Below are 144179 nucleotides of genomic sequence, written 5' to 3'. Positions count from 1 at the left end.
CATCGCACATCAGTCATTTTCCAATAAAATCATCTAAAAAAGAGAGATTTGAAACTTTTTGTGCGTCTATCTTTATTTGAGTTTAATATCTCAGCCGGAAAAGACCAAGAAGTTTGTAATTTTTCACCACTTGTTCAGTGAGATTAACTTTGAGCCACAAGAAACTAAAGAAAAGAGATGAAAGTGTTGCTTTTAACGCCAAATATGGCCTTTTATTTCAGCTCGATTTGATCTGGAAAGCGAAACAGAAAATGCTAACGCGGAGATCAAGAGGTGACAAAACAAAGCGCACGCATGCTTTTAGCTTTGGAATGAAAAGAAATGTGAAAACAAAGTACTTAAGAGGAAGAATAGCATGGGATGGGAGAGTGACTGAGCATCTGAAAGCTATAAAAGTCCCATTAAGCTCTCAGGCTTGATTGCTCTACAATTAAATGTCCATTTTCTTTGCCTACATTGACGAGGCTGGCAACTCCACTTTGGCAGTCGGTTCGCTCTGTATGTGGGTGTGTCGGGTGTAAAAAGCCAGCCACACTTCCACGTCGGGATGCCAGGTTTCAGACGGCTGCCAAATTGATTTCAGGTCAAAATCAGTTAATTCAATAACAGAATAACAGCCCCACAGGTCCAAAGCAGCGTCTCTGTAGAAGTTCACCGCGGAGACGGCTGTAAAACCGTGTTTCTGTGAGACGGGATGTGAAAAACATCACCGCCAGTTCTGAATCTGGATGGAGCAACAAACCCTGATCAGAGGACATATGAAGGAGGCTCTAAATGCAAGAAGAAGAACTTTAAACTGGATTCTGAGCCAATGTAAAGGAGTGAGAACTGGTGGAAGCTTATCAGGACGATGAAGAGATAAAAGCCTGGACAATAATGAGCTGATAAAAGGATAATATATATAGCGCAGCAGGAGGAATATTGTGTTCCTACCCTGCTTTACTTTAGTTGGTTGGTCCCCTTTAATTGCATACTAACCATCCTGTCACTCAAACCTGACAGCCTACATAAGCAGATTGCTGCAAATGGCGCTCTAGTCTCCGCCCTCTTCCTGGTTGCCTGTCCTGTGACACTGCTGCAGGTAGGATTGGATATTCGAAACTGCATACTTCTCCTACTACTCCTACAAACTTTTTGAGTTAGTATGCGAGTTTGAGTAAGCGAGAAGTTCCCGGATGCATACTAGATTCTCCGAAATGTTGGGTATGCATCATGAGGTTACTGCTCATGACTTGTGGAGTCCCCCAGGGGTCAATTCTTGGACCTCTTCTGTTTAACTTGTATATGCTCCCTTTGGGTCAGATATTGCAGAATTTTAACATCAATTATCACAGTTATGCAGACGATACACAACTTTATGTGTCTCTGTCACGGGACGACTGCAGCCCAGCAGACGTACTGTCAGTGTCTGGAGGAAGTAAACACCTGGATGAGAGATAATTTTCTACAATTAAATGAAGACAAAACTGAGATCATTCTGTTTGGTAGAAAAGAGAAGAGGTTCAGCGTCGGTACATATCTTGAGACTCGGGACCTTACAATCACTGACCAAGTTGGTAACCTCGGAGTGTTGATAGACTCAGATCTGACTTTCAGCAGCCACATCAAAGCTGTCACCAAGGCAGCTTTTTACCACCTCAGAAACATCAACAGAATTAAAGGTTTCCTCTCCCAAACAGACCAGGAGAAACTCATCCATGCATTCATCTCCAGTAGACTCGATTACTGTAACACTCTTTTAACTGGACTTCCCAAAAAGAGCATCAAACATCTGCAGCTCATCCAGAACGCTGCTGCTGGAGTTTTAACCCGGACTAAGAGATCTGAACACATCACAGCAGCTTTAAAGTCTTTACTCTGGCTTCCAGTCAGTCACAGAATAGATTTTAAAAGCCTGCTGATGGTTTACATCTGTGATGTGTTCAGAGAATATAAACCCAGCAGAGCTCTTAGATCCAAGGACTCAGGTCAGCTGGTCCAGTCCAGAGTCCAGACTAAACATGGAGAAGCAGCATTTAGCTGTTATGCTGCAAACAAGTGGAACAAACTGCCAGTGGAGATTAAACTTTCACCAAATGGAGACATTTTTAAATCCAGGTTAAAAACATTTCTGTTCTCATGTGTCTATGCATGAAATCTGCACGATATCTTTGAACTTATCTAGACTGTTGCCTGATTTTAAATTCATTTAAATGATTTTATTTGTTTCTCTTTATATTATTTTATGTATTTTTAATGCTTCTTGCACTCCCTGCTGCAATGCTTTTATTTTATGTAAAGCACTTTGAACTGTTTGTACATGAAATGTGTTACAAATAAATTTGATTTGATTTGATTTGATACTCATACTCAAACTACCCAAGATGCAACGTAACGTGACGTCGCCGATCGTCATTTCCTGTCAAAATGGCAGTTTCAAGCTAGCTACAACGAGGGTAGGTTCACTTTCTGTTTTCAAAACAAAAGCACCAATTGTATGGTAATGGCTTTCCCTATGATAAAAGGCAACGGGTATTTTATTTTGTGAAAATAACAGGAAGTGCGTTGCTCACTGCGGCTAGCTTTAGTAGCACCGAATTCGTGGGAACAAAATTGTAAACAGCCGGTATTTTGTCAGGTTTTCAACACGTTGGGGATCTAAACGACTACTTTCTGTCTGAAAATGTTTCAAATGTTGCTAAAGTTTACAGAGTTTAGAGCTTGAGCGAAATCAGCTTCAGGCCAGCTGATTTTGGCTCGGGCAGGAGCGAAATGCATTGTGGGTAAACGCTCTGCATACAGTCTGATCGATCAGTATGCAGTATGGAAGTATGCAGTATGTAGTATGTAGTACGCGGTTTAAATGCCATTTAAACTGGCATTAACGGTAAAATGAACAGTGGTTACTTTACTGTTTTAGGCCTCAGGATGTTCTCCTCTGGCATCTTAGAGATGCAGTGTTGTCAAGGACAAGGATTGGCCATCTCAAAATGTCATAACATTATGGAAGCATCATGTCACCATTATAGAAAAATGCTCTTTTTTTAAAGCCTATAAGCATACATACTCACACTCGTATGCGATAGAATCATTAGAAATAAATAAATCTCTCTGCTGAGAGCTTTTGCCTGAACAAGTCTTGATGTAGTGAATTCCTCGGTCTGAATACATTCCTCTCAGCAGGAGAAAGAAATATCAAAAGGGGCAATTATGTTAGCTGTATTCAACCATCAGAAGCTGAGGCTGTTTCTGATTAGAACCAAACAAATCTCAGCTGTGGAACACGTCTAATCTAATAATTAAGAATGGAAAAAAATCCATCTGCCAGAGTGAAGAAATGATTTTTGACAACAAAAGTCTTTAATGGTAGATGACACTGATGGGGCCTGCCCTTCACAATGCACCCTAATATTAAGCTTATTATTCAGTCTCTGGCTGCTTTCACTTTGCTTCCAGATGGATGGATGGATGGATGATGGATGGATGGATGGATGGATGATGGATGGATGGATGGATGGATGGATGGATGGAGGGATGGATGGATGGATGGATGGATGGATGGATGGATGGATGGACGGATGGATGGATGGATGGATGGATGGATGGATGGATGGATGGATGGATGGACGGATGGATGGATGGATGGATGGACGGACGGACGGACAATTGATGGATGGATGGATGATGGATGGATGGATGGATGGACGGATGGACGGATGGATGGATGGATGGATGGATGGATGGATGGATGGACGGATGGATGGATGGACGGACGGACGGACAATTGATGGATGGATGGATGGATGGATGGACGGACGATTGATGGATGGATGGATGGATGGATGGATGGATGGATGGATGGATGGATGATGGATGGATGGATGGATGGATGGATGGATGGATGGACGGACGGATGGATGGAGGGATGGATGAATGGATGGATGGATGGATGGATGGATGGATGGATGGACGGACGGACGATTGATGGATGGATGGATGGATGAAACCAACATATATCCCATTAATAACGTGACAACACTTTGAAAAACACTGTTGTCACTTCCTGATTGGGTTTGTGTCAGGACATTTCTTAGTTTAGGTTACAAAAAGATCATATTTAGGCATTAAATGTTTTCATTCCACCACGCTACCAGTTGGTGTACGTTATTCTGCTGGTTGCTGGTAAACACGAGTTATGATGTGATGTCACTCTCTGGCTTTGGAAAATAACATCACTGAGGGTTAGAAATCAAGCCTACTTTGTACCGTAAGGTTAGAAAAGAAAATCAGGGCTAAAAGACGTAACCGTACAGTTTCTGACGCCATTTTCATCCTTTACATGCAGTTCCTTTTATCACCACTAGATGGAGGCCTAAAAAATCAGTGGGCCTACATGATGAGATTAATTGGATTACAGCTATAGTTGGGTTCTGCTCCTTATTTGAGCAAGGGTAATTCTCCTTGGATATATGGCGGTGAATGAATGGGATCAGAGGCACAAAGCGTGTCATACCCCGGTATGATAGGTGGCGCTGTACCCATTCCAGCTGTTGCTAATAGAGCCACTTCCTGTTGACCTCTTCACCACCAACAACAACAACAAACTCAGGCATTGGAGAACGATGGAGAACGCAGAGCCAGATGAAGCTACGTCCCTCTACATTTGGTCTGTGATGAGCTGCTTGTTGCACAAACTCGATGCCCAACGGAGCATTCTCCATCGCGTTGTTTGTTTCTCTCTGACGGCGACAACAACAGGAATATCGTCTCCTTTGACTTCCGGGTCACGACCCCGGGAAAACATCTGGAGCATGCGCAGAACGCAAAGTCTGCTTCACCACGAGCTTCAGCGTCTACAAGGAGGTTTAGAGTGACTTTCAACCCAGTTATCTCGGGGTCTGAATCCCATCCGATCCAGTTCTTAGTCAGATTAAGGTGTCTACATGCACTTAATAACTCAGTCTGATTGTAATTTAGCCAATAATCCGATCCTTTCAGTGCCATGTGACCCCACTGAGTGAGACTGTGTGCTGATTGTTACCTCTGCTGATGACTTCGCTCGTTTGTTTTAAGAAACAAAATGGAGGGATATCACTGGGAATCAGTTCTGACCAGGTAAAAACAAAAAAATGGTTACATTTGAAATTAAAATGAAAGATTTCTCCTTTCTGAAGGAGATAATCGGAACCTTGAAAGAACGGATGATAGACGACATATTTCAGTCCTTCTGCAGCAAACGCAGCACAAAGATGATTGTTTGGTCGTGCACTTCCATTTACGGCAAATTAAGCCAAAATATTTCAATAAATTGCAAATTTGACGCACAAAATGAGGAAGTGGCAGAGTGTGGAAAGCTGTCGAGTGTTTGCTGTTTGTTAATTCCTCAGAGACAGAGAGTAATTCTGCCATCAGTTCCAGAACCCGCTGGAAGCGTTTCACAGGGCTTGTTTGCTCAAACTTTTTGAAGAGTTCAGAGTGAGGGCCGTGCGCCCCCTTTATCCCCGCCTGCATAATGAAAACAGACAGCAGCACTAATGGCAGCATGACAGTTACTCCAGTTACACTAAAGCGGAACTCTTTAAGAGCTCCTTAAATGTTTCAGTGAGGTCAAACGGAGAATGATGATCTAATTCACTTTGTGTGGGGCACAGCTGGACTCAGTACGGGCACCGTGGAAGACATTTTAAGCACCATATTAAACAGTTCTTTTGTTTTATTTCCTGTCAGGAAAGCATGATGAACATATGGTATTTGTAATGCTGCAAAGATGCGAGCAGTGGGATGAAAGCTCTGGGGGGATGACAGTCGGTTGGTTTAGATTAAAATATGCCAGCGTGCATCACATAGACAAACATTAATGTTGTCTACTTAGTTTGGTGCTCACCTGACATGTCTAATGGTTATTAATTCATTCAGAAACCTGTCGGATGGATGAACATGAGGTTTTGTGCAGACGATTACATGGAATACAGTTAATTTTCCACTATTAAAACCTTCCAGACATGCATTAAAATGAACAGATTCATAATGTGTGCGTTGCTCTTGATACTCATTGCAATGTGAGCCATTTTATTTGAGTAATACCTGCTGGAAAGCAGCACGTTAGCATCACACCAGGCAGGCCTGAGCTCCGTCTGCAGTGCAGGAACATGAGATTTCCACTGAGGATTCTCTCCCTCACAGAAATAGTTCACTGGAAGCTTTTTTTTTTTTTTAAACATATGTTTATTGCACATTTTTGTTAATTTACAAACGGTGAACAACATAGAACAAGAAGGTACATACAAGAAAAAAAAGCAACGATAATAATAGCAATAATAATTATTAAAATTAAATAAATAAATAAATAAATAACTGGAAGGAGAAAAAATAATAATAATAATAATAAAAATTAAAAAAAAAGACGTTTTAACCACACAAAAAAATATCATTGCTTGTGTAATAATCATGGTGGTAAAGAGATAAATAAATGAAAAATATGTGAATAAATAAATGCGTATATCTATGTGTACACATAGAAATGTCTAAATGTGTATACTAATTCAGCTCTTCATTCCAGCCATCTACTTCAATGTTATTTTTCTCAAGGAAACTACAGAAAACATTCCAGATTTTCCAAAACTTGTCAAGCTTATTGTTTGTGGTGCAGCTTATCTTTTCTAAAGCCAAGTAAAAAGACATCCCTGTTAACCATCCCTGGAAGCTTTTTGACCTGACTCTGATATCATTTAGACAAAAACTCATTTGGCTGAAATATGTCTGATGGTTCTCTCACATGTGCGGCCTGTTTCAAATTCCCCGACATCGTTAAAACGGGATTCAAATCTGGCCTTCAACCCGGCCGTCCCGTAATCCTCCATCTCTTTTTCTGAGCTGCAACTTGGCTGATTTATTAGCGGGCTGAGGTTCGACAGCACGATACCTCTAATCCATCTTTAATTTCCAGACGGATGACCTCATGTTGTCTTCATGCTGTTCACAAAAAGCTTTAGTAAACCATCTTTACACAAGTCATAAAAACAAGCCGAAGAGTGAATATACAAAGTAAAAAAAGTTTATAAATGTCTTTATTGGATATGAATTGTCACGCCCAGAGACTCTTGTTTTTAGTTTTCATGTTTAGGTTATGCTTTTGTTTTCAGTCCATCTTTAGTTTTTGTCATGCCTTAGTTTCCCTGCACTGTGTTTATTAGTTCACTCACTTCACCTGTGTTTTTTCCCTCAGCTGCACTCACTCCCCAATCACTCTCACTCCCTATTTAGTTTCCTTCCTCCCCCTTCAGTTTTGCCGGATCTTTGTTGTTGTTGCTGTTGTTGAAAGTCAAGTTGGTTCCTTGTTTGTTTCTGACCCTTCATGCCATGCTACAACTCCTTGACTAAGTTAAGTATTTATTATTCCATGCCATGTCAAGTGATTTTGTTTTGGTTTTGTCACAGTTTAGTTTTTGAATCCGGCTTTGCCGCGCCTTTGTTTTGCACTTTGTTTTTTGTTAAATAAATCACCCTTTTTTAAGTCCGCATCCGTGTCCTCCCCTTCTACACCACACCTTGACATGAATATTTTGAAGACACAAATTCTTATACTTTAAGTATAGACCCTGAACTGGATGAAGCTGGTATAGAAAATGGATGGAGGGCCACTGAAGTCACTTCAGCCCAAAGGTGAAGAAGAATGCTACCAAAATGTAGCCCTGGGTCGATTATTCATGCAGGCAGATAGGACCTATAATCATGTTGCAGAATATATCTTGTGGCCATAAGATCAACTGCATGATTTGGGTAAAAATGGCCTCGGAGACGGTCACAGTCGAATGTATTTTCTAGCCCTACATAGGATTGTTGCTACGGAGCCCCGTAGGGGACATGGGGGGAAAAAACGATGGATGAAAAAAAAATAATCAACTTTTTTTCGCAAGATCTCGAGAAGAAAGTATTCTGGACCAGACCGGTGTTTTGTTTACGAAAGAAGACGAGCAATGGAGGACGACTTGGGGACCTCCCCAAAAAGAGGTCCCAAAAGAGGACATAAGTCAAATAAAGAGAGACGAGGTGGGCATAGTAATAGGCTAATGTATAATAATTAATTCTGTTTGTTTTCGTGCCCATGGGCCTAACTGACCCGGATGTATATTTTCCTAAATACAACCTCGTATTTAGGACAAACTTCGTGAGAAAGATCTCGAAAGTTTCAGGATCTCGCAAAAAGTCCATCCTTTTTTTTCACCAATTGTTTTTTTTTTCCCCATGTCCCCTAGGGGGCTCCGTAGCTTTCTAACTCTACCCAAGTAGTTTTGATTCCTTAACCAAACAAAGTGGTGTTGTTTCCTAAAGCAACAATTTTTGGTTGTGTTGTAAAAAAAAAGGTATTTATGCCCCAACAATGACCATTTTGCCATGCTAACCGAGTAACGTCGTCATCTAAACGCAACCAGCAAATCACAACGATGTTTTCGTGACGTGTTGTTGTATTATTACCTGAACGTGACTCCCGAGTTACTTAAGTGTAGAACTTGGTCTTGCGTGACCCAGTTATGGATAAATCTACCCTACTTGTGGATTATTAATTAATTTGAGCGGGATTGTTTTAAATTTTTCGCCACACTCAGGCATCCACGGACTTCTTCCTAAAGATATTGGAGAGCTATCTAAATGTTAATTCAAATGTGCATGATGACACCACACACACTCCAACGGCAAAGAGGAGCACCAGAGATTAGGTGTCAGTGTTTTAAATCTTCTTATCACACAGCAAGAAGGGCCTAATCTTTGGCTCTTAATCTGGAAACCGGGGTGAGAGTTTTATGGATTTGAAGGTGTGATGAATATTAGACTTTCACATGTGTCTTTGTTCATTAAAATTTAGATTATGAACATGACTGGAAAATGTAAATGTATCATTCGAGAGGATCGGCTTATTAAAAAACATCAGAGGATCGTGTTTGAAAAACTGCACTTAAGACTGCTGCAGGAAACTGCTTTGATGCTGCGTGTGATTGAACATTAAAAAGGTTGGTTTCAGTGACTCTATAAGTTATGAAAACGTGTGACCGGATCGTTTGTTTGGTCAGTAAAAGGAAATCATGGTAACATAAAGCAGTTATTTCAACTGTACTGCTACTTGTAGGCTTAATGCATTTGTTAGCTTGAGGCTACTTAACATAAACGGTGTCTGTTTTGATCGCTCATTCATCGTTTTTAGACCGAAATCAGCATGTAGTCGCATGTTGAATTACATTTAGACAATTTCCTCCTGGGGAATGACGCCGTAAACAACAACAGGAGGGGATGATTACTTGCTTACACTGTGTTTCAGAGCTTTGCGTCCTTTTGCTGCTTTTGTTTCTGCCGAACATCAGAAAAATGTAAAAGAAAAAAACATCTAGAAATGCCGATTGTTTGCTTTCTTGGACGTATTATAGACTGCAGACAAATTTCTCCAGATTTCCATGGATCTATAGCCTTTTATTGCCATAACTGACATTAAAAATGTTGCTTTCCTACTGATCACCAGGTGTGATTTCAACTTTAAATACCTGCAGTTTAATTTAATTTACATCACACAAACAGCTTTTTATGTACACACATGTATATATACATATATATATATGTATATATACAAGCAGCTGTTTTAGGGGACGGTTGATTTCATAGATGTATAAAATAATACAGGATGTTTTAGGAGTTACAGCTCCAGCTTTCAATAAACAGATTTTTACCTGAAAATCAGTAATATGAGACAGTGGTGGATGAAGCTGGTATAGAAAATGGATGGAGGGCCACTGAAGTCAGTTCAGCCCAAAGGTGAAGAAGAATGCTACCAAAATGTAGCCCTGGGTCGATTATTCATGCAGGCAGATAGGACCTATAATCATGTTGCAGAATATATCTTGTGGCCATAAGATCAACTGCATGATTTGGGTAAAAATGGCCTCGGAGACGGTCACAGTCGAATGTATTTTCTAGCCCTACATAAGATTGTTTTTACGGAGCCCCGTAGGGGACATGGGGGAAAAAAAGATGGGTGAAAAAAAAAAAAAGGAAAAACTTTCGCGAGATCTTGAGGAACTTTTTTGCGAGATCCAGCGAAGAAAGTATTCTGGACCAGACTGGTGTTTACAAAAGAAGACGAGCAATGGAGGACGACTTGGAGAGCTTCTTGAATTCAAGAGAGGTCCCAAAAGAGGACATAAGTCGAATAAAGAGAGACAAGGTGGGCATAGTAATAGGCTAATATTATATAATAATTCATCCTGTGTTTGTTTTCGGTCCCATGGGTCTAACTGACCCGGATGTATATTTTCCTATATACGACCTTTTTTTTTTCTTTTTTTCACCCATGGATTTTTTTTTCTCCCATGTCCCCTCGGGGGCTCCGTAGTTTTCTAACTCTACCCAAGTAGTTTTGATTCCTTAACCTAACAAAGTGATGTTGTTTCCTAAAGCAACAATGTTTCGCCATGAAGGTGATGGTTGTAAAAAGAAGGTATTCATGCCCCAACAATGATCATTTTCCCATGCTAACCGAGTAACGTCATCATCTAAACCCAACCAGGAAATAACAATGATGTTTTCGTGACGTGTTCTTGCATTATTATTAGGACTGGGCAACGATTAAAATTTTTTGTCTAATCAATTACATGATTTCCCTGATTGCTGATTCCCTGATGAGACAAGGTGGGCATAGTAATAGGCTAATATTGTATAATAATTAATTCTGTGTTTGTTTTCGGTCCCATGGGCCTAACTGACCCGGATGTATATTTTCCTAAATACAACCTCGTATTTAGGACAAACTTTAGGACAAACTTTAGGACAAACTTCGCAAGAAAGATCTTGATTTTTTTTTTTCTTTTTTTCACCCATTGTTTGTAAATAAATCTGTAAAAAGAAGGTATTTATGCCTCAACAATGATCATTTTCCCATGCTAACCGAGTAACGTCGTCATCTAAACCCAAGCAGGAAATCACAACGATGTTTTCGTGACATGTTGTGGCATTATTACCTGAATGTGACTCCCAAGCAGGGTTGGGGAGTAACGGATTACATGTAACGGCGTTACGGTAAAAGGATACAAAATAAAAGTAACTGTAATCCGTTACAGTACAAGCAAAAACGATGTACTCAGATTACAGTTACATTCAGTGAGAATGGGGGTTACTTAACAGGATTACAATTTGTGCAAGGTTGCAGTGACAGAAGTACAGAGCGGCAGGGTCGGACTGGGGAAAAAAATCGGCCCTGGCAATTTTCCCCGGGACCAGCCCCCCCTCAGTATTAATTAGTATCTCCAATCTAATTAAATAAAAATAAAAAAACGAGCACAGACCGCTCATACAGTCAATGGCACGTACCCATAGAAAAAATACACACTCACACACACATCACACAACCTGACTATCGGCTGCTAACAACCATGATCAGTAACCCACACAAACCCAGACACATAATGGCTCGGCGGCCAGCAATCGGATAAACCAATGAAGTGAATCAATCCTGTCAAAGAATGAAAACAAGTCAATGAAACCTGCACTCACCCATTATGAAGTTAACTCTGCCAGCCCCATAATCTTGCCCCTGCTCAGCCAACTCCTTGACGTCGGGCATGGTTGGTAACGTTACGGCGGCTAGCATTAGCAACGAGGCTGCTAGGCTTGCTAAATCGGTAAGCATTAGGCTACTGAAGAAAGCTAGTCTTTTTAGCTACGTTATATTATCATCTTTCTTCTCGGCTATAAGTTAACCTTTGTTTACGGCCACTGGCCCTAACCTGACGCGCTAGCTGTCAAATCACCGGAAGTTTTCACCGGAAGTACTGGCGCACACACACAAGCAAGGGTGTGCAAAGAAAAATAAAATGTGATGTAAAAGTCTTACTTTGCTTATTTATTACTAAAGTAGAGCACTTCATTGTCATTGCACATGTATTAATGAAATACAGTTTGGCATCTTATCAAGTGTAACGCGTGCAGATTGTATAGCATGCAGTATTTAGAGATAAAATGCAGTTATTTACAGCTAGTGTAAGGAAAGATGGTTAATAGATATGTGCAGAATAGATCAATTACCTAGGGAAATGCACGTATGTGCAGAGAATGTATAATGTAGTTATGGCAGTACAATGAAAAGAAAAATAGCATGGTATAAATAAATGTGATAAATACAGATGGAATCATACAGATAATATACAGATTATCCTATACCATAAATAGGTAAAAGTAATCCAAAAGTAATTAGTTACATTACTTTTTTAAGTAATCCAAAAAGTTACACTACAATTACATTTTTAAAGTAACTTACCCAACACTGCTCCCGAGTTACTTAAGTGTAGTTCTTGGTCTTGCGCGACACAAAGCCGCATCGTTCTAGGCGCTGCATGTTGCAACTCCGCCCACCCCGCCCTCTTTGTGGCTGTCATGTCATTGTAAATAAGGGTATAAACAAGCTTACCTGTGTGGTTATATCGAATAGAGGACTTCCACAAACAGAATGCTCCCCGAAATCGGTAATATATTAAATTATGACGATGTGGCTGTGAAACGGGAAGGTCTTGAGTGAGTTCTATTCATATTACCAATCACTGTGTCCCTCCCCACATTCTTAGAATGAATGAGAACACTCTAGTTTTGGTAGATACATACCCAATCGTGGAAAAACCCTTAAGCGTTGTGTAATGAGACTGAATGATTCATAAGGCAGATCGAGCCTCACTCTCATTTATTCAATATGTTTCCAATGTTATTTAATCACAGCGTCCTTATCAGTTCTGGCCTTTTTGTTCCTGATTTAGAGCGATTAATCAACACATCCTGTATCATTGGATTAAAACGTCTCTTGCATTTTTTTTTTACATCGTGTTGTTTTTCATACATCAGTGGTGGAATGACCATAATCTACCAAACCGTAATCACATTAAAGGACAACACGGTTATGGTCACAATAACCATATGTTGTTGTGGAATGATTTACAACCTCCCCTTCATCCCGGTCTCTATCTCCTGCTCTCTGTGCGCTTCTCTCTATCTTTCTCCCTCATGAATACTGAGTAGCACATCAAATATTCATAGCACATGCACACAACACACACTCACCCCTGCACTTGGATGCACACACAGACTCCCAGCTCGCATATGGACTCCTGCAGAAGAGCTGCACTCCCACCCGCCCTCACCCAACTCCGTCTTACGCGCTTCAACGCACCCGAACGCACTTATTTATACCATGCTGCAGTTATTCACATGCTATGTGGGAAAGAAGCGGTTCGAACCAAGCAGCCATGAAAGTTTAATACGCCGAGTGTCCAGCAGACACAAACCGAGCCACGAGCGTGCGCCGGTGCAGACGGACCGCATCTCTTTCTTCAACTCGCTGCTATGAAAGTTTAATTTCAGGGATGTCAAGTGGATTCATTTTATTGAGCTGTTTGTAGCACCAGTATTTTTGCATTCTTTAAATATTTAGAAAATTTTTATTCTGGGACACAACTGGCGCCGTCATCGTAGCCTCCCTCCAAGTGTGAGGTCGCTGTCAGGACTGTTCAGTGGATTCAAATTCATCAGAGAAAAAGTAGTATTGTTCTTCATATTCCCTCAAGCAGAAAGCTGTGCTAACAGTTAAAGTCAGCTGTACACACACTTAACCTTTGCTCAGATGACACACTGTGCCTCTACAGAGGTATGGGATGGCCCAATAGATTCAGTATTACACAGCATAATGAATGTCTCACCATCCTGTTATTTGGAAAATGGTTTATTAAATTAAAGAATAAGGAAGAAGCCATTTTAAAAACACTTTTTTTCCTGTTCCTGAGAGCATATATTAAGTCAACAGAAAGGGTAAAACTCCCCAAAAGCGAAAGTTCCTCATTTAACGAGCCGTTCTGATTTTAATTTCTAAAGTACGTCGCTCCTTAAGTTGGCTCCGCCTCCTCTGCTAAGCCACGCCCACTCACATCCCCCCTGCTGGACGGATGAAGCCAGCTTCTGGTGGAAATGTTCTGGTGTCAGCTGCCCTGAGGAGCATGCATCTTCCATCCAGCAGCAGCCTCAGAGGATATCAGAGCCCAGTGGATAAACTCTATCTGAGGCTAATGTTCCAGCAGAGTTAGCTAAAGGCTGTGGATAAACTCTATCTGAGGCTAATGTTCCAGCAGAGTTAGCTAAAGACTGTGGATGTGCAGCAGCCACTTTTCATCCCACTGTTTTAACAACTTGGTCCAGTTCAACGCTGGACTGAAGAAGCTGAGCCACAAAGAGGGATCAGTTCCAACTCTCAGAGCCTGAACTTCAGAGCAGGGAAATGGAAGCATCTGAGAAATAACTCCTCATGGTTTATTTACTGAGTTATTTTCTCCTTTAGCAGCAGCTAACGCTAACAGCTTAGCTAATGAAGGTGACGTACACCAGCTTCTAAGGAGTTATTGCTGTTATTTTCTCCTTTAGCAGCAGCTAACGCTAACAGCTTAGCTAATGAAAGTGACGTACACCAGCTTCTAAGGAGTTATTGAGTTATTTTCTCCTTTAGCAGCAGCTAACGCTAACAGCTTAGCTAATGAAGCTGACGTACACCAGCTTCTAAGGAGTTATTGCTGCTCCTTTCTGAAAGATGAACATTATTGTTCCCACATCACTTTGTTAGCTGAAGCTTTCTAGCTGAACAGTTCCATTACTCTTGATGAGAAAGCATTGTTTGCTAGCATCTGATGCTAACTAATTCATTCTGTTAAGAGTTGTGAAAACAGGGCCGAGACAGAGAGCCACTGTGGTTATTTTGATCAAAGCTTGTCTCGTTCAGCTCAGTAAGACCTCAGATTTTATTTATTTATTTATTTATTTATTTATTTATTTATGAAGGCTCTGATCATAAGTTGTCTTTTTTCAGGATGTTTGTCCACTTGCTGCCATTCTTCGTCCACCATGTTGTCTTTGGTGTAATCGGTTAAAATTTCAAGGATAAGTCAAACAACTCCGGGGCTCAGTTGGAGAGCTTCATTTCATAAGCACTTTGTCTTTGTCAGTGCTTTGAAGTTATATAACTTCCCTATTTTCCCGGATACAAGCCGGCTGTTACAAGCTATGTCTCATATGTCTAAGAGAGAAATATCCAAATATTTGATGACCCCAAGTTCAGAAAGTTCTTATTGAAGACGGTGGTGGGCTCCGTCATATTGTGATAAATGTCAGTGTTGCTCCAGGCATCAAAAGACTGACCTTTATACTCTCCTCTATGAAAGAGATCCATTGTTCATCACCACTGCAGATTCAGTGCAACAGAATTAACTGGAATTAACCGTAAAAGCCTGGCAGGGCAGTTTAAGCTTCTGAATTAATGTTAACCTGTTTTTGTCAATATTGAGGGCACATCAGTCTCGATTCAATGAAGTATATTAAGAATCGTCACTAGTCTCATCTGTAGATGGTATGAGAATATTGATTTGGGTGCTTTTCTGTCTATGCAAACCAGCATGAAGACGAGTGATATTCAATAAGGTAACTGTGGCATAGACTAGAGGATGACATGTCAAAATGATACCAAAATAATTATAACACCTTAAAGAAAGTTCAATATATCCAAAACAGAAATCTAACTTGCAGTTTTTGGTCTAAATATCTTTTTTGGAAGGCTTTTCAACCAGAAAATGTGATCCTTCAGTGGAAAAAAATCTTTAAATTGTCCCAATCTGTACAGATGTGGAGAGACACGTGCATCTGGACCGAAGTGCATGTAGAGAAAGCGATTGCTCCCTTTGAAAAGACCACAAAACTAGTTTGTTGCTGTATTTAAACCTTTAAAAAAATAGTTTTCCCACTTCTTCTGCAAATGTACATGTATAACGAGCATGGAAATGCATTCCTTTAAAAGGCTAGTTTAGCTAAGGCTAAGCTATCATTTCTCAAGCTGCTGTAGAAGCAGGTGAGCTTGTTTTTTGTGTTTTTTTTCGTTTGTTTTTTTGGCTGGGAAATAAGAGTATCACCTAAAAAGCCCTCGACTGGAGTGGGAGAGCGTTAAGACTGAATGCAGGATCAAAGTCGTGACGTTCTCTGTTTTTTAAAAGAGGAGAAAGAAAGTGGGGCAGAGGGAAGACAATGCAATCAAGGAGAGAAGGAGAAGGACGAGAAATAATTAAATTAGACTCTGAAAATGGATTCAGTGCCGACTTATTTGTAATTAGTGTACTAATTTTCAGCTTTGAGTGCCCTCATAAACAGTCAGAAGATGGTCAAAAGTATGTGGACACTTTCATTTCATGGTTGTTATCATGCTGTCACCTCCACCCAACCACCAGATGTTGGTCTCTCTGATTTTTATCCTTAATATGAACTTCAGTAACATTAAACAGACCTTTGCATTAATGTCACAGGTTATCTCATAAGAACCAATGATTTTATTTCACTAAATACCTGAAGAGTTGGGTAAAAAGGAACATTTTCAGGAGGTATATATAAAAGAATAAAATATTTCTATGGTAAAGATGAGCTGTTCTGAGTCGAGCTTCTGTTGAATATTTGTAGCTGCCTCTTAAATTTTAGCTTTCTCATGATAACTGCTGACGTTTTAAAGCTCTTTGAGTCGAATTAAGTGCCATTAGCCTTGTTAATAAAAAAAATTCTACTTGCTGAAGTAAAGTCTTAAAGGATTAATCCAAGTCTGTGCTCCATTCGAGACGCGATGATTTGTGGGAACTGTATGAACTCATTTCTATATGCTTAAAGACGGACTACTGGTACAAATTTGTTGAGCATTTCTTTAAAAAACAAAAGGGAACTGTGCTGTTTAGTTTAAAAAAACAACTCAGAACTGTGTATTATCAAAACCGAGATGACTAACAAACCTCTGACGGATCAACAGCTCTGAATTCTTCATCATTAACACAACATTTATCAAAGCCTCCTGAGAAAATGACTCACTCACCATGAGTACAGAGAAACTGAGTAATCATGTTAACAAGTGGATATGATGATGAAACAGTCGCTAGCTGGGTTCAGCACCTCGGACAGCTCCTGAACCGATGAGATGATTAATATAAGATAATGGGTCTCAGAATTAAGTCGAGAGTTTCCAACTTTTCCGTCCTTTTGTAACGTTTAATACACTCAAACATCACTGCTGCTTCCATCAGAACTAACCCGAGGTAGACGGAATAAAGTGAATCTCAGATGTAGAACTAAACACTGAAACCTTTTTGTAAAATAACCTCGACTCGGCAGTCACTTCAGGCCATTCCTGATCGCTCTATTTTCTAGACTTTCTCGTTTTTAATCATCTTGTTTCAATTGGACATAAACTTGGTGAATCGCCCACCTCCCTTTTCTTCACATTTCTCCATTAAGGACTCATATACCCACCCGGTCTTTCTCACAGTTACTGCCACCATGTCTTTCTTCTAGGGCTGGGTGAGTTAACTCGTTATTATCGCGTTAACTCGTTAATTATTTAACGCCGATAAATATTTTATTGCGCATTAACACAGGTTTTATTAATTCAATTTTTTTTTATTAAAAAAATATATATATATTTTTAATTTGGGCTTTTGTGCCTTTAATGGAAAGTTCAGAGAGACAGGAAGCAGGGGGCAGAGAGAGGGGGAACAACATGCAGCACAGGGCCGTCCGATGCGGGACTCAAACCGGGCCCAGCTGCAGCGAGGACTGTAGCCTCTGTACATGGGGCGCCTGCTCAGCCCACTACGCCACGGACCACCCCTGTTTTATTATTTATTTTATTTTGTAAAAGTCTGTTGCTCACAGGCTTTTATTTTGTAAAAGTCTGCTGCTATCCGCTGTGGAACAGGAAAAGAAAGTAATCGGCGGATCCATCAAACATGGAGAAGGGTACGGAACTTTTACTCGGCCATTTTCATTTTAAAGTTCTTCCAGACGGCGGAGTCGACAGAACCAAAGTCATCTGTAAACACTGCCAAGTTGAATTGTCTTCTCAGCGTAGTAGTTCCAGTCTAAAATATCACTTAAAGGCAAAACACACAACTGATAGCAGCAAGTCATTCAAGGAAACAGACAGTGGAGCGAGGCTTCTACATAAAAACTACAGAAAGATGCTGATGTTAAAAGTGTGTTTGCACAACAAATGTTATGGCACTTTCATTCATATGGCAGCACATTTAAAATAAAACTAAATGCTAACAGCTATACACTACTTTTGAATTCATTTTGGGATTTTGCATACAAATGCGATTAATCGTGATTAATCAGGGAAATCATGTGATTAATTAGATTAAAAACTTTAATCGTTGCCCAGCCCAAATGTTGGTAAATGGAAAATGGACTGAACTTGTTTAGAGCTTTTAACACTACATGCCACATTCACCCATTCCCTCACACAGCCCGTCTTAGTCTGTACAGCTACTGCATTCACACACATTCATACACCGATGGATGCATCGGTGTTATTGCCCAAGGACGCTTGGACAGGTGACCCGGGGCAGCTGGGGACTGCTGTAACTCCTGAGCTACAGCCGTTGGAGCTCCACTGGGGCAATCGCATCGATACCGATCGCTTTCTATTGCTGACGGTGCGATGCCTTCTGCGCTGAAAGAGCTGCAGAGGGTTAAATAAATAATAAAACATGGGTCCCTGTATAATATCGAATTAATTCTATTACAGGTTGCTGCCCTGACGTTAAATTATACAGCACCGTAAAGAAGCCACTTTGTAACATGCCTGTATTCAATTAGGATTTTATCCTGAGGGGTCTTTGGTAGCAGCTGGGACTTAAGCACTTAGCAATTTAGGTAAAACCGGAATAAAGTTTAGGTGATTAGTGACCCAACTACACCATGATGTGATTAATTTAAAAAAAAGGACAAGGACGGGGGCCTTCAAAGGTGGCTGGGAACCAAACAGAGGCTGCTTTCCTGGGACTCTATATTAATAGCTGTCCTACAAAAAGCCTAAACAAAACTCCTGTAATATCCAGTAGGGGTCATTGTGGGAGGAGCTGGGGTCTTCATCGTCCATGCACATGGTAGCTTTTACAGTGTTTGGGTCGTTCTCAGGGTTAAACTCTGCTGAACTGCCAATGGGGCCCACAAGGTTATTATAGATTTGATATGTCTTGTACATGCTGTGGAAGAAAACTAAAAGGTCTTTATGCCGTCTCTGGATCTTCATTTCTCTCCTCTTTTACACCGCTAAAAGTCCCCGTCTCTGGGACACATTATAGGTGCAGAAATCCGATTTTTAATATCAGTAAAAGTTATAACTTTAATCTATCATTAATGGAAGAGAAACTTTATGAGCCTGAAAGTTATGAAACAGGCAGTGAAAGAGGAGCGAAGGGAAGGGATGAAACGGAGGGCAGGCTAAGTGAGAAAGTTGGAGAAAGTTGGAGAAAGTTGTCAAACGAGCTGAAACGATGAGCAGCGTGTTCTACCGTTTGAAGTGAAAAGTTCTTTGGTTTATGTGCTGGGGACAGATGTTCAGCTGAAATAAAGTCATGTATTAAGCTTATTTTTTAAAATGTAGATGGAACATTATATAATATCCACAATGAATCAGGTCCAAACATCAGCTGATTGCACATCAGGAATATCCAGAGGTGGAAGTACCCAATTACAAATACTCACGTTACTGTAATTAAGTAGATTTTTTGGGTTATTTCCACCACCACGTTATGTTTATGTTTATGCATTTGGCAGACGCTTTTATCCAAAGCGACTTACACTGGTAGGCGGTTAGGTTAAGGGGTCTTGCCTAAGGACCCCTACTGGAGGTAATACCTTTTAATGCAGGGGATACATGACACGTCTGTCACGTATTAGCTGTTCCACGAGTTATTCGACCCAAACTGAGGGGCAGGAAACCACAGAAACAGCACGCCCCTTTTGGCGTCTCACTTTACATCAACCACACATGCTAAATGTTTAGGGTTAGGGTTCAGTATGGTGGCGAGTGTCCTCCTATCACACTACATACCATCAAGGTTACCGCACATACCTTCTAATGGTTCGGTTTTAGGGTAAAACTACAGGGCAGGACGCCATTTTGTCTTAATACATAGCATTAATTGACATGCAAAAGTACAAAAAAAAAAACGCCTTTTCATGAGATCAGGCAAAGAGATCATTTTCGTGTTACATATATTTGTTAACTAACCATTAACCTTTTCTGACAGGAGATAATCCAAACAGTACAAAAGATGCTCAATAATGGTGTCAAATGCCCTTTTTCTGCAGTTTATTTGGGGAAAACGTGTGACAAATATCTGTTTAAGTACCAATACTGGGAATATGGATTGTGTTTACATCCAGACTCACTTTATATGAACTGATATGTGTCCTGTAGAAGAGATCTTTTAGATACCTCATGGTATTGTATATGTACTTTTATGAGCTTACAAGACTTCAAGGTCTAACCTCTAAAAAACACACTGCAGGAAGAGGTTTTACAGCTATACTTGTATGATATTGCTTTCTTATTTTTAACGTGTTATTAATTTGGGGTCAGTCTGCAATCAGTCTGCAAAGCTGCCATTGGTCAGCCTGATAATAAGTCATGTGTGTGCCATCTGTTTACACTCTGGCCTGAATAGTAGTCATATCATTGCAGTGATTTCACTGTATTTGAGCTGTTTTTGGTTAAAGAACCTGGCGCACAGCGCTGAGCTGCATCTCAGATTAATATTCAGGCTCCCAGCTCTCTGCTGACATATATGAGACCAGGCAGGGGGAGGGGGGGGGTTCATACAGGTGGAGCCAATCAAATGTCTGCTACAGACGATGCAATAAAACATCCATCAGTTAAAAAGTAATTCATACTTCATACTTAATAGTTTTTGAGAAGAGTACTTTGTACAAATTTGAGTGCAAATTTTCAGCTCTTTCCACCTCTGCTTCCTAACATCTGGAACCAGTCTGCCCATTCTCCTCTGACCTCTGACCTCTCACATCAACAAGGCTGTCAGGATCTGGGTTTTTAGTGATGTTTTTGTGCTTAGTTATTGGTTCTATTTTATTCAGTGTTACACCAGTCTTTGTTTCACCTTAGTATTCAATTATGTTTTATTTCTCCTTGTGTATTCTCTGTGTTAGATTCATTTTCAAAGTTGGTGGGCTCTCCCTCGCCCCCTGTGTTTTGCCCTCTCTCTCTTCACTCTCACCTGCAACCTGTTACTAATCAGCCACCAGTTCCTGCTCCCGTAATCACCTCCCCGGTATATATGTCTTTCTAGTTCAACCACTCCTCGCCGGATCCTGGTCTGAGTTCCTGGTCTGTGTTCCTGGTCTGAGTTCCTGGTCTGAGTTCCTGGTCTGAGTTCCTGGTCTGTGTTCCTGTTCTGTCCTTTTCCCGCATGTATTCAGTCTGGTTTTGTTATTTTCTTAGTTTTCCGTTTAGTTTAGTTTTGCAGAGCTCCAGCTTTGCTGCACCTTTTGTTTATATTGAAAATAAATCCTGTAACTTAATTTCTGGCTCACCTGGGTCCTCCCTTAACACAACCATGACAAAGGCATTTCCACTGTCTTTGACATATTTATAGAATGTGCGCACATTAATCTTGCCTAAAAAGCTGATTTTGCATTAAATAAAACGTTAAATTTCAGTAATTTTACATAACCGGAAATGGAAAGCGGAAATTGTCCGTTCAGCCACTAATTCGACTGAAATGGAGACTCGTCAGACAAGGCAATGTTTTTCCAATCTTCTTTCGTCCAGTTCTGGTGAGCCTGTGTGAACTGTAGTCTAGTACCAGAGTACTTTGTACTTGTACTTGAGTACACATTTTCAGTACTCTTTCCACCTCTGGGAGTATCTCAGATCCAGCTGAACTGGTTCTGGATGAATTCTGAACTGACCTGCATGAGTCTGTCTGATGAAAGGAAACTGTGGGGTGCAGACCTGATGATGCATCGGGGAATCACTTCTTTCCCTTTCTATTCACGGCTTGTAGCAAATGTTTTGTTTCTTTTCATTCCCCTTCCCCCCCTGTTCTTGTCCGTCGGTGTATTTTCTTTTATTTTCTCCTGGATACCATTTTTTTTTATGATACTCAGAAAGTTTTGTTTTGTTTTGTTATTTGCCCACCTCTTTTTAACAATGCCTCTGTGGCTGCTTGAGACCTCGAAAAGATGGATCCTTTTTCATGTTGTGCCTTCAAAAAAACCAAGAAAGGAAGGCCAGCTTCCTTCAAATTTAAGCATTTATAACTCCTTTTATCTCCTCTGCAGCATCAAAGGTGAAAGCAGAAGCAGAAAAATTCCCAACCATTGAGTATCCGTCTTGAGTTCGTCCTCCTCGTGCTGCTGAAGGAGCTCTGAATAGACCCCCTGCTGGGGATATTGCCATATTGGGGAATCGGACATGGGCAAAGTAACCGCCGTGTTGAAGGCCAGATGCAGGTTTTACAGCATCGTAACAAGATGAGCAATGTTTCTCATTTTAGGGGCTTTTAATGGTGTCGATGATCTGAACCAAAATAATTTGATAAACTACAACTAGAAGTAAAAGACTGAGAATTTCCTGTCCCCTGGTGACCTCGTAGGGGTGTCTTTCCATCAGAAACCACCATTAAAAAGCCCGTTTTTAAAAGCAGGGATGGAAGTGCTGCACGAATGACTGCTGATTTCATTTCTGTGACGTCTCATTGGGACACGTCGGCGCTTTTTCCTGCCATAAAATTCAAAAGGTTTCATTAAAGAGGCTATCATTTAATTAGATGGAGCTGGCTGCTTCAACAATTACACATTTACACGATCTTATCCATCAGTTAACCCACCAAAGTAGCCCCATCTTCTTTCTTATCTGCCTCTCCTGACGCGGATATGTTACGTCATGCGGCATGGAAAAGGTCAGCGGATTTATTTGGGCTTTGCACTATAATCTAAAGGCCAGAAGAAGGGGCATTTCAATGATTAATTCCACATGTATTGAATCCCTTTTGTTTTTTAGAAATGTAATAGAATGCTTTGTGTCTTCTGTGATTGTCTGAGTGCCTCATTTCATCACTAATCCAAGTAAAAACGCCACCAAAAAGAGCTTCTTTTTTTTTTTTTAAAGGCTGTGGGATTACTTACTTTATGTTCTCATCCAAAGACTGCAGTTTAAGTCTGAACTGAAGCTCATGTGTTATCCATGACTGCCATCTGGTGCCAGCATATGATATCCCCACCCACAGCAGTACAAAGTGTGCATTTTACCAAAGAATTATTGTGTTTCTCCATCTTTAAACAGCTCAGAATATCAGACTCAGAGAGGGAATTAAGCACGCCACCCTGCTGGTTTCCAAGCCGCTGACTTTTGAGGAAAATACATTTATTTATACAGTTTTACTCATGTTCTTTCACTCGTGCCTTTACAAACCTTACATACATTAAAGGGTGGTGAAGATTACCAGCAGGTTCACTGGAAAAAATCAAAGTCTTTCCAAGTATATTTGTCTCATTTCTAGTCAAAATATCACATTACACTTAATATAAGACACAACTGCCTAACAAGTACCATTTCAGCCAGATATAGGGACTTGTTTGAAGACAATACATCTGGAATATCTTGTTAAATGAAAAAGTCTTGAAAACAAATTGTTTTGAGTCGCATATCATATGAAACAAGCTTTTTTTGACATTTGAAGAGGTTTTTAAGCTAATTTCAAGATCACTTTTATCTCAAAAGTCCCAAATATCACATCTTATTTCAAGAAATCTTAACTAGCCGATTTTGTTAGGATTTGTCACTAGTTTCATTGGCAGATTTTTTTTTTTTTTTGCTTATTTCAAGCAAAATCGTCTTGTATTTGTTGTTTTTCTTATTTTTGGAGGGGCATTTTTTTCCAGTGTTCTTTCATTATTTGTGTTTGCATCTGCTTTTATGACCTTTATTGCCTGAATTTTGCTTCTGCACACCAGCAGGCTACGGAGAGCTGGAGGAAACAATTACATGCACGTAAAATATAACTCCTCCTCTTTTTAGCAAGCCATGCAACGCATAATCCTTCCTTTTTATTCGTCCGTTGCCTTCAACACATTCGGATTCTCTTTATCCTGACACGTATCCAGTGACTTTCACCAAAATGATCCCAAAGGAAAGGCGAGCTATTCAGTCAGAGGGAGACCAACTACAAAGAAAATAAAGAAAGAGGGAAAATGACTGAGGGTGACATGTGGAGAAAACAGAGGAAACGCAGGGGAGGAGAGTAAAAATAGAGGCAAAGTGAGAACCAGCAGACAGTCGGGGAGCAGATTCAGTCCCCTGAGAGCTAATTACGCCGTCACCGTGGAGCCCAGTTCAAGGCCACTTTAAAAAAACTAATGCGTCTTTTTTCCTCCCACATTTTCTCAGAAAGTGCTGATAAAACGCACAGCTCCTCCACTTACATCCCATGCTGCCATCCAGTGAGGTGCGAGGATTTAAAAGGCTTAGAAACCTGACGGGCAGTCATGGGAAGGGGAGATTTAGCACTGCTGATGCATATCTATGTCTGTAAATGCAATAACTCCACCGATATTTCTGTACATTTGCATGCACGGCTCTGCACAGAGAAGGTCTCATCGGGAGCATTTTCCACTGTTCTCATTAAGAAAACTAACAAGCTGAAAGGGATCCACTTCGTAACATGCTGAGCAAAGCTGCCCATCCTGTAAGATCTGCAAAGTATTTTTGTCTTTCTTTTGTTTTTATTTACTTTTTGCTAGGGCTGGGCGAGGTAACTCGTTATTATCGCGTTAACTCGTTAATTAGTTATATTTTGTAGCGCATTAACGCAGGCTTTATTTATTTATTTTTTAAACAATTTTTTTTTTTAATTACAATTTTTTTTTTTATTTTACAAAAAAAATTGGCAGAGGGAGGGGGAACAACATGCAGCACAGGGCCGTCCAATGCGGGACTCGAACCGGGGCCAGCTGTAGCGAGGACTATAGCCTCTGTACATGGGGCGCCTGCTCAACCCACTACAACCACCCTTGTTTTATTATTGTAAAAGTATGTTGCTCACAGGCTTTTATTTTGTAAAAGTCTGTTGCTGTCTGCTGCGGAACAGGAAAAGAAAGTAATCGGCGGATCCACCAAACATGGAGAAGGGTACGGAACTTTTACTCGGCCATTTTCATTTTAAAGTTCTTCCAGACGGCGGAGTCGACAGAACCAAAGTCATCTGTAAACACTGCCAAGTTGAATTGTCTTCTCAGCGTAGTAGTTCCAGTCTAAAATATCACTTAAAGGCAAAACACACAACTGATAGCAGCAAGTCATTCAAGGAAACAGACAGTGGAGCGAGGCTTCTACATAAAAACTACAGAAAGATGCTGATGTTAAAAGTGTGTTTGCACAACAAATGTTATGGCACTTTCATTCATATGGCAGCACATTTAAAATAAAGCTAAATGCTAAAGGTTATACACTACTTTTGGATTCATTTTTGGATTCTGCGTACAAATGCGATTAATCTTGATTAATCAGGGAAATCGTGTGATTAATTAGATTAAATATTTTAATCGTTGCCCAGCCTTACTTTTTGCAAAGCGTCCGTACACGTCAGTGTTCTGCTCGAGCAGTCTCAGAAATATGTGGACCGACCTGAGCTGATGCTGTTGTTGGTCCTTTAGCTTTACCCTCCTTTGGAAAAGACAGAAGCCAACGTGGGGGAAAAGATCTGAAGGAGCTGAAATGTGTTAAAAGAATGAATGAATGTCTGGGCTTTTTTTGGCACTTTGTCTTCTTTGCTAGTAAAGTCTGTCAAGCTATCAACCAATTAGCATTCAACATGTGTGGAGTGTCACCTCCCAGGACTATGTGCTGCTGGATTTCGGAAGGATCTCTCACACTTCTGTGCTACCGTAAACAAGCCTGGACTCTGCCCCACTGACCTCTGCTGCCTCAGCTGTTTCCCGGCGTCTCTAATTGCCTGAGTCTGAACTCTAAAATGTGTTTTTGCTGCATTTTCTGGTTAAAATTACGAAGGCACACAGTTGAACATAGGTGGCCTGTTTCTATATTTATCCAGAGAACGAATGGGTGATCACACTTGAGTTATTTGTTTATTGATTTATTAAAACATACGTGCAACACAGAGCAATGAAAAAAAGTGTTAAATCGGGATCGAGCAGCCCCTGATGCTACTGTTCCTGTGGTGGCGGCGTCCCTCCCGCGTGATGCCGATCCTCCTCCCCGCATCCGTTGACGGCCTCGTGATGACCTGAAGGCATCACGTGACTGTTGCTGCCGTTTCGGTTGCACCTGAAGCAGCGGTCGAGCATCTTTGCCCCGAGGTGTCGGCACATGAAATTTGCCAGCACACCAGTAAAAACGGCCACGGTGATCAGCGCTATCTTAAGGTTTGTGGCGACACGGTCGGGATCCCGAACTTCGACGAGGTACTGCGTCACCATCGCCCCGTACGCTCTGCCTTCAACCGTCTCCAGGGTCTCGCAGGTGTAAAGGCCGGCGTCAGAAGGGGAGGGTCTGATGACGAGACCCTGGCTGAGTAAGGTGTGTTGGGGTCCCGGGTGGAGGACGCTGTCAAAGAGGCGCCACCTGACGGGCAGGTTGGTCTCAGGGGAGCACGGGAGGAACTGCGCCACGCCGATTGTTAGGTGGATGATGGTGGCTCTCTTTCCCACTGGGAGAAGTTGAAAAAGAAATATTAAAACACCTCATACTACCACCCAGCCAGCATGTCCATGTGGGGCCCATAAGGTTTAAATTTGGGCTGCAGATAAGGGTCCCAAGTCGGTTTGTCCGCAGTTTCCACAGTGGCTCCACCTGTGTTCGCCCATATGGGTTTCAAAGTGGGTTCAAAGGGTTAGGGGTTAGGTGTTAGGGGTTAGGGTTACCCTATGCCAGGGATGTCCAAAGTCGGTCCTCTATGGTCGCTGTCCTGCAGGTTTTAGATGTTGCCCCGCTTCAACACACCTGATTCAGATTAAATGGATCTCTTCAACAGATTGTTAAAGCAATACAATGTAACTTCTCAAAAAGCCCACTATGGAGCTCCCCCTACAGGCTTGGAGGTAATGTACGGTTACACTGTCGTAAATACAACACCCTTTCGCTTTCACGTTTGTTGACGAACCAGCGAGGAGTCAGAAGGTGCAAGCTATGTTGACCGAGAAGGTAAGAGTAATCAAATGTATCTGGGAGCGTGAGAGGGGTCTATTTGTTTTTGCGGTAGGTGTGCCAGAAAGCAAGTCGAAGTACTTCCGCTCAGCTCCCGGGCCGCTCCAGCAAAGTTACATAGCGCAGTTTTTCCAACTCAGACCCCCGAAGGACATAGGAGACAGGCCAATCGTAATATTAAAACTCATTCTAGCAGCACAATTTTTTTCAAGCTGTTATTTTAAGGTAGAAATGTTACATAGTATTGCTTTAAGTTTGGCAAAAAACGTGTTAATGATGTCTTGATCTGAATCAGGTGTGTTGAAGCAGGGCAACATCTAAAACTCTCCAGGACAGCGGCCATCGAGGACCAACTTTGGACATTCCTACCCTAAGCCTTAAATTATTCCAAAGGCAATACAGATAAACACATCACACAAAGTAAAAGAATGTTCACATTCAAATTGGCTAAATTCAAAGTCCAACCAAAGCCACACAGCAACTTGAAACCCATATGGGCAAACACAGGTGGAGCCACCGTGGAAACTGTTGACAAACCCACTTGGGACCCTTATCTGCAGCCCAAATTTAAACCTTATGGGCCCCACATGGACATGCTGGCTGGGCAACTCTTAATCTGACTGTCTTCAGTGATAAAACCAAGATCTTATTGTTAAATTCTGGCCTTTTTTTTGCCAGCTGGCCCTGCTCACTGAAAAAAATCTAAATCTTACCAAGTATATTTTTCTCATTGAGTATCTCATTACACTTAATATAAGACACAATTGCCTAACAAGTACCATTTCAGCCAGATATAGGGACTTGTTTTAATACAATACATCTTGAATATCTTGTTAAATGAAAAAGTCTTGAAAACATCTTGTTTTGAGTCGGATTTCACATGAAACAAGCTTTTTTTTTTAATTTGAAGTGGTTTTTAAGCTAATTTCAAGATCTCTTTTAACTCAAAAGTCCTAAATATCACATTTTATTTCAAGAAATCTTGACAAGCCGATTTTCACTAGTTCAATTGGCAGATTTTTTTGCTTATTTCAAGCAAAAACGTCTTGTATTTGTTGTTTTTTTAACTTATTTTTGGAGGGGCATTTTTTCCAGTGTAGCACTGTCTGCTATTGGAAGGCAGGGAAATGTTTCACTTACAATCAGAGGCCGGGCACATTCTGTTGTCTCCATCACTGAGGTTCTGAATCCTTTAAAAAAAAAAGAAAAAAAGAAACGCCTGCTTCGATGTGCAGTTCGACACGATGATCAGGTGTTTTGTAGGTATCTGACTCACATGGACCCGGCCGATGCTCCGGCAACAGAAGCACATCGTGGTGTGATCAGGTCCCAGCCGCAGTACGGGTCTCTGGCAAGAAGGCAGTCGTGGCACGATGTGTAGCGGCTGCAGTCCCGGACATCCACCTGGACAGCAGCGTTTCTGGCACAGCTGTACAGCTGACCCTACAAACATACGTTTTTAGAGTTTTAGAGTTTAGATCCGCCTTGCTGCACGGCTGTTTAAATGGATGCATTTCAGAAAAGGATTTCTTCCTTTAAAAATCTGAACCACTTCACTGTTTTGGAGGAGAACTGCAGGAAGTCTACAGGCAGAGGATCTTGAAATATCTGCAGCTCCTCGATGACGTGCGCATCCTCCCCGTCAAATTTCACCGCCTTCTGCAGCCAGCCGGAGTCTAAAGGAGGGAACGGAACATGGGGCTGATGTGCACCTTCTAAAGGCCTCGGTATGCTTCTCCGTCGCTATCCGACTCCGATGTCGGATACGTAGTTCACCTCCCGATCAGTAGGCGTCGCTACGTTAGACGACCCAATCTTGCGACGTCTATCGTGAAAGTCGTTGATTGATTGTTCACCTTCCGGCTCCGTTCCACTCCTCACAGTGAACGATGGCGACCGAGAGAGTAAGGCTGTGTTCGAAACCGCATACTTCTCCTACTACTCATACTGACTTTTTTCCCGGATGCATACTAGATTCTCTGAAATGTTGGGTATGCATCATGAGGTTACTACTCATACTCAAACTACCCAAAATGCAACGTAACGTGACGTCGCAGATCGTCATTTCCTGTCAAAACGGCAGTTTCAAGCTAGCTACAACGAGGGTAGGTTCACTTCCTGTTTTCAAAACAAAAGCACCAATTGTATCGTAATGGCTTTCCCTATGATAAAAGGCAACGGGTATTTTATTTTGTGAAAATAACCGGAAGTGCGTTGCTCACTGCGGCTAGCTTTAGTAGTGCCGAATTCGTGGGAACAAAATTGTAAACAGCCGGTATTTTGTCAGGTTTTCAACACATTAGGGATCTAAACGACTACTTTCTCACCTGAAAATGTTTCAAATGTTGCTAAAGTTTACAGAGTTTAGAGCTTAAAGGGACACTATGTAATAAATTAAGTCATTTATTAGCTCAAATCAACATATTCATTCATAAGTTAGTCCTCATTGGTGTAAAATTATGTCTGTCAAAAATCTCACTTATCCTCCTGAGTGAAGAATAACTTGTCTGTATCTACATAGAGCGGGTAAGCTCTATGGAGGCCGCCATGTCCTTCCGGTCTATGAAAAACGACGAAGTGCCGAGAGGGACATAAAGCACTTCGAATCGCGATTTCCCCGCCAGGCCTGCAAGCGGAAATGACGTCATTGTGACGTCATTTCCGCCGAATGGCTTATTACAGCCGCTAATGCTAAATAGATTTTATCTCGTAAATTATCCCACTAATAATGCATTGATTGTTTCCAAACTTCTGCCGTAGTACACATAGGCTCTTAACTCACAAAACGAGGCATTAGAAAGTTTGTAAGTTTACCGGGAGTTTATTTACCGCTGCTAATGCTGCTTAATGCTAACGCTGCTAATGCTAACGCTGCGTCGACGTCACTTCCGGTAACTCCCAGAATATGACTAATTGCATTGTTTTCACACCAAAGGCTATGTCAACTTATGTTATCTGACATGTTTTCTGTCATGTTATCTGTCATCTGTATTTATAGTGTTGTTGTATGTGTGTTATGTAATCCTTTGTACTGTGTGTCTTGATGTCTTTTTGTTTGTATGGACCTTGAGTCTGAAGCTATAGCTTCTTGAATCTTGACACATTCCGCTTGCCGTAGTTCAAGAAGTTGCAGCGTACATTTGAAAACGTGAGGCGCTTGAGAGCAAATTCATTCGACTTTGCAAAATAAAATTGCACCACTAGATGGGGGAAGAAATTACATAATGTCCCTTTAAGAGAAATCAGCTTCAGGCCGGCTGATTTCGGCTCGGGCAGGAGTGAAATGCATTGTGGGTAAACGCTCTGCATACTGTCTGATCGATGAGTATGTAGTATGGAAGTATGCGGTTTCGAACACAACCAAAGACTGTTGTTGGAGTTGGAGCTTGTTGATGTTGAAATGCAAATAATTTTTACCAAATGTTGACCGGCACACAGTAAACTCTTTCAAAATGGCGGTGTTGTTGTTCTGAGAGGAAGGAGCTAAACCGGAAAAGTGATTCCCTTGCGGTCTCCGCGAGTCTCCGTCTCCTGGACGGATAGATAGGAAGATGGCCGACGCACGCAAGCGATGGAGAGCGTCTCCGGAGACGACCATAAATCAGCCTTTAGATCTTGGTAGATGCATGTCCCACTTACCTGTGCCGATGAAGAAAATCCGGTGCCGTTGTCCATCCAGAGATGTGACTTGGTCCACCACAATTTTGGAAAACCGCGTCATGGTCTGGACCAGCAGTGGCTTCCCGGTTATCGGGGTGACCACGGCCTCCATGAGGGGGTGTTTCTTCACAAACAGCAGAGTCGTGTCTGAGAGGTTCAGAGAGGTCATCACACCTTTGGCCCTCATTTCATCGTCGATGCACTATAAACACAAAGCAAAGCGTTATTTTTCAATGATCAAACTGTTTAAATCGACAGATTTTGGCTGCTCGGCTTGAAACTCACTGAACCAGGGTATGGGGAATGCTCCTCTCCTGTGTATGTGTCCCAGCTCCCGGTGTCGCTCTCAGTTAGAAACTTTCCCCTGAACACGTGGCTGATGTCTGACAGCTTGTATGCACAGACAGCAGACTGACTGCAAAGGCTGGAGGGCTCCCTGTAACAGTTCACTTATTTTATAGTCATACTGTCGAAACAGATCTTCAACCTCTTTTAAAAATGCTTCCGTTTCACATCAGTCGGGGAGCCAAAGTCTCAAAAATGGGTTGAACCTGACCAGAGGTGGGTAGTAACGAGTTACATTTACTTGAGTAGGTTTTTGAAAAATTGTACTTCTAGGAATTGTTTTAAATCTCTATACTTTTTACTTTTACTTGAGTGGATCTGTGCAGCAGAAACTGTCCTTATACTCCGCGACATTAGGCTACAATGAGCTGGTTACTTTTCTTCTTACCTCTTTGGTATTCTACGCCTCATTATTTTTATCCCCCCGCGTACGCCTCATTTTAAGGTTTTATTCTGACAGAGAGAGAGACTTCCGCCAAAGGCTCTACCACCTGACTGTGTTCCACCAATCAGACGCAGCCGTGCAGTCTGGTCACGTGACCATACTCAATCTCAGCGGCGGGACGGGTTAGCTTTAGCATTAGCAGTCGTAGCAAACAAACAAAGAAACAGGTGAAAAATGTCAGAACCAACGGGTGGGAAATGAAGACGCAGACGAGGCCTCATACTGAAAGCATGTTTACCTTACAAAGAGTGAGAAACAGCAGCTACATTATGTGTCTTCTGTGGCAACCAAAACAAACGCACATTTCAGCAGAAAGTCAACATCTAACTTGATCAAACATGTAGCGCTAAGTTTCCTAAACTTGTTTTTCCCCCCATGGATAGATGAATGTTTGTTTTTTAGGTTACATATGGGTTACATATGTTTTAAACATTTCCTAAGTCGCTTTTATTTTTCTATTGAAGTACTTGAATTTACCTGGATTATTTTAATTTAAGCTATTTTGTAATTAATTCATTAAATCAATCAGATGAACTCTAATTTGCCTAAAGATGATTATTTAGTATTTTTGTCTGTCTGATTGAATGCTTGTGTTAATAAATAAATCAGACGTTACTCAACAGTTACTCAGTACTTGAGTAGTTTTTTCACCGAGCACTTTTTTACTCTTACTCAAGTAACTATTTGGATGACTACTTTTTACTTTTACTTGAGTACAATTTTTGGCTGCTCTACCCACCTCTGCTTCTATGATTTGATTTTCACTAATTATTCTCCTGTCTTCTTGTTTTGTCTCTGTGATAAAGCTGCATCTCTACATGCCCGATGCTGCTTCGGATCAAACTGATCCAGTTTCTTACTGCCTCAGAATCCCTTCGTTAGGCCATAATTTTATTGTAATAAAAAAGAAGAAGTAGTCCCCCTCTTTGCTCAGAACAATAATAATAATCTATAACTTTTGACACTTTAATCTAAGTTTCATCACAGTTCTACTCAGTCAGCAATGTTCTGCTGGGCCTCTGAAGCTCAGCTATATTTATAACAGGGGAACAATAGCTGCACAATGATTCACTTCAACAAGCGTTTTATGAGTTGATGAAATCCATCTGAGTGTCATCTGAATATATAGAGAAAAGGGTTTAACATTGCTGAATAATGCAGAAAGGAAAATATTTGCTCTTAATTGACACTTGTTGTTGGGTTTATGTTGCTGATCATGCCTTTGGTTGCAAGTGTGTGCTATAATATTCATCAGCAGCTATATATGCAACACTGTGCCAAAATATAGCTCAATTCATGTCTTAGATCAATATCAATCAGACGGTACGATCAGAGAGGAATCTGAATGTTTATCATCCAGCGTGTAAAACAAACCCAGGCAATGAATGGAAAAGCCCAGATTACATTTTCCTGTTTTAGAGGGAAACTGGTTCTGCAGAACTTACGGGTTGGAGGTGAATGTTGCATAGAAAATGCTGTCCTGCACGTTGTTCGGGTCTTGAAGGAGAAAAACATCCTGGACCAGAGACGGCGAACCAGCATCGCCAAATGGACAATCCAGCCGGGCCTTCAAGAAAGACGTCCACCTCTTCTGCAACGTCATTTTCCCCCCTAAATCGCTCTAAAGCAGCACAAAAAGGTCCAATATACAACTTTAGTGTTGCACCAGAACAGCAGGATCTCAGTCTGACAGGAACGCAGCCAAAACCGAAAGATAAGCACTTTATTCACTCATCTGTTTATCCATTCATTCATTTTCTCATTTCATGTTGGAGTTACGTGCATTAATGAGCATTCATGGCATTCATAGGCATGAATGAGAGAAGCCCACACAGCAAAAAAAAAGTGTTTGTTGCTTTAAAGGGATATTTCGCCTCTTTTGACATGAAGCTGTATAACATCCCATATCAGCAACATCATTTCTGAACATCTTCTTACCCCCTGCTGCGTCCTGTGAGCCGAGTTCCAGCCTCGTTTTGGTGATGACGAAGGTAGTCCGGCTAGTTTGCTAGGGTCTTGAAAATAAAGCGTCTTGCTTCTCAAAACAATATGCATTCAAAAGAGTAATACATTTGCATTACAAAATCGTCCAGCCAGAAAAAGTCAGACCTCACTGCCTGCTCTGTAGACCGTGCAGACCGAAGTGCAGACCGAGCGGTAAACACCGTAACAGGCGCGGCTGTCGCTAGGTGGCTGAACGCATTGATATGAAGGAAGAGAAAATAGCACCAAGCGACGTGAGGTCTGACTTTTTCTGGAGGGACGATTTTGTGATGCAAATGTATTACTCTTTTGAACGCATATTGTTTTGAGAAGCAAGACGCTTTATTTTCGGGACCCTAGCAAACTAGTCGGACTACCTTCGTCAACACCAAAACGAGGCTGGAACTCTGCTCACAGGACGCAGCAGGGGGTAAGAAGATGTTCATAAATGATGTTGCTGATATGGGATGTTACACAGCTTCATGTCAAAAGAGGCGAACTGTCCCTTTAAGACCTATTTATTTGTTCAGGTTTTTGCTTAATTGTCTTAGGGCTGCTATGATTGTCACTGAGTTGCCTTTTAAACGTATACTTGTATGTACTTCCTAACTGTGTGTTTCTGTTGTAACTGTAAAGCGCTTTGTGACCCTGGTCTGTGAAAGGCGCTGTACAAATAAAGCTTTGGAGACCCACCTTACACACACGTGCAACCCTCGACACCCAGATGTTGCCTCGACGCTCCTCCACGGCATTCTCGGTGAAGAACAAGAACACCACGTCATCCTCGCCGTTCTCTGCGCTTCTGCTCACTTCTGCCATGTTTATGGAAATCATGGTGGGCTCTGAGGGTGAATGATTCGGAACGTGATCTCGCAGAGTTCTCAGCTGTTTATATAACAGGTTTTACAGGTTGGAGGTTCTTCTTCTCGTTCATCGTTCGGTCAACGTACCATTGAGCCAGGAACGTGTCATTTCAGTCTTAACGGGGTTCAGCCCGTGTCTCTGGAAAACCACCTCGGTGCCCAAGAAGTTTGAGGATGTGGCCGAGTACAGAGTGTTTCCTGTTGAGTGGAGAGAGCTTTAATTCAACTGAATTTCACCTGTTGACTTGTTTGGTTAGATTGTATCAGCAACAAGGATCCTATTTAGGGATGGGAATCGAAAACCGGTTCTTGTTGAGAACCGGTTCCCAGTGTTTCAATTCCTTGGAATCGTTTGGCGATTTAGCAAACGATTCCCTTATCGATTCCAGTGGGCGCAAATGACTTCACCACGCAGCGTTGTGTGGCGAGTCCGGCGCAGTCAACAGTAAACATGGCGCCCAAGCGGTACAAACGCTCAAAAGTTTGGTTACACATCCCTAAAAAGACGACAACAGGGTAACTTGTAAAGTAAATATTTCACCAAAGGGAGGAAATACTACCAACATGCAATAACTATGAATGAATGTCGCGTTTTCGATCCGCTCCGGACTAACGTTGGTGAATCTGAACCCAGCAACGTTAGCATGTCCTCGGCTAACACTGCAGGTAACTAACTAACTAACTAACAAACACTGCCTATCATGTTAGCGCCATTTGCCTCATTGTAAAAGCTGCTGTTAGTAACGGTTAAGGTTAAATGAATGCCTTCTCAGGCATTACATTTAGATGAAATCATGAGAGACAGAGCCTGACTGGCTCAGAGCCAGAGGCTGGTGGTACTACCCCCAGTTCACGAGTTAAATGACCCAGGCCATGATAGACCAATGTGGAGCTCACCGTTGTTGGGTTTGTAAGGTCATGACTCGTGTTACTTCTAAACTAAACAAAGTTGATGCTAATCGACCGGTTTGTTGACAAAGAACCGAATCGTTAAGCAGAATCGAAAATGGAATTGGAATCGTAAAAATCTTATCAATTCCCATCCCTAATCCTATTCCTAACTGGTTGCAGCATTAACCCCAAAACTCCAGTATGCTGAACTTTTTTAAGCTTTTCTTTCTGCAAAATCATTGTCTGAGTGATGTTCAGATAGAGCTTGTTTTCAAACGATTCTCAGCTTTCGAGAACCTTTTTTTTTAAATATATACATATGTTTATTAAATTTTCAAAAGACAAAACAGAAATACACACATTTGGCTCACATACACATCCAAATTCAAATTCAGATTTAAATTTATACGGGCGAGAGATTCAGGAGTCATCCCATATAAATAAGATGAGCAAGCAAAATAAACCAAGTGTTCACTGCCATGCATGATGCATTCACACGATCAAAGAAAGGTACACAGAAACAAAAACATACCAATTAAATGGTAGGGTGACATTCTCAGCTATGATACAAACCCGTAGAGATATTCAAACCAATATATGACAAAAAGGGTTGCCATGTTTTACAGAAAACATCGTCTTTGCTGTAATTTACACGTCAGATAGTCCAAAGCAACACATTCGAGTATCACCCTGTGCCACTGAGCCTTAGATGGGGCTTTATCTATTATCCAATTCAAAAGAATACACTTTCTAGCACAGAAAGCAAGTGTTTGGTGAAGTTTTCTCTTAAATTTGTCAGTAATGGACAAAGTAGCAGATATGAGGGGTCATTGTTTCTATTAGTAGACAGAATTTTATTAATTTCTTGCTCAATGACCCACCAAAACTGCTGTACTTTTCCACAGTTCCACAAACAATGTGTAAGACTACCGGTTTGTATTTTACACTTGAGTTAGAGTTGAACTCATGACGGTTAGAGGGAGATATGTGGGCCCTATGCAGGAGCTTTAGTTGCATACACTCAACGTTTTGGCATTCTTCCACACATCGTTCCAGCCTTCGTCTGTTATCTTAACATTGAGTTCTTTTTCTCATAAGCTTTTCAGGAAATAAGTGTTCGTGGTATAGCCCTTAAGGATATTATAGAACAAGCTAATAGACCTGCCAGATCTCTGTAAAAAGAGAAGCTTTAGCTATGAATTTAGTTATCACAACCACAAAAACTGCTTTTTTTTTTTCAGAGATGCTGTGCACGGCTTTGTGATGGCATTACAATCTGACAGACACATTTCACTGATGCAAAATAGATTCAAAGTAAGAGTATCTAAACTTTTGGAAATAGCAGATATGTGAACAGTTTGCACTCACCATCCATGAGGGAAGCAAAGCTTTGGTAGGGGTCAAAAGGAACTTTCCCTCTCCCATCCTGAGGCTTTCTTTCCAAAAAGACTTTTCCATTTCTGAAGGTCTGTTGGAAAAAGGCATGCATATCGGAAGCTAAGCTACATAATTTAAATATATATCCATTAAACATGTATATGCATGAATGGACCACACCGTCCTGACATACATCGACGCGAGAGAGCGATAAAAAGTGATTACAATGCGTACTTTTCAAACAGCCTGTCCTCACATGCCGCCCCTAAACACTTCTTATTGGTGATTTGATTTCTTCTTATCGATGATTTGATTGGTTTGGATTCTGAATCATTAGAATCAGTCGCGACAAAATCGTCACGCTGCATATCAGGACACCCTCGCGCGACATTTCGTCGTCGTTTCGCTGGCTCGCTGTATGTCAGGATGGGGTGTGACATGGTGTGGTTGACGTGCTTAGCTTAGCTTAGCATAAGGCATACAAACTATCGTTAAACCGCTTGCATTTTTTTAACTAAACTCACCTTTCAGCACCTCCAAACTCCACCAGCATGTTGGGCAAAGTTAAGTTATTATATTACTATTATTTTTGGGCTTTTATGCCTTTAATAGACAGGACAGTTCAAGAGAGACAGGAAGCAGGGGGCAGAGAGAGGGGGAAAGACACGCAGCACAGGGCCGTCCGATGCGGGACTCGAACCGGGGCCAGCTGCAGCGAGGACTATAGCCTCTGTACATATCAATGTTATGATCTGAGTCAGAGCAAAAAGATGCTTTTGAGCTCTTTGGCTTTAATATTTCATGGCACAGTTTCACCGGCTGTTCACTAAATTCTTGTTGTTCTAACAAGCGCCCTCTGCATTATTTATTCTGAGAGATTAGCAGAGATGGGACCAAGTCACACATGTACAAGTCTCAAGTAAGTCCCAAGTAATTTTTTCTTGGGCAAGTCAAGTCAAGTCCTGTAACGGGTCAAGTCAAGTCACCTTATTATTGCAATTTTACCTGCAGAATCTGATCTTAATAAAGAGAAAAGACAAAGATATAAGTAACTGTCAGTAAACATCATTGGCCATTGTGTCCAACCAATGCCCAGCAGGGAGCTGTTAATTGGGAGGAAATTTGCACCCTAGGGTGGAAATTTCATTAGAAAAAGCTGTTTCACGGCACAGACAATCAGTTTTAACCAGAGATGGGACCAAGTCACACATGTGCAAGTCTCAAGTAAGTCCCAAGTCTTAGCTTTCAAGTCTCAAGTAAGTCCCAAGTAATTTTTTCTTGGGCAAGTCAAGTCAAAGTCACCTTATTATTGCAATTTTACCTGCAGAATCTGATCTTAATAATGTGAAAACACAAAGATATAAGTAACTGTCAGTAAACATCATTGGCCAATGTGTCCAACCTGTCCACCCCGTATCATATCAAGCTAACGTTAGCTAACTACCGACTAGGGTAACAGGATAATATTAGCTAATTTGACGAGCACTTACTGGTCAGAATGGATCTACAAGTGACGAACAAAGTTCGAAGTTATGCTAGATGCTTAACACTCAAGTCCTTCAAGTCATCGTGTCTCAAGTCAAGAAGTGCCGAGTCTTTATCTTCCAAGTCCGAGTTGAGTCTCAAGTCTTTTATTTTTTGTCAAGTCAAGTCACAAGTCATCAAACTCCAAGTCACAGTGACTCGAGTCCCCATCTCTGGAGATTAGCTGGTGTCGGCATCCTCTGACCACAAACGGAAGCGACTGCGTTTGTTTCTGTGAACACCGAACTTACCACGGTGTCACAGGCCGGGTTGAAGGCGTTTGTTCCACAAGCGAGCATCTTACTGTCCTCCATCGTGTGCAGCACCCTGATGAAGTTATGACATTCCTGTTGGAAGAACACAACCCTTTCAGAGGAACAACACTTTTAATTACGAGCTCCGTTTGGCTGTAAAAAGGATCCAGCTTCTGCTCTACCTCTGCGCCTTTTCCCTTCATCTGACAGAGGGCTTTATCTGCCAAGCTGACGCTCCATTTTTCCTGAGAAACAAAACATTTGGCGATGATCCAGCAGGGAAAAATGGTAAAGAGATTTAACTTGCTTCACAAGTGGCAACAAACAGATTACCTCGCTGATCTTCTTGGTGATGTCCTCCAAGCTGAGGGCGAGTATCTTCCCTCTGGCTCCAAGGACCAGCTGACCAATGTCGTCTCTGACCATCAGAGAGCTGAAACTGCCAAGCTCCGACTCTTTGAACTGTTTCAGGTTCATGTCTGTCATAGATCAAGAGAAAGGAAGCATGCATTTTTAAAGGTTTCCCCTCAATGGGCCCTAAAATCATCACCATTCTAAACTAATATTCTAAACTAAACACTTTAAAACAGGCCTGAAAACCTTTCTTTTTACGCAATGTTTTTAATGATCTCCCTTTAAATGCTTTGTCCTGTTTTTATTTCTTTTTGCATTCAATGGACTCACTACTTTTATTTGTGTATTTTATTTGCATTTTACTGTCCCTGCTTTTGATCTTAGTCGTCTTTTAACTTTGAGATTTTGTTGTAAATGTAAAGTGCGTTATAACTGAAACTTAGAAATAGTGATATATGTTGGAAATGTAATAGAAAGGTGGGAATATGGTTAATATGATTAAATGCTGCACCAGAATGAGCTGAACCGACTGTGCAAAACAAAAAGAGAGAAGCTCTATATGAATGAATTGGATTATTTTATTAATAATTATGATTACAATGAATTGAATTTCAATTGGCATGAATTGGATTTTATTATTTAAGTGCCATTTGTTTTATTTGGCGCTTTATAAATAAAAATGAATTGAAGAGCTGAGCTAAGAGAAAGGGTGATTTTGGTGGTTATTGTTGTTTAGATGGCGTTAAATTGCACCCCGTGAATGTGACGTTAGATCCTGGGGAAGAACTCTAATCTCTCTGTCCCACGCAGCGATCACGCATCTAAGTGAGTATCTAAGTGAATAATCTTGAATGTAAAGATTAGCAAAAAGGATCATCCAGAGCCCCGAGTTTCTGCTTGCTGATAAACTGAAATCTTTGGCGGCCAAGCATCCCATAAACACGTCGAACAGTTTCACAAGCAAAGGACGAGCAACTAAATACTAAATGAACATAACTGTGCCCAAAACTTTGATTTTAACCGGTAAACTTTTAATAATTTCAGATCCAATGAGCTCCTTTCATTTGTCTCTGGTTTGTTTGTTTGTTTGTCGTTAAAAAAACATTTTCTTTGACATTTTTAGCATCTAATGTCAAGAAATTCAGTGTTTTTTATCTTAAATTTCCACATAATGCCAGGGGCCACTGTATCTATGAATCCGTTGTTATTCAACTGAATGGTATGAAAGCACATTTTACAGAAATTGTGTCTAAATGATAGTGTTAGCTGTGTGTTAGCACGGGTAACGGGGATGTTCCCCGCTGTGTTCCACTGAAAGATGCGGTTTCTTACACCTGTGCTGCCTCACCTGGGAAAGAAACGCTTCTGCGGGGTTTCCTGCTTTCTGTCAGGCCTTCAGTCATAATGAAAAGGACATAAAAGGGTATCAGCAAAGGTCTCATCGTGACCTGTAAGCAAGGAAAAAGTCAAATGTTGGGAGCAGTTTAAGAAAAGAAAGCCCCATTCCCTTCTAATAAATCCCTAATCTGTGTCACATGTGATTCCAGACAACAGTCTCAGAGTCTGACGGTAAAAGTATTTTGCATTTATACACACACTAACAGACTCTCCTCCTCACAGGATCATGCATAAAAATGTTTAAACTGTTTAGGTCAAACTGAAGACTGAAGCTTCTCAAACATTTGGACCTATTTTTGTTTGTTACAGCATAATATGCATGTTTTGCACCACAAGAGGGAGCAAGGAAACCACGATTTCCTCGTGTAATCGATGCCATTTCAATTCACAAGGAGGACACTTTGATTTCGAGTATAAAAATGTGACATGGATGTATTTTTCGCTCAGAAAAGCGATTGAATGTTTAAGTTTTCTTTGTGTCAGTGAATTAAACAGAGAAATGAATCTGAGAAGTTAATAAGAAAGTTGATTTTCTGCATATTTAAACAAGTCATTGCTAAAAACGACCTAATAAGGCCAATGAAGGGCCTATCTAAGTATTATATCAACTTTAATAATTACCAGCCTTGAATAATGACCAAATATTGAGAATGTTTTGAGGATGTTTATGATCTTCTGGTTCCATGGTAATTCATAGGTGTTTGTTACTTTATTCACATTATTTGCACCAGAATTCATAAGATTTTTAAAATTAAAAATCCCTAAAAATCAATGTTTTTGCCGATCATTGACATATCCCAGACCATAATTATCCCCGCTCAACAATTCCACTTTGCATTCTATATATTGAAAATATAGCAGTTTTTGTGTTGTTTTTTTTTATTTTTTTTTTACAGAAATTGGCGTTTACATCATATAAACCAGTATTTAAAGGGTTAAAAAATTTTAAATAATTGAAAACTTGGTAGTTATGATCAGAACTGAAGTGGAATAAAAGATCTATGAAAAAAACCTGAAAAAAATATTAACATGTTTTTAAGTTGTTTTAAAAGGGGACAAAAATGTCAATTTTCACAAATGAAGTTTTTTTTTTTTTTAAATCAGACATAGCAAAAAAATTAAAAGTCCCTAAAAATCAATGTTGTTGCTGATCATTGACATATCTCAGACCATAATTATCCCCGCTCAACAATTCCACTTTGCATTCTATATATTGAAACTATAGCAGTTTTTGTGGGGGGGGGGGGGGGTAACAGAAATTGGCGTTTACGTCATATAAACCAGTATTTAAAGGGTTCCATTTTTGAAAATAATTGAAAACTTGGTAGTTATGAACTGAAGTGGAATAAAAGATCTATGAAAAAAAAGCGGAAAAAAATATTAACATATGATGTTTTTAAGTTGTTTTAAAAGGGGACAAAAATGTCAATTTTCACAAATTAAGTTTTTTTTTTAAATCAGACATAGCAAAAAAATTTAAAGTCCCTAAAAATCAATGTTGTTGCTGATCATTGACATATCCCAGACCATAATTATCCCCGCTCAACAATTCCACTTTGCATTCTATATATTGAAACTATAGCAGTTTTTGTGTTTTTTTTTACAGAAATTGGCGTTTACATCATATAAACCAGTATTTAAAGGGTTAAATTTTTTTAAATAATTGAAAACTTCAATTCAATTAAATTTTATTTATATAGCGCCAAATACAACAAATGTCATCTCAAAGCACTTAGATACTAAAGTCCAATTCAAGCCAATTGTGAATTCAATTAATTGTAACATAATTATTCATAAAATAAACCAATTCTTTCATATAGAGCCAATTCAAAAACAATTTCCTAGCTAAGGAAACCAACAGATTGCACTGAAAATAATTGAAAACTTGGTAGTTATGATCAGAACTGAAGTGGAATAAAAAATCTATGAAACAAAAAAAGCAGAAAAAATATGAACATATGATGTTTTTAAGTTGTTTTAAAAGGGGGCAAAAATGTCCCCTTTCAGAAATTAAAATTAAACATTAAATTGTGTTTTAAATCAGGTAATGAGGGTTAATAAAACAGTGTTTTTAGGCCACGCCTCCTGAGTCTATAGTGGCCCCGCCTCTTTCAACGGGGGCTGATATGATGGTTTATGGGGCGTACATTTCCGGTTTTCAGCGTCTGGATTTTCAGGTTTCACCGAGTATGTGTGTGTTTGCGTTTGCGCGTGTGGGGTTTGTACGTGCGTGTGAGAGCGTGAGAGTTCGTGGTGTGTGTTTGTAAACGCTGCCAGCTCGGATACTGTCACCGCTTTGCACCGTCGGCGGGCTCCGCGGTCATACATGCCAGTTACAGCCGCAGCTTCCCAGCCGTTGCCCAGCGATGACCGAGAGCCGGAACGGACGGAAACCGGCGAGGAACGGCTTCGCCAAGAGCCTCCACTGTAGCCCCGAGCGGCCGCCCAAGCACCACCGCCACTCGGACGGAGAGGAGGTGAGGCCCGGGATGGGACGGTGGGGGAGAGGTTTGGTGTATCCGGGGAAACATCCATTGTTGTGGACCCGGAAAAAAAAAAAAAAGCGGTTGGTGTTGTCACCAGGGGCGATTTTAGGATCTGGTCTTTAGGGGTGCCCCAGCCCCCAGTGCTCACAGAGGCACATTTTTTCCCACTAATTGAGGCGAACTAGTACATTTATACATTTTGGAGCCGTAGTAGTTTTGCTTTGAGTAGTGTTTTCCCCTACAACAGGGGTCTTCAACGTTTTTCAGGCCAGGGACCCCCAAACTGATGGAGAGTTGGAGCAGGGACCCCCCCCCCCCCCCCTACTATTTATATGGCATACAATTGTGTTTTATATTTAACGGGGGCCTTGTGCCGTGTGTAAACATAGCTACTCTGTTATTGTACATTCAATACTAAGCTATTCAAATAATACACGGGTTAATATATTCATGTTTTTATTTTAAACGTGCAAGGTACAGGGTGGCCGCGCCACTGCCATTTATAAACAAACATCTTGCATACAACACTAAGCTATTCAAATAATCCACAGATTTTAACTTTAAACATGCATGTAGATGGGACAATGAATCCTCAAACCATCTGTGGATGGCACACGTTTGCACACAATTCGTGAGAAAAAAATGTTTGAAAAAAAAAATAATAATAATTAAAAATCGTCAACCAAAGATTTCGCAAACCCCCCTGCTGTACCTAAGACCTCTGCCCTACAACATTCAATTTTGACCTCTTCATTTCAAAAGACTGTGGCTTGACAAGGATAACAGAGAGCCTGAGACAAATATTGAAGATAACTCAACATTTATTTTGGGAGTAAAGAGTTAAAACAAATGCTAGAAAATAAATAAAATGGTCACTAAAATAATGCATCCTTGAGCAAAAAAAAATGTGTTTTTGCATAATATAATATTTTAAAAATGTGCCGAGCTATCTCACGGTGGTGCCTTGGCACCACTAAAAATACCCTAGCCTCGCCCCTGGTTGTCACTGCTGTCATTTCCACTGATTCCCATGTTTGTATTTTGGAAAATGTCACGAATGGCAGCTCTCAGTGCTCTCAGTTTACTGATGTCAAACTGTGATGACACTTCAGAGAGAATACCTCCAGATTCCGTCAACATTTGTACAGATTTAAGCGTTTTCAGGGCCTCCTTTGGTGGTGCACTGTCTGAAAACATGATTTTAACTCTTTGTCTCAGTCAAGAAAGACTATACGGCATAAAAATATTAGCACTAAGCAACTTTATTCCCGGGTTAGCTCTGCTGTCTTCTGCCCTCCCGACAGTTTTAAAGACGGGCGGCTGTTTTAAAAAAGGCGGTTGCACACAGCTCTGAATTGATATTGTGCTGAAATTTAATCCAGATTAGTGCACAATATGTGTGCCGAATTTAAGAGTTCCTGCCCAACTACTCATCAGAGCCAGTCCTGCAACTTTGGACGGATCACATTTCTTCGCCTGTAAGATAACACGAAAGTTTACAAGTCACGTCCTTGTCTCATCAGCTGAGAGTGAGGGTTTGATGTGTGTTTTTAGTATAAACCTCTTATAGTTTTAACTAGTCCTTTGTGTAGAAGTTTGGTGAAATGCTATGTTCATCGAGGGATTTGGGTGATGGTGAACCAGCTTTTTTACTTCAAACTATTAGTTAAAACCAGAGATGGGGACTCAAGTCACTGTGACTTGGACTCAAGTCGACTCGAGTCGCTGTTTTTGATGACTTGTGACTTGACTTGACAAAAAATAAAAGACTCGACTCGGACTTGGAAGTTAAAGACTCGACACTATGACTTGAGTGTTAAGCATCTAGCATAACTTCATACTTTGTTCGTCATTTGAAGATCCATTCTGACCAGTAAGTACTTGTCAAATTAGCTAATATTGTCCTGTTAGGCGAGGCGAGGCGAGGCGAGGCGAGGCGAGGCAAGGCAAGGCAAGGCAAGGCAAGGCAAGGCAACCATTAAAAAAGGAATAAAAAAATAAAAGGAATAAAAAAAATAAAAGAAAGATAAAATACTTTCAGGTGTATGCACAGCTAAATAGAACTGTTTTCAGCCTGGATTTAAACATTGTCAGAGTTGAGGCCTGTCTCACATCTTCTGGAAGACTGTTCCAGATTTTAGGAGCATAAAACTGAAACGCAGCCTCAGCTTGTTTAGTCCTGACTCTGGGCACCAGCAGGAGACCCCTCCCTGAGGTTCTCAGAGCCCGAGTTGGTTCATATGGCTCTAACATGTCAGAGATGTACTTTGGCGCTTGACCGTGAAGAGACTTGTACACAAGCAGAGCTGTTTTAAAGTCTATTCTCTGAGCGACAGGAAGCCAGTGCAGAGACCTGAGCACTGGACTAATATGGTCGTATTTCCTGGTTCTAGTCAGGACTCGAGCAGCAGCGTTCTGGATGTACTGCAGCTGTCTTATAGCCCGTTTAGAGCCCAGTGAGGAGGCCGTTACAGTAGTCTAACCTGCTGGAGACAAACGCATGGATCAGTCTCTCTAAGTCTGCTTTAGACACTATTCCTTTGATTCTGGCAATGTTTTTTAGATGGTAAAAAGCTGCTGATGTTACAGATTTAATGTGGCTGTTAAAGTTCAGGTCTGAGTCCAATATTACCCCGAGATTTCTAACTTGATAGTTAGGTTTTAGAGAGAGAGTCTCAAGGTGACTGATAACACTTTCTCTTTGTTTCTGTGGGCCACAGACAATGATTTCAGTTTTGTCTGAGTTTAGCTGGAGGAAATTGTTTTGCATCCACACACTGATCTGTTCGATGCAGCGACACAGTGTATCTACAGGCCCGTGTTCTCCTGCCGTCAGTGACACGTAGATCTGAGTGTCATCTGCATAATTGTGGTAGGACACATTATAGCTGCGTATTAGCTGGCCTAGTGGAAGCATGTACAGATTGAACAATACGGGTCCCAGGATTGACCCCTGAGGAACCCCACAGGTCATAGCCATTTGGTCTGAGACACAGTTACCAATTTCAACAAAATATTTCCTGTCCTCCAGATAGGACTGGAACCAGTTTAAAGCACGACCAGAGATTCCCACCCAGTCTTCTAACCTCTGTAATAAGATCGCATGGTCAACTGTGTCAAAGGCAGCACTCAGGTCCAGCAGAACTAAGACTGTGACTCTACTTGCATCTGTGTTCAGGCGGATGTCATTTGTCACCTTGATCAGAGCTGTCTCAGTGCTGTGGTGGGGCCTAAAGCCTGATTGGAAAGTATCAAAAGCATTGTTAGACAGGAGAAAGTCACTAAGCTGTTGGTATACAACTTTTTCTAGGACTTTGCCTAAGAATGGCAGGTTTGATATGGGCCGGTAGTTGTTCAGTACTGTGGCATCGAGACTGCTCTTCTTTAGAAGAGGCTTAATGACAGCAGTTTTTAAGGCCTTTGGAAATGTTCCAGTCTGGAGTGAGATGTTGACTAGATGAGCAAGTTGTGGTAACAAACTGCTCAGCACAGACTTTAGGAATCTAGTGGGCAACTCATCAAGGCAGCACGTTGATGAACTCAGACTGCAGATGGTCTCTTCGACTGTTTTGTCAGTAACAGGTGTGAAATGTGTCAGCTCTAGGTGTCTAGCTGGCTGCAGAGTAGTTATTTGTGTTGTGGAAATTATTGCATTTTTAATGCCTTGAACTTTGTCATTAAAGAATATTGCAAACTCATTACACTTAGATGTAGAAATGAGTTCTAAAGGCAGTGAAACTGGAGGGTTTGTTAATCTGTTTACTGTAGCAAACAGGACACGAGAGTTGTTACTGCAGCTTTTGATGATTTCAGAAAAATAACTCTCCCTTGTTCTACGCAAAGTCTGGTTGAACACACATAGCTTTTCTTTGTAAGTCTCATAATGAACCTGGAGCTTTGACTAGCTAACTAGCCTAGTCGGTAGTTAGCTAACGTTAGCTTGATATGATACGGGGTGGACAGGTTGGACACATTTGCCAATGATGTTTACTGACAGTTACTTATATCTTGTCTTTTCACTTCATTAAGATCAGATTCTGCGGGTAAAATTGCAATAATAAGGTGACTTTGACTTGACTTGCCCAAGAAAAAATTACTTGGGACTTACTTGAGACTTGAAAGCTAAGACCTGAGACTTGCACATGTGTGACTTGGTCCCATCTCTGGTTAAAACTGATTGTCTGTGCCGTGAAACAGCTTTTTCTAATGAAATTTCCACCCTGGGGTGCAAATTTCCTCCCAATTAACAGCTCCCTGCTGGGCATTTAGACCGGCTCTGTTAGTAAGCGTGTTTTTCATATGTTGACTGACTGTTTCAGCCTCTCTTAATGTGATTCAGAAATGAGATCAGGTCAAGCGCACACACAAATGCCACACCGGCTCTGGCTGGGTCGGCTGGGAAACCTCACGCTGGTCTGGCGGCTGAACCTCAGCGGATTAGAGTTCATGTTCATGTCAGTGTTGCTGCTCTGTGAGGTATTTGAGAGAAAGAGGCATGACCGGTCACATGTAGAGTCCGAAAGCCACGAGTGCGGAGACGAAAGCAAAAGCACAATAGCTGCAAGGAAAGGGTTTCTCTCGCTCTTCCTGCTGCTGAAATGCAGAGAATGGGCACGTGAAGGTGCGATTTATGTGCTCAGATTCACATCGGCACACGCTGTTCCTCGCTCATTTGGCAGCCAAATCTGGCCTCTCAGGGTTTTCCTGTATGGTTAGTCTTATCTTCTTCACACGTGCAGATTGGCCACAGATAAATCACCTCAATGTCATTTCTAGTAAGGAAATGTGAAAAATGGAAACCATTTTATTTCCCCGATCAGGACGAAAGCAGAGGGAGTAGACGCTTGATATGATTTAATTACACGTCTCAAATGTTTAGGGATTATTGTCAACACGAAGTGATTCATTTATTGGCCGTATAAATCCAGAAGTAGAGACGGTTACTGCTGTGTTCAGAATGCAAATACAGTCGGTTAACCCGCTGGTACGGTGAAGAAAACCACATTTTAGAAACCAGCAGATCGAACGTTTGGTGTTTATTTGGCTTTACGGCAACTAAAATGTGTTTCTAAAAAGTCAAATTCACACAAAAAGCATTGATTTCATATATTTTGTCTGTAAATTTGAACCCATTTGCATTAAAAACTAGGTTTAAACTTTACAAAAGCATAGAATAACTCATTAACGACAATTAGGATTAGATTTAATGGTTATTGCATGGAGGTTATAGCAGTAGGTCAAGTGCAATTAAAAGCACTTACAGTAAGATACTGTAAACTGAGAAATGTTCATCAGCTCATTACTAATAAATATCACTTTATTACATTAATGCAGCTCTCAGCGAGGCATCTTTGCTGCGGCGTCTGTAGTTTATGGATCCAGAAGTGTTTTTATTAGCCGAAAGCAGATGTTTTTTATGGCTTTTTGCTGTTTGCTGGGGTGTGCCAGAAAAACAATGCCAGCGCAGTATATCAGTCTACATGAGCAGACATTAATATTATTTTTTAATTTATTTAATTTTATTTTTTTATTATTATTATTATTATTCATTTTTTTTTATTTTTAATGATTTTATTGCCTTCTTGTGATTTTATGTAGCTGTAAAGCACTTTGAATTACCGTGTGTACGAATTGTGCTCTATAAATAAAATTGCCTTGCCTCACGATCCCGTAATTATGAGCAAAGGTCAGCGTGTCACATGAAAATGCACAAAAACGGGAAGTGTGACGAGGCTCGAGGTCATGAGACTGGAGTCCGTGCGCTTGATTGTCTGATTTTTGACTTTTGTGCAGGTCCACGCCGCGTCGCATCATGGCGGCCTGTTCGGCCGGCCGTTCGTCGAGTCTTTCGAAGAGACGCCCATGCTGGTGGCGGTCCTCACCTACATGGGCTACGGCATCCTCACCATCTTCGGCTACCTGCGCGACTTCCTCCGTCACTGGAAGATCGAGCGGTGCCACATCGCCAGAGAGAAGGAGGAGCAAAAGGTAACGGGGGGCCGAAGCTCCGGCGCGAACGCCACTTTGTGCTCCACCACTGACTGGCTTCTTTCGTTCTTTCCTGTTTTCATTTCAACACAAGCGGTCACAGTCCAGGTTCAGAGCAGCGTTGGTCTTATTTCCCATTATGTCAGTGATACTCATTATTTTTCTCCCAAGAGCCACATTGGCAGCAAAATCAAGGGAAGAGCCACTTTTACCACAACATACTAAAGTCCCCTTTTTGCAAATATGCATTTCTACATATAAAACATCCCACAAAAAAAGAAACAACACAGCCAATACATTTTCAATTAAGACCACATTTACCTTAATACTGGGATGAACGGAAGCTGGCGTGCATGTCCTCGACTTTCTTTATGTTGTATTTGTAGTTTGTTGTTTGTTGTTGTAATCATAGTGAGACATTCAGGATGAGCATGGTTTTTGTGCTGGTTTTTGATTTGTTTTAAAAACCAATCCATTGTGCCTGCATCTTGCGCTGGCTAAAGGAGCTAGCGTGCACTGCGGTCAAATGTGAGGTGGTTTAAGCGGGCTGCGTTGCCAGGTTTAACAGAGCCACCTTTAGGAAATACCATTAAGCCTTAATTAATACTTAATAAAAATACTTAATACTACAAAAACGCAAACTTAATAAAAATACCTAATACTGTGCAGTATTCACTGTGTTATTTGAAAAAATGTATTGTTATTGTTACCATATTGTTATAAGCTACTATGCGAGTGCGAGCCGCCAATTAAAGCTTGAGGAGCCGCACAATGAGTATCTCTGGTTTATGCTAATGTATTAAAATCACACGACTGGTGTTCCCAGATACTAACCCGTGTTTATGAATGACGGAAACAGGAAGATCTCTGTTAATAAAGAAAACTCTCACTTATAAATGCCGCTTTTTGCGGCGAATCGGGCGGCTTTCGGGCGAAGGAAAACATTAAACGGTGGGAAAAGAGTGGAACGTTAAGCTCGTTGTAGTGGCCATTTGTCCATAAAAAAACAAATTAAACTTAAACCAAACAAAATCAAAAGACCACTGATGCACCATGGGGGATGTGGTTTAACGCAGGCAAAAGAAGATTAATGTCCAAAATGAATTCTTGCGTTTTCTGTTGATTTATTTCAAAACAATAAAACAAACTAAAGAACAAAGAAAACCTGCTGCTCTCTCCTTTTCCCTGGTTAAAAAAAAAAAAAAACATTGGCCCACCCAGGTGCATGCTGGTACTCCAGGTGCCCAGTGTGACCCAATTACCAAAATATTCTAAACAAATAACTAACAAAGAATATTAGCAAAAAATCTACTCTAATTAAAGCACTGAAATTAATCAAATAAAGTTACTTATAATTAGCTAATTAAATTTACAACTAGAACCAAAAAACTAACTTTACAAATAGCTCCTGCACTCGTGTTTTTAAACGCTAAAGTGGCGAAGCAACATTTACGTTGGTGTCCATAATCCCGCCTCCAGCCCCTGACGCAAGCAATCAGTGCCGGTGTGGAGCCAGAAAGAAATGTCCCTAACTAAGCTAAGACTTTAATCTGAACACCAGTTTGTTGTGTAGTCTCATTTTTCACACCTTTCCCCTCATAAATCGATCAAATAGTTGTTCCTATTTTCCTGCAAACCAATCTTTTTATCTCCTCCCGCAGGAGTCGGCACCAGCTGCCACATCCGAGCTTTTGTTGCCTTTCAGGAGCCACGTCATCTTGTGTTTTTATTACTTTGTGAGGACTTATGGTCGCCGTGTTCTGTTCAAATTCAGCTTTAGATGCAATACAATCAATGAGAGATTAGTTAGCGTTATTTATTCATTTATTCAGAATGCACTCATCCGCTGAGGTCATTGCTTTGTCAGTGTGTTTATCTCTATCTGTGGACCTCTTTCTGCATAAGATAGTCTAAATTATACATGATTTTGGAGAATACCGTCTGCCGTGGAGACAGATTGTTCGATAGGTTTATTGCTCATGATATGAATGTCAGATTGTACATTAGAAGGTCACAAAGAATTCTGCATCAGAACCCGACACAGTGGGTAAAATCGGACCATTTAAAGCAACATCACGCGTCTCTGAGCGCATGTTGACCCACAGACTCACTTTGAATCTTTAAATAACCAAGTGAAAGTATCGTACTTCTAAGGTTTAAACCTCAAATACCAACTTTTTTATTGGGTATGTCTGGGATTTACCTGAGCAGGGTCTCAGTTTAAATGTAAAGCCGGTTCTGTGAAGTCTTTGCTCCATTTTGTACGATTATTACACGAGTTGGGGTCGATCGGTTTGGCTTCACACCGTAAATGTTTCAAACGTTTAAACCCGATCAAAGCATCCGATGTGAGCAGCGTGAAGCTGAAATCCCAAACAGGAAGCAGGCTGCAGAGAAACCGTTTCCTCACAGAAGATTGCAGAGTGCATGCCTAAGATTGCTTCTTTTTTATATATATCAGTGGTGGGGCACATGCAGAGCACGACCTTGGGCACTCGCATTGTTCCAGCATTTTTTATGATGTTTGATAAGAGAGTTCATTGTTTTCCCTCCTGTGGGTCAAGTTGAGGAAAGGAAGCCGGTGGGATAAATATTAGGAAGTCCTCACGTCGCCCTGGAGGTGTCAAACGGATGTTTCCTCCAAGAAATGAGGAAAACGAACTCTGTCAAACTTATGTTTCCTCCTAGAAATGAGGAAAACGAACTCTGTCAAACGGATGTTTCCTCCAAGAAATGAGGAAAACGAACTCTGTCAAACTCACACGGATGTTTCGTCCAAGAAATGAGGAAAATGAACTCCGTCACACGGATGTTTCCTCCTAGAAATGAGGAAAATGAACTCCGTCACACGGATGTTTCCTCCTAGAAATGAGGAAAACGAACTCTGTCACACGGATGTTTCCTCCAAGAAATGAGGAAAACGAACTCCGTCACACGGATGTTTCCTCCAAGAAATGAGGAAAACGAACTCTGTCAAACGGATGTTTCCTCCTAGAAATGAGGAAAACGAACTCCGTCACACGGATGTTTCCTCCTAGAAATGAGGAAAACGAACTCTGTCACACGGATGTTTCCTCCTAGAAATGAGGAAAACGAACTCTGTCACACGGATGTTTCCTCCAAGAAATGAGGAAAACGAACTCCGTCACACGGATGTTTCGTCCAAGAAATGAGGAAAACGAACTCCGTCACACGGATGTTTCCTCCTAGAAATGAGGAAAACGAACTCCGTCACACGGATGTTTCGTCCAAGAAATGAGGAAAATGAACTCCGTCACACGGATGTTTCCTCCAAGAAATGAGGAAAACGAACTCCGTCACACGGATGTTTCCTCCAAGAAATGAGGAAAACGAACTCCGTCACACGGATGTTTCCTCCAAGAAATGAGGAAAATGAACTCCGTCACACAGATGTTTCGTCCTAGAAATGAGGAAAATGAACTCTGTCACACGGATGTTTCGTCCAAGAAATGAGGAATACGAACTCCGTCACACGGATGTTTCCTCCTAGAAATGAGGAAAACGAACTCTGTCACGCGGGTTTAAACGTTGGAAATGTCGGTTGTATTTTCAGCTTTCCTGAGCGGCGTGCGGTTCAAACGCTCCCTGACTCCCTCTTCTTCTTCTGTTCTTTTTTTGTTCACACCTCTGCAGGACTTTGTGCCGCTCTACCAGGACTTTGAGAACTTTTACACCAGGAACCTGTACATGCGGATAAGGGACAACTGGAACCGGCCCATCTGCAGCGTACCGGGGGCCAGGATGGACCTGCTGGAGCGGGCGTCCCGAGACTACAACTGGACCTTTGAGTAAGAAAGACGCGGCTGTTACTCGAGTGTAAAAGACTGTTATCTGTACGCTCACCGCCAGGTATTCACACATAACAGCACGAGGAGATAAGGAGGAATTCCAGCCTTCTTAGGACAGTTTGAGGTTGTACAAAACAGGAAACTTTTGACCTTAAAAAACCTGAAAAATGCACATTTTACACTAGAACTAGACCTATAAGTTACTGGAATCTATTTGCATTTATCCATCTTTTTATTTATATATTATTTGGAGCTGTTATTGCTGACCTCGTCTTTATTCATACCAGTGCGTATTACTCATCAATAAGCTCCTTTATCGATTGGATTTGAATTGAATCCCATGATGCGTAGAAATTAGGGCTGGGCAACGATTAAAATGTTTAATCTAATTAATCGCATGATTTCCCTGATTAATCACGATTAATCGCATTTGTACGCAAAATCCAAAAATTAATTCAAAAGTAGTGTATAGCTTTTAGCATTTAGCTTTATTTTAAATGTGCTGCCATATGAATGAAAGTGCCATAACATTTGTTGTGCAAACACACTTTTAACATCAGCATCTTTCTGTAGTTTTTATGTAGAAGCCTCGCTCCACTGTCTGTTTCCTTGAATGACTTGCTGCTATCAGTTGTGTGTTTTGCCTTTAAGTGATATTTTAGACTGGAACTACTACGCTGAGAAGACTATTCAACTTGGCAGTGTTTACAGATGACTTTGGTTCTGTCGACTCCGCTTTAAAATGAAAATGGCCGAGTAAAAGTTCCGTACCCTTCTCCAGGTTTGGTGGATCCGCCGATTACTTTCTTTTCCGGTTCCGCAGCAGAAAGCAAAAGACTTTTACAAAATAAAAGCCTGTGAGCAACAGACTTTTACAATAATAAAATAAATAATAAAACAGGTGGTTTTTGGCGTAGAGGGTTGAGCAGGTGCCCCATGTACAGAGGCTATAGTCCTCGCTGCAGCTGGCCCCGGTTCGAGTCCCGCATCAGACGGCCCTGTGCTGCGTGTCGTTCCCCCTCTCTCTGCCCCCTGCTTCCTGTCTTTCTGAACTTTCCTATCCATTAAAGGCACAAAAGCCCCCCAAAACATTTTTGTTAAAATAAATAAATAAAACCTGCGTTAATGCACGATAAAATATTTATCGGCGTTAAATAATTAATGAGTTAACTCGCCCAGCACTAATAGAAAGATTATTCTGTTTCCACAACCCAGTTTAGACAAAACTACGCCCACTTCCGCAGTACGGAAGCCTAGTCGGGAAGCTGACCCAATAGAAACTAGTACGAGAACGCGCCGCACGCTTATGCCGCGCTTATGAAAAGACAGATTCAATTTAGTGAAAAAAAATGTTGACGTTGGACTTACTTCTGTGATATACTGTACTTATTGTCTGTTTCTTTTAAATGCTTTAATGCTTGCCTTTAATATCTTTTAATTGCCTCCCAAAACGAATTCAAGAATATAAAAAAATATGATGGGAGATAATCGCGTCTTAGAATATTTAACAGAGAGTGGCGTAGTACACCAAACTACGCTGGCTGTCATGACAATTTATTAACATTATTAAAATATTCGGGTATGATGGGAGATAATCGCTAGAATATTTAACAGAAAGTGACCAGTCAAGCACGCGAAACAACACTGTCATGACAATAAATTAACATTACTAAACTGACTGCTTTACACACTAAAGATATGCGATAGCCTAGCACATAGGCGAGCTACGTCTTTTCGAATTTGTGATCAGAATGACATATGCGCTCATGACAATAAATAAACATTACTAAATGACTGCTTTTACACAGTAAAGTTACGATGGCGGGCGAGCGATGATAGCGTATGGGTAGCTGCTGCTTTGCGTCGGCATACGCGGCTTCCGTACTAGCAAGGGGGCGTGGTTTAGTCTAAACTGGGTTGGAAAAGGGATACACACCTCCTGGTAGAGCTCTGAGGTCAACAGATCAGTTTCTGCTGGAAGTGCCCAGGTCAGAACACAAACCCTGGGGTGAGCGAGCCTTTTCCCAAAGCTGCCCCCAGGCTCTGGAATAAGCTCCCCGTCCAGCTGCGTCTTATTTCTGACCTGGGCCTCTTCACATCCAGGCTAAAAACCTACTTATTTAGGATTGCTTTTAATACCCAGTAGTATGATGACACTTATCTTATTTGATTTTGTTGTATTTTGTTTCTTTCACTGTTTCTTTTATTGTTTTTATTTATTCTTCTCTTTATTTATTACCTGCTTTAAAGCACTTTGGTACACCGTAAGGATCGTCTGTAAAGGGCTGTATAAATAAAGTACATTTACATTTACATACCTGCCTGTGGTCGTGCTGGTGAGGCCGTGTCTCTCCCAGCGTGGCCGTCAGCTCCTCCTCCTCATGTTCCCACGTTCGTGTCCACAGTGCCGTCACTGTTCCTTAACTTCTGTTTGGCTTTGAAACACCCGACTTCTCTCTATATTTTCAGATGTCTAACATGCTCATATTTTCGGTTTACAGTCGTGGAACTAGCCGCTGTTTTCTAGCCCATCTTCCTGCTGTTCGCTCAGTTCTAACAGTAACAAAGACCCGATGCGTGACCCACTGCAGCTCTCCACAACAGAACGTTTCCATCTACAGAGCTGCTGCTCGCTAAATGTTTGGGTTTTGTTTTCTTTCAAACATTCTGAGTACCTCAGAGACGGTTCTCATGGAAATCTCACAACCTTCTAGAAGCGGCGTCATCGTGTCACAGCCGAAGCCAATCAGGTGACTTCTGTTACTGTCCCCACTCTGAAGCTGAAGCTCCTGACTCGTTTCTGCAGGATTGATGCGCCTGAGTGGAAGGTTGCATCAATAAGCTCATTTAAACAGGAACTCTATTAAATAATGTGGGAAAAAAGTAGAAATATTGGCAAGAATTTTCATCTCCATCCTGATCACAAATAAAGATTATTAGACTCTATCGATCATAAATCCTGAGAAAATTAGGACTCTTTGTTGGATAGTTGTCATGTTTATTGATCCTATTAGATTTCAGTCAGATCTGTCCTTATATTAGGGACCGAGCAGTGAAACTGCAAGGACCCTATTGTATCTGTAGTGTTTATTATTATTCTTTGCAAAAGGAAAACTCTTGAAATTTTGGCTCATTGACTCTGTAGCGCCCCCTAGGAAGCTTAAAAATATTCCCCGCATTGGGGTTAGTTTCGCGTTGGACGACAAAATTCGGTACACTCATTCATCATGCCCAGACGCACAAAAAAGTCTCAGGCCGCCATGGTCCCACGTCCACAGGAAGGCGGCCATTTTGGATGGAAAGTGAGTTTTCGTGCCATTTTTGCCCGATTCCACGCCTTGTATATGATCGAACTCGTCCTACAGATTTAATGCTACAGACTTCAAACTTGGCCAGGTTACTCTTAAGAAAAATCATGGAGAAACTTTTTCAATACTTAAAGGGCGTGGCCGTGGCGACGCCTCAAAGTTCGATGACTCGCCACAAAAAAGTCGCTTATAACTCCCACATACATTATCCAATCTGTCCCAAACTCCATACGGTGACTGCTGGACCCAGCCTGAACGCGCACATATTATCAGAGTGACATCTTCCTATAGCGCCACCTGCTGGTGGTTGGAAACGTCTTGTTTTTTCCCACACCTCGCATATGCTCGAACTCCTCCTACAGATTTAATGGTAACAGCTCCAAACGTGGCCAGGTTACTCTTAAGACATGGGGGGAAACGAATCACGGGGAAACTTTTTAAAACTCTGAACGGTGTGGGCGTGGCCAGGCGATAAAAATCGTGTGATGGCGTTTGTGATTTGAAAGCCTTATCATCATCACAAAGTCATGAAACTTGGCACACATGTCCACCCTGACGACCTCGTACGTATGTAAAGGGTATTGTGTGTGGGCGGAGCAAAATGGCTCAGTGGCGCCTCCTAGAAATTTTCAAAAACCCTCCGCATTGGGGTTATTATGTGCTCGTACGTACGCAGAGGGTATCGTGCGTGTGGCAAGAGCTGCGCAACTACGGCGTCCAGCGCATGCCCAACGTACGCACATCTCGTTTCTGAGATATTTCTGATTATTTTACCTGACATAAAACTGTCCTCTCATGAGAGATCTGCTGGAGTTGAAGCAGACTTTGTGCACAGCTGTGTATTTTTCACTCATCTTAAAGGTTCATATGGTGTTTTGAGCTCTTCCTGTGTGTGTGCGCTGTGATTCTGAGAGTTTCTGTTGCACATCAGGGAGGAAATTGCTGCGTGGGCGTCCTTCCAACGCCGTCCAGGCCGAGCGAACGTCCAAATTTTGTCTCCACTGAATACTCGGTGCTCTTCTGGAAAGCAGAAAGCAGTGAGAAGCGATGGAATCGGTTGTGTTTGCAGGTGTTTCACAGAGTCTTTTTAACCGGAAATCTCCCTCATCCGTCCTGCTTTCACAGCGTTTGGCAGATGTGACGCTGTGAAGGGATTCCTCTCATTCTTTTGGGTTACGGTCATGTGACGGTCGCATGCCTGTGTGAGCGTCGGTCCATCATAAATCCTCCCTTATGAAAGCTGTGAAGCAGCTGTTCAGTACGTCGGATATAAACCGGAGGAATGGGGCGAGACTCGTAGGGAAGACCGGAAAAACCACCCAGCGCTACGCTCCAGTTGACTCGAGTTTTTAGTTTTCCCGACCTGTCAATACCATTCATTATAAACACTGACTTTTCCTCTCCCTGATCATTTCCTTCTGTTTATGTTCTCTCTCCTCCTGCCAGGTACACAGGCCGGGTGGTGCGGGAGGTGATTAACCTGGGCTCGTATAATTACCTCGGCTTCGCTGAGAACACGGGCCGGTGCGCCGACGCCGCGGCGGAGGTCACCGCGGCGTACGGCGTCGGCGTGGCCAGCACCAGGCAGGAGATCGGTACGCACACACTGCAGAACACACACCAGCCGCTCAGAGCTGAGCGGCAGCGGTGCATGATGGGTAACATCTGAAGCATGGCAGATGTAGAGTAGAATAGAAAAATACTTTATTCATCCCCTAATGGGGGAAATTCAAATTAGTCAAGTAGCTAATGATTGTATATTAACAACAACAATAATAATACAATAATAAACAATTCTAATAGAAATACTACTGCTAACTAATAATAATAATAATAAATGACTAAATAAATAATAATAATATTTATAAATAAATAATAATAATTAAAAAATCAATCAGTCAATTTGAGAAGAACTGTTTATGTTACGTTAAATTATTATTATTTATGTTAAAGATGTTACGTCTCCCTTAGGTTTAAACTCGCTCTGATGAACATTTCTTTAAACCTTATCAGATTTAGAGTTAAGTTGTCAAGCTGGTTTCCTCTAAATGTTTCCAGAAACTATTGAGAATGAGGAGTTGTCGTCATAGTACAGAGCCCCGCCCCTATCCGCCATGTTGGCAGAATGCTATCGAGAAAACGCCATTCTCTCCGTTCGTTTACATTGTACGCGTGTGTTTTTAAATCAGTAAGTGTAAACAGTACGGAATTGCAAGAACATGCCTGGAAATCATTGCTGTGTGAAGAACTGTTCCAGTACCTCACACAATACGTTTGGGAAACATAGGAACAACGAAATACGTTATTTTAGGTTTCCTAAATGGATGCAGCATCAGGGAGAGCAGGCGTCTGACCTGCTGCAGGGAGCTCGTAAGGATCAATATTTTGGATGCTGGACAGTTTCTCCAAATACCGCTGCTTTGCGCTTGTAATAAGCTTGTCCCTGTAAGGTCCCTTTTCTTTCGCCTTATCTCTCTGCATTGCTTTGCTTTCTTTCTTTCTTTTGTATTAGTCTCTGCCCTGCCGAAATGACAAATACAGGAAGATATCCGTTAAGTTAATGGCGTTGCCCCTGGCAACCAATAGATTCTTCTGCCAACATGGCCGACCGGCCGACCGGAGTCACGTGACTCCTCATTCTCAATTGATCAGTCGCCAAAAAGACTTTGATTTCCCTTTCATCCTAACATTTCCCAGACACTTTCTAGCTTTCTGTTCCAAAACCTGTTTTTTCTGTTTTTTATCCCTTTGGTTTTATCTTTATACTTCCAGGAGGCTGAAGAGCTCATTGCTGTTGTGTTTTAGCTTTAATTCAGGTGGGAATCAGTTTATTTCTCACCTCGACTTATCAAGGATACACTTGAGGCAGGAAATGTTTAGTTTAAAGTTCTGAAAAGCATTTCCCTCTTCTTTTTTTAAATATATTTGAAGTTTTCAGTTGATCGGTTACCATGCCAACGGAACCTAAGCATCACTGCTGGTGGTTAAAACGCTTTAAAACGATTGAACAATCAGTTATTTTTGTCATTATGGGAAAAAAAAGGACAGAAATCTTTTGTTGCTGGATGTTAATGTTATAATGATGATAAACTTTATTCATCCAGCAGTAAATAAATGTTACAGAAAGTGTCACGTAGTTTTACAGATTAACCGAAAGATCAAACCAAGTAAAAAGAACTTGAAAACAAACTAATTCTAACGATATGAAATGAAACCAGCTCGTTGGGCAGTTCATCAGTCGTTCAATCGATAAAAGAGAAGCAGAACAATTAGGAAAGCTCTGTGTTGAAAGTATGTTTTAAGAATAGATCCCATGAAAGTGTTTTTCAGGTGTTACAGAACATATGATGAGCTGTCAGTGCCGGTCGGCTCCCTGAGTGTCGGGCCTTCTCACCAGGAAGCTTTTCTTTCCTGCAAAATCAAATTCAAATTTATTTGTGTAGCACATTTCATGTACAAAACAGTCCAAAGTGCTTTACATAAAGTAAAAGCATTGCAGCAGGGAGTGGAAGAAGCATTAAAATACATAAAAAAACATTAAAAAACCAAACTTTTTTAAAATTTATTTAGTCATTTACTATTATTATTATTATTATTATTATTATTATTATTATTATTACTATTATTATTATTATTATTATTATTATTATTATTATTATTATTAGGTAGTAGTAGTATTTTTATTAGAATTTGTATTATTATTGTTGTTGTTAATATACAATCATTGTAAATATTAATAATTTTTTGAGCTACTTGACTAATTTGAATTTCCCCCATTGGGGGATGAATAAAGTATTTTTCTATTCTATAAAGAGAAACAAATAAAATGATTAAAAACAAGCAACAGTCCAGATAAGTTCAAAGATAGCGTGCAGATTTCATGCATAGACACATGAGAACAGAAATGTTTTTAACCTGGATTTAAAAATGTCTACATTTGGTGAAAGTTTAATCTCCACTGGCAGTTTGTTCCAGTTGTTTGCAGCATAACAGCTAAATGCTGCTTCTCCATGTTTAGTCTGGACTCTGGACTGGACCAGCTGACCTGAGTCCTTGGATCTAAGAGCTCTGCTGGCTTTATATTCTCTGAACATATCACAGATTGTAAACCATCAGCAGGCTTTTAAAATCTATTCTGTGACTGACTGGAAGCCAGAGTAAAGATTTTAAAGCTGCTGTGATGTGTTCAGATCTCTTAGTCCGGGTTAAAACTCCAGCAGCAGCGTTCTGGATGAGCTGCAGATGTTTAATGCTCTTTTTGGGAAGTCCAGTTAAAAGAGCACATGTACAGTTTGGAGCTTTTAAAGGAGTCATCACGGCCGGAGTTGGACTTCTTTTGACTTTTGACATGGAGTAAATCTGAAAGTCTGTAGTTGCTTCCAAACTGTGTCGCAGAGCCAGTTTGATAAGATCCAGATCACCCTGCAGGAAATGAGATCCAGCAGCTGGTCTGGTGAGCAGATTTACGGCGATAGACCCGAGCTGCCACGCAGACTAAAGGCCGGCCCACACTGTGATGTAGAAGGCTGATGCAGGAGAGGATCCATAACACAGAGAGTCCTTCATGGGTGCTTTACCCTGTCACATGTCCATACACTGGAAAAAATGCCAAAAATAAGTAAAAAAACAACAAATACAAGACGTTTTTGCTTGAAATAAGCAAAAAAATCTGCCAGTGGAACTAGTGAAAATTGGCTTGTCAAGATTTCTTGAAATAAAATGTGATATTTAGGACTTTTGAGTTAAAAGTGATCTTGAAATTAGCTTAAAAACCTCTTCAAATGAAAAAAAAAGCTTGTTTCATGTGAAATATGACTCAAAACAATTTGTTTTCAAGACTTTTTTCATTTGACAAGATAATCAAGATTTATTGTATTAAAACAAGTCCCTATATCTGGCTGAAATGGTACTTGTTAGGCAGTTGTGTCTGATATCAAGTGTAATGAGATACTCAATGAGACAAATATACTTGGTAAGATTTAGATTTTTTTCCAGTGTAAAGAAAAGAAACTGTAACACAAAGACCGGGTGGAGAGAGGAAAAAGCACTTTTTTTTTTTTTTTAAAGTGTTGAAATAATAATCACTTTTGGCAACCTCACAAGTGTTCTCAGAAATGTTTAAGCTAAACGAAAGCTGCTGTCAGGCTGCCATGTTGATGTTTCCCATGAGGCTGCTTCTCCTCTACGGGACAGAAGGCAAACACGGGCCTTTTAGGGGCTGCTGAATGACCCACCGGCCTTGCTTGTGTGCGCTTCAGGTAATCTGGACAGACACGAGGAGATGGAGAAGCTGGTGGCCGAGTTCCTGGGCGTGGAGTCGGCCATGGCGTTCGGGATGGGCTTCGCAACCAACTCCATGAACATACCGGCGCTCGCTGGCAAGGTCAGAGCGCACGCCACTCACGTCTGCGTGTTGGCTTCCTGTTTATCTTCCTGAACTCTTCTGGGTTTTCTTACTTTGTGACTTACTCGTGCGTATTTGCCAGAGATAAAAACGTTAGCGCAGTGTTTAACCTTCGTCTTGTGTTAAGGTCGGCGCTGACCCGTTTTTAGGTTTTAAATGCATAAAATAACCATATAAATTTGTTTATTGCATCGAGGCTTTATGACTTTGTCAGAAACCTCTATTTCAACAAAATAAAACAAAAAAAATTGTTTTCACTAAATTATAAAATGCTCTAGTTGAAATTAAGACCTTTGTGTTGTTAGGGTCGGTTTCGACCCAGTTATAAAAATAAGATTATAAAGCAATAATTAGAGCCAAAACTGAAATCACAAGTTCACTGTCAGCCAACACACTGACAGCCAGCTCCTCTCCCAATTATGTGAGCTTTAGGGGATTCTCATTTAGCCTTGTTTTAGGGTTACCCTAACCCATTTTTATTTTTTTTTTAATTGAGGGGTATACTGACAAAAACAAGGCCCAGGGGCCCACACCAAAAATATTAAAACCAATATTTTTTATGGATAAAGAAGCCTAACAAGGTAACCAAGAGGTGAGAAACAAATTGGATGATAGATCATTGTTTTTAGTGTATTTTACAACTAAACTAAAACACGGGTCAAAACCGACCCGTTAACATAAGGGATGGTAACAGGGAACTAACACAAGACGAAGGTTAAACCTTGTGCGGTCTTAACATTGTGTTTACTCCCTTTGTCCTATGGGTCAAAAATGACCCGCCCTACCAAAGCCCCAAAATAAAGCAACTTAATTGAATTTTAAATTCAAAATCTATTTTGTATGATGAAACCACCTGTTATTTATCTATTCAACTCAATTAAATACATTTTTTATCATGTATTTTTTGTTACACAATACAAAAAGATCACCAGTTTTCAGGATTCCACTTTTTCTTTTTTTTTTTTTAACCACACACCAGTTTTCTCAGTTTTCTTTTACATAATAAAGGTTTATTATTGCTATTATATAAATGTGAAGTAATTACTTCTGAATTAATTTTATTGAAAGGGAAAAAAACGGTGAACTTTTTTCTGGTGTTTAAATGTTTTTATAATTCACGGGTCAAAAATGACCCATAAGACAATCTTTGTACCCTAGTGGTGTACAGCCCACATGGAAACATAAACAAAAATAAAGTCTGACTTTTTCTAATGATGGGGTCCCTTTAGGAAAAGTCATAAGATTTCAAGTTGGAAAAAGATAGTTTAAGGTATTTTTTCTACAGCTGAACATGGTAGTGGCTCACTTTTGACCCGCAAGACAACAGGAGGGTTAAGGGGGGAGCGGCTCGTACACAAACACGACCTCGTGCTATCACAGGTCACCGGTAGCAACGAGAGCAAAGAGGCACGGAAACAGCCTCCGACATCATATCAGGAGGAAGCAGTTTCTGCCGGCCAAACGAGGCTGAAAGTGGGGGAAACAACAAAGAGCTCGCCGCTGATGGAGTCCGGCGGGTCGGTGCTTCAGCACAGTGCAAACTAACAATGTGAGCCTGACATAATGCAGCTGATAAGAAGCAAAAAACATCCTCAGGGTCGTTTTTTCAAAGCTCCGATCATTGCATGTACCGTAAATTCTGGACTATAGAGCGCACCCTCACATTTCAAAAGGGGATACAAGTGTTGGGGAAGATGATACTTAGATCAATTGATTGTGTTGTTCAGAATTTCAATTGTAGTTCATTTATATGTATTAAATAATAGAATAATCAATATAAATTGACACGAGTAATTCCATAAATTCATTAAAAAAAAAACCGAACATTTCCATTTTCCCCTGGAGCCAAGGTGTGGCAGCTGCCATACCCAATTGACTCCCATGCTTGTATAGGCCGCACCGGATTATAAGCCGCGGGTGTCCACATTGTAATATGAGATATTTACACAGAAAGATGTTACAGTGAGGATTTTTAAATGTTTAATTAAATGCATATGGTAACATAAACAAATACAAACTGCAAATGCTTTTTTTTTTTTTTTTTTTTTTTTTCAAACAGTGCCTGGGACATCGATGGTTTTAACTTAAATACCTATCGGTAACGCACAAATACTGGCGTAAATGCTCTTTTTCCCCAACAGTGCCTGTGATATCAATGGTTTTAACTTAAATATCTATCGGTAACGCACAAATACTGGCGTAAATGCTCTTTTTCCCCAACAGTGCCTGTGATATCGATGGTTTTAACTTAAATATCTATCGGTAACGCACAAATACTGGCGTAAATGCTCTTTTTCCCCAACAGTGCCTGTGATATCAATGGTTTTAACTTAAATACCTATCGGTAACGCACAAATACTGGCGTAAATGCTCTTTTTCCCCAACAGTGCCTGTGATATCGATGGTTTTAACTTAAATATCTATCGGTAACGCACAAATACTGGCGTAAATGCTTTTTTCCCCAACAGTGCCTGTGATATCGATGGTTTTAACTTAAATATCTATCGGTAACGCACAAATACTGGCGTAAATGCTCTTTTCCCCAACAGTGCCTGTGATATCAATGGTTTTAACTTAAATACCTATCGGTAACGCACAAATACGTGGCGTAAATGCTTTTTTTCCCAACGGTGCCTGTGACATAGATGGTTTTAACTTAAATACCTATCGGTAACGCACAAATACTGGCATAAATGCTCTTTTTCCCCAACAGTGCCTGTGATATCGATGGTTTTAACTGAAATACCTATCGGTAACGCACAAATACCGGCGTAAATGCTCTTTTTCCCCAACAGTGCCTGTGATATCGATGGTTTTAACTTAAATACCTATCGGTAACGCACAAATACGTGGCGTAAATGCTTTTTTTCCCAACGGTGCCTGTGACATAGATGGTTTTAACTTAAATACCTATCGGTAACGCACAAATACTAGCGTAAATGCTTTTTTTCCCCCCAACAGGGCCTGTAACATAGACATAGACAACATAAACTGTGTTAAGTCGTCTTAATCTCAACTATCTCAGCTGTCTCAGATGGGTTAAAATGAATCATAAACTATGCATGAATCACTTACTCCCGTTGTCCTCGGTCTGGTGCCCTGCAGGGATGCCTGATTCTGAGCGATGAGCTGAACCATGCTTCTCTGGTCCTGGGAGCCAGACTCTCTGGGTCCACCATCAGAGTCTTCAAGCACAACAGTGAGTCACATGCTGTCTCCTGCTGTCATTTGTGCGTCCGTAGAGTGGATCGATGTGTCCGTCCTCCAGCTTAAGTGCTTTGTTTCTGTTGTTCTCACCATGCAGTGGCTTTGGTTCAGTTCCTCTTTTGTTTCTCAGCGCCTCTTATCATGTAGTTTTCATTACTTTTGTGTCAGATTTGCACTAATATTTGTGTAAAAAATGGTATTTTACATGTGAGCTCACTGTCATACTTATAATGGTTTCTTTATGTTATTAGTATCACTTTTCCCAGTATATTTCAGGCCAAACATTAACTCAGAAAAGCACAAAAAATTATGATTGCACATCACATATAGAGAAAATTTTAGTTTCTTCTCATGGTTAGACACTAAAATACAGACATAAAGTGTCTTATTAAACATGAAACACATGATTAAGTAGTTGGAGACTAAGTTGTTTAAATAACTAATTGTTATATATTAGCAGAGGTGGGTAGAGCAGCCAAAAATTGTACTCAAGTAAAAGTACCGTTACTTCAGAATAATATGACTCAAGTAAAAGTAAAAAGTATTCATCCAAATAATTACTTGAGTAAGAGTAAAAAAAAAGTGCTCGGTGAAAAAACTACTCAAGTACTGAGTAACTGTTGAGTAACGTCTGATTTATTTGTTAACACAAGCATTCAATCAGACAAAAATACTAAATAATCATCTTTAGGCCAATTAGAGTTCATCCAATTGTTCATCAAAAAAATTAAAATTAATTAATTAATTACAAAATAGCTTAAATTAAAAATAATCCAGGTAAATTAGAGTACTTCAATGAAAAATAAAAGAGAATGTTTAAAACATATGTAACCCATATGTAACCTAAAGAACAAACATTCACCTATCCATGGGGGAAAAAACGAGTTTAGGAAACTTAGCGCTACATGTTTCCTCAAGTTAGATGTTGAGTTTCTGCTGAAATGTGCGTTTGTTTTGGTTGCCACAGAAGACACTTAATGTAGCTGCTGTTTCTCACTCTTTGTAAGGTAAACATGCTTTCAGTATGAGGCCTCGTCTGCGTCTTCATTTCCCACCGTTGGTTCTGACATTTTTCATCTGTTTCTTTCTTTGTTTGCTACGACTGCTAATGCTAAAGCTAACCCGTCCCGCGGCTAAGATTGAGTATGGTCACGTGACCAGACTGCACGGCTGCGTCTGATTGGTGGAACACAGTCAGGTGGTAGAGCCTTTGGAGGAAGTCTCTCTCTCTGTCAGAATAAAACATTAAAATGAGGCGTACGCGGGGGATAAAAATAATGAGGCGTAGAATACCAAAGAGGTAAGAAGAAAAGTAACCAGCTCATTGTAGCCTAATGTAGCGGAGTAAGAGGACAGTTTCTGCTGCACACATCTACTCAAGTAAAAGTAAAAAGTATAGAGATTTAAAACTACTCCTAGAAGTATAATTTTTTTCAAAAACTTACTCAAGTAAATGTAACTCGTTACTACCCACCTCTGTATATTAGCGACCGGTGTAACAAGCTGCTACTCGACTCTCCAGATAACCTGGTTGGTTATCAGTTCTACATTTATTTGAATATCCATCTGCTTCAGCCTTTATAGGATAGTATAATGTAAGGGTTTTATAATGAGTTTAGTCATCGAAAGTAGGTTTATGCTTAATACTAATTAGTTCCACCTATGTTATTAGCAGCTAATGGTTAGCATCCTTGTGGTGTTTAGCCATTAGCTTCCAGCTAACTATTCAAACACTTCAGATTCCTTCCTGTTTTCTGATAACTGAGGTCAGTTAGATTCTTTAATCGATGGTGGCTGATGGGCTGAGAACACACTGAAGTAACTGTTCACAATTTTTTGGGGGTATGTTGAAGCTACAGCCCAAAACGACTGACCTGGTAGCTAAAGGTCGGGCCGTTTAGGCCCAAAGAAAGTCGCTTCAGGGGACTGGAAAGTAGTTAAATCTCAGCGACGCGGTAGCTGATTTAGTGCTAAAATGCTTTACGTTCTCTTACTTTGAGTGTCGCTCTCTGTCAGACATGCAGAGCCTCGAAAAACTGCTGAGAGAAGCCATCGTTCATGGCCAGCCCAGGACTCACAGACCGTGGAAGAAGATTCTGATAGTGGTGGAGGGCATTTACAGGTATCTACTGTGGTCGGCAGTTGTCCCAGATTAGCTAAAAAATAAGCGAAGAAATAGGAAGCATCACTGAAACAGTGGTTTGATTATTTAAGTTGGTATTACAGGTCATTGAGCAAGTTATTTGGCTACATGAATGAGTACATTGTAACATCTGTAACATCTCCCCCTTCCCCCGCAGCATGGAGGGCAGCATAGTGCGGCTGCCGGAGGTCATCGCCCTGAAGAAGCGCTACCGGGCCTACCTTTACTTGGACGAGGCCCACAGCATAGGCGCCCTGGGTCGAAGGGGAAGAGGCGTGGTGGATTATTTTGGCCTCGACCCGTGTGATGTGGACGTTATGATGGGCACCTTTACCAAGAGCTTCGGAGCTGCGGGGGGATACATCGCAGGGAAAAGGGTGAGGATGCAGTTTGAGGGCTGGAGATTAACTTTATAAGCACTGAATTGGAGTTGGAATGTAAAGACAGTGAATAAATGCACTTTGTGCTCAATGTGAAGGTCTGTTACCTTTATCATCATCACAGTGTTTTTTGTTTTTAAAAATTAAATTCAGGATATTTAAACTAGGGATGCACCGATCCGATATTTGTATCCATACTGATATTGAAGAACATTCTAGATCGGGTATCGGTGACAACGGGCCGATCTACTCAGTCTAATTCTATGCCAACCAAGCTAGTGAAGCTATTGGGTTTTTTTTAGGGCTGGGCGAGTTAACTCGTTATTATCGCGTTAACTCATTAATTATTTAACAGCGTCACATATTTTATGGCGCATTAGCGTAGGTTTTATAATTTATTTTATTTTGTAAAAGTCTGTTGCTCACAGGCTTTTATTTTGTAAAAGTCTGCTGCTGTCTGCTGTGGAACCAGAAAAGAAAGTAATCGGCGAATCCACCAAACATGGAGAAGGGTACGGAACTTTTACTCGGCCATTTTCATTTTAAAGTTCTTCCAGACGGCGGAGTCGACAGAACCAAAGTCATCTGTAAACACTGCCAAGTTGAATTGTCTTCTCAGCGTAGTAGTTCCAGTCTAAAATATCACTTAAAGGCAAAACACACAACTGATAGCAGCAAGTCATTCAAGGAAACAGACAGTGGAGCGAGGCTTCTACATAAAAACTACAGAAAGATGCTGATGTTAAAAGTGTGTTTGCACAACAAATGTTATGGCACTTTCATTCATATGGCAGCACATTTAAAATAAAGCTAAATGCTAAAAGCTATACACTACTTTTGGATTCATTTTTGGATTTTGCGTACAAATGCGATTAATCGGGATTAATCAGGGACATCATGTGATTAATTAGATTAAACATTTTAATCGTTGCCCAGCCCTAGTTTTTAATCTCAATTTCAGCTCCTTTATTATTTAATATTTATTTAGTTTTACATTGGATTTTGAATCCCTAATCGCACCAACTGAACCAGTTACACTTGTTATATTTTTGTGGTTAAGATTGTTTTACTGGTGCACATTTATTAAATAGATAAGTAATTCAGTACATTTATATTTGTTTTTTTTTTAAAATAGGACAGAAATGTTTAAGTCAAATGTTGCCTTGCACCAAAGAATGATCCCAGTCTTTTCCACACAATGAAACTGTTTTTCTGTATCGGGATCAGCCGATACTAAACCTCAGATATCGGTATCGGAGGTGAAAAAAATGCGGATCGGTTCAGCTGCCCAGGCTTGTTCCGTCATTTCAGTGCTTTAAAAGGGATAGTTCGCCTCTTTTGACATGAAGCTGTGTGACATCCCATATCAGCAGCATCATTTCTGAACATCTTCTTACCCCCTGCTGCGTCCTGTGAGCAGAGTTCCAGCCTCGTTTTGGTGTTGATGAAGGTAGTCCGGCTAGTTGGCTGGGGTTTAAAAAATAAAGCGTTTTGCTTCTCAAAACATTATGCGTTCAAAATCGTTCATTCAGAGAAAGTCAGACCTCACAATCGCTTGGCCCTATTTTCTCTCCATTCGTATCACTGCGTGCTGTGTAGACTGTGCAGACCGAAGTGCAGCAAACAGCGTAACAGGCGCGGCTGTCGGCTGTCGGCAGCAGGAAGTGATACGAAGGGAGAGAAAATAGGGCCAAGCGATTGTGAGGTCTGACTTTTTCCTGGAGAACGATTTTGTGATGCAAATGTATTACTCTGTTGAACATATTGTTTTGAGAAGCAAAACGCTTTATTTTTTAAACCCCAGCCAACTAGCCGGACTACCTTCATCAACACCAAAACGAGGCTGGAACTCTGCTCACATTCCTGGCGTATTAAAACATCTAAATTCTGACTTGAAGAAGAGTCGAGCTGCTGAGGTTCTTAAACCAAACAAACGAGCCTGAGAAAGTTAGCCAGAAATCTTTACTGTGACAGTGCCAACAGGTTATGCGATTTAGCTTTCTGCACAGTGTTGATGCCTTTAAAACCGTGTAAAAACAGCCATTTTATTGATGGCATTTCTTTTCTTTTTTTTAAAATGTCTTTATTAATCTTCCTTTTTCAACATAAACAAACACATTAAAGCGGCACTATGCAACTTTCAGTAATACGGGGTTTGTTTACCATGCAATACACACCCCAAAGCTGTAGGGGGAGCTCCGTAGAAAATAAGGCGACAGTCTAGCCATATTATATATTACTACTCTAGAAGCTAACCACATTCAATTTAGCCGTCGACAGCTAATGGAGAGAGGTGTGTCTTATCAGGCTCCCTGGTTCGGCTCAGAGCCCTTCAGACCTGCCGTGAAGCAGTAGTTCTCGGTTCTCGTGTGTCGCGAGACTTCCAGAGGTAAACAAAGCACGCGGCGCCACAGGCAAAGTTGCAAGCGCTGGTTTTCATCAGAACGGGTCAGCCAAGCTATCTGATGATTGCCAAGCAATTTTATGACCATGAAAAAGTTGCATAGTGCCGCTTTAAACTCACACCTTTAGCAGGAAGGCCTAATATAAGAGACAGTGGGTCCATCCCCAACTTTAATCCCAGTATCTTTTCAATTTCTGTTAAGACATTAGACCAATATTTCTGCATCTTATGGCAGGACCAAAGACAAAGAGTTAAAGTGCCAATTTCTGTTTTACATTTAAGACACATTGGAGACAAACTAGGATTGAATTTATGTCTGCGATTAGGGGGATATATGCATCCTGTCTCTCATGATTTCATCTAAATGTAATGCCTGAGAAGGCATTCATTTAACCTTAACCGTTACTAACAGCTAATAGGTTCAGATTCACCAACGTTAGTCCGGATCGAAAACGCGACATTCATTCATTGTTATTGCATGTTGGTAGTATTTCCTCCCTTTGGTGAAATATTCACTTTGCAAAGTTGCCCTGTTGTCGTCTTTTTTAAGGATGTGTAATCAAACTTTCGAGCGTTTGTACCGCTTGGGCGCCATGTTTACTGTTGGCTGCTGGCTGCGCCGGACTCGCCACGCAACGCTGCGCGGTGACATCATTCGCGCCCACTGGAATCGATAAGGGAATCGTTTGCAAAGTTGCCAAACGATTCCAAGGAATTGAAACACTGAAAACCGGTTCTCAACAAGAACCGGTTTTCGATTCCCATCCCTAATCGTATGCTAACGGATGATTGGGAGCGCGTGGCCTGTGAAGTGACCTCTCCTGTGTCTGTGCTTGGTTTAGGAGCTCATAGAGTACCTGCGCTCCCACTCCCACAGCGCCGTTTACGCCACCTCCATGTCTCCTCCTGTGGTGGAGCAAATCTTCACTTCTATGAAGTGCATTATGGGAGCGGACGGAACGACAATAGGTAAGAATAGATTTAGATAACTTCATTATTATATACAACTTTTGCATGAGACGTCTTGTATAATGGCCCAAATTTAACCCAATGCTGTGTGGGTTGGTGTGTAGGAGTTGTTGGGAGCTTTAATCAGTGGGATAACTCTGCCTTTCCAAGTGTTTTTAATTAAAAGGTTCATTCTAAACTGACAGAAACATAATTGGTTATTATTCACAGTAATTACACACTGATGAAGCCAGTCTATTGATGCTATATTCAACAAGATATAAGAGGAGTCTGTGGCCACATCTCATTCACAGTCAGTTTATTTCTGCACTGATCGGTCATAACTTTACGACCGCTCGTCTGATATTGACTCAACTGTCCTCATGGCGCCGGATGAGCTCCATGTCCTGGAGTGTCTGGAAACGGGCAGAGGTGGGTAGAGCAGCCAAAAAATGTACTCAAGTAAAAGTAAAAAATAATTACTTGAGTAAGAGTAAAAAAGTGCTCGGTGAAAAAACTACTTAAGTACTGAGTAACTGTTGAGTAACGTCTGATTTATTTGTTAACACAAGCATTCAATCAGACAGACAAAAATACTAAATAATCATCTTTAGGCAAATTAGAGTTCATCCAATTGATAAAAATAAATTAAAATGATTTAATTAATTACAAAATAGCTTAAATTAAAATAATCCAGGTCTTCAATAAAAAATAAAAGAGACTTAGGAAATGTTTAAAACATATGTAACCTAAAAAACAAACATTCACCTATCCATGGGGGAAAAAAGCGAGTTCAGGAAACTTAGCGCTACATGTTTCCTCAAGTTAGATGTTGAGTTTCTGCTGAAATGTGCGTTTGTTTTGGTTGACACAGAAGACACATAATGTAGCTGCTGTTTCTCACTCTTTGTAAGGTAAACATGCTTTCAGTATGAGGCCTCGTCTGCGTCTTCATTTCCCACCGTTGGTTCTGACGTTTTTCATCTGTTTCTTTCTTTGTTTGCTACGACTGCTAATGCTAAAGCTAACCCGTCCCGCCGCTGAGATTGAGTATGGTCACGTGACCAGACTGCACGGCTGCGTCTGATTGGTGGAACACAGTCAGGTGGTAGAGCCTTTGGCGGAAGTCTCTCTCTCTGTCAGAATAAAACATTAAAATGAGGCGTACGCGGGGGATAAAAATAATGAGGCGTAGAATACCAAAGAGGTAAGAAGAAAAGTAACCAGCTCATTGTAGCCTAATGTAGCGGAGTAAGAGGACAGTTTCTGCTGCACACATCTACTCAAGTAAAAGTTAAAAGTATAGAGATTTAAAACTACTCCTAGAAGTACAATTACTTTCAAAAACATACTCAAGTAAATGTAACTCGTTACTACCCACCTGTGGTAACGGGACGTTGGTAGCAGGTTTCTTTGGGCCCTGAGGGTCGTAGGACGGGCTCTTTGGAGGTCAGGCTTGCTTTCCGCTGATCCAGAACCACTCGGACTGAAATCTGTGGAGTTTGGAGGCAGGATGAACACCTCAGACTCTTTGTTGTGTTCAAACAGAGGAGCTCATCATGGAGCCGGGTGGGTTTTTGTGTTGTTTCCACAAACAAAACACCCAGTAAAACACCCTTTCACAGCCTGAAACTGACTAACAGACTTAACAATCTGAAATCTGCACGATATCTTGGACTGTTGCTTGTTTTTAAATTCATTTAAATTATTTTATTTGTTTCTCTTTTATTATTTTATGTATTTTAAATGCTTCTTACACGCCCTGCTGCAATGATTTTATTTTATGTGAAGCACTTTGAATTGTTTGTACATGAAATGTGCTACAGAAATAAGTTTGATTTGATAAAAACGATTCTACAGAAGAGCTTAGAGGCTAAGAAACGTTCCTTTGCAGAGCTGAGGCCGTTGTTTCTCGGTGTTTTTGACATTCTTAACATATCGGCGTGCGTTTGGCCTGCAGGACTTTATTTTCTCCCTGAAACAGCTGCTGTAACTCTCATTATCAGGCACCAGAGGTCAGTACAAACTGCTAAAAATGTCTCTTATTCAACCAGATTCTTTTATAATGGCGAGTTTTAAATGAGTTCTGCGTGTTCAAAAGAACATCAGTGAGTTCTCTATGATCACTGCGGTGAATTAACCTCGTCCTAATTCGATAGTTTTGCATTTTTTCTGAATTATTCTTTTGATTCTTCCCCTCGGCTCCATCTCCTGCCCTGACCTTTAAAGGATAAGACCGGTTTTTTTGACATTGGGCCCTTGATTTCACATTATAACATGATGTTCTACTCACCCCTGCTTGTTGTTGGTCATTTGGAGCTGTTCCGAAGATATTCGCGAGGCGTCTGGCTGCTCTCTTGAGATATTCGTCCATGAAACGGTTTCCTATGGGCAAGCTTATACAGGCACAAACTATGCTGTTTATAATTTATTAATTACTCTACACTAGCACTGATAACGTGGAGGTGCGTCGCTTACTTAAAAAATCCGGGTTACTAATTTTAAATTTTAGCCGAATGAATAAATAGGCAGCAGGTCTGTGGGCTGCCTGTGGTAGTAGCACGAGGAGGACGTCAGTAACACCCACTTTACGACAAAAAAAAAAAAAAATTACAATAACCCGTTTTTTTTTAAGTAAGCGACGCACCTCCACGTTATCAGTGCTAGTGTAGAGTAATTAATAAATTATAAACAGGATAGTTTGTGCCTGTATAAGCTTGCCCATAGGAAACCGTTTCATGGCCGAATATCTCAAGAGAGCAGCCAGACGCCTCTCGAATATCTTCGGAACAGCTCCAAATGACCAACAACAAGCAGGGGTGAGTAGAACATCATGTTATAATGTGAAATCAAGGGCCCAATGTCAAAAAACCGGTCTTATCCTTTAAGCATCGTGCACATATGTGAGCAGGGCCTCCGTCTGCGTGTCGCAGCTCTTTGTGTGGAGGCGAACCTGAAGTTGTGAGCGCACTGAGGGTTTGTTGTACTGCGTTTGATGTCGGTGCTGCATTTCAAAGAGCCCAGCGGAGCTCACGACGTCCTCTGGGAGAAGAAAATCGCATTACATCAGAGAAGCTACAAACTTAATCTCCCCAAGGTGCCCCGCTTGCTCTCAGACGTTTTCTCTCACTCATCTCGTGCAATGCGGTTGTTATCGGCTGCTTGTCAGCCTTCCTCTTTCCTCTCCTCAAAGAATCATCAGCCGTCTTCTCAGCCACCCAGAAAGATGAGATTTGGGGGAAGAATGAAGCCCATGTGGCATTTTATTCAGGCTCTTTCACCTGCAAAGAGGTGTGAAGGGTGTAATCTACAGTTGTGTAAATATCTGCGGCTTGTTCGTGAATAACACATCAGCAGGCGGTGAAAGCTCTGCGACTTGTTCAGAATTAAAGTGCTGACAGTACGAGAATGATACAATTTAACTGGATAATGCGAACATATATCTCTCCTGTACAATTAAATAAATGTGATCTAATATACTTATACTCATTCAATTTGTTTTCTCAAAACAATTTGTTTTCAAGACTTTTTCATTTAACAAGATATTCCAGATGTATTGTCTTCAAACAAGTCCCTATATCTGGCTGAAATGGTACTTGTTAGGCAGTTGTGTCTTATATTAAGTGTAATGAGATATTTTGACTAGAAATGAGACAAATATACTTTTGATTTTTTTTTTGCACACTGGAAAAAATCTAAATCTTACCAAGTATATTTGTCTCATTGAGTATCTCATTACACTTAATATAAGACACAACTGCCTAACAAGCACCATTTCAGCCAGATATAGGGACTTGTTTGAAGACAATACAGCTGGAATATCTTGTTAAGTGAAAAAGTCTTGAAAACAAATTGTTTTGAGTCATATTTCACATGAAACAAGCCTTTTTTTTTCCATTTGAAGAGGTTTTTAAGCTAATTTCAAGATCACTTTTATCTCAAAAGTCCTAAATATCACATCTTATTTCAAGAAATCTCTACAAGCCGATTTTCACTAGTTCCATAGGCAGATTTATTTTGCTATTTCAAGCAAAAACGTCTTTTATTTGTTGTTTTTCTTACTTATATTTGGAGGGGCATTTTTTCCAGTGCATTATAATCACTGTTTATGGAAATGTGAAGAGATTCACACATTTTGGAGCTCAGTGTTAAAGTATATCTCTCAGATATACCTTATTTTAGGCATTTATCCAGATGACTGTTCTTTAGCTTGTAAGGAAAGAAAAATGGTTTCCTACCTTTGTTTACTGCAGGCTAAACGCTGTATTGCATTATGCTGGAAGAATGTTGGTTTCCCCTCTTTTACCCGCCGGTTAAATAACTTAACATCGAGTTTGGCTCTTGAGAAACTGACCTATATTGTTAGAAAGAGGGCTTCTGACTTCTATGATATTTGGAGGATATTTCTGGAACTGTTGAGGGAGGGAGAATGAGATAATGAAAATTATTTCATTTGTTGTTGGGAGTACAAGATGTAACCTACATTTTGAATACTTTTTTTATTTATTATTATTATTTTTTTATTTATGTATGTGTTCATTTCCTTATTTATTTTTTATTATTTTCATTATTTCATATTCATTGCACAGTAATTTGCTGTCTAATTACTGCGGTTTATTGTATCTTTTTTAACCCTCATACCTGATTTTAAAACACAACTTAATTTCTGAAAAGGGACATTTTTGTCCCCTTTTAAAACGACCTAAAAACATCATATGTTAATATTATTTCCGCTTTTTTTTTTCGTAGATCTTTTATTCCACTTCAGTTCTGATCATAACCACCAAGTTTTTATTATTTTCAAAAAATTAACTCTTTAGATGCCAATTTGAACTTTAGGTGCCAGTATTTTCAAAATATGGAATGCAAAGTGAAATTATTGAGTAGGGATAATTATGGTCTGGGATATGTCAATGATTAGCAACAACATTGATTTTTAGGGATTTTTAATTTTTTTTGTTATGCCTGATTTAAAAAAAAAAAAAAAAATTTTAAATAAATAAAAATCCTTAATATCTGAAAAGGGACATTTTTGTCCCCTTCTAAAATGATCCCCAAAATACCATATGTTAATATTTTTTTCCACTTTTTTTTGTCATAAATCTTTTCTTCCACTTCAGTTCTGATCATAACCACCAAGTTTTCAATTATTTTCAAAAAATTTACCCTTTAAATACTGGTTTATATGAGGTAAACACCAATTTCTGTTAAAAACTGCTGTATTTTCAATGTATGCAATGCAAAGTGAAATATTCTATGGGGGATTATTAGGTCTGGGATATGTCATTGATGAGCTACAACATCAGTTTTTACAGCTTTTTAGTTTTTCTGCAATGGCAGATTACAGAAACGGTATGATCTGGACCAAATATGATGAGTATCACTATCTACAGTGTGAAATTAGAGGAGAAAGAACACCCCAAGTGGACAAAAATGTCCCCTATCAGGGATTAAGGTTAATCATTTAATTATAATTTTCTTTACTGCCATATGTTTTGGATGTTTAAATTGTTGTATGTTGTTATATTAACATGAAAAACCAATAAGTATATGTTTAAAAAAGTGCTGACAGTCGTCGGCGCCCTGCAACGTGAAGCCGAGGTGACGGTTAAATATACATGATCCCAGAACACGGAACAGACGTGCGGTTAACACGGATTCTCTCTTCTTTTTATCGCTTTCAGGCTGCGAACGCGTGCAGCGGCTGGCGGAGAACACAGTCTACTTCCGCAGGAGGCTTCGAGAAATGGGTTTCATCACCTACGGCAACAACGACTCCCCCGTCGTACCCATGATGCTCTACATGCCCGCCAAGATCGGGTGAGAACTGGAACTGTGCCGCTGCTGCTGGTGGAACCCGAACTGCCCGTATTCATCAAACATTTAGACAAATACTATGATTAGATACCAAATATTTACATCTGCTTTATGATCGTCTTTATTATGATTGATTTACTCAATAATGAATCATGTGTTCATCTCTACCTTTGGCTGCTGTAATAGAATAAATCTGAGGATGTAGTTTAATCCCTTTCAAGGCTAATTAAATTCAGCTTAATTTATTCTGATCACTGGTACTTTTGGTCGACGTCACATTTAAAATACACACCAGAAGAGTCGAGATTTTCCTGTATTTTGGACTAAATTTAATGGAAATGAAAGGAAATGAAAATGTTGTGAAAGGAATTTTACTCGTGTTGAGAAAACAAACGAGACTTTTGCTTTTGCTTAATTTCCATCTGTGATAAACTGAGAGGTGGAAGAACTCCGGCTCTGTCTCAGCCATTTAAACCATATTTCACAGCCATCCTCAGCTGACCAAAGAATAGAAAATAGAATAAAAAAATACTTTATTCATCCCCCAATGGGGGAAATTCAAATTAGTCAAGTAGCTCAAAAAATGATTAATATTTACAATAATTGTATATTAACAACAACAATAATAATACAAATTCTAATAAAAATACTACTACTACCTAATAATAATAATAATAATAATAAATGACTAAATAAAGGTGCATTCAGGCCAACAGCTCGATCATTTTTAATGATGTGAAGCTTTTTTTTACAGGCCTGGCTCTTTTTCAGTCATGTCCAACAGACTCGGTGCATTAAGCTAATTAAATTTGTTAGTATGCCAACTCTTTAAATGTTACACATTCCCGCGGATTGTGGGTGTTTTTGTTCACTGGTGTCTGAGAACTCTAACCTCTGTTAAACATTAAAGGGGAACTCCGGGGCATTTGAAGCGTGTTTCCATTGCTAGAGGTTGTCAAATAATGATAGTAGGACACAGAGAGGTGCAAATCTGCGCTCCCTGTGTGGAGATCGCTCTGTCCGCACAGCATGTCATGCGAGGCTAATACGTGGTGGCTAAGGGGCAAGTGCTAACCCTTCCACGTAAAACAACAACTTGCACACAGCAGAAACGTCACACCACTTTATAAACCATCCGACAATAAAGTCACAAGCCTTACCATCAAAACCATATGCATGGTTCTCACATTACTGGCATGGGGACGTTACAAAACAACTTTATAAACAGCATGTCACTCACCGGCTGGTTGTAGGCTCGCGCATGTGAAAGCCCAAAAGAGTCGATGGAGAATAATCCCATATACAAAACAATTATATTCTCTAGAAAAACTGCGTTCAAGTATTTAAAACATTACAACAATATTACTGGGCATGTATTGTTGTAATGTTTTAAATACTTGAACGCAGTTTTTCTAGAGAATATAATTGTTTTGTATATGGGATTATTCTCCATCGACTCTTTTGGGCTTTCACATGCGCGAGCCTACAACCAGCCGGTGAGTTACATGCTGTTTATAAAGTTGTTTTGTAACGTCCCCATGCCAGTAATGTGAGAACCATGCATTTGGTTTTGATGGTAAGGCTTGTGACTTTATTGTCGGATGGGTTATAAAGTGGTGTGACGTTTCTGCTGTGTGTAAATTGTTGTTTTACGTGGAAGGGTTAGCGCTTGCCCCTTAGCCACCACGTATTAGCCTCGCATGACATACTGTGCGGACAGAGCGATCTCCACACAGGGAGCGCAGATTTGCACCTCTCTGTGTCCTACTATCATTATTTGACAACCTCTAGCAATGGAAACACGCTTCAAATGCCCCGGAGTTCCCCTTTAACATGTCGTTGCTTAGATTCCCTCCAAAGCAGGTGTGTCTTCAGCTGATTAAAGCTGAAAATAATGTCTCAGTCAGTGGGGTCACATGGTACTGGATTATTGGCTAAATTACAATCAGACTGAGTTATTAAGTGCATGTAGACACCTTAATCGGACAAGAAATTGAATCGGATCGGGTCTCTCGGGATTGGATTTAAAGGGATAGTTCGCCTCTTTTGACATGAAGCTGTATGACATCCCATATCAGCAACATTATTTTTGAACATCTTCTTACCCCCTGCTGCGTCCTGTGAGCAGAGTTCCAGCCTCGTTTTGGTGTTGATTAACCTTGTAGCACCCAAACATATGAATAATGATTGGAAAAAATCATTTTGGCTCTTCTTGCATCTTTTTGGGTGGGAATAAACCAATATTTTTGGAATTTTTGGAATTGGGCTATTTTTGATCATTTTTTAGGCAACTGTGGGCTTTCCTGATTAATTTTGTTCACAAAACCAAATCATTCTCTGTAGATCGTTTGGTAAAAAAAGGTAAAGTGAAAGTTCACCAGTAACTGCTGCTTTATTGAACATTCTTAATACAAAGTGCGGAACGCAACCATCATGAACTTTCCATTCAACAACAAATCAAACAGATTTCACAGATTTTTGTTGTGACAAAGTGAAGCACATATAAAATGCAAAAAATGTAATGTAAATAAAAATATAATGTAAATAAATAATGTAAATAAATAAAAAGCTTGTTGTATATCTGCAACTGTGGGTGCTACATGGTTAAGGTAGTCCGGCTAGTTGGCTGGGGTTTAAAAAATAAAGCGTTTTGCTTCTCAAAACAAAATCCGTTCAACAGAGTAATACATTTGCATCACAAAATGGTTCTCCAGGAAAAAGTCAGACCTCACAATCGCTCAAGTAAAAGTAAAAAGTAGTCATCCAAATAATTACTTGAGTAAGAGTAAAAAAGTGCTCGGTGAAAAAACTACTCAAGTACTGAGTAACTGTTGAGTAACGTCTGATTTATTTGTTAACACAAGCATTCAATCAGACAGACAAAAATACTAAATAATCATCTTTAGGCAAATTAGAGTTCATCTGATTGATAAAATAAATTAAAATGAATGAATTAATTACAAAATAGCTTAAATTAAAAATAATCCAGGTAAATTCAAGTACTTCAATAAAAAATAAGAGACTTAGGAAATGTTTAAAACATATGTAACCCATATGTAACCTAAAAAACAAACATTCACCTATCCATGGGGGGAAAAATGAGTTTAGGAAACTTCCCGCTACATGTTCCCTCAAGTTAGATGTTGAGTTTCTGCTGAAATGTGCGTTTGTTTTGGTTGACACAGAAGACACATAATGTAGCTGCTGTTTCTCCCTCTTTGTAAGGTAAACATGCTTTCAGTATGAGGCCTCGTCTGCGTCTTCATTTCCCACCGTTGGTTCTGACATTTTTCATCTGTTTCTTTGTTTGTTTGCTACGACTGCTAATGCTAAAGCTAACCCGTCGATTCGGTCACATGACCACGTATAAAAAAGCCTCTAACCAGGTTAGACCCCCGGCTGAGAGGCAGAAGATGTCGGGTAATAAAAGGTGTTTTCCCTCCTGTCTGCCGTCAGGGCGTTTGGCAGGGAGATGCTGAAGAGGAACATCGGGGTGGTGGTCGTGGGCTTCCCGGCGACGCCCATCATCGAGTCCCGGGCGCGTTTTTGCATCTCTGCGGGACACTCTAAAGACATGCTGGACAGGGTGAGTAAACGCTTTCACTGGCTGAGTCACACTTGGAGGCAAGAGAGCCAGAACACTGCAGTGCACTGAGCCAACGAGCTTCTCCGTACTTTCTCCTCTAATTTCACACTGGAAATAGTGATACTCATCATATTTGGTCCAGTTGTGCACTTTTGACTATTTTTTTCGAATTTCAAACACACATCATACACAATGCAATTTTTCATTGTGTAGAAAAAAGTCCTTAATTTCTGAAAAGGGACATTTTTGTCCCCTTTTAAAACGACCTAAAAACATCATATATTAATATTTTTTTCCCACTTTTTTTTTCATAAATCTTTTATTCCACTTCAGTTCTGATCATAACCACCAAGTTTTCAATTATTTAAAAAAAAATTAACCCTTTAGATGCCAATTTGAACTTTTTAGCCCAAATTTTAAGCCTTTAGGTGCCAGTATTTTCAACATATGGAATGCAAAGTGGAATTATTGAGTGGAGATAATTATGATCTGGGATATGTCAATGATTAGCAACAACATTGATTTTTAGGGTATGAGGGTTAAGCTCTAAACTCTGTAAACTTTAGCAACATTTGAACCACTTTCAGGCGAGAAAGTAGTCGTTTAGATCCCCAACGTGTTGAAAACCTGACAAAATACCGGCTGTTTTCCGGTTATTTTCACAAAAATAAAATACCCGTTGCCTTTTATCATAGGGAAAGCCATTACTATACAATTGGCGCTTTTGTTTTGAAAACAGGAAGTGAACCTACCCTCGTTGTAGCTAGCTTGAAACTGCCGTTTTGACAGAAACGAGCATTCAGAGTATCTGATGGATGCTTATCTGCTCACCCTCTCCGTCATGGACTCTGTTATCAAACCTGTTACATCAGCACCACTTTAAACACGTCTCAGCCTCTCATTTCCAGCCCTCGACTCTCATTAGTGGTGCCGGTATCCTCCAGCTTCCAACGTCACCGCTGTCTATCCATTATTTATTTTGCTGGACCGCGGCTCGATAGCTTCTCGTGGATTGATCCTGACGAGCCCTGCGTGGCCACATTACTATTCAGTGGGAAAAACACTCTTTGGGTTGTTGAAATTCATCTAATTAGGCAGAATCATTAGTCCCAGACCTCACTGGTGAGGTTTAGTTCAAGAGGGCAAAGTTGCTGTCAAAGTTTTTTTGCTTATTAGCAGAAGTTAACCTTTAGGAGTTAGTTTAGGCTCATCTGAGTGGGGCAGATTGTTATTCAGAGTCGTATCCTTTAAAGTTTGGGCTTCCAAAGTGGCGTAATGACCTTCAAGTTATCTGAACCCAAGCCAACAGATCGGAGGGACATTAAAGGGAAGCCGGGCTGTATAATGTGTGGAAATGTGTTCTTCAGTCCCTCGAACGTCTGCTTGAGAGGTATCTAAGACGCTTCAAACAGGCTGCATCTCCCCACCCAGCTCTGAGTGTGACAGCCAGAGTATTCACCGACTCATTTTAAAAGCAGCTTATATATTAGAACTGTTTTCCTCTCTTATGTTGACATTAAAGGCGACACATTCTGAGGTCTTATTGAGATGTTCGTTTAAGGACAAACCAGAGGTTTAAGCTCTCTGGCTCAGCCCTGATATTAACACCTCTTTGTTGACCGTCTGTTTTTAGGGTGGAGTCCCAGTTAGTGCTGAACCCCACCCTTTAATCCAGGGTATATGCTCCCAGGAACAGAAAGAAGGGATTTTCACGAGGGGATGCACCAATACCATGTTTTTTTTTTAAGACCGAGTAAAAGTACAGTTACTAACCCAGTATAATCTGATACATAGAGTCTATCACACCCCCGAAAGACTACACAAAATAAATCGGACAATCTCTCAATACTGTCGGAGGTGCAAATCTGAAGTTGGCTCTGTTCTTCGTATGTTCTGGTCCTGTTCAAAACTGTCCAATTACTGGGAAACAATACTTCAAACCATATCCAAGATAACAAAAACAAATATTCCTCTTGAACCAAGGCTAACTCTATTAGGGGACACGTCGATGCTGCCTGTAAGGGACGACAAAATCAGACTCACAAGGACAGCTTTGACAATAGCCAACAAATGCACAGCTCTTAAATGGAAGAGCGAACAACCATTGAAAATATGTTCACAATGAGTTATTCAAATACTTGAATACGGAAAAATCCAATAAACAGAATGTTAAAAAAAAAAAAAGTACAGTAACTTATCTTTTAGTACTTGCCAGTACCGATATGAGTACTAATCAAGGCCATTACAGTTCTTACAATTAAACACGTCTTATTTTCTTTACCCAAATATAACTGATAACTGCACTTTGTGCATTTTTAGTCATATAAAACTCCTCTCAGTGCAAAATATTGTTTTAACATTTTAACTTTCACAAACACATTGCAGGAACATTAAGCTCCTGTCACACTGGAATCGGTTCTGTAGTATCAGAACACTTTAATGAATACTGAGTATACACGCACATGATATCAGTACCGATACCAGATATCACCATTTATATACATTAAAGGGACAGTTCGCCCCTTTTGACATGAAGCTGTATAACATCCCATATCAGCAACATCATTTCTGAACATCTTCTTACCCCCTGCTGCATCCTGTGAGCAGAGTTCCAGCCTCGTTTTGGTGTTGATGAAGGTAGTCCGGCTAGTTGGCTGGGGCCACAAAAATAAAGCGTTTTGCTTCTCAAAACAATATGCGTTCAACAGAGTAATACATTTGCATCACAAAATCATTCTCCAGGAAAAAGTCAGACCTCACAATCGCTTGGCCCTATTTTCTCTCCCTTCGTATCACTGCCTGCTGTGCAGACCGAGCAGCAAACACCGTAACAGGCGCGGCTGTCGGCAGGCGGCTGCACGCGGTGATACGAACACCAAAACGAGGCTGGAACTCTGCTCACAGGACGCAGCAGGGGGTAAGAAGATGTTCAGAAATGATGTTGCTGATATGGGATGTCATACAGCTTCATGTCAAAAGAGGCGAACTATCCCTTTAAAGGTGACATATTCGGTAAAAATTAGGGATGCACCGATCTGGTGTCCCTAATTTTTACTGAATATGTCACCTTTAATGAATATAAATGGTGATGTCTGTTAGAATCATGATCCTCGTGTTGAATCCGGCTCTTAAACTCGGGGCTTATGACCCACATTATTTGCCCCCTGTTTTCTGTTTCTGACTGGAATCGGTGATTAGCTCTCTGCTGGTCTTCATCTGCCACTGATCACATGTTGTGCGTGAGAGTTTGGACGGTCCTGCTGTCTTTAACGACCTGAAAATAGATCCGAGGTGTGTCGGGTCGTTTCCCCCCCGATGTGAATCACTCACACAGAGGTTTAATGCCCCCCTGCCTCTGATATGGGGAGCTCAGTGGGCTCCTGTGATCAGTTCTGATCTTCTAACCTTTAGAATAACACAACAATACGAGCTGGAGACGGGGAGTGTGGGAGTGCTGTAGGAGTTCCCGCTTTCATCTGCCTGTGATGCTGAAATCTCTCTTTTATCCGTCCTCTCTGTATCGTTCTTTTGTGCTTTGAAGTGTCGTGTTGATTCGTGTGTTTCTTTCATCCGCCGACGAGCTTCGTCCGTTTTGTCTTCTCCGGCAGAAACACGCGCAACACGCCGGCGCTCGATCCTTTCATCGTGGCGCTCGTGTCGTTTCGCTGACCGCACGAACACGCCGACGTTAAACAAATGAGTCTGAAGCGGCCTTCGTTCGCGTCCCGCAGACGCGTCGCAGGCAGATGTGAAGCGTTCGTGAAGGCGCGTCTTCTTAGAACAAAGGAGGGATTCTGTGCTTTGATCAAACTGGAGCTGCCTGAGAGCTGGAGTCTGTGAGGTTTTTAATCAGAACGCGGGATCCTGCATGCTCTGGTGTCTGAGGCGCTCACGGCCGATCCCCCGGGTGCTCGGGATGTGGATCAGGCCCAGGCTGATGCTTGATTGGAGTGGGATCTGGGGGGTTTAGATGCCTTGACCTCTTTGTCGTCTTCCTTGAGCCGTTATAAAGTGAACTTGTCCTGTTTTTCATCCATCAGGGAGTCATGTACTCTTTCTGAGGACTGAGCTCCTGAATAGATGGTTTTTGTTTTTTGTTTTTCAAATCCAACAGATTTTATTCATCTTCACTTCTTAATGGTCAGAAAATGAAAATGCAGTTCTAAAGTGCACATTAATAGGTATGGGAATCGAAAAAAATCGTTTCCAGTGTTTCAATTCCTTGGAATCGTTTGCCAACTTTGCAAACGATTCCCTTATCGATTCCAGTGGGCGCGAATGATGTCACCGCGCAGCGTTGCGTGGCGAGTCCAGTGCAGCCAGCAGTCAACAGTAAACATGGCGCCCAAGCGGTACAAACGCTCGAAAGTTTGGTTACACATCCCTAAAAAAGACGACAACAGGGCAACTTTGCAAAGTGAATATTTCACCAAAGGGAGGAAATACTACCAACATGCAATAACTATGAATGAATGATTAACGTCGGTGAATCTGAACCCAGCAACGTTAGCAACGTTAGCATGTCCTCGGCTAACACTGCAGGTAACTAACTAACTAACAAACACTGCCTATCATGTTAGCACCATTTGGCTCATTGTAAAAGCTGCTGTTAGTAACGGTTAAGGTTAAATGAATGCCTTCTCAGGCATTACATTTAGATGAAATCATGAGAGACAGAGCCTGACTGGCTCAGAGCCAGAGGCTGGTGGTACTACCCCCAGTTCACCTCTACCTCCAGCTTCTCCTTTCACCAGAGCAGGAAGAGTTAAATTACCCAGGGCAGGATAGACCAATGTGGACCTCACCGTTGTTGGGTTTGTAAGGTCATTACTCGTGTTACTTCTAAACTAAACAAAGTTGATGCTAATCGACCGGTTTGTTGTCCTTTTTCTCCAAATGAGAATCGATAAGGGAACCGAATCATTAAGCAGAATCGAAAATGGAATTGGAATTGTAAAAATCTTATCAATTCCCATCCCTACACATTAAAAACGTTAGATTATAGATTACACTCAGCTCCAGAGACGGTATTTACTGTCAAAGAGGAGCGTTTATATACAGAAACGATCTGTGAACGTCTTACATACGTAATGTGGAGGAAGTTTAGCTCTAAAGTGACACGTATTACAGGCTGTAAACCCTTTTCTCTTTTTATTTTACTCATGTCTACATCAGAGAAATGTTGCTTTTGTACTTTTGGAAGTGCAACAAAGCACCTTTTAAGCCAAGCCAACGCTTTATTTTAGCCCTTACAGACAGTACAAACTACCATCTTTGTGTCTGTTTTTTACTCGTATTGAAAAAGTTGATCCGATCTGAGGTTTTTCCAGCAGAATGTAGAAATATAACAAGCTTTTCAGGGTTTTTCACTTAAAAGCTGTGGCTGATTGGAGGAGTTTTTAAATAAGTTTTTGCTCTTGAACACACTTTCATGCCTCTCTGCCCTCCTGTGGGTTATTCTAAAGTCCAAGCTTGGAAATCTTTTATATAAGCTGCAAATTGTGAGCCAGGATTCACACTTTGAATCGGGTGTGACGTCAAATTGAATTCCCGCCCGGTCAGTCGCTTTGCTTTGCTCGTGGTGCAGAGAGAGGCGTACAAAGAGGGGGGAGATGTATCTTTCTTTTTCACCCAAATGCATAAAAAAACTTAAATTCAGGCTCCAACAATGAGTAGTTGTGAGAACTCTACAGATCGTGTTCATTAGCATATGGTTAAGCGTTAGAAACGTGCAAATAGACCACGTTGTAATGACAGGTCAACACCCAAAGCACACATCAAGCACCGGGAAATCCAGCTCCAGCCAGGGACAAGAATGCACACAAACGGTGTGGTCACCTGCTCGAATTCATGAGGCCACACCCCCTTAATCAGAGCGCTCCGCGCTGAGCTAACACCCAGGCTGTGTTCAAAAACGCATACTACATACTACATACTTCCATTCTGCATACTGATCAATCAGACAGTATGCAGAGCGTTTACCCACAATGCATTTCGCTCCTGCCCGAGCCGAAATCAGCCGGCCTGAAGCTGATTTCCCTTAAGCTCTAAACTCTGTAAACTTTAGCAACATTTGAAACATTTTCAGGCGAGAAAGTAGTCGTTTAGATCCCCAACGTGTTGAAAACCTGACAAAATACCGGCTGTTTACAATTTTGTTCCCACGAATTCGGCGCTACTAAAGCTAGCCGCAGTGAGCAACGCACTTCCTGTTATTTTCACAAAATAAAATACCTGTTGCCTTTTATCACAGGGAAAGCCATTACGATACATTTGGTGCTTTTGTTTTGAAAACAGGAAGTGAACCTACCCTCGTTGTAGCTAGCTTGAAACTGCTGTTTTGACAGGAAATGACGATCGGCGACGTCACGTTACGTTGCATCTTGGGTAGTTTGAGTATGAGTAGTAACCTCATGATGCATACCCAACATTTCGGAGAATCTAGTATGCATCCGGGAACTTCTCGCTTACTAAAACTCGCATACTAAAGGCTGATTTATGCTTCAGGCGCAAAGCCTCTGACGCTCGGACGCAGAGCCTCTGCGAGCGTCAAAATCTTGACCACTCCCCCACGCAGAGGCTCTGCGCGCGTTGTCGTGCACCTCAGAAAAATCCTGACTACGCGACAGACGCACGCAGACCACCAACGGAAGTGCGCAGACAAAAGCGGCTGTGATTGGACCTCGGTGTGCCTTTCCGGTTGTCTGTGTGGCTTCCTCCTTTGCATTTTCGCCAACTCCAATAAAAGAAGCTGTTCTTCTTCGATGTCAAGCGACTCCAGATCCATATCTTGCATACACTTTTTTTATTTTTGAAAAATAAACACTTCCGCTGGCGCCGCCAAAGTTCTCGTCACCGCCCACCGAAATTCTCGCGAGGGGAAACTGCTGTGCGTCCTGAGAAATTCCAGACCGAGGTTGCAGAACCATAACATGAAAAGTGGTTCGCCACCAGAGCAAAGCAACACGTCAAGACGATAGACGCAGAACTATAATCCGCCCTTAACTCAAAAAGTTAGTAGGAGCAGTATGCAGTTTGGAACACAGCCCCAGTGTGTGCATCCATCCTCACTGACATCACCCAATCAGTTTCTGATCTTGTGACAGATGCGTTAAAGCGTCTGAGATTGAAGTTCGGTCATTTTTTTAAACTCCCGGTTTTCTGCGGGTGAGTCGCACAACAGTTAGCCAGCTGTTAGCCTGCAGTTCACTCGCTCTCATGAATAATTCTTTCTTCTCATGAGTACCGACTCAGCCAAAGGGTTAGACGTGATGTGTGAGAGCTGCAGCAGCTCTGTGGCTCAGTTACATCACTCACAGAGGTGGGTGTTTATGTCTGTAGTGACAAGGATGAATCTATTTAGAGGAGAAAGGTTCCACGGTCATGCAGAATGAACAAAAAAACACACCTGGAAGCGGCGCCTCTCCTCACCTCGTCCTTTGTGTTGGTCTTATCTTTAATTCAGGCAGGAGGTGTGACTGTGAAATGCAAATGACAACAATAACAGATGAATAAGTGTATAAACCGTGTTAAAGCCGCTTTTTGTTCTGCTTCTCTGGCCTGTACCTTTAATGTTTGGTTCTGTTTCTCTGCTCTAAAATTAAACTCATTTCCATTCGCAGCAGGGAAAAAAAATCACTGCACTGTGTAGTCCTGGAAGAAAGGGGGGGTTTGGCATCATTTGGTAGCATTTAGCACCTTAAGATGATATCTTAGCTTAAAGGGATAATCTGGAGTAAAATGCACTTTAGATCAATTTACGGGATGTTGGGAGTACATACGTTGAGTTGACATCAAAATCATGTCATTCGGATGGGTTTTGAGAATTTCGATTTGACCGTTTTTAGCCAAAAGTCGTTAGCCTGGAAGTGATGAGGGCATATCATTTCGCCGCTACAAAATGCTATTTTTATACCTCTTCTACAGCTCCAAACAACATAACACTTACGTGTTAGTGAGTAGAGGGTCCCTAAAGCCAAACCGAAGTGTCCCGAGGTCTTCATGTGGTCGGATATAGAGTCCAGAATTAATTTAATCAAGCCAGTACCTTTCCGGAAATGTGTCTGCTGCAGCTGCCGCTACAGACCGTGGTGAAGTTGGTTTTAATATTGGATATTCGACAGAAATGAATAGAAAATAGAGTGTGCATTCAATTGGTGTACAAAAAGGTGTGTGTGGTTGGTACTACACTCACTAGGTCACAAGGCTTGGTTTGATATTGGATATTCGACAGATATTCACAATAAGGAAATAAGGTGTCTTTTTTTTCCAATACCTCCCAAGCCTTGTGACCTAGTGACTTGGGAGGTATTGGAAAAAAAAGACACCTTATTTCCTTTTTGTGAATATCTGTCGAATATCCAATATCAAACCAACTTCACCACGGTCTTTAGCGGCAGCTGCAGCAGCAACATTTCCGGAAAGGTACTGGCTTGATTAAATTCATTCTGGACTCTATATCCGACCACATGAAGACCTCGGGACACTTCGGTTTGGCTTTAGGGACCCTCTACTCACTACCACGTAAGTGTTATGTTGTTTGGAGCTGTAGAAGAGCTATAAAAATAGCATTTTGTAGCGGCGAAATGATATGCCCCTCTCACTTCCAGGCTAACGACTTTTGGCTAAAAACGGTCAAATCGAAATTCTCAAAACGCATCCGAATGACATGATTTTGATGTCAACTCAACGTATGTACTCCCAACATCCCGTAAATTGATCTAAAGTGCATTTTACTCCAGATTATCCCTTTAACTCTAACAGGTGATGAGATGCTAATGTTTGCAGCTTGTTGCTCTGCTTCCATGTGGTGAAAAATATCCAATAATATCATTAAATGAACACTTATTCTGACAGGAAATGAGTCAGAATAGGACAGGATAGCATGATCCAGCTCATTTTCGTGTGATCTTAAAATGTCCTCGCCCTTCATTTCGTCCATGTTGCCCCTCTGAATGTCTCCACAGGCGCTGAGGGCCATCAGCGAGGTCGGAGACCTTCTCCATCTGAAGTACTCCCGTCACAGGATACGGCCGCCGTTGGCTCGACCCTTCGATGACAGCGTGTATGAGGACATTGACGACTGATGAAAACAGCGGCGTGAACCCGAGTAACCACGGAAAAAAACACAGGTCAAGATGCATCACAAGTCTTCCGTGAGGACAGAAATGTGCATACACGCCCCTCGTCACTCGCTTGCCATAATGTAACCTCACAATAAATGGAAATCCATCATCTGATCCTACTTTGCCTTACTTGTAAAAACACTGAAGACGGCACCTCGGCTCCCTCCTGTGCACATTTTGTCATATTTTTTTTTAACTTTGTTGTACGTTTTGTGTGGCATTCGTCGTTGTTGAGCCTTGTTGTTACACGTGTGAAGCAGACGTCACAAACGGAAATCTAAAGTGAATTTAAGGCCATTTTTATTGTGCAGCGCGTTTCAGATTAGGGATGTCGAAATTTAAAAAAAGTCTTGACCGACCACTGAGCCTCATTAGTCAATTAAAGTCGGTCACCGAAAATTCTATAAGTGCCATTTATGATATCTGTGTCCTGTCGCGCTGGTTAGGCTCCCACCACACAATTAATGTTGGTTCGTGCCCTTGGTATTATACATTTTCCCCAATCATTGACCACTAGTTCTAGGCGTACTTGTGGAGGAATTAAGGGTTTTGGGTAGAAAAATAATTGCTGTGCCTGCGCAGACATGCACAGCCACACATTACGCGCAACGACGCCCTTCCAGTCACGGTACTTTTTAAACACGAGTCAAACGCGGCACCGAACTCGGGCTGTTAAAAGCCCCCGTTACAAAGTCACAAACAGAGAACGGTGCATTTGGCGGTGTTACAGGAAAGTAGGTTAACCAATGACTTCGTTAAAAAAAAAAACTTACCGAATGCCAACAGACTCTGTGGCGTAGCCTATGCTGCACAAAATCCTTTGCAATAAGTTCCTGTCGTCTTGCTATTTAAGTACAGATGAATATATCACAACAAGTAGGCTAAGTTAGTCTTGTGTCTTTTGCCATTACAGTGTTACAATTATCATTATGTTGTAGTCCACACGCAGCCACATTGGCTTTATTTAGGTTAATAGTGGCGATTTTTTAACTGCGCAGACAGGACCCGTCATGTACGGCGTACAAGTTGCAACCGGTGTAAGAGAGGACCTCTGAGGAGGGCTCTACGTGCGCTCTGCTGCGGTTGTTCTTCCATCATGGGATGGCTCATGCTCACATAACATTTCTAAAGATATAGTGAGTTTATTTTTTTTTAAATGTCGACGACCTTCTACAATGAGCCGATTTAATTATCTTCACGAAAACATAAAAGTAATTCTTGTTAAGTCGATGTGGGTCAGTAGGACGGTGCCAAAGTGGAAATGGATCTGAGGAGAACTGATTTTAAAAACAGCCAAAGGTTGATGTCCGGCACATAAACGAAACCTAAACGAGTCCGACGCACACAAATCGGCAGCCAGTGAGTTATTTAGCTGAAACTGTAGGATGTCCAGCCCCACTCTTGTGATATGATTTTTGGGGTCAGACTGTTGATAAAAGGTGTGACTTTAATGAGGACTTTTATCTCTTTACGTCACATTTAATCAGCTTTCCATCCCCACAGCTGCACATCACCATCAGTGTTGTTTTCGTCAACGATGACGAAATCATTTCGTTGACGCCACTTTTTTTCATGACGATAACGAGACGGTGACGAGATAAACATAGCTCTCTGATGACGAAAACATGACGAGACGTGTGTGAGTTTTCGTAGACGAGACGAGAATGGACGAAAATGTTAGTGGGTGATCTGTCAGACGTTTAAAATGCATGACATTTCTGCTTATTGTGTGTGTCAATTAAAACCTAAAAAGTATCTGCTGCGGCACCTTAAGGCTCGCCACAGGGATATTTTTTCGAAGGTAAGTTACAAATGCTGTTAACATAATCGATAAATTTCATAGTAAGCTAATACATTGGTACGTTTTCCACATAATCCTGGCGCAAATGGGCTGCTAACTTCAGGCTAAAGTTAGCTTTTGTTACGCTAACGTAAATTCATTGTGTGTGGTACTTTAGCAGCATGTTTAGCCATGTTTACGTTCAGTGACGGTGTGGTTATCTCTTTGTGTGTACGTTCTGTCAGCACGTAACTTGATATGTTAAACAGGTCGAGTTACTGTTATACGTAGAGTCTGCTAGCTTTAGCCTAAAAGCCACAAGCGACGTTGTGCAGCCCTAACCAGGACCTGTGCGTTTAGTGCGCTTACAGTAAAGTTGGGACACACGCACAGTACAGAATGAAAAATCAGAAAGCTTTAGTACAGGTCAGTTAATAAGCTTTGTATTTTTGTTCTGCTTGTTTGATAGTTAAGACCATACTATTTTCTTAACACGGTAGACTATACTTATTTTTTCTTTTTTTTTTTGACTAAAACTAGACTAAAACCTTTTTGACTTTTCGTCGACTAAAACTATCACATGTAGAAGTGACTAAAACTAATAAGCATTTTAGTCCAAAAGACTAAGACTAAATCTAAGATGGTTGTCAAAAACAACACTGATCACCATCACTGCTGTATTTTTGTATTTTACCCACTTAGTTGAGTCTTTTTAAGTCTTACAAACGGGGCTGGTTATCGATTCCCAATCGATTCAATTCCATTTCACAAGGTTCCAATTCACGATTTAATATCGATCCAAATAATGAATTTTTATTTTTGTTTAAATTCGGCTCGGACACGAAGGAGCTTTCCAAAAGAATAAATGTAAACAACTTTTTGAGACATTTGCTTTGCTTCTGCAGAGCTCCTGGTGGTCGGCGTCCTTTCTGCATCCAGAAAGCTGTCGCTGGCCGTTCAGGTTCTTCTCGACTAGGCGCTCCAATCCCGTTCGATTCACGTTTCAAGACGAGTCGCGTGAAGCTAGCCGCGTTTAAAAATGGATTTTTGATCGATTTTACATTGGAAAATGGAGCGTTTGAACCCAGAACTACTGACAAATAACCTCAAATGTGACATTTAAACGTGCAGCAACAAGGCCAGAATCCGACTCTCCACCCTTCTTTTCTCTTTGGTGTTCGGTCGCTGCTGCGCTGTTACTTGTTTTTTGGTTTTTGTGACGCCTTGGAAACCAGGAGACTGTGTCTGATGACTGCTTTAATGCCTTGTAACACGGTGACATTAATCACGGTGCGGGTGAGAATGGATGCGTGATCACCTTGATGTTTTCTGGTGTAAATGTGTGTGTTGCTGCACCTTTTTCATGCTTTTGAACTCTGGGTTTATCTTGAGCTTTCGAGCTGCTGCTCTCACTGTTTCATGAGAAGCTGTCACGTCCGCCTGGGAAGCTCCTGCCGGTCTCTGCCTTGGTTTTCTCTTCTGTGGGCGACCTGAACACGAACATTTAGCTTTTACTCCGTAAAAACTGCTCAACCTCGAGATGTCTTAAATGACGCAGTCGAGCACGAACCAGACGGATTGTTTCAGATTTATTTATACTTGACAAACACAAACACGCTACGTCTGTGGAAGCTATCAGCCATTAAATCCTCTGTTACTGAAAAAGATGCCTTTGCTGGTGTGAGACGGCATGAAATGCCGCCGTGGAAGGCGGTTTGTATCGTTTCGTGTAAAACTAGATGTTTATAAAATGTTTTTTCTCTTTTTTTATCGAGTACCTTTGGGATATGACGTCATACAGTAGTGCCTTTTTAAGCAAATGATTTTCTAAGATTTCTGATGATGGCGATTGTTTATCTTTATTTGAACTCTTGTCTTTAACAGTACTCACGGTCATCACTGGATGTGTTGTCATTGTTGACTGGTCATCATGCATTTGATTGTAGGGGAAAAAAAGCACCATTTTGCAGCACATCGTCAAACTATTAACATGTAAACTTTCACCATATCGGTTAAATCAATAAATCTTTAACAATAAAAACAAAGATGTCTGAAACTGCCTTCGCTTTTCTTAAGACTGGATGTTCTTGTCATCTTTCTTCCCACCTAATAAATGGACTCAAATTGTGATGATAAGAGTTGGAGTCGGATGGGTGTATCAGAAGTAAGATCTCCCTTTGTCACAACATGTGATCTGGAAATAGTTCGGCTCTATCTGGCACCAACTGAGGGTCTCTTAAGCTGGATATATGGAAGAAAGAAGAGCCTCCCTGTGGTGTTGTTTTGTGCTTTCCATCTGTCTTTCTCTTAGAAATGGAGAAGAGGACTCAGTGACCAGAATGAAGCAAAGTACAAAAACCAGCAGCTTCTAAACTGAAACCGACAGCTGGAAATCACACAAGAAGGAGCGATTTAATTGGCTGAGTGGCATCAGGTGACAAACTGAGCGAGAAACTAACTCTTTCTTTCTTTCTTTCGTACTTTGTTTCGAACTTTCTTTCTTTCGTACTTTGTTTCGAACTTTCTTTCTTTCGTACTTTCTTTCGAACTTTCTTTCTTTCATACTTTCTTTCGTACTTATTTTCTCTTTCTTTCGTACCTTCTTTTTTTCGTTCTTTCTTTCGTACATACTTTGTTTTTCGTACTTTCTTTTGTACTTTCTTACGAACTTTCTTTCTTTCGTACCTTCTTTATTTCGTACCTTCTTTCATTCTTTCTTTCTTACCTTGTTTTTCGTACTTTTGTGCTTTCTTTCTTTCTGTCTTTCTTTCTTTCTTTCATACTTTTTTCTTTCATACTTTTTTCTTTCTTTCGTACTTTCTTTTGTACTTTCTTACGAACTTTCTTTCTTTCGTACTTATTTTCTCTTTTTTTCGTATCTTCTTTCTTTCGTACCTTCTCTCTTTCTTTCATTCTTTCTTTCGTACTTTTTCTTTCTTTCTTTCTTTCTTTCTTTCTTTAATTGATTGCAAAGTAACCAGGTCAAACACTCAAAGACCCTGCCCATTTGAACGGTTGCATAACTGCTTTTCCAGCTGCTGTATTTAAGCTCCGAGTCAACACTTCCTCCTCCTCACTTTGCCGTCCTGCAGCTCTCCTCAGGATTTTTTTATTTTGAGTCTCACCTTTGCTGCAGAAATGGCCACAGCTGGCAAGGTAGGTGCACAGTTTAATATGAGAGCAACTCCTATGCACAGCTGCTCTTTCAAAGAGATTTTCAGAGTAGAGTCCTGGCACACCTCAGTAATATCAGTAAAATATGAGCATTTTGCCTTCTGAAGTCAGGTTATCTTGAGTCTAAATGCAGATTGTCATAAACTAGGCTAAATATACTAATTCCAGGCTCTCATGATGTTTTTAACATGCATGTTTTTGCATCTTCATGTTGATTACCTCTGCAATGAAAACGTGAAATGATAAAACACATCTGCGTTTTGCTTTTGGCACACATTTAAAACTATCCAGACAGTTTGCACAACTGGAAACTGGCGAGCAGCAAACGGTAGAAAGCCAACGGAGGGAGGGGGAAATGTTGGAGAATGCAGGGAATTTAAAAATGACTTCATATCTCAGGAGCACTGTTGATCTCTCTAATGGTTTTCTAAGTGGTATTAAACCTGCTGCATGATACACGCCACATTGATTAATACTGTCCTAATAAAGTTTGTTTGCCAGATAACACATGTGGACTTTGAACTCCTACTTTTTATATGTTTACTTTTTATTCCAGGAGCTCTATCTGAGGCAGAGTTAACCCAAATGTGACATTTAAACATGTAGACATGTTATTCCGACCGAAATCAAGCTTCTGAAAACCAGCCTAACGCACTAATGCAGTTGCATTCCTGGTTACTTTTTAAATGCTCTGAAGTTCCAACCTTTAGCATCACTTCATAGGAAAATGAAGCTTAAATTTAAATTAATACAGCTTAATTACCAATAAAGCTGCTTTCATTTTCGGATTTTCTTTGTCAGAGTCAGAAATTATGACTGAAAATCAGCCTCAAGCATTTAAGACTGTCGCTCTGCTCTAATAAAATCTCGACAAAACCACCATTCAAGCATCTTAAAGATGACATCTGTGCAGTGAATTCGGCTCTACTTATGGGTGCAATGAAGCAGGATTCATTTCATGCTGGTTTCACCGCTGCTTCAGGTCATCAAGTGCAAGGCAGCAGTGGCCTGGGAGCCCAACAAGCCTCTGGTCATCGAGGAGATCGAGGTGGCTCCACCTCAGGCCAACGAGGTTCGCATCAAGGTAAGACGGTCGATATCAAGAGATGTCCCTGCTGATTGTGGACATTAAACTTAAACTTCTACTCATTTCTATTTGGTTGTTTTCAGCTGAACGGAGACAATTCTTTAAATGGTTACAAAAGTTATTATGTTTGGGACCGTTTATTGGGAAAAATGTGTGGTGGAAATGGACTAATTTAAATAAATAAGGTCAACATGTGTTTTGGAAATGGACTAATTTAAATAAATAAGGTAAAGATGTGAGGTGGAAATGAACTAATTTAGATAAATAAGTAAAAATGTGTGGTGGAAATGGACTAATTTAAATAAAAAAGTACAAATGTGTGGTGGAAATGGACTAATTTAAAAAGATAAGGTAAATATGTGAGGTGGAAATGGACTAATTTAAATAAATAAGGTAAAGATGTGTGGTGGAAATGGACTAATTTAAATAAATAAGGTAAAGATGTGTGGTGGAAATGGACTAATTTAAATAAATAAGGTAAAGATGTGGTGACAGTGGTCCGTCTAAGGTTATATTGGATGGGTTTTTTCAAAAATATGACCGTAAGCTGCTTTTTGAAGGAATTACATAAAACGTGGAGGTTGGGAAACCTTAACCCAGTTGCCGACCATAGAACCCACAACTTGCTTCAGCTTCTTTTTATTATTCCAAATGTGTCTTTGTATGTTTGAGTAACCAATGTGCTCAGCTGAAACTCGAAGCTTTACATTAAAGATCTATTTTGCCTGCCACAAATGGACCAGATGTGGTGCATTCTATCTAATGGTCAGCAGGGGGCGACTCCTGTGACTCAGAGCCGTATATAGAGTGAGTTCGGCCAACTATGGGTTCGAACGTTTGAGCTATCCTGCTATGCTGATTGGTTCTGGGCTGGTCACGTGTTTCGTGGACGCCATGTTTGCTACCAATATTCATACTTCATACAGCGATCCCCACAGTGAGCTATATCAGGACACTTCAAATACATTATTAAATTATTATTAGTTGTTATGCCAATATAATGCCAAGCTGCAGTGCATATGGCTGTAGTGTAAGACCGGCTCAGGGGAAACAACTACACCGTTTCCCCCGTGACAAAAAACGGAGGAAATGATGGGAGATTAAGGTCAGAAGGAAGAACTGGAAAGCGACAGATTTCTCCGTGCTGTGTGAGGTAAGTGTAATTTTTTTCCCTGACTTTTGTTAACAATTACTTAAAAAAAATAGTCATAATAGCATTAATATATACCATGCTCTCAAAAACTCCTGACACCGCTTTTAAGAAATGAATGAAGTTTGAAGTTAGCCAAGCCTTATGCTAACCTTATGCTAACCTTATGCTAGTTAGAAAATTAGCAGCTACTGTAACATCAGTAACTCGGATGCAATATAACACCTACTGGGAAAACAACGTGTGCCTTTAATTTATGTCGATTTAGACAGCCACATTTCGGTAACACATAACTTTACCTCAGTTACTAAGTTATTACTGCTATCGGGCTAATGTTATGGTGCTTTATTCCCGCGATTTACATCTTACTGAAACTCACGTCCATAGCCTCATCCTATACTGTCAATCAGATCATTTTCTTATGTATTTCGCAAAAAAACTGTAACTTTGTGAAGAATTCAGTAGTTAGTCATGAACATTTTGGATGTATTGAACTTGTGTGTATTTGGCCAATTTAGAAATGAGAGTTTTATTCATGCATGTGTTTGTGAAATAACAGATGTCTGGTTAAGAATACAAGATAACTTATTGATAGCTTTTGTAAATAAATTTGCATTTTTTCTTTTATCTGTAATTCATTTACTTCCATTAAAAAGTCGCCGTCATTTTCCTTTAGGACCACTTTGATGAAAAACAGTATGAGAGTGGCAGAGCAGATGGCCTGAGGAGACTCAAACCGAATGCCGTCCCAACCAAGTTCATCTTCACACCACCAGAGTGCCCCGAGAGACCCACCAAGCGCAGTAGGACAGAAGATGAACTGTGTCCTGGTCAGGGCTTGAAAACGAAATTATTTTTCAATCGTTCCGTTCCGAACGGTTCAGGCATGTTTAACGTTTTCGTTCTTGCGTTCCGCCACCAACATATCGTTCCTGAACCGGTTCGGAACGTAATATATCGCTCGTTCTTATTGTTCCGGCAGTGTTTGGCGGGCCTATCAAGTCTACGTGTGTGGACTTTACCTTAGAATAGACGTACTCATTAGTATTTGCCCTTGATTTACACCGGAGCTCTATGCCCAAAAATAATAAATCACCGGCAGCATCCAAAAACATTCAGATGGGCTAAAGCTGCGTTGCGTCGACGTCACTTCCTTGATCTGGGAGCTTCAATGTAAGATGAGGGTTGATCTACAACTGTAGACAACAAAGTATATGCTATATTCTACATGATTTTTTTATGAATTTTTATGTTGTAGAGTTGTGGATTTATTTTAACAATGGAGAAATTGAGCAGCCTTGCTCCCAGATCAAGGAAGTGACGTCGACGCAGCTTTAGCAGCAGAAAAGCTATCAGGCTTGTGTTGATAATAATAAACTCCTGGACTATTTTCAAACTTCCAAATGCATCGTTTTGTGAGTGCAGACCATATTTCTACTACTGTAGAAGTTTGGTGTCATGGCATGTGATTTTAGTGTGGTAATTTTGGAGATACTGCCAGGTTCCATTAACCCTTGTACTAAGCTATTCGGGATAACTCAGTAACTCAGCTGATGTTCAGCCAATATCGGAAAAACTTCGGGTGGGCTACTACCTATTATATGTAGGTATTTATTTCCACTAAAAGTGACAATGCTTTTGTTCTAATCAAAATAATAATTGACACCATTATTATTCATTTTGGTAATGTTTACTAATGTTTACAATTGCAAACGTGAAGTCCGACCATGACTGATATTATACCATTAAATCTTTCTCACTCTCTGTGCAGTCTGCAAACAATTGTACTGAATTGATAGTGTCCAATTCAACCCATGTCTAGTTAGCTTGCATACATGTTTCCACATTTAACGAGTGTGTGTGTTCTTTTCTTCTGATTCTTTTTCAGATATTCAAGTTGACCATGACCAGTTCGATCTGATGGACAATGCATGCACTGATAAGGCTGTAAGCGGGGAGACAGTTAGCAGGGAGAATGTCAGCGAGGACACTACAAACTGGGACAAACAACAACTGAACATCTTGAAGAACCAGGAATCATCACTCCAGCGGGCTCTTGTTAAAGAAAGGAAAGAGAAGTGGAAGGTTATCAGGCAGAGAAAACAACTTGAAGCAAATGTTTCAGGAGTCTTCAACACAAATCAGCTTTACAAACTTAGCCAAGCAAGTACACGGGGGACAAAATGGTCTGCTGACACGATCAAAAAAGGTCTACAATTAAAGTTTGCATGTGGTGCTACTGGATACGATCTGCTTATTGCCCAAAATCAACCTCTGACTGGAAGTTGTTCCCATAGAGCCGGGCATCTTGCATGAAGTTTTTGCCTTTCTGCGGTTGAAAATTGAGGCAATGAGACGAGAAGAGAGGGAGTGTTGCCTCACCCTTGATGAGATGTCTATCCAAACTGGTGTCCAGTATGACCCAAGTTCAAGTTGTATGCGTGGAGATGTAACCTTACCAGACCACAGCGGCGAAGCTACACATGCACTTGTCTTCATGCTTACCGGAGTGACTACACGATAGAAACAAACAGTTGGATATCACTTCACCAGCAATTCAGTGGATGGCACAAAACTAAAGCCTCTTGTACTTGTGATACTGAAGAAGGCCAAAGACATTGGGCTACATGTGACAGCAATAACATCAGACACGGGTGCTTTAAATCGTGCACTTTGGCTAAGTTTTGGCATTGTTTGTTCTAAATTCAGTAGGACTGTAAACAAAGTTCCCCATCTCATGGAAGAGGGCAGATTTCTGCATTTCATTGCTGATGTTCCCCACATCGTCAAAAATATGAAAGCGGCACTTGTCAATGGAAATGACGTCATTTTAGGGAAGGAGGTTGTTGAGAAGTTTAATTTAACATCAAACACAGTCACTGTCAAGCATGTCAAAATGCTCCAGTGAGTTCCGCACTGCGCTACTTAGTGCATTCAGAAGGATTTGACACAGATCTTCTTACCACAGCGTGGTTCTTAGATTTTTTCAACAGATGGTTTGATCTCATGTCAAGTAGACACCCTGTCTTGGCACTGAGTCAGGTCAACCAGGATTCATACGAAGCTGCACTGTCACATCTGCGCTCGGCCATACGGGTGATGAAGAACATATCTATCGAGGCAAAAGGCCATTGGAAACCCGTACAGTCGGGTGTCGTACTTTCCACATCATCAATTCTGGATATTCAGGCTGAGCTTCTCTCGCAGGGCTTTCCATTCGTCCTGACATCTCGGTTCTCCCAGGACGGCCTGGAAAACCTCTTTGGCTGTATTAGGATGAGAAACCCAACACCTACCGCCCTTGAATTTAAAGCAATACTATGTAACATTTCTACCTTAAAATAACAGCTTGAAAAAAATTGTGCAGCTAGAATGAGTTTTAATATTACGATTGGCCTGTCTGCTATGCCCTTCGGGGGTCTGAGTTGGAAAAACTGCGCTATGTAACTTTGCTGGACCGGACCGGGAGCTGAGCGGAAGTACTTTGACTTGCTTTCTGGCACACCTACCGCAAAAACAAATAGACCCCTCTCACGCTCCCAGGTACATTTGATTACTCTTACCTTCTCGGTCGACATAGCTTGCACCTTCTGACTCCTCGCCGGTTCGTCAACAAACGTGAAACGTGAAAGTGAAAGGGTGTTGTATTTACGACAGTGTAACCGTACATTACCTCCAAGCCTGTAGGGGGAGCTCCATAATGGGCTTTTTGAGAAGTTACATTGTATTGCTTTAAGCAAGCACTCAAAATCATAACCGTTGTACAGTTTTTTAAATGCCCCTCAAAAGGTAGTTACGAAGAAGATGATGGTGCTTTTCTTGCTGAGTTCCTTGATCAGCCAGGAAATCGTGCCATTACTCTGCCTGTGGATCTGGAGCTGCAGCACCTTCCATCATTTTCAGGGCTAGTAGATGCAGAGAGGAGCAGCCTGCATGATGTTGGCGGGTACTGTATCAATAAAGCGGTAAAGCAGTGTGTGTGAATGCTGTGAAGGATTCTGCGCCGAAGAAAGGTCCGGTTCAGAGGCTCACAGCTCTGAAAGAATTCAAGGAAGGCTGCTTGGTGTTCTGCACAGATGTCTGCTGGGAGCTATTTAAAAAGGCAGAACAGCTGTTTAGGGCCAGTGAAGACCACTTTGCTGCTAAAGAGAATCTTCTACTGACACTTGTAAGGCAAGCAGAGCATCTCATGCAGGACATCCATTTACCAACCTGTCATGGTATCAAACACCATCTTTTAGTCCAGTTTTTCACTGCACGGTTACACTTTCATGCTCGGAAGCAGCTGGGACAAATCCCAAAAGCTAAACTGAACAAGTCAACGGGAGCACGAGGGAGCAAAAGCATGGCCATGTGAGAAATGGTTGAAAAGCTGAGATGATAAAGTGTGAAGTGAACAGCTTGTTTTTGATTGTTGATTATTACATTGCACTAATGATTTATCTGCACATGTAAGCATAATATAGCTTACTGTAGCGATCAAAAATAGAACATATTGAACTGATTTTATATTGCACTGGATGTTAGTGATTGTTTGAATTCAATCTAATGAGTTATCTGCATTTGTAAGCATAATATGGCTATCAAAAAATAACAAATTGATCTGTTTTTTATATTGTACTGGATGTTAGTATTTGTTTAAATTTAATCTAATGATTTATCTGCACTTTTAGGCCCAACAGCCTAATAAAAAAAAATATATATTATCTTTTATATATCTATTTGTATAGGTCTGTTAGGCCTAATGACTTCCATTATTTTATATAGCACTTTGCATGCCTTATGTTTCAATGAATGTGTAAATATGTGAGAATTCTATTGCACTCGCTCCCTGCAGAACTGTTGGAAAACTGTATATAGATTTTCATTTTGAGTAAACAACATTTTGTAGACAGACATGAAGTGTGTGAACTTTGCTTAGTGTGATACAAAGTAATTAAAGGGAACTGTGAGAAACAGGGTGCTCTGGTCTTCCCACGTAGGAGAATGTGCAACCACTCAACACGTGAGGAACTAGATGTCCCAGGGAAACATTTGTTGCATCTTGCTCACAAGATTGTTTTACGTATGCTGATTGTAACTAAGCACTTACAACAGAAGCAATTGTTATGTGTCAGTTATGCCTCACTCAGCTCAACAAGCTGCATTGTATGGGAAACAAATGAAGAAAACTCAAAGTAAATGTTTGGCGAGCTTTGCTGGTGTGGGTTACCAACATTCAAGTATCAAAATGAATGACACTGTCGCCCACGCAGTGGGACTACGAAATGGCACGTGTGACACTATGTTCTGGATAAATTACAACTACACCATCAAAGGGGAACTAAGACCACAGAAAGTGTTTATGAATATAACTGGAAAACATGCCATGTGTTATTGCCAAGGGAATGGTTCAGTCCCTGTAGGCAGTCATGCTGACTGTGGTCAAACGATGGTCAGTGGAGAAGGGGCTCCAGTAAAAATAAATGCTAATTCAAACGGCACTTATTTGGTGCAAGGTGGATGGTGGTTGTGTGGGCGAGATGCATATCTGACGCTGCCAGCCAATTGGGAGGGCGTGTGCGCGCCCATATTCGTGACTGACCATCAGTGTTGGGAGTAACGGCGTTACTAACGGCGTTATTTTTCCAGTAACGGAGTACTCTAATTAATTACTTTCCCCTTCGTTACAACGCCGTTATCGTTACTGAGAATATAAAGTGGTGCGTTACTACAATTTGGTTGTAGGCTTTAGGCTACACATCAGCTGCATGCTGCCTGGAGAGAGCAGGGGTGGGGGGGGGGTGACACTGTTGCAAATGCGATGATGATTGGCTGTGTGGGCGGATGCCCTGCTCACGCTGTCTCACTGCACGCGCTAAACACACACAAGACAGCGGCGACAAGCCAGGGAAGTTCACAGGTAGCGTTCTCTAACTGGAAGTACCGGCACTACTTCTCATCCGTGGAGATAAAAGGCAAGAATGTGTATGTAACATGCACGCTATGCCCAGGGAAAAAAACTCTGTCCACATCTGCCTCAAGTAACTCAAATCTAATGAAGCACCTCACATCAACCCATGCGCATATGAAGCACTGGTTGCTTCTGCAGCTGCTAACCCAACCCCAAGCCCAAATGCAGCTAGCTAACCCAACCACAAGCCCAAATGCAGCTAGCTAACCCAACCCCAAGCCCAAATGCAGCTAGCTAACCCAACCCCAAGCCCAAATGCAGCTAGCTAACCCAACCCCAAGCCCAAATGCAGCTAGCTAACCCAACCCCAAGCCCAAATGCAGCTAGCTAACCCAACCACAAGCCCAAATGCAGCTAGCTAACCCAACCCCAAGCCCAAATGCAGCTAGCTAACCCAACCCCAAGCCCAAATGCAGCTAGCGTGAGCCCCAGCGAAGGAGACGGAATTTACAGAATTTATTTATTAATTTATTTCTATGCATCATTTGGCAGGCTGCAATCTATTGAGTTCAATATAAATACTGAATGTTCTAAATTACTGTATTTAGTGTTTTTATATCTTCTATATAGGGAGTATAGGGAAATATTCACTGAGTCTGGTCCATTTCTTTTATTCCTTTAGCACAAGTTTCTTGTGTTTACCTTGAATGAATTAAATCAGTTAATATAAACATATTTAATGTTAAAGATGTTATAGAACATAACAGCGTTATAGAACACAAAAAATAACGCCACAGTTACTTTGCTGAGTAACTAATTACTTTTACAATGTGGTAACTGAGTTACTAACTCAATTACTTTTTGGGAGCAGTAACTAGTAACTATAACTAATTACTTTTTAAAAGTAACTTGACCAACACTGCTGACCATACAATTATAATCAATGCAATTCCAGGTCAACTAAAGATGGGTGCGAGAAGAAAAAGAGACATTCCCGAGTTCAAACCACATGATGCACTCTGGGGCTCAGATGTCCCTGATGAACACAAACATTTGGTCAACCAGCAACAAAGTCTGGCTTTCTGTCTTTCCCTGGCTGGGAGTGGGCAAGAACGTGCTCCGTTTGGAAACCATAGACTATAGACTTGGAGCTTTCATTAATCTTACATCAATAGTGCATGAAGGTCAAAACAGAGAAATAAATGCTTTGCGGACAATGGTTCTTCAGAACAGGATGGCTTTAGATCTTCTAACTGCAGCTTCTGGTGGCGTTCGTGTGATGATAAATACTTCATGTTGTCCCTACATTCCGGACGAAATCGGAACTAATGTATCCGTAGCTATGCAAGGCCTACGTAACCTTCAAAAGGCCATAGGTCAAGACAATAATGCTCAAGGTCTCGACTTGATGTCCTGGCTGACTTCAGGACCATGGTGGCACATCCTAATGCGAATTGCAATACCTATTCTCTGTGTCATGTTTCTGCTTTGCCTATTTACAATGTGCATTATTCCTTGTCTTAAATCAATGATTAACAATATGATGGCAGGAATGTTTTCTAACTATGTCTTACTTGTCCAACATGACCCGGAGGAGCTCGGCAAGGATGCTACAGTCTAAGTGACACCAATACTGAAAACACATTATGTGAATGGTGCTAGGTTGATGTTGACTCGTGGTAACTAAAAATGAAAAACAGGAGGGAAATGTTGGAAAACTGTATATAGATTTTCATTTTGAGTAAACAACATTTTATAGACAGACATGAATGTGTGTGAGCTTTGCTTGGTGTGATACAAAGTAATTAAAGGGAACTGTGAGAAACAGGGTGCTCTGGTCTTCCCACGTAGGAGAATGTGCAACCACTCAACACGTGAGGAACTAGATGTCCCAGGGAAACATTTGTTGCATCTTGCTCACAAGATTGTTTTACGTATGCTGATTGTAACTAAGCTGTGTGATTAAAAAGAACTACACGGGGAAAGTCGGATGGACTCGTTTGAGCACGGGTGAAGGAGTAAGTTCTGTCACTCCAGTTCAGTTCACTTGAGTGAACTGTGTTCCAGCTGGGTTAACTTTTAGACCCAACAAGAACAATCAAAACTTTCATCAATTTTCATACATTGGATACAACTGTGTGTGTTTTTTTTTGTTTTTGGGAGGGGGGTGTGTGAATAATACTAATGACCATAATGATCACAAACAGTAACACAAGTTTTATTTGTATTATAATTATAATTCAATTAATAATTATTCTACATATTCTAATTCTACATATTAATAATTCCTCTGTAACGGATGGAGATGTGACTAGGCTGACTACAATGCATGTACAGTACTTTTAAGATATTCAAGGTAAGTAGAGGCTGGGATATTAAATGTGACCTGTTTTAGAGATATTGCTGTGTCAAATTTGCAGTAACTACAATAGCCAACCTAATACCAAGGCATTGAATGCATTTTTCTCAGTTTCAACATAGACGTAGTTACTACACTTTGCCCTTGTAGGACCTATCACATTTCTTCAATTGCCTTTTTGAATGCACTGCCTTACTTAAGGCAACAACACGGAAGGCAAAGCGAGTTAGGTCCTGTGTTAACAAGAACCTCTTTTAAGCAAACTCCTTGTATACGAACGATGTTCTTAATGTTTGAGTTCATATGTAGGGATCTTGATAATACTACAAGCGAAGTTTGATGATATATCGAGCCTTATTTGTATTTTAAATTCAGCGACTCTGACATATGCGGCCCATAGGCTTACGCTGTGGAATCTTCGCCGTTGGTAGCGAACATGGCGCCCATGATTCGAGTTGGCCGAACTCTCTCTATATACGGCTCTGCTGTGACTGAGCGGGTTTTTACTGAAGCCAAAGAAAATGACCATTCCTAATGGATCCGTCCCTCTCTGTGAATGTTTTTCCTAAGTATGTCATGTTAATGTTGAGTTTTGGCCTCTTTAATGGTACCGTTACAGTCAAATGGACAGATGGGTGGATTCTACCTTTGGAAGCAATAATGGAATCATATTCCAACTACAGATCTAGTTAAATCCATTCTTCACATGTCAAATCAACACAAGTTGTTCAAGGAAGGGTTTGTTTTTCTTGTTTTCTTTTTTTCCACATCAATGCTGTGCTTGTTCCTCTGTGCAGATCGTGGCTACAGGAGTGTGCCACACCGACCTGTACCACCTGTTTGAGGGAATGCACAAAGATGGATTCCCGGCAGTCCTCGGCCACGAGGGAGCTGGCATCGTGGAAAGTGTCGGTCCGGGTGTCGCTGAGTTCCAGCCAGGTCAGTAAAATCTCAAAAAGTTAGTTTTCTCTCTTATTGGATTGGATGTTTGGATGCTTTCTATTCGTTTGGGTTGTAAGTTGGTCTAAAATTCAACATTTTTCAGGAGACAAGGTTATCCCCCTTTTCATCTCCCAGTGTCGAGAATGTCGCTTCTGCAAGAGTCCGAAGACCAACCAGTGCGAGAAAGGATGGTGAGTGGATCTCTTCGTACTTTCTTTCTTTCTTTCTTTTGTACTTTCTGTTGTACTTTTTCTTTCTTTCGTTCTTTCTTTCTTTCTTTCTTTCTTTCTTTCGTACTTTTTCTTTCTTTTTGTACTCTTTCTTTCTTTCGTACTTTCTTTCGTACTTTCTTTCTTTCTTTCGTACTTTTTCTTTCTTTTTGTACTCTTTCTTTCTTTTTGTACTCTTTCTTTCTTTTGTACTTTTTCTTTTTCTTTCGTACTTTCTTTTGTACTTTCTTTTGCACTTTCTGTTGTACTTTTTCTTTCTTTCGTACTTTCTTTCGTACTTTCTTTCTTTCTTTCGTACTTTTTCTTTCTTTTTGTACTTTTTCTTTCTTTTGTACTTTCTTTCGTACTTTCTTTCTGTTGTACTTTTTCTTTCTTTCGTACTTTCTTTCGTTCTTTCTTTCGTACTTTTTCTTTCTTTTTGTACTCTTTCTTTCTTTCGTACTTTTTCTTTCTTTTTGTACTTTTTCTTTCTTTTGTACTTTCTTTCGTACTTTCTTTCTTTCGTACTTTTTCTTTCTTTTTGTACTTTTTCCTTCTCTCGTACTTTTTCTTTCGTACTTTCTTTCTCTTTTGTACTTTTTCTTTCGTACTTTATTTCTTTCGTACTTTATTTCTTTCGTACTTTCTTTCGTGCTTTCTTTCGTACTTTCTTTCGTACTTTCTTTCGTACTTTCTCTTACCTTTGATCTTCTGATTCCAATCATCCAAAGATATGCTCGTTGCATTTTAGCGCCATCTGGTGCTGCATCAAGCGGTCGTTTACAGTCGAATTCAAAGCCAGTGTCGTGCATCTTCTGCACAGGGCTGCTGATCATCACGATGTGATGGCGTCGGCAGACACCAGGATGACCTGTAAGGGGAAGAAGGTGCTGCAGTTTATGGGAACCAGTACGTTCTCCGAGTACACCGTGATTAACCAGATCGCTGTGGCTAAGATCGACCCCGCTGCTCCTCTGGACAAAGTCTGCCTGCTTGGTTGTGGGATCTGCACAGGATTTGGAGCCGCCGTGAATACCGCTAAGGTGTGTTTGTGTGAAACGTCCAGCTGTGACCGCACAGCAGAGGTGGGTAGAGCAGCCAAAAAATGTACTCCAGTAAAAGTAAAAAGTAGTCATCCAAATAATTACTTGAGTAAGAGTAAAAAAGTGCTCGGTGAAAAAACTACTTTAGTACTGAGTAACTGTTGAGTAACGTCTGATTTATTTGTTAACACAAGCATTCAATCAGACAGATAAAAATACTAAATAATCATCTTTAGGTAAATTAGAGTTCATCTGATTGATAAAATAAATTAAAATGAATTAATTAATTACAAAATAGCTTAAATTAAAATAATCCAGGTCTTCAATAAAAAATACAAGAGACTTAGGAAATGTTTAAAACATATGTAACCTAAAAAACAAACATTCACCTATCCATGGGGGGAAAAACGAGTTTAGGAAACTTAGCGCTACATGTTTCCTCAAGTTAAATGTTAAGTTTCTGCTGAAATGTGCGTTTGTTTTGGTTGACACAGAAGACACTTAATGTAGCTGCTGTTTCTCACTCTTTGTAAGGTAAACATGCTTTCAGTATGAGGCCTCGTCTGCGTCTTCATTTCCCACCGTTGGTTCTGACATTTTTCATCTGTTTCTTTCTTTGTTTGCTACGACTGCTAATGCTAAAGCTAACCCGTCCCGCCGCTGAGATCGAGTACGGTCACGTGACCAGACTGCACGGCTGCGTCTGATTGGTGGAACACAGTCAGGTGGTAGAGCCTTTGGCGGAAGTCTCTCTCTCTGTCAGAATAAAACATTAAAATGAGGCGTACGCGGGGGGATAAAAGTAATGAGGCGTAGAATACCAAAGAGGTAAGAAGAAAAGTAACCAGCTCATTGTAGCCTAATGTAGCGGAGTAAGAGGACAGTTTCTGCTGCACACATCTACTCAAGTAAAAGTAAAAAGTATAGAGATTTAAAACTACTCCTAGAAGTATAATTATTTCAAAACCTTACTCAAGTAAATGTAACTTGTTACTACCCACCTTCAGGTTGAGCCGGGCTCCACGTGTGCCGTGTTCGGTCTGGGAGCCGTGGGTCTGGCGGCGGTCATGGGCTGCAAGTTTGCAGGAGCAAAGAAGATCATCGCCATTGACGTCAACCCGGAGAAGTTCGAGAAGGCCAAAGTGTTCGGTGCCACCGACTTTGTGAACCCCGAGGATCACAATCAGCCCATCAGCCAAGTGCTGGCGGAGATGACCGACGGAGGGGTGGACTACTCCCTCGAATGTGTCGGGAATGTGGGGGTCATGGTGAGAACGTCCACCATGTGTGAATGCTTGCTTTACATCCATAAGTGCTAAATGAAATGTAGTGCATTTGTGCTGTTTTTCCATCCAGCGCAGCGCCTTGGAGTCCTGTGTGAAAGGTTGGGGAGTCAGCGTCATCGTTGGCTGGACTGACATGCACGACTTTGCTTCCCGACCCATTCAGCTCATTGCTGGACGCACATGGAAAGGATCCCTGTTCGGAGGTGAAGCTAATGGCCGCTTATTGTTTTGATTGGTTTTCAATCTTAACTTCTTTTCTGATATAAAGAGGAAGCTCCTCCAAGAGATGGACCGGCCTCGATGAGGCTTCCATTTTTTTTATGACTGGGCAACGATTAAAATGTTTAATCTAATTAATCACATGATTTCTCTGATTAATAACGATTTGTATTTGCATTTGTACGCGAAATCCAAAAATGAATCCAAAAGTAGCGTATAGCTTTTAGCATTTAGCTTTATTTTAAATGTGCTGCCATATGAATGAAAGTGCCATAACATTTGTTGTGCAAACACACTTTTAACATCAGCATCTTTCTGTAGTTTTTTATGTAGAAGCCTCGCTCCACTGTCTGTTTCCTTGAATGACTTGCTGCTATCAGTTGTGTGTTTTGCCTTTAAGTGATATTTTAGACTGGAACTACTACGCTGAGAAGACAATTCAACTTGGCAGTGTTTACAGATGACTTTGGTTTCGTCGACTCCGCCGTCTGGAAGAACTTTAAAATGAAAATGGCCGAGTAAAAGTTCCGTACCCTTCTCCATGTTTGGTGGATCCGCCGATTACTGTCTTTTCCGCAGAGATGGGGACTCAACTCACTGTGACTTGGAATCAAGTCGACTCGAGTCGCTGTTTTGATGACTTGTGACTTGACTTGACAAAAAATAAAAGACTTGAGACTCGACTCGGACTTGGAAGTTAAAGAATCTGCCTTTCACTTGACTTGAGACACGATGACTTGAATGACTTGAGTGTTAAGCATCTAGCATAACTTCGAACTTATCGCCATTTGTAGATCCATTCTGACCAGTAAGTACTCGTCAAATTAGCCAATATTATCCTGTTAGCCTAGTCGGTAGTTAGCTAACGTTAGCTTGATATGATACGGGGTGGACGGGTTGGACACATTGGCCAATGACAGTTACCTACAGCTGGCCCCGGTTCGAGTCCCGCATCGGACGGCCCTGTGCTGCGTGTTGTTCCCCCTCTCTCTGCCCCCTGCTTCCTGTCTCTCTGAACTTTCCTATCCATTAAAGACACAAAAGCCCAAAAAAATTATTAAAAAAAAAAAAAAATGCGTTAATGCACGATAAAATATTTAGCAACGTTAAACAATTAACAACTCACCCAGCCCTAATTTTAATGAATCAAGTGGTGGAAACCAGCTGAGCGCACAGCTGCTGACTGACTCTGTTCAGTGAACAACACGTTTGAGCTCTATCCGAGTCATGATGGTCGTCTAAAAGCTTTCAGTGTTTAACCTGCAGTCGTTCAAACAACACGAGACATCGTTTTCAGTTTATCTCACTGCTTCTGCTCTCTGGGGTTCAGGGTTCAAGAGTAAGGACGGCGTTCCTGAGATGGTTAAAAAGTACCTGGACAGGAAGGTGAAGCTGGACGAGTTCATCACTCACAGCATGACGTTGGACCAAGTCAACAAAGCCATCGAGCTGATGAAGCGCGGCCAATGGTACGTTCCCAAAGCTGCTCGGGTTTTATGATCTGTGAGCAAAGACTAAAGGTGAAATCCTCTTTTTTTTTCTCCTGCTTCACAGCATCCGGACGGTTCTGAGAGTTTCTCCACTATAAATCCTCGGTGTTGCTTTGAGTCACGTTAAAATCCAGCAGCAGTGATGCCGCACGGTTGTCCGAATACTCGGAATCGGCCCTATTCAGCGGATCGTGTGTTCAGACTGTGACAATCGCAGTGTGCACGAGGTCCCACAAAAGTGCAAAATAAATGATTAAAACAGATTGTGTCAGTTTTGTTTCATAAATCATTGAAATGTTTATAAGATTATACCGTGTAACTGAAGCAGATGAGCCTTGGTATACAGAATACTACCAAAAGTGTTGGATGCAGAGGTCGCAGACTTTCTGCAGAGTCGGTCGCTACAGACCTCCAAACTTCATGTTAGCTTCAGATTAGCAATTTGCAATGAAGCTGATTTCACTTAAGCTCTAAACTCTGTAAACTTTAGCAACATTTGAAACATTTTCAGGTGAGAAAGTAGTCGTTTAGATCCCCAACGTGTTAAAAACCTGACAAAATACCGGCTGTTTACAATTTTGTTCCCACGAATTCGGCGCTACTAAAACTAGCCGCAGTGAGCAACGCACTTCCCATTATTTTCACAAAATAAAATACCCGTTGCCTTTTATCATAGGGAAAGCCATTACGATACAATTGGTGCTTTTGTTTTGAAAACAGGAAGTGAACCTACCCTCGTTGTAGCTAGCTTGAAACTGCCGTTTTGACAGGAAATGATGATCGGTGACGTCACGTTACGTTGCATCTTGGGTAGTTTGAGTATGAGTAGTAACCTCATGATGCATACCCAACATTTCGGAGAATCTAGTATGCATCCGGGAACTTAAAAAAGTTAAAGTTAGTAGGAGTAGTAGGAGAAGTGGGCGGTTTTGAACACAGCCTAAGTTTATCTGTGTGAGTTTGTAAATGGCAGCCTGTGTATGGTGTGCACATACTGTTCATCAAACTGTGATTAAATTCAGAATATATACGTCCGCCATATGTTGCCACCCCTCAGAAATTCCTGCCCCCCTCTCGCCACCCCATAAATAGTTTTCTAGAACCGCACCTGTGCACGAGGCAGCCATAAAAGTCGCTTGGTGTCATTTCAGGACGTCTGATGAAGGAATTTACGTTCAGCTGTGGCTCCTCCTTCGTTTGTTGAAGGTTAAACTCCTTGCTCTGATAAAAATGTCAGGATCTTTTCTCCTCCCCACTCTGCTGTCTTGCAGCCTCTGTCCTCTCTTAACTTCTCACCAGACCGCGAGCCGTCGTTTCTGCAGGAAAAATGTCCACAGCTGGGAAGGTGAGCGCACATTATGTGTTTTTCTGTGTTGTGCAGCTGCTCGTATGTGTGCAGTTTCCTTCTGTGTAACTGCAATGCAACAGCTAAACATTATCAGCACAGTTGGAAAGTATCCTGTCAGTTTAATGTTGGCAGCTGGTGATGAAGGAAAGTTTCTGAGAAAAATGTACAAAAAAATCAAGCCAACCCAAGTTATTTATCACAGAGCTCTGCAGCGGCCTACTTGCAATAATATCCTGTATCCTTCACACTCGTGTTTGCCTGATAATAATAATAATAATCAATTTGATTTATAACGCACTTTACATTTACAATAAAATCTCAAAGTGCTACAGTGGGATAAAAGACAAATATTAGGTTCAAAAGCAGGGACAGTTAAATGCAAATAAAATACACAAATAAAAGTAGTGAGTCCTTTAAATGCTAAAACGAAATAAATACAGGACAGAGCATTTAAAGGGAGATCATTAAAAACATTGGGTAAAAAGAAAGGTTTTCAGGCCTGTTTTAAAGTGTTTCACAGTCTGTGGAGCCCTCAGATGTGGAGGCAGAGCGTTCCACAGCCGAGGGGCAGCGCAGGAAAAGGCCCGGTCTCCCATGGTGCGGGAGCGGGTTCCTGGAGTGTGAAGAAGGTTGGTGTTGGAGGAACGGAGAGAGCGTGAAGGACAGTGAAGGGTGAGGAGGTCTTTTAAGTAAGATGGAGCATTACCATGCAGGCAGTGGAAGGTGAGCAGAGAGATTTTGTAAGTGATCCGGGCAGAGACGGGAAGCCAGTGAAGAGATTGGAGAACAGGGGTGATAAGTTCATGTTTACGCACTCTCATCAGGATCCTGGCAGCACAGTTCTGAACATACTGTAATCTCTGTATGTCCTTGCCAGGAATCCCAACGAGAAGTGCGTTGCAACAGTCAAGTCTGGAGGAGACAAAGGCATGGACGAGCCTCTCTGCATCAGAAAGAGAGAGTAAGGGCCGAAGTTTTGCAATATTTCGGAGGTGAAAGAATGAAATTTTGCAGCTATGCTTAATATGGCTTTCAAAGGTGAGCTGTGGATCAAAAATAACACCAAGATTGGTGACCATACTGGAAAGAGAAATGTTCTGGCCAGAGAAGGTAATGTTGAGAATTTTTTTTTTGTTGAATTTGATGTAAGGTACCAATTTGAATCATTTCAGTTTTTGAACTGTTAAGATGGAGAAAATGTTGCTGCATCCATGCCTTTATCTCCTCCAGACCAGCTGTAAGTGTGGAGAGAGAGGATAATTGGCAAGGTGAGGGGGCTGGCAATGATCAAGATGAAAGGGGTGGGGTCTCAGGTACATTGCTACCTAACTTAAGGTAAAGCTGAGTATCATCAGCATAGCAATGAAAAGAGACCACATAGCTGCTGATAATGCACCCAAGTGGGACCATATATAGATTAAGAAGAAGAGGTCCAAGAACTGATCCTTGGGGCACACCACAGGAGACAGGATGGCTCAGTGATCTGGCACGACCAATGGAGACAAATTCGGATCTGTCCATCAGGTATGATCAGAACCAGTCCAGGGCCGTGCCAGTGAGTCCTGCAAGCTGCTGTAGGCGGTGGAGAAGGATGTGGTGATCAACAGTGTCAAAGGCTGCTGACAAATCAAGAAGGATGAGAAGTGAAGAAGAGCCACGATCAGCAGTCATCAACAGGTCATTTGTGACCCGGACCAAAGCTGTTTCAGTACTATGGGCCGCACGGAAACCAGATTGAAATTTGTCCAGAATTCTATTGTCATGGAGGTGCTCTTGAATGTAAACTGAGACTAATTTCTCCAGAACCTTAGCGAGAAAGGGAAGGTTGGAGATGGGTCTGTAGTTTGCTAAGTCCTGGGGGTCCAGGGTAGGTTTTTTAAGGAGGGGTTTGATTATGGCAGATTTCAAAGTGGGGGGAATGTGACCAGATTGAAGGGATGTATTTACTATGGTAGTTATGAGGGGACTGAGAGAGGCAATATGGGCCTTAACCAGGGCTGTTGGGAAGGGGTCAAGGGCACATGTAGAGGGTCTCATGGCCCTGACAGTGGCCTCAACTTCCTTCACACAGACCTCTGGAAACGAGCAAAAGGGGGGAGAGCTCCTGAGCCGTAAATTGGTAGTAGGGCTCAGTGCTGGGGGGAGAGTGATGAGGGCTGATCTGATTGTCTGGATCTTATTATGGAAAAAGGAAAGAAATGTATCACATAGGTCATTAGTAGGGTCAATGATAGAAGCTGTTCGTGGCTGAAGGAGTTGAGTGATGGAGGAAAAAAGTACTTTGGAGTTACCAGGGTTATCTGAGACAACAGATGGATAAAATAGTGATCGGGATTTCTTGAGAGACCTCGCATACATCGTGCGAGGAGCATGATGGTCCAAGATGTTAGCCAGGCTGGTGTTATAAAAGTCCACTGCATTAATGGATACTGGAAGGGAGACAGGAATATGAATATTAAGGTCAGTAGCTAGAAGTTCAGAGTTGATCTTTTTCAGATTTCTAAAAGAAATCTTCCACTTTGGATTGGTGGTACGGTCCAGAAATGGAAGCTCCAAATAAACAACTTTGTGATCAGAGACTCCCATGTCATAAACAGAGAGATGTTGCACAGTTAAGACATCCAGAGTATGTCCACAAGAGTGTGTTGGCAATTTGACATGTTGTTCCAAGTTCAAACAGTCCAGAAGATGAAGATGAAGGAATTCAGCTGCTTGATGATTGTTGGGAGTATCAACATGGATGTTGAGATCTCCAAGTATGAGTGTGTTGGAATTTGTGGAACAGAACATTGACAGAGTCTCAAACATCTCAGAGAAAAAGGAGGAATGAGGTTTGGGGGGCCTGTAGATGAGGAGCACTGTCATTGAATATGGTGGTTTGGTGATAATGTGTGGACTTTTGACCTGTTGCTCCATGTGATATTGGTTTTTCCAAGGAGCAGTTCTATTAAAAGCATCAATGCAACCGGTTGTTTTTAAATGGAATTAAAGGAGAAACTCACTCTGTTTTGTCTAAACTATTGAAAATGAGATGGAGGCAGAGAATTGAAGGAAAGCCTGCAAATAAATGCATAATTCCAAATTCCAAAAGCCTACTTCTTCAGTGGTTTAATAGCAATGAATGCTGCAACAGTAAAACTCATCTTTAGCTCACATCTGTGGACTTTAAATTGTTGCTTCTGCAGGGGCAGTTATGTAACGATCATCGCAGCTACTGGCTATTCTCGTATGATTTGTGCATATTTATGGAGGTTGTGAAACCCACTCCGACATGAGTTACTCCGTGAGTTAATCTTAAACTCACCTTGAGCTGGAACACAAATAATTGAAGGAGCTGGCTGCTGCCAAAGCAGTGAGTTGCTTGTTTCTGTGAAAGTTAATAACTTTCAACGTGTTGCTTTTAATTTTTCATGCCATTTAGAAATTTAAAAAGCCCACATTCGTAGGCCTTATTTCTACAAATCTGCAAATGTGTTTGGTCAAAATGCAGTTTTACAATAATATGTCTTAACTTTACTGTATGTCACGGCCTGTTAGGTCATCAGGTGCAAGGCAGCAGTCGCCTGGGAGCACAACCAGCCTCTGCTGATTGAAGAGGTTGAGGTGGCGCCTCCTCAGGCCGGCGAGGTCCGCATCAAGGTGAGCTGTGGTGATGAGGCGTCCTGCAGACTGTAGTGATGCTGTCACAGCTAAACTGAAAGAAATAAACATTGTTTTGGATAAATAAATGAGGAAAAGCTGGATTCTTATTTTCCAGCCAAATGCCATCTACCTCGCCTTTGGGTGAAAGTCGGCGTCCTTCAGAAGATATTTAGATCACTGGAGATCTGCGTATATCCATATAACGGGAGAGAACAGAGCAGAGACAATGCAGCCTCTAAATAAGGCATTATCTGTCTTTATTTCACCAAAACTTTAAGACCAATGAATGAACGCGTACTATTGCACTGTTAGCTCAGAGCTGCCGTGTTGTTGTTATCGGGGGCTTTCTACACACGCGTCTACTGGGATGACGTCATCGACGCGCTCCGAAGGACGCCGACTTTCACCAAACTGTAATCGGTGAGCAGATGAACGTATTTTATGCCAGAAACAAGGTCCAGGTTTAAAATAAAATGAACTTCTCCTTTAGGTTTGCCTTGTTGCTTAACAACACAAACAACAAACACTCATCAACTTTTAACTGAGGACACGGTGAACGTTTTCTGATCCCCTGTTTCTCTTTTCTTCTGACTTTTATGTCATGCAATTCCTGTTTTCTGAGTAAACAAAACCAAAAACACAAACAATTACAAACTATATTTTCATCGTAGGTTTTTAGCCTAGATTTGAAGAGGCCCAGGTCAGAAATAAGACTCGACGGGGAGCTTATTCCAGAACCTGTGACCAAAGGTCCAGGTCAGCGTGGGAAACCTTTCACCTTCAATCTAAGCCAGATCGTCCCCTTGAATGTGTCCAGGAACTCGTTCTAAGGTCAGAATTTAGGACACCTAAGATGCAAGTGTCAGTGTTTTCATTGTGTTACTTTTCCTCTGTGCAGATCGTGGCCACAGGGGTGTGCCACTCAGACCTGTACCAGCTCTTCGAGGGTACGAACAAAGAGGGATTCCCGGCAGTCCTCGGCCACGAGGGAGCTGGCATCGTGGAAAGTGTCGGTCCGGGTGTTGCTGAGTTCCAGCCAGGTCAGTCAACCCTAACGATTCTCGTCTTATTGCTGTATTTGTTGTACTTGAAGACACAGCTGCTACACCAAAAAAACACCTGTTTCACATATATTGTTCTGGAAAAAAAGTAAATCAAAGCAAAGTTCATTTGACATCTTGTTATTTAAACTCAGGAGACAAGGTTATCCCTCTGTTCATGTCCCAGTGTCGAGAATGTCACCTCTGCAAGAGTCCTAAGACCAACCTGTGCGAAAAAGGGTATTCAGCTCATCTTCTTCCTCTCGTCCTTTAATTTCATTCATGAGATCGTTGACCCTTCAGATGGTGCATTAACCTTTAAATCACTCATTTATGTTGACATTTAAAGTCACGGTCATACATCTTTTGTTCAGGACTCCAAGTGAAGATGACAATATTGCCTTTGAAAACTCAAGGATCACCTGTAAGGGGAAGAAGGTGATCCAGTTTATGGGAACCAGTACTTTCTCTGAGTACACTGTGCTGAAGGAGATCTCTGTGGCTAAGATCGACCCCGCTGCTCCTCTGGACAAAGTCTGCCTGCTGGGCTGTGGGATCTGCACAGGCTATGGAGCGGCCGTGAATACCGCTAAGGTGTGTAGTGTGAAAATACGTCGAGACATTTGAGTCTGTGGTTGCACATTAGTGAGACAGGACTGTTTATTACCAGAGATTGGGACTCAAGTCACTGTGACTTGGACTCGAGTCGCTGTTTTGATGACTTGTGACTTGACTTGAGAAAAAAACAAAAGACTTGAGACTCGATTCGGACTTGGAAGTTAAAGACTCGGCACTTGACTTGAGACACGATGACTTGAGTGTTATTCAGTTCATGTTTTCAGTTTGAATATAAAATTAATAGATTAATTTAAAAAATAATATCGATTACTCGGTAGGAACGCAGGCTGAGAATGGCGTCATGATTGGATCCCTACCCTGTCAATCAGTCATGCCCTCTCTACATACCTTTGTGTTTATTGGAGAGAATAAACTCATATCAGATATGCATCAACATGTCAGCGGGACCGAGAGTCAAAGGCTGTGTTCGAAACCGCATACTACATACTACATACTTCCATTCTGCATACTCATCGATCAGACAGTATGCAGAGCGTTTACCCACAATGCATTTCGCTCCTGCCCGAGCCGAAATCAGCCGGCCTGAAGCTGATTTCTCTTAAGCTCTAAACTCTGTAAACTTTAGCAACATTTGAACATTTTCAGGCGAGAAAGTAGTCGTTTAGATCCCCAACGTGTTGAAAATCTGACAAAATACCGGCTATTTACAATTTTGTTCCCATGAATTCGGCGCTACTAAAGCTAGCCGCAGTGAGCAACGCACTTCCTGTTATTTTCACAAAATAAAATACCCGTTGCCTTTTATCATAGGGAAAGCCATTACGATACAATTGGTGCTTTTGTTTTGAAAACAGGAAGTGAACCTACCCTCGTTGTAGCTAGCTTGAAACTGCCGTTTTGACAGGAAATGACGATCGGCGACGTCACGTTACGTTGCATCTTGGGTAGTTTGAGTATGAGTGGTAACCTCATGATGCATACCTAACATTTCTGCAAATCTAGTATGCATTTGGGAACTTCTCGCTTACTCAAACTCGCATACTAACTCAAAAAAGTTAGTGTGAGTAGTAGGAGAAGTAGGAGAATTATGTGGTTTCGAACACAGCTATTGTCTTCGGCTTTCGTAATTACCATTTTGACGGCAAAAGACGAACAGCACAGTGCAAGACATGCGGCATTAACATCTCAGACAGCCAGACGACAACTTCCAACTTTGTTCGTCATTTGAAGATCCATTCTGACCAGTAAGTGCTCGTCAAATTAGCTAATATTATCCTGTTAGCCTAGTCGGTAGTTAGCTAACGTTAGCTTGATATGATACAGGGTGGACAGGTTGGACATGTTGGCCAATGATGTTTACTGACAGTTACTTATATCTTTGTCTTATTGTCTTTTCACTTTATTTAGATCAGATTATGCAGGTAAAATTGCAATAATAAGGTGACTTGACTTTGATTTTCACTTGACTTGCCCAAGAAAAAATGACTTGGGACTTACTTGAGACTTGGAAGCTAAGACTTGAGACTTGCACATGTGTGACTTGGTCCCATCCCTGTTTATTACCACAGGAAACATAAACGTTCAGTGAAATGTTGACCAAAGTCTCCGGCTTTAGGTTGAACCGGGCTCCACGTGCGCCGTCTTTGGCCTCGGAGCTGTGGGTTTGGCCGCCGTCATGGGCTGCAAAGCTGCAGGAGCCAAACGGATCGTAGCCGTTGACATCAATCCAGATAAGTTCAAGAAGGCCAAAGTGTTTGGTGCCACTGACTTTGTGAACCCCGAGGATCACAATAAACCCATCAGCGAAGTGCTGGCAGAGATGACCAACGGAGGGGTGGATTTCTCCCTCGAATGTGTGGGGAATGTGGGGGTCATGGTGAGGAGATTTAAGGCGCCTTGTTGATATCTACCAGCTGAACAAAGTCCCTGACTGCTCTGTTTCCCCATTTCTCCAGCGCAGTGCGTTGGAGTCTTGCGCGAAAGGTTGGGGAGTCAGCGTCATCGTTGGCTGGACAAACATGCACGACTTTGCCGCCCGACCCATTCAGCTCCTCTTTGGGCGCACATGGAAGGGCTCCTTGTTCGGAGGTGAGAACTGCCACCACTCGTGAAATTATGTGAATATCACAAGTTGTCACTTTTGTGTGTTTGTCAGAGTCTAATTATGTTGTCGACACCCTGCATGCTGCTATATATAAACAGAAAGCACACAAAGCTACCAAGCTTTAGCTTTAGATCGGCACACTGGTTAATTCTCTTCAGGATTGGAAAGACGTTCAACGGGTTTACCTGTGAGTGGTGCCACATCTGGGGCAGCCTGCTGCAGTAGCTTTGGACACACTGTCTGTGTTCGAAACCGCATACTTCTCCTACTACTCCTACTAACGTTTTGAGTTAGTATGCGAGTTTGAGTAAGCGAGAAGTTCCCGGATGCATACTGGATTCTCCGAAATGTTGGGTATGCATCATGAGGTTACTACTCATACTCAAACTACCCAAGATGCAACGTAACGTGACGTCGCAGATCGTCATTTCCTGTCAAAACGGCAGTTTCAAGCTAGCTACAACGAGGGTAGGTTCACTTCCTGTTTTCAAAACAAAAGCACCAATTGTATGGTAATGGCTTTCCCTATGATAAAAGGCAACGGGTATTTTATTTTGTGAAAATAACAAGAAGTGCGTTGCTCACTGCGGCTAGCTTTAGTAGCGCCGAATTCGTGGGAACAAAATTGTAAATAGCCGGTATTTTGTCAGGTTTTCAACACGTTGGGGATCTAAACGACTACTTTCTCACCTGAAAATGTTTCAAATGTTGCTAAAGTTTACAGAGTTTATAACTTAAGCGAAATCAGCTCCAGCCGGCTGATTTCAGCTCGGGCAGGAGCGAAATGCATTGTAGGTAAAGGCTCTGCAAACTGTCTGATCGATGAGTATGCAGTATGTCGTATGTAGTATGCAGTTTCGAACACAGCCTTAGTCTTTCTTTGGGTCTTCTTGAGAGTTCTCCAATAAACTTTTATTCTGTGAAAACACAGGTTTTTTTACACATTTTTCCATGTGTGTTTGGATGCTGTGCTGCTGGAGTTACTTCTCACATCTCTTATGATGCATTTCCATGGAAACAGGAAAGCTGTTTGCAATTGGAGCAGTTGAGGAGGAGATGTCTAGGATGCAGAGCAGGAAAAAATGCAGAGAAAGGAGGAAGGTTAACCCTCATACCTGATTTAAAACAACTTAATTTCTGAAAGGGGACATCTTTGATCAGAACTGAAGTGGAAGAAAAGATTTATGAAAAAAAAAAGTGGAAAAATATATTAATATATGGTATTTTGGGGACCATTTTAGAAGGGGACAAAAATGTCCCTTTTCAGAAATTAAGGAGTTTTTTTTTTTTTTAAATCAGGCATAACAAAAAAATGAAAAATCCCTAAAAATCAATGTTGTTTCTGATCATGACATATCACAGACCATAATTATCCCTTATTGTTTTAAAAGGGGACAAAATGTCCCTTTTCAGAAATTAAGGAGTTTTTTTTTTTCTACACAATGAAAAATCAAAAGTCAAAAATGCACAACTGGACCAAATATGATGAGTATCACTATTACCAGTGTGAAATTAGAGGAGAAAGTACACCCCAAGTGGACAAAAATGTCCCTATCAGGGATTAGGGTTAAACTACTCTCTTTGATCATCATGGGAAATGTGAGATCACTGGTGCGGGAAATGGCACAAGGGCACAGTGGGAATATCATATTTCACTGATGCTCGGTTTGAACTACATGCCTAAATGCATTGAGTTACAGCCATGCGATTGGCTATTTGTGTTAGCAAGCAATTGAACAGGGGTTCCCTAATATAGTGGTTGATGAGCAATATAATTTCTCTTCATGGTTTGTAAAGAATCAATTCATTTAGATAAATGAAATTCAATTAAATTGATCAGTCAACTGAAAGCAAACTCGCTCAACTGCGGATCAGTTGGGCTCTGCCAGTCAGCAGATCCCGGACGAGCCCCCATTTTGTCACAACCTGGCTCAAAAGTATGTGACAAAAGAGGTAGACCACACTCAGTCTGCAATAACTTACAATATGTGCATTCAGATCAGAAACACCAGCACAGAATCAGGATTTCATGCTTTAAAACCATCTGTTTTCATGTCTGTTTTCGGGGGCTCAGGATTCAAAAGTAAAGATGGCGTTCCTCAGATGGTTAAAGCTTATCTGGACAAGAAGGTGAAAGTGGATGAGTTCATCACTCACAACATGAAGCTGGACCAAGTCAATGACGCAGTTGAGCTGATGAAGCGAGGCCAATGGTACATTTTCGCTCCAATAATCCGATCAGCTAATTGTAAGAGTAAAGAAATAACAATGGTTTTCTTTTTGTTTTTTTCCCACAGCATCCGGGTCGTTCTAAGTGTTTCTCCCTGACAATAAGAGCCACAATAAGAACCGCCGCATTGCTTTTACCAGCGTAAAGATCCTGCAGCCGCGTTTGAACAAGATCCTTCAAAATGTGCACAAAACACATGAATTACTCTGAACAACCAACACTTTTAAGGGAGTCACGAGAACAATCAAAGTGTAATTATTGTGTAAGATGTCGTGAATGTAAATTAGAAAGTGCTGTTGCAGCTAAATAAATTATCTAAACACATTGTTTCTCATTGAATTCTCTATGTAATGTGTTTTGTGTGACAAACTTTCTTGTCTGATGCTTAGTTGTGGTCTTTTCTTAACCTTAATTCTGTTTAAACAACCACTCTTTTAACAGTACTATATTTACTGAGCTCATCACCACATCTAAAAGCACACTTTCTAATTAAGCCTCGTACCATGAGTGATATTAATCCTAACGTGCGTTTTGGGTGGTTTTTTTTTACTGCTAATTAAGCAGATACACAAGTCTGTGTATGCTAGTTTCTTTTATTGTACCTCAGTGCCTTTTTTGAAAATGTTACTGATAGAAATACTGTTTTTATGACCCCCAAATGTAACATTTACTCACAGTAAAACATACTGCACACACATTACTGGCTTTACACTTAGCATACAAGTGTGCTTGTGCAGTGTTATGTTTGGCAGTCTAGCCACGGCATGAAAGTCCCTCTTAATTTGTACTTGTTGGACAGCGGTGTGTGGGAATTTGATGTATCATGGGTGATAAACTGATGAGAGCTTTGATGACCAAGGGGAGCGCACGACTCACAGAGGACTGGGACACCCCCGATCTGTCTCCAATCTCCCTCTGAAAGGTTCCCGTGGCCAAAAATCCAAGGGTGGTGATGACCTGGACTTGAGGTGGAATGAATGAATGAACGAATTAGTTTATTTAAAGGACAGCATGCAATACCATAAATCATTGCCATTTCATGAACAAAAACAACAAGATGGTTCCATCGGATTTAGCAGAAGTGCTATTTTCCATCCGTAGTTCTTAAAGGGGGATGGGGTAAGGAGAACAATTATTATCAATTTTTTCATTTCTTTATTTTTAAAAAAACAACCTAATTACCAGTGGGTTACCAATGTGTTCATTTCCGAATTATACATTTTGATTCATATTTTATTTAATATTTTCTTTAAAAAATATTAAATTGGGTAAATATTGGGTTTGATCGGCGAGGTTCTCTCTGGAGTTGTGGCTCCAGCAAGCTGCACACTTTCAGCGGCACAGTCCTTGGATTGGATCCTTCGATTCCTTTTACCGACTCGAGTTTGTACGAGTCACTCACTAAAGTGAATCGGTGTTTTCGAATCACTTGAACCAATCACCCAAAATGTGCATCACAGAATGTACAAGTTCCAAACCGCTTCAAATCATTGTGAAAAAGGCTAAAAATCAAGAAGTCTCCAAGGCGAAACATTTATCTATCTTTCTTTCTCTCTAAATAAATTAATAACCCAAACCAGGCACGTCACCAGACACTTTTTACCGTTACACGACAACGACAGGTAGTGATGGCAAAACGAGGCTTTTTGAAGCATTGAATCATTTTGAACCATTGTGTCATAAAGTGGTTCACTACCCGAAGCTTCATTCAATTCCCCTGGGTGACATCTACTGGCAGTAGCAATTGTTGCACCATACGAAGCCCTGCGAATGTGATGCATATAATAACACTATAATAACACTTATGTTTGTATGTGTGTTGTACATATGGGTTTGTAGTACCTCATTAAAGATTGATTAATTTACCCATGAAATAATAATTTGCCCTCTCCGGGTCGGGAATGAGATCCTTCCCCAAGTGGAGGAGTTCAAGTATCTCGGGGTCTTGTTCACGAGTGAGGGACGAATGGAGCAGGAGATTGACAGGCGGATTGGTGCGGCGTCTGCAGTGATGCGGGCTCTGCACCGGCCCGTCGTGGTGAAGAAGGAGCTGAGCCAGAAGGCCAAGCTCTCGATTTAGAACCGCTGCTCCTCCGCATCCAGAGGAGTCAGATGAGGTGGCTCGGGCATCTGGTTAGGATGCCTCCTGGACGCCTCCCTGGTGAGGTGTTCCGGGCCCGTCCCACTGGGACCCAGGACACGTTGGAGAGACTATGTCTCTCGGCTGGCCTGGGAACGCCTCGGGGTCCCCCCAGAAGAGCTGGAGGAAGTGGCCAGGGACAGGGACGTCTGGGTCTCTTTGCTCAAGCTGCTGCCCCCGCGACCCGATCCCCGGACTAGCGGAAGATAATGGATGGATCATGGATGGATGGAATAATAATTTAAAAACAATGTGAAAATTTTTGGTTTGTCATTTATGTTTTCTTTGGGAGTGTGCTTGGTGTAATAAAGAGGGTGCTTGTGTTACTTCAGGTGTTTTTTTTTTTTTTTAAGTCAATTTCTCCAGCTTTGGAAAATACTCTGTCACAGGGAACAGAGGAGGCTGGTGTGACAAGGAACTGTTTGGGTCGAAATGTTCCCACACTTTAGAACGCTTCCTAGATGGTTGCTCCATGAGAGAATAATCCAAAACTCAGAATATCAAAAAAACGAGAGCTGTTCGTAACGTATTATACTTGTAGAACGGGGACATGAACCGGGGCTTCAGCCATCTTGAATACACTGAATCGCGGCAAATGTTCAAAGCTCCGCTATCAACTCGAAGCAGTCAGCTGACTCGGTCTGAATGAAGAAGTGAAGGGGTTCAAACGTCATCAGTGATGTCACATGAAGCGAGCTCCGGCCCACTGCTTCACTATAACTACCCTGTCGAGTTTGAAGCGTGCTTCGGAGCTTCGGTGTTGGAGGTAACATCACTAACGACAGGTCTGGATCAATTACCTGAAAGAAAACTCAAAATACAAAAAAAAGTTCTCTTAACTCACTCGTTGTCACGTTCATGGGGTTTTCCCCATGTTTTTAGTTTCATGTGTTTATCATGCGTTAGTTTTTAAGTCCAGGGGCCCGCTGCACAAAAGTAGGATTTAGACATCCAGGATGAATTACTTTAGCCTGGGCGAAAGCCGACTGTTGACTCCGTCAAACAGTCTGGAAAAACCCAAGAGGAATCCGTTTCCATGGAGGGTGGGACCTTACTCAGCAACTTAAATTCATTGGAGTTCCCTTAACCAATCAGTAATGTTTAGAAAGGACGTAGGTTATGCGCCGAGGTTCATGCTTACTCTCGCGAGGCTCTAGCTCGCGAATCACGCTTCCCACATCCGCTTTCATTATACCGGTACCATTTGAGAAATCAAACTTTTCCCAAAGCCAGTTGGAAGGAGAGCTACGACATCCTTGCCACTAACAAAATTGACGAGGCATTCCTCTTGCTCTTGTTTTAATTGTGTAATGCTCTCCAGAGTTGAGACAACTTCATGGATAGCTTCTAGCGTCTCTTCTTCCGTCGCCATGTTTATTTCCGCTGTGGTTGAACTACAATTATATGGACTACAATGGACTCCGCGCGTGAGTTCTGCGTCACCACTCGCAACTGTTTGCTGATTGGCAAAACACTGAGCGAACCGAGGTAGGGGGATTTGGCCAGACTATGTGCGGAGCCATAATCTTTGGGCGGAAGTACGTAGGATGGCGTCGCCAGGATGAATTACTTAGCCAGGTTCAAGGAATCCAAAACATGGGCGCCCAGGCTTAGTTGGTTGCACAAAGGCCAAGCCAGGATGAGCAGACACGGATTCATTAAGCCAGGTGAAACCGATCCCGGAGAAGTGCTGCACACGGCTTGATTAAATAGACCCCACGATCGATCATAGATTCACTGATTCACCATGGCAACAAGGGCGGCGTATTTCTCCCCAGCGGAGCAATAATTATTAATGGAAACCTATGAAGAGGTGACGGAGAAGATAAAACAAAAAGGAAATACTGCCACAGTTAAAAAACAAAGGGAGCAAGCGTGGCAAACCATTGCTGAATGCGTAAGTAGTGCACAAATACACACTCACCACTCCACTGAAAATATCACAATTAGGCTACAATCCAAATAAAATGTTAATTAACATATCGTCACCTTCCTAAAATAATCGCCCAAGTCATTTTTTGGCATCAAAGGTGTGGTCCAAATAATGCCTAAGTCATTTATTTAATCTTAGTTTTTATGAAAAACAATAAGTGTTCTTATGTCTCGCATCCTTTGATACATACTTACTGACTGAAATTATTATTTTATGCTATAATTTAACTTTTGGGGGGAGGTTTTGTGTTTCCTGAAAAACCTGAAAAAATGACTTATGCGATTATTTTAGGAAGGTCACGATATTTGAAAAGATATTTGTAGCCTATGGCAGAGGAATTTTTGTTAGGTTTTTGTGCTGTATAGGCAAGGCAATTTTATTTGTATAGCCCATTTTTACAAACAGTTTGTCTCAAACTGCAGGCTTTGATTCTGTGCTTTTTGTCTTGTAGAGCACTGTGTGACCAGTTTTGAAAGGAGCTGATGGTTTACTTGCTTTGATTCATCCTTGTTCAATAAAGGAACATCATGGTACTCTCTAATGTGTATTTATATGGTGATGTACTTTATGTGTAGTCTGTGGGAAACTAAATTATCTAGTGGTTCATCTAAAATCATCAGTTATCTAAAATGATTGTAATTAATGATCACAAATGTTTCAATAATGATAGTGGGTATAGTTAGATGTTTCAACAATATGTTCTAGGCAGTGGAATAAATATTGGTTTCCATTTGTGGCGACCGCTGACTGAGATAAGGAATGAGATTAAATAGATCCTGGAACTTAGCCTGGTCTGGAGCAGGCTAACTTCACAGAATAAATCTCCATGGTAACTTACGTCTGAACATGTCCCACTTCCCTCTATCCCACTTTTTTGCAACTGGATCACGGATAAGTTGATCCAGGATAGCCAACATATCCCGGCTTAATCCCTTATCCTACTTTTGTGCAACGGGCCCCCGGTTTAGTTAAGTTTTTTGCCATTGTTTTTCCCTCACTTCCCATGTTCTGCTCATTAGGTTCACTCACGTCACCTGTATTCATTGTCCCCAGCTGCACCCATTCACCTATCACTCCCAGTTCAGTATTTAGTTTCCAGGTTTCCCCATTAGTTTTGTGAAATCCTTTCTCTGTTTTTTTGCCACGCCCCGCCAAAGCTAAAACCAAAGCTAAAACTAAAGCTAAAGCTAAAACCAAAACCAAAACCAAAGCTAAAACTAAAACTAAAGCTAAAGCTAAGTGCTTTTTTCATGCCATGTCTAGTCATTTGTTTTTGTCATATTCATGTTTTGTCCCACAGCTTAGTTTTCATCAGCTGCGCTTTGTTTTGACTTTTTGTTTTTTTTGTGAATAAACCAAGTTTGCTTCTCACCTCTGGACTCCGCATCCGTGCCAACCCGCACCCTGACACTCGAACGCTCGACCTAAGAACAAATCTGTTCGTACGCGTTGTTGCATGAGGCCGATTGATTGCATGGGACTAAGGCCCAATCCCAATTCTATTTTCTACCCCTTCGCCTACCCCTCGCCCCTTCAAACGGAGGGGTAGGCGAAGGGCTAGGAATGTCACCCCTTCGAATTGGGACAGCAATTCACACTCACGAACGTAATAAGTCCGCGCCGTCAGTTGTTACGTAACCAAAAGCGACAGCTTTAGCCTGAAGTAAACACACATGAGCGGTGCTGTGGTGTTCGCGCTGTCCTGGGCTATTCGGATATTTTTAGAAATATCTGCGTCGAATCGACGGAGTGCCATCAGGCGAAGGCGTCTTTGACATCTGGGAGCATTGCTGGATCTTGTTACGGTATGTAGAATGAGAAATTAATGCAAATAACGCGTGTGTGTGAGTGAGCAGCTGGTAGCTTCCATAGCCGGCGTGTGACTATGATAATGTGTGTGTGTGTGTGTTTGAAAGTGCTTCTAACTGTACATTTGTGATATCGTGTAATATAGAAACAATTTGCTTGTCTCGTTGGATTTGCTGATTTATTGATTGGAGTAATATCCTAACCTGGCTAACCTAGCTGAAAGCATAAGCTAACGTTTAGCCTTTGTTACTCGCCTCGTTCCGTTTGGGATAAACATAGCTCATGCGTTTTTGAAGCGGTTTTCTTTGTACCAGGTTCAGATTTGATGACTTAAATAAATGCACTGCATTGTGTGTGTGCTATCAATGTGTTGGTTTGGGAGGATAAAAGCCTGATCTTTCCATGTTTTTCTTTCCAGCAGACGGGTCATCCTACAAATTATTGCCCATTGGACCACAACATGTACCCCAATTTTTTTTGTTATCCCTTGTATAATAAATCTCTTCATATCAATATCCGTTCCAGTCGTTAATATGATGTTGATGTGATAATCATGCTCACAAACCTTTTGTCCTTAATTTCTTTTATTAGGCTCAAATTACAGACTGGTAAGGCAGCTTGTTTTCAGAAATAACAGCTTAAAGTGTCTGCTGTAAAGTGTGTGGTGCAAATATGGACAATAAACAGTATGAATATAAACGGGCAACAGTGCAATCATCAAGAACGAGATGACCGGAGCAGGAACAGCGGAGGGCGCATCGGAGGTGCTGCATGGGCTCAGTGATGTTCTGGGGGAACAAGACACGACATGACATTATAGCATGCACTTTCATCCATTGTAAAAAATAAAAAAAGGTGTTTCAGAATGCGGTAGTGGTGGCTGTGTGTACAATAGGTGCATGGCGCATCAACTAAACGTAAAGTTTGTCTATCATGCGCTCAAACCGAGCTAAAAAGCGCTCCGTTTTCTGCTCGTGGCGCTTCTGCTCCTTCAGGCTCTCCTGTATCAGGTAATCCATTATGGGATTGGACTTCCTACTTCTTTTTGGGGATGGGGATGACTTTAGAAACAGATCTTCGTTTTCGGCGCTAAACCTGATCAGGCTCTTTGTGCTTGAGTCCCTGTGAATCAGTCACGTATCTGAATACTTGTGATAATAGGTAGCGAAATGACGCTCACGTAACTCAAAAGGAACTTCTCTATGGTTAACCAACTACATTGCTTGTAAATACTCGTGTTACAATTTAAAAAACGACAACTCTTTCGCAGCACCTTCACATGCATTGACCGATTAATCCATGTAAAATAGCGACTTTTCCCATGTGCGTTTATAGCAGAAAACAACTACACATTGCCACCATGTTAAACTCACACAATACACCAGTTATCACAACCTAAAACGGTTAAAACAGTTAAATTATGGCAAAAAAATAGAAGAACTTACATTTGTGTGGTGAATTTTTAAAAAGACTCGCGATCTCCCGTTAGTCGCGTTGTACTCTGGGAAATATATCATACCTGGCCGAAGCCCTCCATTTCAAGGGCTACAACGGAGGGGTAGGGCTAAGGGGAACGGCTTTGGAAGAGTATTGGGACAACACTACCTCTACACGTGAACGCGCAAAACGGAGGGGAAGGGCCAAGGGGTGAATTGGGATTGGGCCTAAGTTTGTCTGTGTGAGTTTGTAAATGGCAGCCTGTGTGTGGTGTGCACATACTGTTCATCAAACTGTGATTAAATTCAGAATATATACATCCGCCATATGTTGCCAACCCTCAGAAATTCCTGCCCCCCTCTCACCACCAAAACAAATAGTTTTCTAGAACCGCACCTGTGCACGAGGCAGCCATAAAAGTCGCTTGGTGTCATTTCAGGACGTCCGATGAAGAAATTTACGGTCAGCTGTGGCTCCTCCTTCACTTGTTGAAGGTTAAAGTCCTTGTTCTGATAAAAATGACAGGATCTTTTCTCCTCCCCACTCTGTCCTCTCTTAACTTCTCACCAGACCGCGAGCCGTCGTTTCTGCAGGAAAAATGTCCACAGCTGGGAAGGTGAGCGCACATTGTGTGTTTGTCTGTGTTGTGCAGCTGCTCGTATGTGTGCAGTTTCCTTCTGTGTAACTGCAATGCAACAGCTAATCATTATCAGCACAGTTTGAAACTATCCTGTCAGTTTAATGTTGGCAGCTGGTGATGAAGGGAAGTTTCTGAGAAAAATGTAAAAAAAAATCAAGCCAACCCAAGTTATTTATCACAGAGCTCTGCAGCGGCCTACTTGCAATAATATCCTGTATCCTTCACACTCGTGTTTGCCTGATAATGTGTGGACTTTTGACCTGTTGCTCCATGTGATATTTGTTTTTCCAAGGAGCAGTTCTATTAAAAGCATCAATGCAACCGGTTGTTTTTAAATGGAATTAAAGGAGAAACTCACTCGTATATATGTCGAATTTTGTTGCGTACGAGCTGATCCGTCATTAAAAGGAGGTAATGCTGTAAAGATAATGCAGGTCAAGACTTTGGTGTTCAGCCCTGCATCCCACCATTTTGCTTTATGGTGTCGTGACCTTTTCAACATAACAATACATGTATGTGTGGCTGTATGTGTGCAGGGTTCACACAGACGTTTGTGTTTATGACGGTGGTGTTCCACACCACAACTGTAGGGCGGGCCAAAGAGCAAAAACACAACTGCCAGGTGCTGTGTTCGAAACCGCATACTTCTCCAAATACTCATACTAACTTTTTGAGTTAGTATGCGAGTTTGAGTAAGCGAGAAGTTCCCGGATGCATACTAGAATCACCGAAATGTTGGGTATGCATCATGAGGTTACTACTCATACTCAAACTACCCAAGATGCAACGTAATGTGACGTCGCCGATCGTCATTTCCTGTCAAAACGGCAGTTTCAAGCTAGCTACAACGAGGGTAGGTTCACTTCCTGTTTTCAAAACAAAAGCACCAATTGTATCGTAATGGCTTTCCCTATGATAAAAGGCAACGGGTATTTTATTTTGTGAAAATAACCAGAAGTGCGTTGCTCACTGCGGCTAGCTTTAGTAGCGCCGAATTCATGGGAACAAAATTGTAAACAGCCGGTATTTTGTCAGGTTTTCAACACGTTGGGGATCTAAACGACTACTTTCTCGCCTGAAAATGTTTCAAATGTTGCTAAAGTTTACAGAGTTTAGAGCTTAAGGGAAATCAGCTTCAGGCCGGCTGATTTCGGCTCGGGCAGGAGAGAAATGCATTGTGGGTAAACGCTCTGCATACTGTCTGATCGATGAGTATACAGTATGGAAGTATGTAGTATGCGATTTCGAACACAGCCTTTTACTGTCTTTTACAGCAAAAGCAACTTGAAATCTCTTCCCTGTGTTGCAGGTTGATGGAAACAAATCTCAGATTTATAAATTCCCCATTAAAGGGGAAGTTTTGTTCTTTTAAACCTGCATTAAATATGTTCCTCTACTCACCAATAACAGTTTGGTTAAAGTCGGCGTCATTCGGAAGATATTTAGATCACTGGAGATCTGCGGATATCCATATAACGGGAGAGAACAGGACAGAAACAATTCAGCCTCTAAATAAGGCTTTATCTGTCTTTATTTCACCAATACTTTAAGACCAATGAATGAATGAACGCGTACTATTGCACTGTTAGCTCAGAGCTGCCGTGTTGTTGTTATCCGGGGTTAATGGCTAATTGTGCCATTTCAGGAAGAGTTAAAAGCACTTTTTTAGACACTCGTAGCAGTTTATTTACACAGAAATAGTGTCAACGCTCAGAAATACTTGGTAGATCAAATGATGGGTGATTACATTTCCGTCACTGCCCTTTAGGTCATCAAGTGCAAGGCAGCAGTAGCCTGGGAGCCCAACAAGCCTCTGGTGATCGAAGAGATTGAAGTAGCTCCACCGCAAGCCAATGAAGTCCGCATCAAGGTGAGAGTCGTGGACTTCAAAGACTCACTGGTTCAGGTTTAAAATGATCAAAATAAAGATCTGGTTCAGTTCAGCTTGGAGAGTCCATGTTGTTTGGAAAGAAAAAGAGTATTTCCTGTATTTTCATTATTCGGTTACCGTCTTTGTGGCGACTGCGGTGTGCCACTCAGACCTGTACCACCTTTTTGAGAACATGCATAAAGATGGCTTCCCAACGGTCCTCGGCCACGAGGCTGCTGGCATCGTGGAGAGTGTCGGGCCAGGGGTCACAGAGTTTCAACCAGGTCAGTTTCATAGTGTTCACCAGACAAAATGCATGACAAAATGTTTTTCTGTATTTTCTAAGATATAAACTAGGGCTGGGCAACGATTAAAATGTTTAATCTAATTAATCGCATGATTTCCCTGATTAATCACGATTAATCGCATTTGTACGCAAAATCCAAAAATGAATCCAAAAGTAGAGTATAGCTTTTAGCATTTAGCTTTATTTTAAATGTGCTGCCATATGAATGAAAGTGCCATAACATTTGTTGTGCAAACACACTTTTAACATCAGCATCTTTCTGTAGTTTTTATGTAGAAGCCTCGCTCCACTGTCTGTTTCCTTGAATGACTTGCTCCTATCAGTTGTGTGTTTTGCCTTTAAGTGATATTTTAGACTGGAACTACTACGCTGAGAAGACAATTCAACTTGGCAGTGTTTACAGATGACTTTGGTTCTGTCCACTCCGCCGTCTGGAAGAACTTTAAAATGAAAATGGCCGAGTAAAAGTTCCGTACCCTTCTCCATGTTTGGTGGATCCGCCGATTACTTTCTTTTCCTGTTCCACAGCAGACAGCAGCAGACTTTTACAAAATAAAAGCCTGTGAGCTACAGACTTTTACAGAATAAAAGCCTGTGAGCAACAGATTTTTACAATAATAACATAAATAATAAAACAGGGGTGGTTTGTGGCGTAGTGGGTTGAGCAGGCGCCCCATGTACAGAGGCTACAGTCCTCGCTGCAGCTGGCCCCGGTTCGAGTACCGTATGGACGGACCTGTGCTGCATGTCGTTCCCCCTCTCTCTGCCCCCTGCTTCCTGTCTCTCTGAACTTTCCATTAAAGGCATAAAAGCCCCCAAAAAATTGATTAAATTTAAAAAAAATTTATTTAAATAAATAATAAAACCTGCGTTAATGCGCGATAAAATATTAATCGGCGTTAAATAATCAACGAGTTAACTCGCCCAGCCCAAATATAAACGTGTCTACATAAATTCGCAGGTTGGAATCTGAAAAAAAGGCAACAAAAGACACCTTCAGAGTTCGATCAGGCTGTTTATCATAATGTTTAACATGTTTTCTCTCGGGAAGCATTCGGGTGACACGATGAGAACCAGGAGAATTCTTACTTGTGAAGGCTGTGCGTACTTGTCTCAGTGGAAACACTTAACTTCTGCTCATAGTTGGAACCGTCTTTGCAGTCTCTTGTCAAACAACAGCATGAGAGGATTCCCCACGCCAGCACGTTGGGAGTCTGTTTATAACATTTCTGTGTATGTGGCCAAAAATACCCTTGACTTGGTTCCTTTCGTGTCTGTGTCTCGCACAAACATCTTCTGTTGTTTACTCCCCAGGAAATCGCTCCCAGCTCAGTCTAAACAGACGATATATGGTGTGGATACGATATGTGTCTTTACTCCTACAATCACAGCTAGAAATTAACACGAGTGCGAGTCTGTATTTACGCTTTGCAGATCTGTTGGCGTGTTTGCACATGGTGCCGATTTCCTCTATCGCACACATTTGTGCAATAGAGTGGGGTAGTATCTGCTGTGGAAACACAAAGCAAAGCACAAAGTACCAAAAGTGATTAGATTAGAGTCAAGTTGTAACAGAGGAACATCTAAAGGCAGTTAACAGCATCAAGTAATCACCTCAGTGTGTGTATATAAACATCAGTGTTTGATCAGTGATCAATTATTACCACCCGAACACAAGGAACCGAACACTGTCAGTCAATATATTTGGTTTCTACATCCTAGACCAGTGGAATTTTAGCCCATTCAATGTAGGCTATTGTTATTATTTATCTTGTTAAAATGATACAGCATAGTCTTAAAATCACAAAATAGGAATAATAACATTAATAATGTTAGATAAAAGCCTGTTTAAGCATTTTAAAAAAATTTAACATTTGGGAACAGTCGCCATAGAGAATGAACAGAGAGAAATAAGATTAATCTTCAAAGATAAGTGTTGAAGTCTGGTGTGGGAGCGATGGAATACGTTACGGACATATTTTTGGCCATAAAAAATGACGTGGTGGGCCGTAGTTTGGGGACCATTGACCTAGACGGTAACTATACAGAGATGAGACATAAAACTAAATAGGTTATGCTCAGAAAAATCTTTTTTAACTTGTGTTTTTGTTCTAACAGGTGAGGGTTTTTTTAAATTTCACAATCGACACGTTAAAGCTTGTTGATCGGATTTTATTTTTATTTTTTTTACATGTGTAACATGTATTTTTCTGGTCTTTCAGGTGACAAGGTGATTCCTCTTTTCCTCTCTCAGTGTCGAGAATGTCGCTTCTGTAAGAGTCCGAGGAGCAACCAGTGTGAAGAAGCATGGTGAGCCCTCTGATTTCATTCCTCTTGGATGTGTTCATGCACTTAAATACGCTCGTTTGGCAAATTAAACCTCAAACAGAACAAGAGCAACACATAATATTTGCTTAAAGTTACTTTCTGCCCTCGAATCAGGACCAGGGTTCGTCAGGACGTGATGGCAGCAGTAGAATCCAGGTTCACCTGTAAGGGGAAGAGGATACTGCAGTTTATGGGAACCAGTACATTCTCTGAGTACACCGTGATCAACCAGAGCGCTGTGGCTAAGATCGACCCCGCTGCCCCTCTGGATAAAGTCTGTCTGCTTGGCTGTGGGGTCTGCACAGGCTATGGAGCAGCAGTGAATACCGCTAAGGTGTGTATGTGAGGCTGATGGTAAAGGAGGCAACGGACAGTTTGTGTCGAGTTCCTGCAGAGCTGGCAGAGAGTTTAATAATGGAATTAAACCCAGTCTCACAGCAAAGCATAATGTAACACTCACTTAACAAAAACAACTCAGTGTTCATGCTAATTAAGATGAAATGTGTGGGGTTTTTTGTGCAACTTTTATAGTAGGTTATTATTTTACCTTTATTTTACAAGGTAAAATCAATTGAGAACAGCTTCTCATTTACAATGAGTCCCCAGAAGACAAAAACAAAAGAAAAACAGATAAAAAGAAACGGTAGGCATGAATCCAAGACACGGAACCAATGATGAAGAGACAACGAAGTTAAAAATAGCATAAATAACGACTAGAATATGTTGAGAGAGGGCAGAAAATGAGTCAACATGTACAACAGTCAACTAGGGACTGTTGTAGTTTCTGTTTAAACATATGGAGTGATGGGAAAGCTGAGAGTTTAAGGGAATTTTGAAGGGAGGTCCAATCATTTGCTGCAGCAAAACGAGAGGAATTCTGGCCGAAGACAGTGCAGGCTTTTGGTGGTAGTTATCATGGGCGTCGCACTCGTGGGGGATGGGGGGTGTTTCGACACCCCCACTTTTACAGCAAGATGATTTTCCCTTTTTGAATTTTCAATAACCAAATCAAGTTTTAACAAATCATAAAAGGTGTTTTAAAGACTCTGTACCCTCTTTAGAATAATTCCATTAAGATTTGAGCAGTGTAACTATTGTAGTTTCCATACAGGATCTAGTTTAGGGCGATCAAAATGCAGTAAAATGGCCCTGTTCTGAATTTTTACAAATCAGGAAAGGTTTCACAAATCCCAAACAAGGTTTTAATGAATCTATAGCCTCCATCCATCCATTATCTATACCGCTGAATCCGTCGATCGGGTCGCGGGCGGGCTGGAGCCTATCCCAGCAGTCAATGGGCGAGAGGCAGGGTACACCCTGGACAGGCCGCCAGTCCATCGCAGCGAATCTACAGCCTCTTTAGAATAATTCCATCTAGATTTGGGCAGGGTAACTATTGTAGTTTCCATACAGGACCTAGTTTAGGGTGATCAAAATGCAAAAAATTCAGTGAAATGGCCCTTTATGCCCATCCATTTAATTTGCGAATCGGAGGCCAACTTCAGCGTTGTGTATATGGGCTTGATGTGGCGCTCATGTAACACCCCCACATTTAAAATCACTGCTCCACCCCTGGTAGTTATTATGGGAAAGGTGCAAGAGGTTGGAGAGGTATTGAGGTGTTTTCCCTAGAAGAGTCTTGAAGATGAATAGAAACCAATGATGAAGTTTCCTGGTGTGGAGGGAGGGCCAGCCTATCAGTTTATAGAGATCACAATGATGGGTGGAAAAGGTGCACTAGTGGCAAAACGGATGACTGAGTGGTGGAGAGCATCCAGGCAGTTAAGGGCACGCTTGGAAGCCATTTTATAGATGACATCACCATAGTCAAACAGAGGGAGTATGGTCATCTTCACCAGATTATGTTTGACAGAGGAAACAGCGACTGGATGCCAAAATTATGTTGTTTTTTTAGTGTGTTGTGCCAAACAGGGACCTTTTCACCTGTTGAATGTAATCTAACAGTCAATGCATGAGTTTTGTTACTCTGTGTAGTTATTGTTGTGAGTTGTAGCACAAACAAAAATACCAAAAATCACAAGACTGGGTTTCGTAACCATGAGGTTGAGAGAAACGCCCACAGACCTGTGAGACAAGTACATTTCTGCCACGTTAAAGGGGTCCAGTGGCACAACAGCCTCCATCATTCTGAAAAGGAAAAGATTTGGACCCACTAATAGCGATTAGAGTACCTCACAGAAGGACAACCAGTGGTGAGACTCTCCATTGATCAGGTTTTTATGGTAAAATGGTCAGACGGAAGCCTTTTTTCATTGACAAACACACGGCAGCCTGCTGGGAATATGCCAAAGAGGACCCGAAAGGCCCTCAGACCACGTGAAGTAAAGTCCTCTGATCTGAATAAACAAACACATTTCCTAATGATATGTCACACTAGGGTCAGATCTTTAGCTCAGGAGTACCATCCCTAAAGTCAAACATTTTGATGGCAGCATCTTGCTTTGGGGATGTTTTCAGAGTGAGTGGCTTTCTGGATCATTTCGAAGAAGACTTGAGCTGTCGTCTGTTGCCAAAAAGGAGGCTTTTCAATACTTCAGCAAACTGATTGAGATGAATAAATGTGTCAGGAGGTCTTTGTCTGGAGTGATGCTGATGCTCTTCCACTTCAGGTTGAGCCGGGCTCCACGTGCGCTGTGTTTGGTTTGGGAGCTGTGGGTCTGGCAGCGGTCATGGGCTGCAAAGCTGCAGGAGCCAAAAGGATTATCGCCGTCGACGTCAATCCAGAGAAGGCTGAGAAGGCCGAGGTGTTTGGTGCCACTGACTTTGTGAACCCCAAAGATCACAGCAAACCCATCCATGAAGTGTTGGCAGAGATGACCGACGGGGGCGTGGACTTCTCCATCGAATGTGTCGGTAAAGTGGAAGTCATGGTGAGGAGATTCATTCCAAAGTGGACTTTTACACGACTGTGACAACAAAGCAGCTATTGAAGGTCCTCTCTGGACTTTATTATTTCTCCCCATCCAGCGCAGCGCCTTGGAGTCGTCCATGCAAGCTTGGGGTGTCAGTGTGATTGTTGGCTGGACTGACCTGCACGACATTGCGATCCGCCCAGTTAACCTGATCTGCGGACGGACGTGGAAGGGTTCCCTGTTTGGAGGTAAAGAAATAATAAGCATACAACCAGTTACTATAGCCAGGTTTCTTTTCATCATATTTGTAATTTGTCAATGAGAAAAGGAGAATGGAAATGGAGTCATGCACTTTTGTCCATTTGAAAGAAGGGTTGATGCCCTTTAGGGTTAAAGGAAACACCTTTTCGGATCATATCTGATCTGGTAAAGACTAAATTGAAGTGACCCAACATTTAAATCATGTGCCTGACCAGCGTTATCTCTAAGATAACCATTAGCTTCCTTCTCTTCTCCGATAGCTTCCTTATGTTCTCCGATAGCTTCCTTCTGTTCTCCGATAGCTTCCTTCTGTTCTCCGATAGCTTCCTTCTGTTCTCCGATAGCTTCCTTCTGTTCTCCGATAGCTTCCTTTTGTTCTCTACTAGCTTCCTTCTGTTCACCGATAGCTTCCTTCTGTTCTCCGATAGCTTCCTTCTGTTCTCCGATAGCTTCCTTTTGTTCTCCGATAGCTTCCTTCTGTTCTCTACTAGCTTCCTTCTGTTCTCCGATAGCTTCCTTCTGTTCTCCGATAGCTTCCTTATGGTCTCCGCTAGCTTCCTTATGTTCTCTGCTAGCTTCCTTCTGTTCTCCGATAGCTTCCTTATGGTCTCCGCTAGCTTCCTTATGTTCTCTGCTAGCTTCCTTCTGTTCTCCGATAGCTTCCTTATGGTCTCCGCTAGCTTCCTTATGTTCTCTGCTAGCTTCCTTCTGTTCTCCGCTAGCTTCCTTCTGTTCTCCGCTAGCTTTTGAAGTAGAAAAATAAATCATCACAACAGTTGAAAAGTGAAGCCCTGTGGAAAAGACTTGGGTTTAAAAGGGTTTAACACCACTCTCCAACACCTTCTCCTCTCTTAAACGGCACGTTTGTGCGCTGCTGACCTAATAACTCACATCGTGGGCATCAAAGTTGAGTGGAAACGTCATCGGTAGAGCAAAGGACGTATCATCACAGTAGAAAACTGCGAGGAAAACTTAGCTATTGTACAATTTCATTGGCTATACCGCCACCTTCTGTAAGGAAAGCATGACTTCCAGAGTTAATGTTCACTGGTGAAGTCTCTTTTGTTTGCTTTTTGTGGCTCAGGGTTCAAGAGTAAAGATGGCGTTACTAAGATGGTTAAAGCCTACCTGGACAAGAAGGTGAAGCTGGACGAGTTCATCACTCACAACATGACTTTGGACCAAGTCAATGACGCCATTGAGCTGATGAAGCACAGCAAATGGTATCTTTCCACTTATCCTATCTGCCTTACTCAGATTCATCATTAATACGTGCGACTCTGCTTAATTCTTTTCTCTCTTTGTTGTTCTGCAGCATCCGGGCCGTCATGAGTGTTTCTCCACAGTAACGAAACTGACACCAGAGTAATTGATTCATTTACCACGACCTTATGCAGCATTTTAACACAAAATAATAAGAATCCTTCAGTTCCAGTCAGATGGGGATGGTTTATTAAGTAAAAACTAGTGTTTATAGAACAAAATAAATGGTCTAAACTGATGGTTTTATGGTTTCTGTGTTTGTTTTCTGGTTTTATTGGGTTGTATGTCCATAGCACTGCCACTGAATGCCCCGTGCTATGTTTAAAGTATCAGCTCACTTGTTTAAACTCAAGTTTATTATCTGTGTTTGCTTTATATGGCAATAAGTGCTTTTAATTTCTGAGCTAGGAAGGACTCCGGGATTTCTTTCTCAGCGGACCTCTTGCCTGTTTGTGAGGAGATTTGATAATAAAAGACAGGATATTGCATTGAACTCCAGACACGCTGTGTGAAATGATATGAGACCATATAGCTACATATAATAACAGCTGCTTTATCCCCAGAGTGTTATCTGTTTTTCATACAACTTTTAAACACACTAGTCTTGCACACGCTGGACAGGAGGGCGAAAAAAAAGCTTGTGTTGGAGTTCAAGAAAAGACCCGAAGGCAGCTAGATAGGTTTAAAAAGGAAAGGAAACTATCATATAAAAGGGAAAAAGAGCTGAAGATGATGGAAGTCGGTCCAAGGAACGAAAAAACCAAACTCGTGAAGCTTTGATACGTTTAAACAGAGAGCAAAGACACATAAAAACAATGAAAAAAGACAAATGGAGATACGTAAGATGTGTAATTGGGAACAGATGGAAACAATTAAGGCATCTCAAAGGCAGAGAGGAGAAAAAGAACTGAAATAAGGCCGAACGTGATGTTTTTACTTCTAAATTTGAACAGTTAATGACAGAGTATAAATAAAGTTTCAATTTAAGCCCCATAAAATGGCAAAAAACTGATGTAAATTAAATTATCACACGTAATGCAGACTTCTGCTGCTTTTACAGCACAACAGCATCGTGTTGAGCATCTGTTGGTTGGCGTGGAGACGAAGGTGAGCAAAGAGGTGTCGAAACGAGAGCCGCTGTGCTTAAACCAACGAGCATTTAGACCAAAACCCGTCTCAAACATCTCAATGAGACCTCAGGAAAAAGTGTGTCGCATTGTTTGAATAAAGAGGCATGACAGTTTATTTCACTGTATCTGGGAATGCAGGAAAATTAAAACATTTTGGAAAACAATTAAGCAAACTATAGAACATCTTGTCTCTAAGGACATTCCTCTGGATCCAGGTTTTTTTTTATACTAGGTGTGTATCCCAAAAACACTTTGTTTACCAAGTGTGAACAGTTACTGATCGTACTCTTCTGGAAGAAAACAACAGCGCCATGTATCAAACGATGGATCATACAAATGCTGGAAACCTTACCCCTGGAACGCATAACTTATCTCCTAAAAGGGAAAAGTGAGTTATTGAAAAACATATGGAGACCCCTCTGGACATTTGTGGAAGGGGTGGACTTGTCTCAAGAGGAAGAGGTTCTCTAAGGACAGGAACGACCGGGGCCAGGATGCCAAGATCCAACAGAGTCTCTACATTGAACTACTAGAGAATATAAACCCAGCAGAGCTCTTAGATCCAAGGACTCAGGTCAGCTGGTCCAGTCCAGAGTCCAGACTAAACATGGAGAAGCAGCATTTAGCTGTTATGCTGCAAACAAGTGGAACAAACTGCCAGTGGAGATTAAACTTTCACCAAATGGAGACATTTTTTTTCTCATGAATCTGAGCGAGTGGCCATGACTTGTGGAGTCCCCCAGGGGTCAATTCTTGGACTTCTTCTTTTTAACTTGTATATGCTCCCTTTGGGTCAGATATTGCAGAACTTTAACATCAGTTATCCCAGTTATGCAGACGATAAACAACTTTATGTTGTTGTTTCTCTTTTATTCTTTTATGTATTTTTAATGCTTCTTGCACTCCCTGCTGCAATGCTTTTATTTTATGTAAAGCACTTTGAAGTGTTTGTACATGAAATATGCTATTCAAAGAAATTTGATTTGATTTGATACTATCACCTGTACATTTAAGATGCATATCAGCAGATGTGTATCCAAAGAGGGCACTTGTTGTTGTTGATTGCCTTGGTTATATGGGCCGCGTGTGAAAATGTGAAAAATTCAATAAAAATTGTGAGGAAAAAAACAAAACAAAAAAGAGGCGTAACAAGTCTCCTTTAGAGGAAAAGGATCCTGTGGAATGGCTCGAAAAGTGCCGAGTAGGAAGCCCTTCAGACCAGCGCCATGACGACATAACTGAGGCGAGAAGCTGGATGAAAAGCCTAAACACCAGGGAATGAATGCAGACGTGAGCAGAGGTGGGCAGAGTAGCCAAAAATTGTAGTCAAGTAAAAGTAAAAAGTAGTCATCCAAATAATTACTGGAGTAAGAGTAAAAAAGTGCTCGGTGAAAAAACTACTCAAGTACTGAGTAACTGTTGAGTAACGTCTGATTTATTTGTTAACACAAGCATTCAATCAGACAGACAAAAATACTAAATAATCATCTTTAGGTAAATTAGAGTTCATCTGATTGATAAAATAAATTAAAATGAATTCATTAATTACAAAATAGCTTAAATTAAAATAATCCAGGTAAATTCAAGTTCTTTAATAAAAAATAAAAGAGACTTAGGAAATGTTTAAAACATATGTAACCCATATGTAACCTAAAAAACAAACATTCACCTATCCATGGGGGGAAAAACAAGTTTAGGAAACTTACCGCTACATGTTTCCTCAGGTTAGATGTTGAGTTTCTGCTGAAATGTGCGTTTGTTTTGGTTGACACAGAAGACACATAATGCAGCTGCTGTTTCTCACTCTTTGTAAGGTAAACATGCTTTCAGTATGAGGCCTCGTCTGCGTCTTCATTTCCCACCGTTGGTTCTGACATTTTTCATCTGTTTCTTTCTTTGTTTGCTACAACTGTAAACTGTAAAGCTAACCCGTAACTTACTCAAGTAAATGTAACTCGTTTCTACCCACCTCTGGATGTGAGGGAACAGGCTTTCCATGTTGAATTTACACAAAAGTTTAATTTGATGCAAGCTGTTTGACCTCAGCACAGCTACATCACAGACCCTCCTGATGTAAAGCGATAATCCAACCAGTCTCAGTCCCTGAGTCCTGATTCATTCATCTGTTCCAGCTGTTTCTTTGGTCCTATCAGAGCCACTCACCTGCCCACCTGCTGCTTATTCCCTCATCAGCGCCCTACAAATAACCAGCTCCTTCCCTTTGCTCGTGTTTCCCAAACCTTACACAGACGTCACAGCCTCACGTTGCTGACGCCAGCCTTTAAATTAGCTTCTGCGTCTTTCTCCCGAAAACTAATTTCTGTTGGACTGAATCTGACTGACTTGTCTTGTTACCCTCGAGCTGTTGTTTTCATTCAAACTCTCATGAGAAAACCAGAAGCTTAGCTAACAAAATGCAAGCTTTTCACTCAAAGCTGAGCTACACACTGCAAGCCACCATGCAGCTTTAACCAAACGGGGATCTCATTTAAGTTTAATTATGTACACAGTGTTGTTGTGTTTCATAGAAACAGGATCTTTGCCTCCACACTGGAAGAAATCTAAATCTTGCCAAGCATATTTTTCTCATTGAGTATCTCATTACACTTGATATAAGACACAATTGCCTAACAATTACCATTTCAGCCAGATGACAATACATCTTAAATATCTTGTTATCTTGTTATTTCACATGAAGCAAGCTTTTTTTTTCATTTGAAGAGGTTTTGAAGCTAATTTCAAGACCACTTTTAACTCAAAAGTCCTAAATATCACATTTTATTTCAAGAAATCTTGACAAGCCGATTTTCACTAGTTCCATTGGCAGATTTTTTGCTTATTTTAAGCAAAAACATCTTGTATTTGTTGTTTTTTCACTTATTTTTGGAGGGGCATTTTTTCCAGTGCATTAGATGACGAAGATAATTAAATAAATAATGAACAAGCATCAAAGCTTGATAACAGCTTTAAAGAATATAACCAATGGGATGGTGAGCCTTCTCCAAACTGATGGAAGTTCTTCCCTTCTTAATGTGTGAGCCCATCAGTCATAATGGCTTCATGCAGTCACATGTTGGGGTAAAAACCACCCACGCGGTAAAGAGAAACCAACCAAAGTCCAGCACTGAGATGAAAGGAAGACCGAGAGTTCCCTCTGCCGCAGAGAAGTTCATTAGCGACGAGCCTCTGAAATCACCAACGGCAGCTTTAGATCAGCGCGTCTCACAGTTCAAGAAGCAGACCGAGACCGCGTCAATCAGGGCGTGAAGAAGCCATCACTGAGGGCGGCTAATTAGAACACGGGGGAAGGACATGAAACCGCTGGAAATCTGGACTTTAGTTCAATGAGACGCTTTGAATAAGCAGCTGAACCCAAACCAAACTGGTTCTGGGTTTCAGATTAGATGCCAACGAGCTGAACCTAATGGAGAAGTGATGGGTAGGGTCCGTCGTATTCAACGTCCCCCTATCAGCGGGGGAATTTGTCCTCTGAAGGGTTCGTAAAGATTGTTTCATCCTTGGAAGCACAGATAATACACAGTTGGACTGTAAACTCAGTAGATCTGCAGAAGAACAGAGGAAACGACTCGAATTAAATGAAATGCAGGGCTCGTGTTTTGTGTAGTATGAGCAGAGTGGAAAAGTACAAAATAGGAACATGGATTATTTAGTAGAATACAGAATATGATGACATCATAATGTCTAAGAACAAAACCAATTATAACAGCCAGCTTCCTCGGACAGCGGCTGGTTGACTGGTTTTGTCTGAATTTAGCAGAAAATTCAGACTCATCCAGGTCAGGAAGTCTTTAAACAGCCTAACCCACGATCTGGTTTCACAGATGAGCACATATATGCTCAAGGCAAACACTTTCAAAGTTCTCAACTACCACCTAGAAATTTGTCTTTAGCTTTATGTAAACTGGTTCAATACTTATTGACTCCAAAAGCTGGAAAGACGGCTGTAGTTAATATTTTACAGCATATGAGACGTTCTCTTTGCTATTGAAGTGAGTCATGTCATCAAAGCGAAATCTGAAGAATTCCTAAAGACTGAAGTCTAGCAAGAGCTTCAAAAAGGTTATCAAATGATTTGCGATGAATAATTGCACTGCGGGGGAAAAGCATCATCTGTGAAGATTTCAAACGGCTGCCAATTTATCCATAACTGCTCGTCACAGATTATTAAGCCAAATGGCAGAACGTTTGATGACAAAGAATCTAAAGCTTTATGTGATCTGCAGGAAACTCTCAAAGTGAGGAGTCTGCAATCAGAAAGAGATTTCTGACACCGACAGAGCGTTCGGGTGAAAACGCAGACTGTAAATGAACATAAAGGCAAAAACAAGACACTTTGGACAGAAAGTAACAACAGAAACAAATGTCTTTTCATAAGAAGAACCCCTGACGATGGCAGCAGCTAATGATTATTTAGATAATAGAGTATTTTTAGTAGGTCTGTTAACCTGACATTTAACCACATGTCAGGTTAACAGAACCAAGTTAAGGTGCTATACATAAATATTTCAACACTATTTGTCCAACACGATAAGAACAAGTTGCTTATTTGGAAAAACACGGGACAAAGAAATGGAAAAAAAGCCCAAGCCTCAGCTTCCTTCTGTTCTCTGTTAGCTTCCTTATGTTCTCTGCTAGCTTCCTTCTGTTCTCTGTTAGCTTCCTTATGTTCTCTGCTAGCTTCCTTCTGTTCTCTGTTAGCTTCCTTATGTTCTCTGCTAGCTTCCTTCTGTTCTCTGTTAGCTTCCTTATGTTCTCTGCTAGCTTCCTTAGGTTCTCTGCTAGCTTCCTTAGGTTCTCTGCTAGCTTCCTTAGGTTCTCTGCTAGCTTCCTTCTGTTCTCTGCTAGCTTCCTTCTGTTCTCTGTTAGCTTCCTTATGTTCTCTGCTAGCTTCCTTATGTTCTCTGCTAGCTTCCTTCTGTTCTCTGTTAGCTTCCTTATGTTCTCTGCTAGCTTCCTTCTGTTCTCTGTTAGCTTCCTTATGTTCTCTGCTAGCTTCCTTAGGTTCTCTGCTAGCTTCCTTAGGTTCTCTGCTAGCTTCCTTCTGTTCTCTGCTAGCTTCCTTCTGTTCTCTGTTAGCTTCCTTATGTTCTCTGCTAGCTTCCTTATGTTCTCTGCTAGCTTCCTTATGTTCTCTGCTAGCTTCCTTCTGTTCTCTGTTAGCTTCCTTATGTTCTCTGCTAGCTTCCTTAGGTTCTCTGCTAGCTTCCTTAGGTTCTCTGCTAGCTTCCTTCTGTTCTCTGCTAGCTTCCTTCTGTTCTCTGTTAGCTTCCTTATGTTCTCTGCTAGCTTCCTTAGGTTTCTGCTAGCTTCATTATGTTCTCTGCTAGCTTCCTTCTGTTCTCTGCTAGCTTCCTTCTGTTCTCTGTTAGCTTCCTAATGTTCTCTGCTAGCTTCCTCATGTTCTCTGGTAGTTTCCTTATGTTCTCTGCTAGCTTCCTTCTGTTCTCTGCTAGCTTCATTCTGTTCTCTGCTAGCTTCCTTCTGTTCTCTGCTAGCTTCCCTCTGTTCTCTGCTAGCTTCCTTATGTTCTCTGCTGGCTTCCTTCTGTTCTCTGCTAGCTTCCTTCTGTTCTCTGCTAGCTTCCTTCTCAGCTAACAAGCAAACTGTTTTCCTTTAACATGCTAACGTGAAATGTTCCCTTTTTTTGGTTCTGCACAGTGGACTGCTCAGAGAAACCAACCAGCACACTTCTAAGCGCCCTTTAACCTAACTACAGACTCTTATTCTGAAAATCCAACATATTTAAATCTCTAATGTTTCCCCTTTTGGGATTTGGGGCTTTCTTTTAGGATAACTTGAGCTAAAAATCACTGTATTGCTAAATGCATATTGACTAACCTGAAATAATAATAT

General features: G+C 41.2%; 5 protein-coding genes across 8 annotated transcripts; 4 read left to right on the top strand and 1 right to left on the bottom strand.

Annotated features, from left to right (window-relative positions):
• Positions 1 to 26040: 26040 nt before the first annotated feature.
• On the bottom strand, positions 26041 to 40178 carry LOC142366671 (semaphorin-4E-like). The gene is made up of 14 exons (XM_075448626.1): positions 40085 to 40178; positions 38716 to 38861; positions 38565 to 38627; positions 38380 to 38475; positions 36596 to 36695; positions 34424 to 34534; positions 34167 to 34315; positions 32936 to 33111; positions 30986 to 31136; positions 30680 to 30902; positions 28598 to 28716; positions 28317 to 28483; positions 28181 to 28230; positions 26041 to 26543 (listed from the first exon to the last, which is right to left on the bottom strand). Exons 1-14 carry the CDS (start codon positions 40176 to 40178, stop codon positions 26041 to 26043), a joined length of 2148 nt encoding a protein of 715 aa, XP_075304741.1.
• Positions 40179 to 42298: 2120 nt separating this feature from the next.
• Positions 42299 to 92575, top strand: LOC142365809 (serine palmitoyltransferase 2-like). Its single transcript, XM_075447537.1, has 12 exons — positions 42299 to 42611; positions 48414 to 48608; positions 52263 to 52417; positions 57172 to 57320; positions 60984 to 61108; positions 64235 to 64328; positions 66353 to 66458; positions 66637 to 66856; positions 70106 to 70232; positions 75896 to 76031; positions 79485 to 79614; positions 88581 to 92575. The coding sequence occupies exons 1-12, from the start codon at positions 42501 to 42503 to the stop codon at positions 88698 to 88700; spliced, it is 1668 nt and encodes a 555-aa protein (XP_075303652.1). The 5' UTR covers positions 42299 to 42500; the 3' UTR covers positions 88701 to 92575.
• A 1022-nt stretch (positions 92576 to 93597) lies between these two features.
• LOC142402553 (alcohol dehydrogenase 1-like) lies at positions 93598 to 109634 on the top strand. The gene is made up of 9 exons (XM_075488080.1): positions 93598 to 93675; positions 94676 to 94777; positions 104980 to 105121; positions 105228 to 105315; positions 106157 to 106376; positions 107384 to 107644; positions 107733 to 107865; positions 109212 to 109350; positions 109436 to 109634. Exons 1-9 carry the CDS (start codon positions 93658 to 93660, stop codon positions 109467 to 109469), a joined length of 1137 nt encoding a protein of 378 aa, XP_075344195.1. The 5' UTR covers positions 93598 to 93657; the 3' UTR covers positions 109470 to 109634.
• A 795-nt stretch (positions 109635 to 110429) lies between these two features.
• LOC142402472 (alcohol dehydrogenase 1-like) lies at positions 110430 to 120603 on the top strand. Of its 4 annotated transcripts, XM_075487991.1 has the most exons (10): positions 110819 to 111680; positions 111758 to 111829; positions 114257 to 114358; positions 115260 to 115401; positions 115557 to 115641; positions 115776 to 115995; positions 117596 to 117856; positions 117936 to 118068; positions 120159 to 120297; positions 120382 to 120603. In XM_075487991.1, exons 2-10 carry the CDS (start codon positions 111812 to 111814, stop codon positions 120410 to 120412), a joined length of 1131 nt encoding a protein of 376 aa, XP_075344106.1. In that variant the 5' UTR covers positions 110819 to 111680; positions 111758 to 111811; the 3' UTR covers positions 120413 to 120603. The 4 variants fall into 4 exon arrangements, with proteins under 4 accessions (XP_075344105.1, XP_075344106.1, XP_075344107.1 ...); XM_075487990.1 differs by lacking the exons at positions 110819 to 111680; positions 111758 to 111829 and adding an exon at positions 110430 to 110716; XM_075487992.1 differs by having other exon boundaries at positions 110819 to 111829; positions 111950 to 114358; positions 115033 to 115401.
• A 7628-nt stretch (positions 120604 to 128231) lies between these two features.
• On the top strand, positions 128232 to 137261 carry LOC142365808 (alcohol dehydrogenase 1-like). The gene is made up of 9 exons (XM_075447536.1): positions 128232 to 128249; positions 130042 to 130144; positions 130287 to 130427; positions 132673 to 132760; positions 132893 to 133112; positions 135409 to 135669; positions 135767 to 135899; positions 136997 to 137135; positions 137228 to 137261. Exons 1-9 carry the CDS (start codon positions 128232 to 128234, stop codon positions 137259 to 137261), a joined length of 1137 nt encoding a protein of 378 aa, XP_075303651.1.
• The last annotated feature ends 6918 nt before the right edge of the window (positions 137262 to 144179 follow it).

This window comes from Odontesthes bonariensis, chromosome 17 (genome assembly GCF_027942865.1).
Source record: "Odontesthes bonariensis isolate fOdoBon6 chromosome 17, fOdoBon6.hap1, whole genome shotgun sequence".
Taxonomy (NCBI): domain Eukaryota; kingdom Metazoa; phylum Chordata; class Actinopteri; order Atheriniformes; family Atherinopsidae; genus Odontesthes; species Odontesthes bonariensis.
This window is presented reverse-complemented; position numbering and strand designations above follow the sequence as displayed.

What these genes read in the sequence shown, in the direction of transcription:
- LOC142365809 (XM_075447537.1), top strand. Translation starts at nt 42,501, where the DNA reads ATGACCGAGAGCCGGAACGGACGGAAACCGGCGAGGAACGGCTTCGCC. An exon ending in TACATGCCCGCCAAGATCGG is followed by an intron (nt 76,032 to 79,484) that starts GTGAGAACTGGA and finishes GTCTGCCGTCAG; the next exon opens with GGCGTTTGGCAGGGAGATGC. An exon ending in CTAAAGACATGCTGGACAGG is followed by an intron (nt 79,615 to 88,580) that starts GTGAGTAAACGC and finishes ATGTCTCCACAG; the next exon opens with GCGCTGAGGGCCATCAGCGA.
- LOC142402553 (XM_075488080.1), top strand. An exon ending in TCGGGAATGTGGGGGTCATG is followed by an intron (nt 107,645 to 107,732) that starts GTGAGAACGTCC and finishes TTTTCCATCCAG; the next exon opens with CGCAGCGCCTTGGAGTCCTG. An exon ending in GAAAGGATCCCTGTTCGGAG is followed by an intron (nt 107,866 to 109,211) that starts GTGAAGCTAATG and finishes TCTGGGGTTCAG; the next exon opens with GGTTCAAGAGTAAGGACGGC.
- LOC142365808 (XM_075447536.1), top strand. An exon ending in GGTCACAGAGTTTCAACCAG is followed by an intron (nt 130,428 to 132,672) that starts GTCAGTTTCATA and finishes CTGGTCTTTCAG; the next exon opens with GTGACAAGGTGATTCCTCTT. An exon ending in TCGGTAAAGTGGAAGTCATG is followed by an intron (nt 135,670 to 135,766) that starts GTGAGGAGATTC and finishes CTCCCCATCCAG; the next exon opens with CGCAGCGCCTTGGAGTCGTC.
- LOC142366671 (XM_075448626.1), bottom strand. Translation starts at nt 40,178, where the DNA reads ATGAGACCTTTGCTGATACCCTTTTATGTCCTTTTCATTATGACTGAA. An exon ending in ATTCCCCATACCCTGGTTCA is followed by an intron (nt 30,903 to 30,985) that starts GTGAGTTTCAAG and finishes TTGTGTTTATAG; the next exon opens with TGCATCGACGATGAAATGAG. An exon ending in TGCAGTTCTCCTCCAAAACA is followed by an intron (nt 28,484 to 28,597) that starts GTGAAGTGGTTC and finishes GTATGTTTGTAG; the next exon opens with GGTCAGCTGTACAGCTGTGC.
- LOC142402472 (XM_075487990.1), top strand. An exon ending in ACCAACCTGTGCGAAAAAGG is followed by an intron (nt 115,642 to 115,775) that starts GTATTCAGCTCA and finishes TCTTTTGTTCAG; the next exon opens with GACTCCAAGTGAAGATGACA. An exon ending in GAAGGGCTCCTTGTTCGGAG is followed by an intron (nt 118,069 to 120,158) that starts GTGAGAACTGCC and finishes TCGGGGGCTCAG; the next exon opens with GATTCAAAAGTAAAGATGGC.